The 144,179-nt window shown below is 44.0% G+C and overlaps 5 protein-coding genes, 2 long non-coding RNA genes and 2 pseudogenes across 8 annotated transcripts; 4 read left to right on the top strand and 5 right to left on the bottom strand.

Annotated features, from left to right (window-relative positions):
* Positions 1 to 6,304: 6,304 nt before the first annotated feature.
* LOC136522093 (uncharacterized) lies at positions 6,305 to 7,213 on the bottom strand. The gene is made up of 3 exons (XR_010775785.1): positions 6,916 to 7,213; positions 6,704 to 6,824; positions 6,305 to 6,541 (listed from the first exon to the last, which is right to left on the bottom strand). It is a non-coding gene; the product is annotated as an uncharacterized lncRNA (long non-coding RNA).
* A 16,272-nt stretch (positions 7,214 to 23,485) lies between these two features.
* On the bottom strand, positions 23,486 to 26,975 carry LOC136524282 (uncharacterized; the record flags this gene model as incomplete). Its single annotated transcript, XM_066517710.1, has 5 exons — positions 23,486 to 23,766; positions 24,711 to 24,794; positions 25,189 to 25,276; positions 26,046 to 26,096; positions 26,469 to 26,975. Coding segments are annotated over 4 exons (648 nt in total), but the record flags the coding sequence as incomplete, so codon positions are not given.
* A 4,386-nt stretch (positions 26,976 to 31,361) lies between these two features.
* On the top strand, positions 31,362 to 32,489 carry LOC136519646 (uncharacterized). The gene is made up of 3 exons (XR_010775002.1): positions 31,362 to 31,884; positions 31,986 to 32,320; positions 32,399 to 32,489. It is a non-coding gene; the product is annotated as an uncharacterized lncRNA (long non-coding RNA).
* A 17,339-nt stretch (positions 32,490 to 49,828) lies between these two features.
* Positions 49,829 to 59,507, bottom strand: LOC136522359 (two-component response regulator ORR25-like; annotated as a pseudogene).
* Positions 59,508 to 64,639: 5,132 nt separating this feature from the next.
* LOC136524281 (uncharacterized) lies at positions 64,640 to 77,257 on the bottom strand. The gene is made up of 3 exons (XM_066517709.1): positions 77,178 to 77,257; positions 75,158 to 75,706; positions 64,640 to 65,189 (listed from the first exon to the last, which is right to left on the bottom strand). Exons 1-3 carry the CDS (start codon positions 77,255 to 77,257, stop codon positions 64,640 to 64,642), a joined length of 1,179 nt encoding a protein of 392 aa, XP_066373806.1.
* A 32,309-nt stretch (positions 77,258 to 109,566) lies between these two features.
* Positions 109,567 to 113,078, top strand: LOC136521833 (FT-interacting protein 1-like). The gene is made up of 2 exons (XM_066515595.1): positions 109,567 to 110,126; positions 110,233 to 113,078. Exon 2 carries the CDS (start codon positions 110,280 to 110,282, stop codon positions 112,704 to 112,706), a length of 2,427 nt encoding a protein of 808 aa, XP_066371692.1. The 5' UTR covers positions 109,567 to 110,126; positions 110,233 to 110,279; the 3' UTR covers positions 112,707 to 113,078.
* A 4,551-nt stretch (positions 113,079 to 117,629) lies between these two features.
* Positions 117,630 to 119,445, top strand: LOC136522671 (receptor-like protein 52). 2 transcript variants are annotated; one of them, XM_066516483.1, is made up of 2 exons: positions 117,630 to 118,520; positions 118,605 to 119,445. In XM_066516483.1, exons 1-2 carry the CDS (start codon positions 117,671 to 117,673, stop codon positions 119,171 to 119,173), a joined length of 1,419 nt encoding a protein of 472 aa, XP_066372580.1. In that variant the 5' UTR covers positions 117,630 to 117,670; the 3' UTR covers positions 119,174 to 119,445. The 2 variants fall into 2 exon arrangements, with proteins under 2 accessions (XP_066372580.1, XP_066372579.1); XM_066516482.1 differs by having other exon boundaries at positions 117,630 to 119,445.
* A 7,222-nt stretch (positions 119,446 to 126,667) lies between these two features.
* On the top strand, positions 126,668 to 128,540 carry LOC136519686 (cytochrome P450 93A3-like). The gene is made up of 2 exons (XM_066513064.1): positions 126,668 to 127,615; positions 127,863 to 128,540. Exons 1-2 carry the CDS (start codon positions 126,668 to 126,670, stop codon positions 128,538 to 128,540), a joined length of 1,626 nt encoding a protein of 541 aa, XP_066369161.1.
* Positions 128,541 to 131,025: 2,485 nt separating this feature from the next.
* On the bottom strand, positions 131,026 to 135,986 carry LOC136522542 (uncharacterized; annotated as a pseudogene).
* Positions 135,987 to 144,179: the final 8,193 nt, after the last annotated feature.

Raw genomic sequence — 144,179 nt, 5'->3', positions numbered from 1 at the left:
TAGCCCTGGCCCGACGCGCGGGCCACACCCTCTAGCGCATTGACCGCAGCCCCAGCCCAGGCCGCTCCGCGCCGACGACACCCTCCACTGCACTGACACCGCCCCGGCCCGGCCCGCCTCATGTCGTCGTCGTCAGCACGCCGGCCCTCCTCACGTCGTCGTCGTCAGCACGCCGGCCACCGCGCCGACATGGCCCGGCCCGCTCTGCTGTGCCGACCACCGCCCCGGCCCACTCTGCGCCGACATCGAGACCACGCCGCTCGTCTTGCCGTACGTCCTTGTCCTTGATCGCGATCCATATGCTTTCGACATTTGTATTCATATGCATGTATATATACATCGCAGAGCACCGCCGCCCTCGTTCGCCCATGCATTTCTATGTATACGGCGGAGCACCGCCGCCCTCGTTTGCCCTAGGGTTTAGGGTTTATACGGTGGAGCACCGCCGCCCTCGTTCGCCCTTGGGTTTAGGGTTTATACGGCGGAGCACCGCCGCCCTCGTTCACCCATGTGTACAAACATATATACGGCGGAGCGGAGCACCGCCACTCTCGTTACACCGCCCTCTCTCGTGGCCTAGTCGATCAACATTCGTATTACCGTTATCGTTAATAATGCAGTTCGCCCTAGTGTGGCAAATTGCGTCCGTGACCGAGGGGCAAGATTTAATAATGCATATTGTTCATAGATTTTACGCATGTAAGCAAAGATTTGACGTACTATATATTGGTTTTGTTTTTTGAAGCTAGATCGCCGACCCAAGAAACATGGATGAGGAGGAGTTGATGATGAATTTGATCAACACTGGCACTCAAGTTCCCGGCGATGATGGTGCTAAAAATAACGTGCAAGAGGATGCAGATGATGGGAGTCAGTACTTAGCTCTTGAACAAAATGAGCAACAACATATTGGCCAAGTATATATTTTTTATTATTAGCTATATATATTATCATATGTCTTATGTGTGCTCATGACATTAAAAATAATGTTTATGTTTTGTAGCCCTCTGGATCGACATCAACAACTACAACGAAGAGTAAAAATGTTCGAGGTCCCAAAAAGCCATTGGAGGGCCGCTTCATCATCTCGGAGTTCAATGTGGATACAGGCGAACCGGGGGGGGCCAAATAAAACGAAATCCGTGCACCACTGTGGTTACCTTGTACGGGACCGGCTCCCGATCAGTACCCGCGAATGGAAGAAGAAGACCAATGCTCCTCATATCAGTTTTGTCTTCGATCGTGACAAGACATTAATTTGGAATGATGTCTTAGAACATTTCACGCTCCAAACAGATGGTTATGATGATATAATAGATGGTGATGAATTGAAGGAGCGAGTTAGGGATTGGGCAATGAAGAAGATGGCCACCCAGTTTTAGACTTGGAAGAAACACCTATATACGACGTATGTCAAGAAGAACATAGCACCAGATTTCACTGTCCCAGGCCTAATCTCAAACCAGAGGCCCTATTGGGATGAGTTTGTACAGTACAAGACGTCAGAAGAGGGTGTGAGTCGGGTGATAAAGAACCAACGTAATGCCCAACAGAAGACATACCACCACAACTTGGGATCAGGTGGCTACCCGACTGCCATTAAGAAGTGGAACAAAATGGAAGTAGACCTTCTTGCCAAGGGTATCACACCAGAATCACTCGAGTGGGGAGAGCGTGCAAAGAATTGGTTTTTTGCTCATGGGGGAACACTAGACCAGGAGACAGGAAAGTACGTTTATGGCGCAAGACTACAAGAAGCAACAGAAAGATTGTTTTATGCTCAGAGAGCTACTGCTAGTGGTGCGTTCAGGCCCAACAGAGAGAAGGATGAACTGACATATGCCATCAGGACTATTGAACATGGTGGTCAAACTAGAGGCAAAGGAAGTGTCTCGTGGGAGCATGGATTCCCTCAGGATAGACCTTCCTACAGAAGCCACCAGAGAAAGAAGGAAGAAGAGGCACAGCGGCTCTAGAGGTTGGAGGAAGCGGTGCGTGAAGCACAGGAGTGGGAAAAAACCCTTGAAGCGAGAATGCAGGAGGAAATCAGAAGGCAAGTGCAAATAGCAGTGAGTGCAAGCAAGCAGGCATCAGAGCCAGGAATCAACATTAGCCAATCTGTTCAGTTGAAAAGCAGCTTCGCTTCCACGGAGATACCAAATCAAGGGGACACAGGACTGCGCTTCCCTGTGGATGATGTCACTGAACCTTATACATCGTGTGAGCTACACATTCCAAAGGGGAATTCCACAATCAAGGTGGCTATCGATCTTGTTAATCCTATCGACCGAACCAAGACACCAAGGATTCATGGGAATATAATCCAAGAAGGATATGCTACCATCTCGGTAGATAAAGCTAAAAAAGGTTTTAGTGATTTGCCTCTTGACATTCCTGGAGGTGATGGCGAGAAGACTTTAGGAGAAGCAGAGAAGACATTCATTCTATGGCGCAAGCGCTACATCATCATTCCCAGGATGTTGCCTCCACCTCCTCCTGAACTACCTCACCATAGGTGCGGATGAAAACACTACATCATTAATTTATATTGACTTAAATAATTAACAATCTGCTCATAATAATATATCATTCCTTTTTTTGTAGCAGATCCTCCCCCAACCTAAGTCCAATTATTCAACCGCCAGATCATCATAGTGCTCTGTACGATGACAATGTGTTGGAAGGCGAGGCTGCATCCACACCATCTCCAAGGAGGTCTCCAACGCTGCAGCCGCCACCTCCAAGGAGGTCTCCAATGCCGCTGCCACCACCTCCAAGGAGGTCTCCAACGCCTCCCCCGCCCCCGCCTACCAAGAAGCCAAGTACTAGCTCCTAGCACCGCAAACGAAGAACCAGCCCCTGCCGGCAAAGAAAGCCACCGTAAAACCAAGGGCTATTCCCAAAATAATATCTGAAGAGAAGGAAGAAGTAACTGATGCATATAAAAAACATATGTCCAGATTCTATGACAAACTTAAAAAGGATCAAGAAGCAAGGAGTAACCCGGAGAAACCGTACTTCTTCGTAGCTCCAGATATTCTAAGAAAAAAGGTGGCTTCTTAGCAGCAACAACAGCGGGAATCTCGTAAGCCATCCAAAGCAACGTTAACGGACTATGACCGCACTCTCACTAAGTCAATTGAGGCGGCACAGAAAAAGAAGCGGGCAGGGAAAGGAGTTGCACAACTCGGACAACAATCGCACCAATCAGTCCCCCCGCTAGTTGTTGGTAATGAATATGGTTCGAATTTAGGATTAATGCATTAGACAAACATACCTCCGGATGTCGATTTGGATCACCTTGGTGAATTTATTGAAGAGACTGGTCTCGACCTTTACCATATGTTTGGTGATGGAAACATTAAGAGTGCGGCAGAGGTTGATATTTGGAAGAAAAAATTTGTACTAGGCCAGAGTCTATACAACCCTCAAGCCTTAGGTGATCTGGGGACGCAAATGTACCTGCTAAATAAGTGGTACATGTAGGCATCTACCGGTGGAGACTTCTGCATTGGCGTCAGAATTAGAGACGAACATTGGTTCCATGGCGATGATGTTATGTATGTTGACTTTACAGAATTTCATCAACTATGCCACCTGACCTCTCTGGATAAAGTTATCATTAGCTGCTATTGCATGTAAGTAATAATTCTTTCGATCTATTATTAAACTCATCATATGTGTGTATATGCATATAAATTATCCTAACAAGTACTATATATATGTAGATTTACAATGACAGAGTGTAGAAAGAAAGGCTCCAATGAAATTGGTTTTGTTGATCCCCATATAGTATTCAAAGACCCAGTTACTCTAAAGCCTAATTGAAAGTCTGAGTCAGAGAGTAACCTCATGAACTTCTTAGTGAACCAACGCCACAAGAAGGATATACTCTTTCCCTACAACTTCAAGTGAGTGTTAATAATGTCGATCATCCTTAATGGCTCATATGTTGATTCTAGTTAATTAATGAGTATTATGCGTTATATCCTATAAACACATGCAGCAATCACTGAATATTGATGGATATCGATCTGGTGAAAAGTCACTTGATAATCTATGACTCGATGAGAAAACCACAACAAGACTACCAAGATATGATAGATATTATCCAGAGGTAATTTCGGTATCTCTAGCAACTATATATACACACAAACATGATGATTAACTATATCTGATGACGTGGCAAATTTTTTATTGGGCAGTGTTTGGAAAACCTTTATTGAGAAGCAACACATGGGAAAATGCAAAGCGCCATTGAATGTAATCTCTTTGAAAGTAAGTCCCCTAAATCGCATCATCTTTATTAATTAAACATATAGCTTTCACCGGATCACCAGATTGGATGATAAATCTTCTTCTCGTAAAGTGGTGTCTGAGGCAGGAACAGGGAAACAACTACTGTGGTTACTATGTTTGCAAGTTTATCAAGGAGGTCTCCCAAAAAACTCCTACAGAGAGAGTCAAAGTACGTTAAAAATACACTATATATTCATTTAATTATTATTATTGATTGTGTTACTATGTCTTTATATATATATATATATATATATATATATATATATATATATATATATATATATATATATATATATTAATTTATTTTCCTTTAATTCAAACATGTAGGCTCGATGGTTGGAGGAAAAGGTCATACGACAAGACCAGATCAAAGCAATTCAAGAGTCTATAGCCGGATTTTTTAATGACCAGGTCATCGATTCCAAGGGCGAGTTCTACTTCGACTCAACACTGCCATAGAAGCCAAGCTAGAGGATGAGAGAAAAATTATTACATCACAACAACTGTAAAAAACACATATGCATGCATGCATGTAAATATATATATGATGCATGCATGCATATATATATATATATATATATATATATACATATATATATATATATATAGTTCTATGCTTGAATTGTGTGATTTAATACGTTCATTGTGCTTGAACCGAAACATACTAATACGACTTCGAAAACCTATTTTGGAAAGAAAACAAAAAAATGAAAAGAAAAGAAAAAAGAAAAAAAATAACCTTTAGTGCCGGCCTCGTGGCTTGTCAGGAGGCACCTTTAGTCCCGGTTTCTGACCCGGGACTAAAGGACCCTTTAGTCCCGGATGCTTGCTCCCAGGTGGGGAACCGGGACTAGAGAGGGTTCCCCACCGAGAGTAAAGGCCGTCTCTGTACCAGTGAGATACACAAGGACCTTTTAGGGAAAAAAAAAGATACGCATAAAAAACCGTGCAAAGTCAAATGTGACAATTATTTTGACCAAGGTAGTACTTCAGAAGGATTTTTTTGGCCAAATAATTTTCTTTTCGTCCAATGAACCAACGGTAATGCACAAAACCAAATAAGAAAATTCAATTACATATAACATATATATAAACTAAAACTGAAAATAATGAGAGGTCGACTTGGCTATGAACAAACGGTGACACACACAAGTACAAAAACAATTTTACTTTTCATAGGGCTAATTAATGCACCTTAACGTATGAAACCAAAAGCAATATCATTAAGAGGTCAATCAACACCATCTAGCGCTTAGAAACCGTCTAAGGGATACCAAAATTGGACAAAAATTTTAGTTTTCCTGCAATGCTTACAAACGAACTATAAGTATGAAGCTACAAATGATAAAAATAAGTAGCCATTTCCACTTCACTTAGAGCATCTCCAAGAGTTTGCTATCTCAACTTGGCATCCATATAATTTTGACAAAACAAGAAAAAATAGCCTCCAACAGTTTGGCAAAACAACTTGGCATCAATAGCAACTTGGCAAATCTTCCCTCCGCGCGCACAAATATGCGCGCGCGTATACGGCTTGGCATCCGGGGCTCTTCGTTTCTTAGCGGGGCTCTTCGTTCGCTTAGCAGGCCTCTTCGTTTTGTTAACGGGTTTTTTTATTTTACCAAGTCAAAAATGCCAAACTCTTGGAGATGAATTGTTTTTTTATTTGGCATATAATTTTAGGAGTTGGCAAATCACAAGATTTGCCAAGTAAAATTTGACAAACTCTTGGAGATGCTCTTAGCACTTAGGAACAAACAGTAACATACAAAACTAGAACAAAACGGTAGCACAGTTATTGGCTTGATTGTACCTTAACACCACAGTATTGGCTGGATTGTACCTGAACACATGCACCCCCGAAATCAAGACTTATGATTGGCATATGTGCCATTTATTGATATCCTACCCAAACATTCATAACCAGCAGCTCCACCGGATATCACGTGCCAACCGAGTCATAAGCAATCCATTCAATGCATCTATCCATAACAACATCCAAAAATGGTAGTACTACAAATTCTCATGATTGCTATTCTCTGCACGATCAGAAGAATGCCATGCATAAAAGTGGAAAAATGAGTTTGAGCAAGGGCTTTACTGATGACTGAGAGATCCATCTCTAGGCCGATGAGCTCGAGGAGCTTGAAGCCGTCCATTTTGGGCATGTAGGTCGAACTGGTTCCGTCCTTCCTCTCCCTGAGCATGTCCAACGCCGTCTGGGCATCCGCCACCATTGTCACTGCATCGCACCACAAGAATTCCAACAGTAAAAAAAATCATCTTCTAGCCTAAAATTGTATCACAAGTCACAACAGAATCGGTGGGAAATAGGGGGGCTAAAATTGTATCACAAAGGAATCGGTGGGAAATAGGGGGCGACTAAGAAGGCAAGAACACACACCGTTGCAGTTGCAATACTTCAGCTGCCTCTCTACTCTCTAGGACACTGAGGCAGACGCGGTCGTCATCGACGGCGAGCAGGCGCAGCCCTGCTGGGAAGGTGCCCGCGGCCATCTGTTCCCCTATGTCGAAAACGTACACGATCAGTTCCAAGAAAGCAACTGCCGACTACCAAATCCCCGCAAAGAAAGGAGAAGACTCGAACTTTCTTACCTGCTATAATGGCTTCCGTCCGAGAACCTCCGGGGAGCAACACAGAGAGAGGAAAAAATGAAGTAAGCGAGGCGATTTCTGGGTGAAGAGCAATGCAGCAGACTTGCGATGTGGAATTTCCATCAGGATTTATAGCAGGGGCAAGGGGAATTGGGGGAGGAGCCGGGATCGGAGTGCAGGGCGCTGTAAAGGTGGAAAGTGTTCATCCTTGAGATGTGGATTCGCCGGCCATGGCGTAGACGACGTAATTGGAGACCTCCGACCTGCTTTCACGAGAGTCTCCATCCCCACCTATCTATCAGCCACCCAATTTGTGTTCTGTTGCTGCATCTGCTGCATGGTCGCATACTCACATGGAGGTGCTGGCGAGGGAGGCGAGGGGATCGTGGAATGGCAAGCGCTGCTGACGAGGTGGTCCACACACGGTATAGATGGCCAACGGGCCCGCGTGGTCCGCACGGCACGGGCCTGTGAAAGCACGGCCCAATAGGGGTCGGGCCGGCACGGCACAACGGGCCTCCCGGGCCATGCCGAGCTGGGCCTCGTGCCTGGCCGACGGCCCAGGCACGGCCTGCTGGGCTGTTTTTCGTGCCGGGCCGGTCCGGTAAGCATGGCCTTTCAGGAAGGCCGGGCCCGCCCAAGGCCCGCTTCAGCAGGAGATGATGGCGTCGAGGTCGAGGGGGCCGCCGGCCGCGTTGGCGGCATCAGAGAGAGGAAAGGGAAGAACAGGAGCCAGGAGGGGCAGTAGAGGGCGAGGGGCAGCACAGGAGCGCGGTGGCAGCGGTCGACACTGGCGCGCTCGCCCTGGCCTCGAGGCAGATCCGCAGCGTCAACCGTCGGAGCAGGCAACGGGATGCCAGATTCAGTCGCCCGAAGTCGGCTGTCGCGCTCAAGGCCGACGGCGGTGCATGGAGGAGGCCGCAGAGGAGAGAGGGGCGGGGAAAGCGAGGCAGGCAGGCAGCTGCTTGAGCCGGATCCGGCGGCCTCGCAGGCCACGGCCGCGCACCCGAGGCACAGAGCCTAGGGCCGGCGCACTCGCTCCCGAGGCGCGGCCGCGAGGAGGGAAGGAGCCGGCGGCGCCACCTACCGGCGAGCGGAGGACAGGGGAGCAAAGTCGCGGGGGAGGGTTCGCGGAGGAGGGCGAAGTGCGGTGCTGCCGGCGCAGAGGAGTGAGTGCGGCGCGGCCGCGTGGGGAAGGGACTGCACGGGGCGGCGGGGAGGGGGAGGGGAAGCCGGGAAGGGAGTTAGGGTTTGTAACAGAACCGACCAATTATACGAAATTAAGTAAGAAAATCATCCGCCAGAGCAGACGATTTAGCAAACTTAAGCCCGTATAACCCGGTAGTCCGTGAAATCGCGAAGGACTTCAAACCAACTTCCATTCCAGCCAAGATCGTAATGAGTTTAGCGGTCACCATCACATATTACATAAAAGTTCACAATCTCAGATACATCAGAGTTTCAACATAGTTATTACAAACCAGTTCGAATAAAAGTAGCGAAAGTCATTTGTTCAAACCACACACACACTCACGCGGAGTTTAAATATAGTGCCAGCGAATGATCATCTCCAACAAAAGCATCAGACGAGACGTAAGGAATGACCATGCCCATGGTCCTAAGCATCACCCATCGCAGGATACAGGCAGTTGATACAGTAGCCGTAATACATCTGCCCATCTGTAACAAGTGGGAATAAAACCCTGAGTACGAGAAGGTACTCAGCTAGACTTACCCGACATAACCAAAAATAAGTGACACCAAGGATTATGAAGGGCTTTATAGTAGGGTAGCTGACTCATTTGCAGAAAGAAGCATTTTTAGCATTTCAAGAACCTTTCTAAAAGCATTATTGCCAAGTTAATTATTATTAACCTGTCGACTAGATTTGCACCTATACTAGAGTAAACAAGTGATTAAGCAGATAATGATAACCAATGATCATTAAACAACTTCCATACTATCATATTCATTATAACTGTCCAAGTGTTCCATAACATTTACTACGATGAAGTAACTCAAGTCAAGTGCTCACTATCCAGGAGCGATGGCGATTCGAATCGATTTCTAACTAGCTGGTGATTTATTCCTTACACAAACCTTACTCACCCGCTAAAGTGAGATATTGATCACCGAGTCAACTTTCCAGGAATCTCGAGTTTGCCAGGAATCACATGTACCCAGGGGCCGACCGACTGCACTTTGGTTTTATCATCCCGCCCCCGTGTCCTACCACACCTGCTCCGGCACAGTGCACTGCGGGCAATCTACTCGGTCCGAAAAATCTCCCAGCTTCGCGGTCGGAAGGTACTTTATCCGGCCAGCTAAATATAAGGCATGCGTTCAACATGACTCGAGGCCCAACAACGGCCGGTCCTTAATCAACACAGACGGAAAACACTACAGTCCAAAACTCTGCAAGTCTCCGTCCGGTCTCAACTTCATTTAACACTTAGTTATACCATGACTTCGTAGTCATCCAAGCAGATCCAGGTAACCACCTATAGCTCGCAGGTGATAGGAAATCACCTGACTTCTACCGGTCTAAGCCAGCTAAGCATTGACTCGACTGCGGAGACCAGGGTAACAAGGATATAGTATAACAAAGGTAAGCAAGGTATAATGCAGCAACGGTTGCAAACAACTCCTGAACGTAATGCGTCAATTTAAAGTAAAGCATTTAATTAAATAATTGCAAACCGGGAGAAAAATGCTCCGGGGCTTGCCTCTCTCGAAGGAGCTCGGACGGTGATCGGGGCACTCCGGAAGTTTCTCAACGTCCTCCTCGTCGGCTTCTGGCACTTCCTGCTGCTGCACCTCGAGCTGCTCCTTGGGCTCCTCGGGTATGACGACTGGGTTCTCGGTTTGCGATCCTGCATGATGCAATGCGCGTAAGTGATTATGCAAACGGTGCATCGAAAGAGATGAATGCAATGGATATGTTTAAATGCAAGGTAGTCAACATCATCCAAGAAACTATACTACAAGCACATGTCATCTACTGCATTCTCTTCTACTACTAATATGTTAAGTCAACATATCTTATGAAATGCCTCAAAGATACACCAAAGATATTATTATTAACTAATCTTGTATTAAAGATGATTATTCTATTTCCTTTTAAATTAGGGCTACAGCAGCAATCTATATTTCTGGTGCTTATAAAAATCTGAGAAAATTACAGTAGCATGGTACTACTCTAAGTAGCCTACCATCAGATTTTCATGATATTTGAATGAGTGGATTAACCTACACAAAAATCACAAACTATGGCATGATTTTGTACATAAAAATACTTTGAACTGTGAAAAGTGTCAAACAACAGAATTAATATTTTTCCTAGGTTCTTCATAGCATATAATGATTGTACAAAAATTATCACATGCATGTTTTATACAAAGTTTGCTCTCTAGCAAAATAACAAAAATCAGCCATTAAAGGCACTTGAACTACACCTCAAAATTTTCCCACAGCACATGCATGAAACATATTTTTCCTAGGAAGTACATGACATAAGAAGATTAACAAACTTGAAATCATATTTTTCTGCAGAATATAGATTTTTCTACATATTTTTCAAGTTATCAGCAATATCCATGATTAAATAAAAGCCTACAGAAAAGTATCCCAAAAATGACATGCAATAATTTTCCTAAGTAGATCTGGTGATAAGGAACCTAGCAAAATTTGTTTCAACAAATTTGGAGCAAGTTTGATCATCCAAACATTTTTCAAACCATTTCAGATTTCAAATAATAAAGAATAAATGGAAATCAAATCACTTAAACGTTACTGGGCCAGCCCGTGGAAACGAACTGGCCCACGGCCACAACCGGCCCGCGCGGCCTGAGCGAAAAGGGAGCGCGGCGGCCCAATAAGGAGGGAAAAACCTTTTTCATATATATTTTCAATGAATTTTTACATGCTATCATTCAATTATTATTTTGAGCAAGAAAATGACCTCTTTTAAAAATGTATCAAAATGAAAGTTGCTTAGAATTTAATTCTCTACAACTTTGCTTTTATGACCAAAGCCAAATTCTTTCTAGATTTTGAATTGTAACATCAAAGTCCACGTTTAGCTCAAAACCCTAATTTTTTGGAATTTATTTTTGAAGCCAAATTTTGAATTAATTTGAATACAACCATTGCTCCAAAAATTGAACTAAACATTGCTAGATGATTTACAATAGTAGCCAAACATGTTTTACTAATCTAGCAAGAAAAATTCAGGGCAAAACAATTCTTAAACAGGTGTATGCAATATTCAGGTTTCATGCATGTTTCAGATGTTTCAAATCAATGTTTCAATTGATATTCACATGATTAAGCATGTATGATTTGGATGCTTGATGATGCATGATATGCGTGATTTGCAGTGCCTAAATGTAGGCATAACACCGGGGTGTTACAGCCCTCCCCCCTTATAAAAATCTCGTCCCGAGATTTGGGTTACGAACCATTTGTTATAAAATTCTTCATAAGCTTTTTGTAGATACTCTCCTGTTTCCCAAGTTGCATCTCCCTCATCATGATGATCCCACTGTATCTTGTATGTTTTCACCACACTATTCCGAGTAGCACGTTCCTTAGTGTCTAACACTCGTACTGGTTGCTCACGATACACCAAATCTGATTTGAGTTGAATACCTCGAGGTTCTATTCTTTCCTCCGGAACACGCAAACATTTCTTGAGATGTGATACATGGAAAACTGGGAAAACTGTACTCATTGTCTCAGGTAACTCTAACTTGTAAGCTATCGGACCTCTTTGTTCCAATATCTTGTATGGTCCTACGAATCTCGCGGCAAGCTTTCTTCGGATTCCAAACCTTTTCTTCTTCATTGGCGTGACTTTCAGATAAACATAGTCACCAACTTCAAATGCAAGGGGTCTCCTTCTTTTATCTGCATAGCTTTTCTGACGTGATTGGGCAGCTTTCATATTCTGCTGAATAATATGAACTTTCTTCTCGGCTTTTTCTACAAAGTCAATGCCATAATATCTTCTATCACCAGGCTCTACCCAATTCAATGGTGTTCTACATTTTCTGCCATATAAAGCTTCGAATGGGGCCATCTTGATGCTTTCTTGATAACTATTATTATAAGAAAACTCAGCTAACGGTAACCATGACTCCCATGATCCCTTAGAAGACAATACACATGCTCTTAACATATCTTCCAAAACAGCATTCACTCGTTTAGTCTGACCATCTGTCTGAGGATGATACGTGGTACTGCGAATCAAACTAGTTCCTAAGCCTTTGTGTAAATGTTCCCAAAAATGAGCCGTGAACTGTGAGCCTCTATCAGATACTATGGTCTTTGGTATACCATGCAACCTCACAATTTCTGCGATATACCTCTCGGCATATTAAGGTGGTCGATAATCTGTTTTGACCGGTAAGAAATGAGCGGTCTTGGTAAGACGGTCCACAATTACCCAAATCGAATCATGTCCTTTTTGAGTAGTGGGCAAACCCGTGATAAAATCCATGCTTATATCGTCCCACTTCCAACTAGGGACTGATAAGGGTTGCAACATACCGGCAGGTTTCATGTGAATGGCTTTCACTCGACAACATGTGTCACATCTGGCAACATATGCTGTAATTTCTTTCTTCATTTTTGTCCACCAATAGCGAGATCTTAGTTCTTGATACATCTTACTACTTCCGGGGTGGATAGATAGCTTAGAAAGGTGAGCTTCATCCATGAGTTTACTTCTAAGCTCTCGATCCTTGGGAACCACAAGACAGTCGTCAAACCACAATACGCCCTGTTCATCCACTTTAAAGTGTTGAGACGGCTTTTCTTTTATTTTCTCTTTGATGTGGAATATCTCCTTGTCAGTTTTCTGGCCTTCTATTATCTTACTTTCCAAAGAGCAACTAATCTGAATAATATGTAACACAGCAGGATGCATTAGATCGAACCCATCTTCAAGTAATGGCTGCACATTCAAGTAATGTGACTTTCTGCTCAAAGCATCTGCCACTACATTGGCTTTACCAGGATGATATTGCACATTTAAGTTGTAATCCTTTATCAATTCCAACCATCTGCGCTGTCTCATGTTTAACTCTGGTTGGGTAAAGATATACTTAAGACTCTTGTGATCCGTGAAAATATTGCACACATTACCAAGTAGATAATGTCTCCAAATTTTTAGGGCGTGCACAACTGCAGCAAGTTCAAGATCATGTGTTGGATAGTTGACCTCGTGCTTTCTCAATTGACGTGATGCATAAGCAATGACTCTCCTTTCTTGCATAAGAACACAGCCTAATCCAGTTTTCGATGCGTCGCAAAACACATCAAATGGTTTCTCGATATTTGGTTGTGCTAGAATAGGAGCAGTGGTCAACAGTTTCCGCAAAGTGTGGAAAGCTGCTTCACACTCCTCTGTCCACACAAACTTGTGATCCTTCTGTAGGAGACTCATCATTGGTTTGGCAATCTTCGAAAAGTCTGGTATAAAGCGACAGTAATAATCGGCTAGTCCTAAGAAACTTCTAATCTTAGGAACTGTGGTCGGTGCTTTCTAATTCATAACTTCTTGCACCTTACTTGGATCGACTGAAACTCCATTCTCTGACAGAATGTGACCAAGGAAAGGAACTTCCTTCAACCAGAATTCGCATTTGCTAAACTTCGCATACAGTTGATGATCTCTAAGTCTGGTCAAGACAGTTCTCAGATGCTCTTCATGATCTTTCTCATTCTCGGAGTACACCAGAATGTCATCGATGAACACTACCACAAACTTATCCAATTCTGGCATGAAAACTGTATTCATCAAAAACATAAAGTATGCAGGAGCATTTGTCAAGCCAAAAGACATGACAAGATACTCATACAACCCGTATCTGGTGGAAAATGCAGTTTTTGGTATATCCTGTGGCCTAATCTTGATCTGATGATAACCGGATCTCAAATCTATTTTTGAGAACACCTTGGCCTTGGATAATTGGTCAAACAGAACATCAATATGTGGCAAGGGATATTTATTCTTGATGATCACAGCATTGAGTGGCCTATAATCTACGCACATTCTCAACGTGCCCTCTTTCTTCTTCTTCACAAACAAAGCGGGACATCCCCATTCAGACTTGCTTGGCCGAATAAACCCCTTTTTCGACAGATCTTCTAATTGCTTCTTTAGCTCAGCTAGTTCATCTGGAGGCATTCGATAGGGTCTCCTCGAAATCGGAGCTGTTCCAGGGACTAACTCAATTCCAAACTCAATCTCCCTATCCGGCGGAAGACCAGGTAGCTCATCCAGGAATACATCCGGAAATTCACACACTACCGGAATCTGATGAATAGGAATGACTATCGTAGCACATGTAACACTTATAAGGTCTGTTCTCCAAGGCAATGGTACTTGGAAAGTACCCTCACCCAGGGGATCCTTAAGGGTAAGTACTCGACTTCCAGTATCTATGACTGCTCCCCAATCCTTCATCCAATTCATCCCTATAATGACATCCAAGACTAACCCAGGCATAACTATCAAGTTCACTCGGAACTTCCTGCTACCTAATTCAAGGGTTGCCCCTCGAACCATCCGGTTGGTCAAAACATCAGCCCCTGCTGAACTTATACGGTACCCATAACCTAGTTCTGTGCATAGTTGTCCATGTTTCTGTGCAAATGCTTGACTCATAAAAGAATGCGATGATCCAGAATCAAATAGAACAACTGCAGGGTTTTCATTGACAGGAAACTTACCAGCAGTGACAGGCTCTCCCTCTGGAATTTCATCCACGGTTGTACTGTGCACTCTAGCATTATAAGTCTGCTGCTTCTTCTTGGGCGGGTACGGACAAAACCTCGAGAAATGACCGGGTTGATCACAGTTATAGCAGGGTCCTCTCACTGTCTCGGCAGATCCCACAGCTCCCTTAGAACTGCCTTGTACCGCAGTTGCGGCTGCTTTGTTGGGCTATACTGCCATCTTGTACGGCTTCTGAGGTCCACGGAAATTCTGACTTCTTGGCTGAGGTGGCTTGAATCTAGCGCCAGGTGCCGATGGGCGATATGGAGGACGACCTCCCATAGGTGCTCTAGCTTGAGACGGCCCACCTTCAAAGGCTCTCTTGCGTGTCTTGGCTACGGTGCTGGCGTTGTTATTCTTCTCCTGCTTCAGACAGTCGCTGATGAAGTCATTGAATCTAACGCGGTTGTTGGTACCGACATGCTTCATCATTTTTGGATTGAGACCCCTCTTAAAACTGGCTATCCTTTTAGCATCTGTGTCAACCATGTCGGGAGCATAGCGACACAAGTTGTTGAAGGTATGCAGGTATTGCGTCACGGTCTTGGTGCCCTGGTTCAATGCCAGAAACTCTCCCAACTTCATTTCGGTCAGCCCTGGTGGAATATAGACTCCACGGAAGGCCTCAGCAAACTCTCTCCAAGAAATTTAAGCATTTGGAGGGAAGGTGGTGAGATGGTGCTTCCACCACATTCCCGCCGGTCCCTGCAATTGAAGTGCAGCATACTCCGTTTTCAGAACCTCAGTCATCCTCAACACACGGAATTTATCTTCCATCGTGTTGATCCATTCCTCAGCATCGAGTGGCTCTGTCGCTTCCTTGAATACTGGCGGCCTGGTGTCCATGAAATCTTTGAAGCTGCTATATTGGTTCACTCCCATGCCACCACCTTGATTGTTACCACATTGAACGTTGTTGGCGATGGTGCGTAGAAAATCCTCCATGTTTTTCTGGGATTGTTCCGTGTTGCGCTGACTCCCGAGCAGCTGCGCGAGAAACATCTCGGGGGTAAACGGGGGAGGAGGTGGCAAATGCGGTTCATGGGGAGGTTCATTGTTGTTGCCGTGGTTTCCACCACCACCACCGGTCCCCACACCGTTAGCACCGAGCTCAGCGGCCTCGTACGTGGTTCGGCGAGTGTTTGTCATCTGCATATTTCAGCAACAAGTAACGATTGAGTGAAGCTGTAATAATTGCGAGTGAAGGAAAAATTATGCCATACTGAATTTACTGGAGAGAATAAATTCATGCAATAAAACAGAGGCACAACAATCGCATCCCAATTAAAACAACAGCACTTAATCAAATTTCTTCAACGGCAAACATCGCGTCCATATAATCAAATTGCCAGCATACATACACTGGACTTTTTATGCGTTCAGATATCGCATTCGAAAATCAAGTTCCAACCACATGCCAAGTCTCATACGTTCGAAGCAACACACGATAGGTTACATGCCAACAAAAGAAAGGTCCTCGCGACAAGACCTAGATACTAGCGCAAAGCAACTAGCCTACTCCTCGGGGCCATCGTCGGGATCGGAGACGTCACCATCGCCTCCAGGTGAAACTACAGGCTTGTCCTGGTTGTTGTCGTCGATGTCCATGCCAGCGGCGTTCGGTGGAGCATATGGGCCAACCCCATTGTAGAGCGCGTGAAACTCCTCGTGCAGGTTGCCGTTGTATTCCTCTAGCTCATCGACCCTCTGCAGCAGAAGGTTTCTTGCGTTCCAGGCTTCATTCCTTTCCTGAACCAGCTGTCCAATCATGCGGTCTGCATTGTTGTTGGCTTGAGTCAACGTATGCACTCGCTGCATAGCTCTATCATCTCTCTCAACCGCCTGATCTCGCTGTAAGTTCATATCAGCCAACTGCTCCTACAAGCTAGCTATAGCACGTGCCTGTCTCTTCTTCTGCTTCTTCCCTTTGAGCTTATCCTCACTACGCAAGCCAGTCAAAGTCCAGTAGGTACTCTCGAGACCCTCATATGCTCTGATGGCAGCGAACATAGCACTCATTGCCTGGTTGTCGCTAGCCTGTCCTTCAGCTGGACCTCTGACCAATGCACTTCCTTGAGGCTGAACCCAAATGGCATCACGAGGATCATCCCTAGGAAAAGTACCAGCTAGAGCTGCTGCAAACTCACTGGGAAATCTGCTCATAATGTTCCTGATGACACGGAAGGCTGCTCCCTCTGCACCCTCAGCTGGAGTGCGACCCTCAAACTCCAAATGCCAACCATCCCAATCTGGAGCATCACCGAGACCAGGAACCGTGATCTCCACCACCGCAAGCCCATCCTCTGCTAACTGGCTCTCGTTCCAAGAGTACACCGGCTCTTGACCCTCTGGGTACCCCACATCATGGAGCACTCTCCAAAGCAAAGTTGGCATGCCAAACTCGCTCAAGAAGGTGTCCGTGGTGCGGTGCTCCCTCAGGGCCAATGGACATCGAGGTGCTCTTCCTCTGGTGGACTTACGGGCGGTCTGCTTTGTGCGGGCCATCTGTAGCAAAAGTTCTTTTATTACTTCGGGGAAACATATTTTTGGTGATACATCTTTTATCAAAATGAGATAATCAATTTATAAGGGGAGGAATGCATGAGATGAATGAAATGCACAAGTCATGATGTATGTACGTGCCGTACGTTCTCACAAACTTAGGAATAATAATTTCTAACGACTAATTCGGTGGCATACAACGATCTCTCAATATGTAGCTAATACGTTCTACATGATAGCGTTGTTATGTACCTGCAGAAGATTCATTTCAGCCCAATTCCCAATGAATGCATAAAAGCAGTAAAGTTTTATCTACACACTCTACACGAATCCCCAGATACATGTACAATGGTAGTAACTACCCGAACCATCGTCCTATTGACGGCATCGCCTCAACAGACGGAAGACCCATACATGAGATACCTTTGTAAAACATGCGTAGAACATGTAATTACTCCAGCATCATATAAGCATTCACCCTAGATCGGTGGTGTATCCGATCATGCTCTCACAACTCACACTTACTGAGGCGTAGAGGCAAATGATCCATACATTACCACTCAAACAAGTGGCACTCATACAATAGCACGCCGTACGAGCGACGAAAGAGAAATATGATGCAAGAATCCCAGTCAGTACTTAATTAAGCCACCTAAAGTTCTTAACTGGGCGTAAAGGACATGATCACTGGCACACTTTATAGTTTTAAAATCACGTTTTTCAAATGCCTTTTTGTTTTAAATACACTTGTGAACAGTAACACGCTAAACCATGCTCTGATGCTAGCTGTAACAGAACCGACCAATTATACGAAATTAAGTAAGAAAATCATCCGCCAGAGCAGATGATTTAGCAAACTTAAGCCCGTATAACCCAGTAGTCCGTGAAATCGCGAAGGATTTCAAACCAACTTCCATTCCAGCCAAGATCGTAATGAGTTTAGCGGTCACCATCACATATTACATAAAAGTTCACAATCTCAGATACATCAGAGTTTCAACATAGTTATTACAAACCAGTTCGAATAAAAGTAGCGGAAGTCATTTGTTCAAACCACACACACACTCACGCGGAGTTTAAATATAGTGCCAGCGAATGATCATCTCCAACAAAAGCATCAGACGAGACGTAAGGAATGACCATGCCCATGGTCCTAAGCATCACCCATCACAGGATACAGGCAGTTGATACAGTAGCCGTAATACATCTGCCCATCTGCAACAAGTGGGAATAAAACTCTGAGTACGAGAAGGTACTTAGCTAGACTTACCCGACATAACCGAAAATAAGTGACACCAAGGATTATGAAGGGCTTTATAGTAGGGTAGCTGACTCATTTGCAGAAAGAAGCATTTTTAGCATTTCAAGAACCTTTCTAAAAGCATTATTGCCAAGTTAATTATTATTAACCTATCGACTAGATTTGCACCTATACTAGAGTAAACAAGTGATTAAGCAGATAATGATAACCAATGATCATTAAACAACTTCCATACTGTCATATTCATTATAACTGTCCAAGTGTTCCATAACATTTACTACGATGAAGTAACTCAAGTCAAGTGCTCACTATCCAGGAGCGATGGCGATTCGAATCGATTCCTAACCAGCTGGTGATTTATTCCTTACACAAACCTCACTCACCCGCTAAAGTGAGATATTGATCACCGAGTCAACTTTCCAGGAATCTCGAGTTTGCCAGGAACCACATGTACCCGGGGGCCGACCGACTGCACTTTGGTCTTATCATCCCGCCCCCGTGTCCTACCACACCTGCTCTGGCACAGTGCGTTGCGGGCAATCTACTCGGCCCGAAAAATCTCCCAGCTTCGCGGTCGAAAGGTACTTTATCCGGCCAGCTAAATGTAAGGCATACGTTCAACATGACTCGAGGCCCAACAACGGCCGGTCCTTAATCGACACAGACGGAAAACACTATAGTCCAAAACTCTGCAAGTCTCCGTCCGGTCTCAACTTCATTTAACACTTAGTTATACCATGACTTCATAGTCATCCAAGCAGATCTAGGTAACCACCTATAGCTCGCAGGTGACAGGAAATCACCTGACTTCTACCGGTTTAAGCCAGCTAAGCATTGACTCGACTGCGGATACTAGGGTAACAAGGATATAGTATAACAAAGGTAAGCAAGGTATAATGCAGCAACGGTTGCAAACAACTCCTGAACGTAATGCATCAATTTAAAGTAAAGCATTTAATTAAATAATTGCAAACCGGGAGAAAAATGCTCCGGGGCTTGCCTCTCTCGAAGGAGCTCGGACGGTGATCGGGGCACTCCGGAAGTTCCTCAACGTCCTCCTCGTCGGCTTCTGGCACTTCCTGCTGTTGCACCTCGAGCTGCCCCTCGGGCTCCTCGGGTATGACGACTGGGTTCTCGGTTTGCGATCCTGCATGATGCAATGCGCGTAAGTGATTATGCAAACGGTGCATCGAAAGAGATGAATGCAATGGATATGTTTAAATGCAAGGTAGTCAACATCATCCAAGAAACTATACTACAAGCACATGTCATCTACTGCATTCTCTTCTACTACTAATATGTTAAGTCAACATATCTTATGAAATGCCTCAAAGATACACCAAAGATATTATTATTAACTAATCTTGTATTAAAGATGATTATTCTATTTCCTTTTAAATTAGGGCTACAACAGCAATCTATATTTCTGGTGCTTATAAAAATCTGAGAAAATTACAGTAGCATGGTACTACTCTAAGTAGCCTACCATCAGATTTTCATGATATTTGAATGAGTGGATTAGCCTACACAAAAATCACAAACTATGGCATGATTTTGTACATAAAAATACTTTGAACTGTGAAAAGTGTCAAACAACAGAATTAATATTTTTCCTAGGTTCTTCATAGCATATAATGATTGTACAAAAATTATCACATGCATGTTTTATACAAAGTTTGCTCTCTAGCAAAATAACAAAAATCAGCCATTAAAGGCACTTGAACTACACCTCAAAATTTTCCCACAGCACATGCATGAAACATATTTTTCCTAGGAAGTACATGACATAAGAAGATTAACAAACTTGAAATCATATTTTTCTACAGACTATAGATTTTTCTACATATTTTTCAAGTTATCAGCAATATCCATGATTAAATAAAAGCCTACAGAAAAGTATCCCAAAAATGACATGCAATAATTTTCCTAAGTAGATCTGGTGATAAGGAACCTAGTAAAATTTGTTTCAACAAATTTGGAGCAAGTTTGATCATACAAACATTTTTCAAACCATTTCAGATTTCAAATAATAAAGAATAAATGGAAATCAAATCACTTAAACGTTACTGGGCCAGCCCGTGGAAACGAACTGGCCCATGGCCACAACCGGCCCGCGCGGCCTGAGCGAAAAGGGAGCGCGGCGGCCCGATAAGGAGGGAAAAACCTTTTTCATATATATTTTCAATGAATTTTTACATGCTATCATTCAATTATTATTTTGAGCAAGAAAATGACCTCTTTTAAAAATGTATCAAAAATGAAAGTTGCTTAAAATTTAATTCTCTACAACTTTGCTTTTATGACCAAAGCCAAATTCTTTCTAGATTTTGAATTGTAACATCAAAGTCCACGTTTAGCTCAAAACCCTATTTTTTTGGAATTTATTTTTGAAGCCAAATTTTGAATTAATTTGAATACAACCATTGCTCCAAAAATTGAACTAAACATTGCTAGATGATTTACAATAGTAGCCAAACATGTTTTACTAATCTAGCAAGAAAAATTCAGGGCAAAACAATTCTTAAACAGGTGTATGCAACATTCAGGTTTCATGCATGTTTCAGATGTTTCAAATCAATGTTTCAATTGATATTCACATGATTAAGCATGTATGATTTGGATGCTTGATGATGCCTGATATGCGTGATTTGCAGTGCCTAAATGTAGGCATAACACCGGGGTGTTACCGGGTTCGGGGAATTGGGGATGGGTGCAAGCGGGGAGGGGGCGCGGGGAAGCGGCAAGTCAATGCGGGGCGTGGGGAGGCGGTAGGCCGGGCCACCAGTTCTGTAGCAGGCCGTGCCGTGCCGGGCCACGTGCCTGGGGTAAGGCCCAGGCACGTCCTGCTCTTCCGGATCGTGCCAGCATGGGCCCGCTAGCCGCCGGGCCAGGCCATGCTTCGGTTGGGCCAAAAAAACAGGCCTTGGGCCAGGCCGGCGGGCTCGGGCTGCATGGCCAACTATGCGCACCGGTCAAATTGCCCATATCTTTAGCTCGTTTGTTTATTATTATTATTAATAGCAAATATACCCGTGCGTTGCACCGGGAGATAATTAAAGCAAATGTTTATGGAAACACGATGATAGAAATTCTAAATATTTATTTATGTTTTTCTTTTCTATATAAATTTTAAAGATATAATTTATTGTTTGATAACCATCATGACATCCGTAATATAGTTATTGTTTGCATAATATGATAGTGTCCTATTAAATCTGTATCGAATTAAAACATAATTGTGATAGTTTTTTTTTCTCATGTTGCAAAGTATAGAAAAAATTACTCTTAAATATACCATAATATTATTTTTCATACCATTGAAATGGTTGATTCAGTTTTTTATAAAAATATTGTTTTTGTATTTACTAGGTAGCATGCCCGTGTGTTGCTACGGGATAGTTAAACTTTTGTATAGTAAAAACACACGGATCGCACGATAAGATAACAATACTGTAAAATTAAATACCGATGTTAAAGTGACATTTAATCCAAAAGCAAAAGTTCATAAAATTAACACAGTCACAGAGAGCACGGTGGCAAGAACCATAGCCCAGTGACCCAATTCTGGCCCGCAACAGTAAGTCAGTAACTGGCCAGGAAACCACCCCCAGAAAAGGGATCACAAGCAACTCTTGACCGCATAAAACCACATATCAGAGTAAAGGCGATGCCTTTAGGAAGTAGAGGAATCCGGCATCAAGATCGCACCTTGTTTGTCCCGACGACGGAGGAAGAGGAGGGAGGGAGACGACTTTGGAGAGGAGGATATGCGAATGTTGCGTTTCCGGGCGGACGCGAGTGCCACGGAGTTTGCGCCCACTGGCCTAGCGAGGCCATTCGGGGCTGGATCACCGCCGCTAGGTCTGACGCAGCGACGCCCCTCCCTCAGATCACCTCGGGTGCCACCCGACACCTCACCCACCGCCCATTCGGCGCTGGATCGCCGCCGCCGCCCAATCCGTCGCAGCGACGCCCCTCCCCGACCTTAGCAGGCGCAATGGCGATGAGGATCACCTCAGGTGCCACCCAGCACCTCACGCGCCGCCCATTCGGTGCTGGATCGCCTCTGGCGCCTGATCCGTCGCGGCGACTCCCCTCCCCCTGCTTCAACGGCACCCCACCCGCCACCCACCCCGGTCTCTTCCTCCCCAAATCTCGTTAAATGCCCGTGTATTACAACAGGAAAAAATAGTGACACAAAGAAAAGTATGAACGTGTGTTGTATAGTTAAAACACACACAAGAATATATAATGCGATCATGATAATTCAAACTTCAGCCCAAGGACAAAAATTGCACGTACGCATCTTTGTGGTAAAAAAATAATGCCATCACAATTCAAATTTAAGCACGAGGACAGGGATCACAGGCCTCTTCGTCGTGCTTGGTAAACCTGGACATTTGATGTCATGAGCTTCTCAAAAACTAATAGTAAAAACTGAAGTTAAATTTAGAAAAAAGGAAAAAAGAAAAGGAAAAAGGAAGCGCACAATATTAGTTTTTTTTGGTTGAACACTATCTTATGTTGTTTGATGAATCTTGATTAAGTATTCGTGGCCCTTGCATTGCAACGGGTTTCCAGAATTTTTCAAATCAATAAGATGAGCGAAGAAATACATAAGCATTCTACTCTGCCAAGTACAACCAAACTAATATCTATCTCCCCTCATTTCCAAAGGCAAGCAAAGCTAATATGCAATAATTACAAATAAGTTTCACGTAGAACACCCTGTATATCCTTGTCTGCTATGTTTTTAGCAACTCTTCCAAAAAAACACAAAAATAAAAAGCTTCTGGAAATGTGCAATCACTGATAAGAAAAATCAAAAGAGTTATAAATATCACATGCTACTACTTCGACTTCAGAATTGAGTGATTTAATAGTAGTGCTAATCCCTATACTGATAGCTAGCCAAAAGTAGCAGAAACCTCTTCTAAGACCTTGTTTATCAACGAGTTTAGCCAATGTTTTTTTCATGCACTCTCTTAACAATAGTAGCAGTCTCAAAATATCAAACATAGCAATAGTTACCAATCTCAAGTGTTGATTTTATTCTTGAAAGCATAGTGAAGACATCATCTTTCTTGGAGAGCGTACCAATCTGAGTCAAGCTGTGTGGTAATCGACCAAATGTACAGTAATAGTGCTGAATCCCTCCTAAAATACAGTGAGCCTGTGGATCATCCTCCTGCTCTGATAAAGCAGAACAACAGAAGGCACCAGCAGATTTTTAAGGCAGTGACAAATCCGATACTTCAAGCTTGTACAGCCAGCCCACGATGCCAGACATGGGTGATGCAGTCTCCTGTAAAAGATCATCATATTACCACATTCAGTAATATAGAGTATACTCAAAGGCAATGAAGTTGGGTAGGCATTGCTCAGCTTTATAAGATGATATTAGTAGTTCTGAAGTCGGGTAGGCATTGCTCAGCTTGAAAAAGAATTATTTCTTTATATGTATGTCTGCTGTCTGGTCATTTCCAGTACACAAAACCATACATTTACATATCTCTGAACCTGAGCAAAATGTAATACAGAAGTTACAAAATTTTTAAATCAAGAAAGACAACACCATCACCCACTTGGACCATGCGAAATAAATCAAACGCACGCCACCTTACAAGAGAAAGTGATGGTGGGCACAATCTTTTGTCGGCTGCGAGAGAAGCTGCGACTGAAGATGAGCACTAAATTTATAGTTGATGGACAGCAGCGTTGCTTATAGCTGGTGTGAGGGGATCATCGAGAAACACAGTTGTTTAAAAAAACACACAGCCCAAAGTATTTGCATGCAAAATGTGCATTTTACATATATTTGTGATCCTCTGATTGATCATAACAGGTGCACCATAGTTTTAGATTTCGAAGGCTGCAAGAGTTTGTCAAATAAACATGGTACTGACAGGTCATACATCACAATTATCTTCTACTGTTAAGTTAACGTGACTGATGAATGAACCTATTTCAGTGTTGAAAATAAAATTCAGAGCTCAAGTAGCTATTATCAAATGTATCAACCTTTATTTTGGCATGCCCAACAAACTGCACGGCCTGACAACCCTTGGCAATGTCCCAAAATCAAAAGGCTGAAAATAATTCTGGCCATCAAATTAATCTAGTTTCCAACACCAACCTAGCAACTTGTTAGGTAGTGATTAACCTGTATGGGGTGCAGGACCATTATCAAAAACAATATCGTTGGAAATTCAAGCGCTAATAACTGCTATCTAAAATTAAAGGCTGTACCTTTCAGTTCAATGAGCTTGCCGAGTTCCTCTAGTCTTCTCCTGTCAAGATGTGGTTACCTCTATCGCAGAGTTGAAATCTCCTCTGAAACAAACATGAGATTGAGATAGTTCCATGAGGTGCCAATGCAAAGTCACCATCATTTAATAGGTAATTAACAATAGGTGATGGTGACTCAGATAATTAACAAATAGGCAATGCACCGCCATTTTTTTGTTTTCTCAGATAATAAAAAAGCACTATGTTTTGTTGTTTTGTACAAAAAAAACGTGTTGGAGAGACATTGTTGGTTTTTAACTTTTTTACATCATCACTAATCCAATTGCAGAGAGGACCATAATCGAAAAATCAGTATAGTAATCGAGCCATTCAGTATCTGCCCCCAATTCAAATTTGAATCATAAACCATATGCAACCTTTGTTGAAATAGAGGAAAGCATGAATCAGAAAGCACAGAGAAGAAAATAATGAAACTTACAGCTGGCTGGGCATAACCACATAGCTGCACAAGGATGCATTTGCAGCAGACCATGGTGACCGTCGCCGCTGAAGACTGCCAAAACGACCTGGACAAGAGCGTAAGCAGCAGAGCTACAAGGATGAGAATTACCAATACAAGCCTGACTCCATTAGTGATCATCTATTGAGTTCACATAGTGGACATGCCAAAATCCCATGGTGACGGTGTGGGTGAGAGGAGCCAACCAGCCTCGGTCGACCACACAGGCTAGGACAAAATCAAATGAGGGCCTTTGAGATGGTGAGGCTAAGAACAATGATCTTTCTGTTGTTCCTGCCAGCATACGAGCTACAATCAATTCCAATTTCAGATTACACAAGAAGTTCTAGAGAAGCTAAATAAATCAAACAAATATCCCAAGCCACTTATTCCATGAGATGTTCTAGAGAACCACACATTGACATTCTAATCTAGTGCAGCTTATATCCTTAATCATCAAGCATTTACATATATCCTTAATCATCAAGCATTTACAGCTAAAAAAAAATTGTATACTATCCCTATTCATGCAAAGACCAACCAGATTGCTCCACGGCCATCAAAAAAAAAATCTTTTTTTCCAATCAATAACATTAAATCATCACAGCTCACGAAGTTGGTTAGAATACAAATCTAGCCAACGAAATAAAAAGTAAAAGGAGCTCCAAAAATGACTGTCAAACCCCAATTTGATCAGAAAGCTGCAGTAGCAGTGTCATCATCTGGCAAAACAGAGGTAGTGGTATCACAAAGAAATGAAGAACTAATGAAAGAGCTGCATACAAATAGTCTCAATTTGTATGAAGTTGGCTTCTGCAGATCAGACCTCATCTTACTCTGCAGGATGATCCATCTGTGCCATGGAAGACTAATAGACCAAGCATCACCTGGGAAAGTAAACAATTTTGTCACTTCAGACAAAAAGAAAAACCAACTATCTTAGGGTCAACTCAGCAATAATTTATTCAGATCTGAACCATCCACTGACCCTTGCTCTAAATTAGTATATCCTTGAAAATGGAACATAAAAGGTAATCTTAACTTTGCCTGCATACATGTCAAGCTGGCACTATATCTACATAATAATGATGCAAACAATCTGTCGCATAATTGATATATGCATGTGAGAGCTAAACCAAACCTTTGATAAATCTATGACATGACAGAGACATGGCAAAGATCTGTTAATATAAAAGTAATTTCAGAACAAAAGCAGGCAAAGACCTTTTAGATAACAGAAGCAGTTTGAAATCACCAACCAAGGCAGATAGCGACTTGATGGCAGGTGGTGATTTGATTATGCGAGGGATGCACCTGTCGGGACGCAAACCAAGGTTTACAGGGGGCACCGCGGGGGAGCGAGCGAAGATTCCAGCGGCGGCGGCGTCTTGGCCGGGTCGGTGATGGACGACGGCGGCGTAGATCGCGGATGGGCCGAGCAGTCGCACCGGTTGTGGATTCCGGCGGCTGCCCGACCCTGTGGTGGCGGCGCGGTTGTCGTGGATCCCAGCGGCACGGCCTTCATGGGTGTGATGGGCGCGACCGCTGTGGATGCAGCGGCTGCGGCGCGAGCACGGCAGCGTAGTGCCGGGCGAGCGAGAGGGCGCGCCGGCAGGCGACCGGGCGAGCGTGGGGAGCGATGGGATATGGGTAGCAGGAAACGCTATCGCGGAGGAGCGACGGGAGCCGGGCACGGGGTGAAGTGAGGGTGGGATCGCACGCACAGGTAGACCGACGAAGCGCGCGCACCGCCGCGTCGGTGAGGGTCAGGGTGAGGACTACGGAGGAGAGGGATTGATCTTTCCTTCTTGGAGCGCAGGGAGCAGGGCTCAGCCGCGGGCCGCGGATCCATGGCACGGGGGGTGCGGTGATTGCGGCTTTCCTTTCGAGCGATGCGACGATTCCGGCGCGGGCGGAGGCGGAGATGGCAGGGGGAGAGGGGAGGCGAACTCAAAAAAAAAAAATATCACACCAAAAAATTATCTTACTTTTATTCTTTTTATTTGTAAGATTTATAGGAGATAGGAGATATGGACATCAATAACTTGATGCTAGAAATTTTTGTTTGTTAAGAAAGTATAAACGGCGCAATAACTCTAGGAAGAAACAAATCCCAGAACCGGACGGAAAAAGCAGAAAAAATAGAACTGCGATGGATGGAAAAAGTTAAAAAAAACAAAAAATAGATGTACAGGGTGCGGCCGATTAATTGCCATGCATGTTGCCTGCATGCCCGTATGCATATGTATGGCTGGATTCCTGATTTGATACGTACAGTGGATTTGCGAGTCGACCTGCTTCTTGGCGGACGTGCTGGTGCTTCATGCTCGGCCTGATATTGGTACGACACTGGACTTCTTTAGCGTCGACGTGTGTATTTAGGATGTGTGTGCGAGACCACACGGTAAACCGATCAGTGAGCTCTTTTTCCTGCTGCATCGCCGTCATCTACCATCGATCCGGATCGCCCCACGACTCCGTCTAGGAGACTATATATGACTCGCAACGTCTCGATCGAGGTGAGCCGTGGACACGACGCCGAGCGTCGAGGATCTCGACGTGCCGCACCAATCCGGCCTAGTACCAAACTTGAATCTCCCACGACGTCGCCACCTCTGCTGCCTCGACTTCACCGCAAGTCGTCTGCCGTCGTGCCAGGGCTAGGAGCCGCAAGCCGTTCGTCGTCAAGCCGTCCCAGGCTCCCAGCACCAGCTCGCCACAGCCCAGCACCCACGATCACCAAGGACGATCGACTACACAGCGACAAGTTTACCTGGCACCGAGCCCTAGGGCAAAAAGCTCTCCCAACGCCGAAAGGCTGAACCTTGGCGGCGAACTCACAAGCGTGTATGCCTGATGATTACAAAAAAGCACCCCCAGTACCCAGTGATTGTACAATTTTTGTAAAATTTAAATTAGTCCAACCTTGAATCAAATAAACATAATCCCACATGAAAAATTTACAAGAATACGTTGGAAAAAAATAGAAGAAAAAATTTGCCAAACAAATCAGAAATCATCATGTACGTGTACGTAAGTGCTTCTGACATTTATCTCATTGCTTCTAGTTTACATGTTTCATGAAAACAAAAACATTTACAAAACTAAACAAAAACACTATCTCCATACGAGAAACAAATAAAAATAACCAAAACAGAGAGAACTACCAAACAAATATAGGAAAACCAGCTTGAGAAAAAAACAGAAAAAAATCATGTCCCATACAGAATCTGAAACCATCGTGTATAGTGGAGGAAAAAGGAACAAAAAATCATATAAAAAATACGTGGAAAATTAAAAGGAGAAATATTACATAAGGAAAATATAGAAACATCACGTGAGGGAAACAATTATATCCAAAAAGAAGTAGCGTGGAAAAAATAATAGGTGTTGGGGTGTTTACATCAAAATTTAGAAAGATGAACGCGGGAACTCGAAGCTTCCAAGATTATGTCATCAAAGAATCGATTAGATATGAATCAGTATCAGCTGATTTGTATGTGATATTAGAATCGACTATTTTGTAGATGACGTCAGCAGACGGCGTCAATGGGCTATGCTTGAATGACGTCAGGAAGATGTGTCGGACTCTACAAATAAGAAAAAATAGGGTCCAAGTTATTGTTAAGTTAGGAAGTTTTCTTTTATTCCAAGAATTGTAATGAGTCATATTTGAGTAAGATTTATATTTAGGTTCCGGGTATAAATATTAGACCCTGGTTATTATACAACGACACGAAACTCAATCAATACAGTCTTTCTGGCTTTCTCCATCGCATTAGGAGTAGGAGTACTGTAGATCTCGACGAGTTCTTCAGTAATCAGGGCTGCATCGACTAATCGACCTCCAGATTGCTCGTGAGTACCGTCACAACTTGTATTGTGTTTGTAAAGCTACATCAACTCTATAATGTTCTATTTAGCCGATGATATTTTCTCATATGCTTCTTTGCTGATTATCAACTCTGTAATCGATTGATAACATCAATAGATCATTTGGTCATATATATTAGAATTTTAAGGAAAGATCTTTTGATTTTTGTATTTGGGTGTATTGTACTTGTTTTTGTCTAGATTAATCAGTCACCATAAATCTGCTATGATCCATGAGCATCGGTTATTTTGATTCATATCATTATCATTTAATATTAGCCGATAATCCTTGATTTAAAGAACTTCATTTCAGTCGTTAGCCTTATTGAATCGGCTATCTAGCCGTACATTTAGAACTATCTAGAGCAACACCGACATGTTTCACCTTAAATTACTGATAAGATTTTCTCTCCTTATCAATTGCAGGTCAAATTGACTGGCACGTCGTTGGGTTTTCAGAATCGGCTGGTTTTGTGTTGAAGCCAAGCAGATCTCTGGCCTCGTTCCACTCAGATCTTCTGGCTTGCTGTGTGTTGATCACATCACCATATTTTTATGTCAACATGGGGTCGTGATCCCAATAAAAGATTAAATTGTGTGTTAGTATGGGCAATCCGATTCCAACTCTCCAAATGCTACCTTTGTGTTGGCCGGGTACACATTGGAGTCTCCATTGTATATTCAAAGTAAGCTTGCAACAGACGTTTGGTATATGGATTCTAATAATAACACATATGAGCAGTTACACAATATGCTTTGGAATCGGACTCCATATCGCGCTAGACAAGAGCTATTCTAACTCGTATAAACACGGGTTGTATACATATAAGTCTAGATGGAAGAAACTCTCCATTGTCTGGTAGTTAGAGGGAGACGGACCAAAAAAATGGATGGACGAAAAAATAGCCGAAAATTTTGCCTATTTATTATTAGGTATAGATTATTATATTATATGTATAAAAAATAAACAGGGAGTTAATGAATATATTTATATATAATAAGACTCCAACAGAGTTGTTTTGATCACAAAAGCCTGACGATATATTTATATATAAACAGGGAGTTAATGAATATATTTATATAGCGTGCAGCGGCTATGGGCTGCTCTAGTCGGCCTGGCCGCTCTAGAGCTTCGCTGTCGTCAATCCACCGTCCATGCAGTACCGACGAAGAACAAGGAGAAGAGGTAGATAGGAAAGGAGGATAGAGAGAGGTAGTAGATGCGTTTTTGACGATTGAGTGTTGGATCCTTCAATCGGTCGTGATCCTCTCATATATATAGAGGGAGGCGGTCTTATCCCAATAGAAAACAGCTCCAGATCGTGATCTCCAAGTTTTCTATGTGAAAATACGTCCAAATCCCGACCAAAATAGAGTTTGGGTTGGACTTGTGCAGGCAAACCGGCCTAGCCAGTTCCAAAACTGGCTAGGCCGGTTTTCACGGGGCCTAGGTAGCCATAGGTGCAGGCAAACCGGCCTGGCTGGTTCACAAACTGGCCTGGCCGGTTCTGCTGCAGCCCGGTGTAGAAAATCTTTCAAAAATTGTAATTAATTCATCCGGACTCCAAACGAGACAAACCATATATGTTTTCGATCAGCTCGACAAGAGGAACGTAATGGTGCAATCAAATCATGCATTTGAGGAACTTGCCAGGAACCGGCCTGGCCTATTCCAGCAGGGTCAACAGCCCCGAAATGCCGTTTCTTTGTCCGGACTCCAAATGCGATGATCCAAATATGTTTTCTGACCATCTCGACGATAAAAATATGTCCATTATATGCTTTGGCTACTTTTGGTTGTCAACAGGTGTGTTTTCTTTTTTATTCAAACTTGTGTCCTACAAAACACATAAACACCAAAACTCATAGAATTTGTTAGTATAAACCCTATTTACTAGGTTTGGTGCTTGTTTGGATGGATTTTATATAAAAGTTGGTGGTTGAAAATATGAGTTAAGCACAGCCAACAATAACCTATATAGATGGAACCCATTAAGGGTTATTTACTCCTATTTCTTTGCGACCACGTTAAGCCATGTCATCGTTTTTGTTTCAACCGTCCGATCTTAGACCACCATTTTAATCTCATCGTTTTAATCTCATCGTTCGATGAGCCCCCAGCCAAAGAGCCAAACATCACGCCATCCTGATTTTTGTGGTGTTCCATGCAAGAACGTGTGGCGGAAGCCACACTCCACCAAATACCACAGTACCATTATTAATGGTTAGCATCTCTCCAAATTTACAACGTCACAAGGCGCGATGGTTCACTCCACACCCTCTTCCCTCCCATATTCTGTCCCCACCACTGATACACATGTAGCAGCATGTCGATCCTTTCACTTCCAAAAAATATTTCTTCAGACGTAAAGAGCAGAGAGATTCTCTCCATGCCACTGCCTATATAGCCAGCAATGGCCATATCGATGGTGCTAGATTTGAGCAGCGCACATCATCTCTGTCACCGTAGCTCCATCTCCAATAACTACAACTGAGGTGCATGGTTTCCTGCTGCTGGCACCAAGACATCATGGTTGATGCTTCCCTTTGTCCATCTCATCTTCAGGCAGCATCTATACTTCTAAGCAAGCTGTGAGCATCATCCACATCACACCTAAGGTAATTCTTTTATATGCACTCCTTCAGTGTTGCTTAGTGAAATAGTTGTGGAATATTCTGTTATTTTTATTTACGTTTTCAGGTGAGAGCTCCTCGGTTTTGACCAAAGTTGGCAACATAATCACGATCATCAGCTTGACTGTGTAGTTCTTTCTGCACAGTGGCCGTTATGATAGTTATTGGGTACCAGCAGGACATACAGCAGTTCATTATAGTACATCCTCTTCTTTTAACTGGCATGCAACAAGTGTTTTATTTATACTTTCTATCTGTACTATTTGTAGATCGAGCTCATCATCTTGAAGTGGCAAGAGGTGTTTATATTCTATCCATGAGGCACCATTTTAATTTTCTGAAATTTCAGATTCGGTGTGGAGATAAAGTAGTAGAGGTATGAAGGTTTCGCATTGCATTACACTTTTTTCTCATGTATATGTGCAAACCAAAAGTTGTTCTGCTGTATTTTCGTATGTTTTAGTTTAAGATACAGGTAAAAATCTAAGAATGAATCATTTGGGACTTTGGGAGCAAGCGTGTGTCTTAAAGATGAGATTTACTTTTCTCCCCGTGGTACAATGTTTGGCTGTTGGTTACTTTTCCAGCAATATCCAGTAGCAAGGTGACAACTCTGCACTTAGTATTTGATACAGCTCGGCATCTAAATATCTAATATGGATATAAACATATTTTGGAGCAGAGACCATGATCTAATTCAGACAAGATAGCTTTGGGTGAAGTTACCTAGGGCAAACTATTTCATGCAAGGTTTTTTTTTTCATTGATGTTATTATGTTATTTATATAACACAAGTTTTCCCTACTGCAACCTGCAATGTGCATATTATTTTCTACATATATGAGGGTTGAAAGTATTCTTTCTTTATGCAAGAAAAACATACAGCATCGCAATCTGTTGGTGACTACTAACAAGTTATGTGATGGAGCTCCCTGATGACCAAATTAAATTTAAGGCTCGGCCATAAAAGCAACTTAAATATATGCTCGATAAACCATGTAAGTGAATACATTCTGCATGTAAATGCAACTTAAATATATGCTCAATTCTTTTTAAACCACACCACAAATTCCCGCAGCAACGTGCGGGGAATCCATCTAGTATTTATATAATGAGAATCCAGCAGAATGGTTTTGATCCCAGTCTAGAGAGGATTCAAAGAAAGTCGTGGTGTAAGGAAAATGGACCATTTGCCCATTTACTTTAGATTTTGGTGTTTGATGACCAACACAATCAAATTGGACTAATAAATTTGTAAATGATTGTTTTGTAGTTCAATAGGATGCAAGACGTGACTTGGACGAAGGCGACATGATTAGAAGCACAAGACAAGACCCAAGATATCAAGCAAATTTCAAGCACGAAGATAGGAACCAAGCCAGACGCAAGATCGCGAAGAAACGAGCTCACCGAGGTGACCGGACGCTAGACCGGACGCTGGACCGGACGCTGGACCGGATGCTAGACCGAACGCTGGACAGCTCACAGAGATGACCGGACGCTGGACAGCTCACAGAGGTGACCGGACGCTGAGCAGCAAAGTGACCGGACGCTGGGTGCCAGAGTCCGATCAACATCAGTAAGGTTGTAGAGAGCCGTTTTCGTGACCGGACGCGTCCGGTCAGTGTTGACCGGACGCTGGTCAGAGTCCGATCAGTAGCAGAAAAGCGGGATTTCGTCCCCAACGGCTACTTTCTCAGTGGGGCTTATAAATAGACCCCCAACCGGCCATTTGAGGTATATGGAGCTGAGAAAACATATCAAGGGTGTTGATACACCATTTTAGTGATCTTCATTTGCATAGTACTTAGTGTTTTATTAGGTGATTAGTGTAGGAGCTTTGCGAAGTGCTTAGGTTGATTAGACCACCACTTATGCGCTTGCTCTAGGTTTAGGCCTAGTGTTTAGTGAGGTTTGCATACCTCTTATCACTCGGTGCTTGCGAGCACCATTGTTGTATATCGAAGGGGCTTGTAGTCTTGTGAGATCATACCAACCGAGTTTATGGTGTGGCCGCCACCGTGTACCGGAGAGAACAAGGCTCACGGCGTTTCGGCCGGAAGCTTAATAGTGAAGACGACGGGGAGCATCCAGGAGAGGCTTGCTGGAAGGCACGTCGGAGACCCACTTGCGTGTGGAGAAGGCCCGAGGCTATCCATGGAGTTACCCGACCAGGAGCTTAGCCCTTGCGAGGGGCTCCAATGAGGACTAGGGGGAAGCTTGCGTGCTCTCGATACCTCGGTAAAAATATCGAAGTCGTCGACGGAAGTTTGCATATCTCTACCTTGCTCTTTAGCTTCCGCATTTACATTGATTGTATTACTCTTTTAGCCGTAGAGATAGCAATACACTAGCAAAACCATAGTTGCATATTTAGATAGTTTATCTATTGCATAGGTTTTGCTAGGGTTAGAAAAAGAGGCCATAGTTTGGAGTTAGAATTTTTAAGTTGCCTAATTCACCCCCACTCTGATGAGGACATGACACCCATGCATATGACCATGTTTGGCATATGGTATGGAGGGGTAGTAGGCCAGCAAGGGTGTCCAAGTCAAGAAGGAGGCCCAAGGCTAATTCGGTTCGAGTCCTGAGGTGGAGGCCCAAAGCAACTTAAGTTTGAGTCTGCCTCAGCCTCCAGGACCAGTCTGCCTTAAACTGGTCATCCAGGACGCATCCGGACTCTGTTTTTGATGATCCACATATGGTTGGAAAGCTAATTTGATAAGGAAGCCAATCCAAGTGGTCTCACATCAAAAGGCCTCTAGAATCAACAGGAATCGTTGAAACAATTCAGCGTCTAGAATCTGCCAGGGTGCTGTGACACCGTCTTTTGGTCCGATGGACCATGTATCGTGTTTGGGCCCATTAGGGGGCGTGTCCAGGGTAGGCGACGACCCTAAGACCTTTATAATCATACGCCATCACCGTCATTAGGTTTTGAGTTTTTCTTAGATTAATCTGTCAAGAACAGTTTCACCGATCATCGGTTTGTGAGACCCCAACTTCGTGAGATTAATCATTCATCTGCAATTTGGTTGCTTTCTTTCTTGTTCTTGCTTGTGTTCTTCATTGCACAGGTAGGGATTAGCCTTCTTGGCGAGGTCAACCAAATCTATGTCTTGGTTGATAACCAGAAGAGTTGTGGTGCTAAGATTGTAGGATTCGATCTTTCGATCTGAAGCCAGATCGGTGTGTCATTATCCGCCACAACGATAGTTATCACTACTTAACAGAAGATCAGGATCCCCATTTACATTACCCTCTTAGGCGTCATGGTCCCCTACAATTGGTATCAGAGCCGGTTGGCTCAATTTGGGCCTTTGGCTTAACCGCCGTTGAGTCAACGCTATTTAGAGTGGTTGGGATGGATACCTCTAGGCCTTCGCACTTTGATGGCACTAACTTCCCCTATTATAGAGCTAGAATGGCTTGCTACCTTGAGATGGTTGACTTGGGAGTTTGGAGAGTCACTCGTGACGGGATGAAACCCATTAAGAATCCCGATAAATCCACGAAGAGTGATAAAAAAGAAATTCATTTTAATGCTAGAGCAAAAAATTGCTTGTTTGAATCTTTTAACATGGATGTGTGTTAACCAAGTGTTCACTTTAAATACGACACATGAAATTTGGTTAAAACTTCAAGAGCTCCATGATAGCACAAGTAATGTCTGTGAGCAAAAACATTGTCTAGCTAAACAAAATTATGATTCCTTCGAAATGAAAGATGATGAGCTTGTTCGTGATATGTATTCTCATTTGAATCTAATTATCAATGAGCTCCATTCTCTTGGATTAACAAAGCTAGATGATACGAACATCGTGAGAAAGATCATCTCCGTGCTACCATAAAAGAAATATGCAAACATCATCACCATCCTTCACAATATGGAGGACTTGAGCACCATGACCCCGGCCATAGTCATTGGCAAGATAGTGGCATTTGAAATATCACACAAGATGGGTCAAGAAAAAGCCTCCTCATCAAGCAAAGGCAAAGCTCTTGCATGTGGCAAGAAAAAGAAGATGAAGGGCAAGCGAGTTGAGACAAGCTCAAGCTCAAGCTCCTTAAGTGAAGATGAAGAAGATGAGGATGATGATGATGAAGATTCAAGTGATGATCAATCTTCCTCCTCCACCTCCAACCTTGATGAAGAATCAATCAAACTAATCAACAAGATGGAGAAGATGATCAAAAAGCTCAACGTCAAGGGTGTGCCCATCCAAACTCAAGATCTCATTTTCACCAATCAAAGAAATGAGCAAAGAAAGAGAGGATGCTATGGATGCAGCGAGATAGGGCACTTTGTGGAAGTTTGTCCAAATAAGCCCACACCTAAGACAAAGAAGAAGACATGCAAGAAATAAGCCCTCACATCAATAAGGACATGGGATGATTCTTCAAGTGAAGAAGAAGACCATCACAAGATGCGAGGGCGCAAGCACTCATCATCAAGCTCTTCTCATGTGTGCCTTATGGCATGAGGTAATGAAAGCTCATCCTCTAGTAAGAGTGATAGTGATGATGAAATGCCTTCTTATGAAGAAATTGTGCAAAAAAACCTTAATTATGCTAAAGTTTGCACTAGTCAACAAAAGAAGCTTGGGAAAATAAAATAAAAGCTAGATAGTTCACAAGAAGCATACAAAACTTTGCTTGAACAATATGAGAATTTTGCTAATCTTAATATTCAACTATCTACTAAAATTGAGCAACTTGAGGCTAGTGCAACAACAAATGCATGCACAATCAATGATGAGCAACTTATAAAGAAAAATAAAAAAAATTAAAAGAAAAATTAGCTAGCTCACAAGATGCTTATAAAAGTTTGCTTGCTAAAATGGAAACCATGTGCAAGCATTGTGATGAGCTAACTAATAAAGTTGTTAATCTTGAAGCCGTTAGTACAACCCCCACTAAGGCATCTAAAAGGAAAAGTTCTAACATGTCTAGAAAGGATGCCTCTACTTCTTATAATGATTTATGTTTAGACTCATCCTTGTGCAACCAAGTTTGTGTTGAGAAAGTTATTATAGATACATGCACACAAGAGGTTGCAAAGGAGAATGAGCAACTCAAGCAAGAAGTAGCTTGCCTCACTAAGGACTTGACTCAAGTGAAAGGCAAGGCGAAGCAAACCCAACTTCATCAAGATAACACCATCAAGGGAGTGAAGAAGCTTGATGAAGGACAAACCGTGGTTTGCTATGTGTGCCACAAGGAAGGTCACAAGTCCTATGAGTGTAAGGTGAAAAATGGGGGAGGAGCAAAGAAGAAAAGAGAAAAAGCAAATAAGCAAGCTCTCCAACACCTACACCAACAAGGTGGACAAGAAGGCCTCCACACCTTATCTCTTGAAGTAGAAGAAAAATGATAAGGTGGTGGCCATCAAGGTGAACAAGCAAGCCAACAATAGGGTTAAATGTTTTTGGGTGCCAAAGGAAATCATTTCCAACATGAAGAGCACCAAGAAGGTTTGGATCCCGAAAGGGAAGTGAGAAGTCCAATGGACATCGGGGAATTTAGAGACTTGGCAAAGTATGGATGCATTTCATGGGGTGCATCATGATGAACAAAGACATTGCCAAGTGGGTTAGTGAATACTATAGACCCAAATTCTCCTCCCCATGTTAGGTAACTAGATTCAATTTACTTCAATTGGTATTAGATTTAAATTTTCCTACAATTGGAATCTTTTAGCATCTAGTTACTCCTCATGCCTAGGTTTGCATTTGCATTCTTATATATTTTGTCACGCATACACTAGGTATTTCATATGGTAGGCTTGCTCAGTTTCATTCTTATTCCTTGGAGCAATTCTACATGGTTTAAAATTGTTTAGGAGCACGGCACATTGCTTGTCCTTCAATTGTTTATCTAATATGTGCCAAAGTCTAAATTGTAGATAATTTCTCCTGAATATCGCCTTCGAAAATGACCCTCACATTCATGTGATGTCATCTTTCAAGTGGTGTTTTTATTCTAAAATCAATGTGCATGTTTCCTACAAGTATTCCATACTTGTGTGCACAAATTTAGAGGGAGGTTACTCTATAAGTTGGATGCTTTGAGACTAACACCTTTTCAAGCTTATCATGTGTGTAGTAGTCTCATTGCAAGGAAAATGGAGTCCCCTGAGTTAAGCATCATACTTCAAATATCCACCACCGATTACAAGTGGTACATGTGGTATTTCTAAACCAATATCATCATGTTAATTTCATTTTGATATTTATATGCTTTCTCTGTGGATTATATAGATTAAATTCTCTTGTGCAATACTTTGCCAATTATGCATATGCTTTGCCTTCTATCATATGTATGCATATATTTAGGGGGAGCTTAGTCTATATAATGTGAAAGTCAAATTTTGTGATCTATTTCACTCTACACACAAAGGATCACAAAGTTTGACCCTCCCTTGTGCTACTAATTTTTTTCTTTTTGGTGTTTGATTCCAAAGAGGGAGAATTTACAGGACCAAAAGCAAGCATTAATTTATAGTAATGGTCCGAGAAAGGGAGGATAGTGGATTATGGATTAGCCTATGTAATGGGGAGAATTTGTAGGAAGCAAGGCTTAAATCCATAATACCACATAGGGACATTTGCAAGGGCAAGATAAGTTTTTATAATCTTACAAGTAGTATCTTTTAGCATCATATAATCTTGCCCCTTGCATTGCAACCTAGCCAGTAGGTAGTTTTTAAATTTCAAAATTCTATTATTTGTTTTGCTTTGGTCGTGTTGTCATCAATCACCAAAAAGGAGGAGATTGTAAGGAAAATAGACCCTTGGCCCATTTGCTTTGGATTTTGGTGTTTGATGACCAACACAACCAAATTGGACTAATGAATTTGTAAGTGATTGTTTTGTAGTTCAATAGGATGCAAGACGTGACTTGGACGAAGGCGACGTGATGATCCGATGATCAACACCATAAGCAAGACCTTAGAAGCACAAGACAAGACCCAAGATATCAAGCAAATTTCAAGCACAAAGATAGGAACCAAGCCGGATGCAAGATCGTGAAGAAACGAGCTCACCGAGGTGACCGGACGCTGGACAACTCACAGAGGTGATTGGACGCTGGACCGAATGCTGGACCGGATGCTGGACAACTCATAGAGGTGACCGGACGCTGGACAGCTCACAGAGGTGACGGACGCTGGACCGGACGCTGAGCAGCAAAGTGACCGAACGCTGGGGCCAGAGTCCGATCAACATCAGTAAGGTTCCAGATAGCCGTTTTCGTGTCCGAACGTGTCCGGTCAGTGCTGACCGGACGCTAGTCAGAGTTTGGTCAGTAGCAGAAAAGCGGGATTTCGTCCCCAATGGCTACTTTCTCAGTGGAGCTTATAAATAGACCCCCAACCGGCCATTTGAGGTGTGTGGAGCTGAGGAAACATACCAAGGGTGTTGATACACCATTTTAGTGATCTCCACTTGCATAGTGCTTAGTGTTTTATTAGGTGATTAGCGTAGGTGCTTTGCGAAGTGCTTAGGTTGATTAGACCACCACTTATGCGCTTGCTCTAGGTTTAGGCCTAGTGTTTAGTGAGGTTTGCATACCTCTTATCACTCGGTGCTTGCGAGCACCATTGTTGTACATTGGAGGAGCTTGTAGTCTTGTGAGATCACACCAACCGAGTTTGTGGTGTGGCCGCCACCGTGTACCGGAGGGAACAAGGCCCACGGCGTTTCGGCCGGAAGCTTGATAGTGAAGACGGTGGGGAGCATCCAGGAGAGGCTTGCCGGAAGGCACGTCAGAGACCCACTTGCGCGTGGGGAAAGCCCGAGGCTATCCACAGAGTTACTTGACTAGGAGCTTAGCCCTTGCGATGGATTCCTTGCGAGGAGCTCCAATGAGGACTAGGGAGAAGCTTGCGTGCTTCTCGATACCTCGGTAAAAATACCAAAGTCATCGACGGGAGTTTGCATATCTCTACCTTGCTCTTTAGCTTCCACATTTACATTGATTGTATTACTCTTTTAGCTGTAGAGATAGCAATACACTAGCAAAACCGTAGTTGCACATTTAGATAGTTTATCTATTGCATAGGTTTTGCTAGGGTTAGAAAAAGAGGCCATAGTTTAGAGTTAGATTTTTAAGTTGCCTAATTCACCCTCCTCTTAGGCATCACGGTCCCCTACACGTGGAATTATTTTTTCCTATTTGAATGCCTAGAGAGTCCTTTGATGTTGTTTTGTTATAACGATGAATCATGCCTTTTCATACCATGAAAAAATATACATAGAAGTTGTGATTGTTTAGTTCATCTTCGACACCTAACATTTCAAACTTCTATATACACATTGTGGAATGAGATAACATTTAGCCTTTTTTTGACAACAAATGGTTATTGCATGAACTGGATGGAGTCAATGTGATGATTACTATATTGGTTGGTTGGTTGGTGTATATATAGCGTATTTCTATTGGTAACTACAGGAACATGACATTATAGAAACACAGATGCAATTTTCAAAACAATGAAGATATTCTCAAATCATGGGCTACAAGCCAACCTATGTTGGATAGCTCAAAGATATGAATCGGTCGTTTGAATGTTCTCAAGGCAAATAAGGAATGAGATAGTCCTACCCTATTTAGAACTAGCTAGGTAATATATGGTGTGATTTGTTGCTTGCATTAGTCTTAGACTACATTATACCTTATTCAACACAACCTACGATGGTATAAAGTATAATCGTATGCAATGTTTTGGTTGATTGTCCTGCATAGGCAAATTGCTTGTAGTAATTTTGTGTTTGGTTGCTTACATTGTGTTTGCGTACATGTTCTATTAGAGGCCTAATGTTATTGTATAGGTAGGGGGAAGTGGGAAGATTTCATTACTATGTGCCAATCGGCTTATGCAAATTTGCATTGCCTAATACGATCAAATCTGGCATAATAGCCAATGTTGTATTAGGCCTGCTTTGAGCACTGTACAAGCTTGTATAATAGCCTCCGCTAGCAACAAAATATGGGTAAACTGCTTTGCACAAGCCTGGACATAGACTAATGCAGGAAACCAAATAGACACATAACTAAGGTACAAGATCTGCTCAATATTGTCAATGGAGATAAGTATGCTAATGCCTACCTATCATTATGATATTTATCATGTACTATTTGTCGGGCCCCTAATTCTAGGGCCCACTGTGCATATGTATCAGTCCCTAGATCAGTAGCTAATACGCACAACTCATCAAGATTGATATAAAAAACCATACCTTTATTGCTAATGGGGGAAACATGGTACATGGTTTGGGTTTACATGGCTTGGGCCACTGGCCTTCTATCGTATATCAGAGTTCTAAGATAGCGGTCCTATGTCAACGTGGCTCTATTCCTATAGGCAACTTGGAGTGCGGATGCGACCCTAGACTTATCCCATAAGCGTAATCCTATATCGCAACGTCATATTCCTAGCGTAGCTCTCTTGGATGGCTCCGTCTTTGAGTATACTCCTGGTGTCCTATCCGGGCATGTTCTCCTATAGCTTATCTCCTAAAAACATAGAATGAGGGGGGGTTGAGTACATAAAGTACTCAGCAAGCCCTAAACTTTGGGTGGAGGAGTGGTGGATAGGGAAGGCTATATGTGGAGGAGGGGTTATGGTGGTTGAGGTGAAAGTAGTAGGGTGAAGTAGTTATAATTATATGTTGGATCCTGGCAGAGTATTACCATTCTCACTAGTTTTTGAGGTTATTCACAATTTACCAAATTAGTAGAGTATGTCTTACCAAATTATGAAGTCTAATCATAGTATCCCATCTAGCATTTGCCCATTCCAAGGGCGTGGTTATTCGAATAGATTTAGTAAACTCTGCAGAGGTGTACAAATTTCTCCACATGATAGGCGCAGTCTCTAACCGGTAGAAATAGGCCTAACAAGATCCTGTACCCGCTTGGATGCCTCCTAGATTTCCATATAACTCTACCATGGCTTCTCAAGGGTTGGAACATAAAAACCAGGAAGATACCAAATCCTCCCAAACGTGATGATACCAAATCATCACAAAAGAAAACATGGCTCAAACACGGCCAAGAAAACAAGTGGGTCGAACGCAGCCAAAGACCAAAAGCTTAACGTGGAAGATCACATAGCATCCACGCCAACCAGACATGGAAGAAAACCTATCCTCCGTGTCGGCTCCTGATATTCCAGTGCGTACACCGGCCTCCTAGTATAAATTATACTTCTATCTAATAGGGTGTGAGATCAAGTCTACCATATAGACATGTGGTTGTACATAATATCTCACTAGGTGAGAGGGACTACCAACTGGTCCTTATGTGACCGAGGTGAGTATCTCCCACAGGAACCCTCTCCAGGCATTCCTGCCAAGGTAATCTATCCCACATAAATTACCCCCACTCGCCCCATTTCAGGGTTTAGTAAAATTTTACTAGTTCTAAGTTCCATAGTTATTATCTCAAGTTCATCAAGGTAACCATTACCTTATTTTATTATCAAGTTTATAATTATATTTTCATTAATTCATAAAGGGTTTCAAGTAATATAGGTTGGGTTTATTATTTGGTGGAGATAGATAGTGAAGGGTTTATGGTGGAGGATAGCAATATGTGGTGGTAGTGGAAGGGAGGTGGTTAAGGGATGGTGGATAAAGTGGAGGGAAGAGGTAGGTGGGTGTTAGGACTTGCCTCCATTAGCTGACGATCATATCCATATTCTGAGACTCTGGTTCCTATGTCTCCTGTTCCTATCTTCTAGACTCCATCGGATTCTCTCACGTCTTCTATCCTATGCGGTCTAGCGTCGACAAACAAAGAAACACAAACAAGGAAAATAACAAGCAAAACATGTAAAGCAAGCATAAGCAATCGAACGATCCTAGATGGGTTGGTCCTATTGGGTGATGAGTTGCTATCTAGGTTATCACTATTACGTCAATCTGAAGTAAGGTTTGGATAGAGGTATTCCATCCATAAGGTAGGGCTTCTATGGGTTAGGTTAAGGTGGGTGGTTGGTTTGATGGAAAACCATACCACATTATTATGGTTCACTATTATGTGAACCTGAAAGAGGGGGGTCTGACCGAGTCATCATAACTAGTCCGACCGGCTCCTACGGGTTCACCGGGGTTAGTGGCACATACGCACATGCATATGTATGTGCCTTGGGTTAATTAGTTGGGCTAGGTTATAGCTAGGGTCAGTGGCATGTACACATATGCATATGTATATACCCATGATCGAATAACTAGGTTGCTAGGATTAGCCATACATAGGCGTATACCCGGGTATCAGGCATCTCTATGTATGTATAGATATCCTATTATTTTAGGCAATTGAGTGTGGTTATATTTGAGTATGTGTCATGGTACATGCAAATACATGAATATATGGGTTGAACTACTGCTACGGCGAAGGGTATTATACTATCTATGTGAGGGGGCGCAGGTGTAACTATTGGCACATATATAGAATACTATATATGGGTGGTTCCTATTTTAGGTGATTGAGTACGGATATATTCGGGTAGATGGCATGGTACATGCACCTATGCGAATATACCGGTTAACTACTTCTACGGTGATGGCTACTATAGCGACAAATTACTACTACGGGTTATTAATTACTTAATGCAACTATGAATTATTATTTAAATAAGGAAAAGAAAAGCAATCATATCTAGAATTTAAATGGTCACCAAAAATTAGGAAAAATGGTATGATTATGTAGGGTTTTATTTTAGAAGATTTATGGTCAAAGAATTACGCAATTCAGAATTAAGATGAATGAGTTATAATTTATCTAATTTTATCGACTAAACGCATATGGAAAGGAGTATGCAAATTATTTCTACAATTTTATCTAATGAAAATGAGTGGCAAACTATCTAGGTATGATGTAGGGTGACTCTAGTTTATTTTAGAATTTTCTGGGAAATTTTCTGTAATTAATAGGCTTACCTTTTAATATTCTGTGTACGATTCCCTGTGTACCCATAGCAATTTTCCCTAGGCTAGCGGCTGACGTATGGGTCCACGAGGCGATGTGGCCCACTTGTCGGGGTTGGGCTTATCCCATTCCACCGGCTCCTCATAGAGATAGAACAGAGAGGGGAAAGAGAGGGGAGAAGGAGGAAATGAGAGCGGTGAAGGGGAAGGGAGAGAGCAAGAGGGAGGAGGAGATGGCGGGGAAGCAAGGTACGGCGAGTGACGTTGAGTGGTGGTGGCGGCGGCGGCATGTCTGGCGAGGGTTGTGGCGGCACTAGAGGCAAGCACGGCGGTGGTGGTTTCGGCGGCGGGCGGCATGAGGAGCAAGAGGGGAGGCATGCGCGTAGTGGAGAGCAGGGCGATAGGCAGCGTAGGGCAAAGCGAAGGGCAGAGGGGCGGTGACGTGGTGCTCCAGTAGCAGGTAACGCGGCGGTGGCGGCTCCGGTTACACCAGCACGGCCCGGAGAGAAAAGGAGAAACAGGGGAGCAAGGAGGTAGAAGAGAGAAGGGGGAAAGGAATGGGGAAGGAGGGGAGAGGGAAGCGAGAAGGGAGGAGGGAGCGAACCGAAAGGGGATGGGCATCGCGACGACGGGAGCGTGGCATGGCGACGACCTCGGCTTCGACACAGTGAGCTCGGCAGTGCTCCATAGCGGTGGAGGTGGCTGGCTATTTATAGGCTCCCCGGCAAGGTGGTGCGTGGAAAGACATCCCCGGCGGCCAACTCACATCCTTGCGACGGTGAGCTGTCGTCGAGGAGGTCGACGGCCACGGTGACCTTGCCACAGTGGGTCGTGGGCTGTCGCCGAGCTAGTCGGCGCGTGCGGCCACGTGGAGGTGACGTGGAGGGGACACGACATCAACTGTGGAAGGCGGTTGGTCGACGGCAGCGGTGACACGCACACAGCGCATCAGCGGCGGCGGCGACTTGCGCACAGGGCGCCGTTGACCCCGGGGAGAAGAAGATGATAGGCGGGGTCCGCCTGTCAGTGAAGGAAGAGAAGGGGAGGAAGGAGTGCGGGCTAGGCCACGGTAGGAAGGAAAGGGGAGGCAGAGCGGGCTGCTCCGCTGGGCCGGGCACAGGCCCATTCAGAAGGGGAGAAAAGGGAGGTGAGAGGGAGAGGGGAGGTGGGCGACTGGGCTGGGCTGCTTGCCAGCCCACGCGGGAAGAAAAGGGAAGAGAGGAGGGGAAGGCGGCGGGTTGGGCCAGGGTTGGTGCTGGGCTGGGCCCATCCAGGCGAGTACACAGATTTCCTATTTTCTTATTCCCAGATTTGTAACAATGTATATGTATATGCCTATATGTACTGTACATAAATGATGTATTGCTAGAGAATGTGATGCAATGTTCACGGTGTATGTCTAAATAGTGTGTATATATATAATATCTATTTTGTTTTAATATACTAGATGGAAATTAAAGTATTAATACTACAGTTCTAGATTCCTTACGAGTTTAAAGGATAATTGTGGAGGGAAAATATCTTTAATCTATCAATGCGATGGCCATTATAAGTTCTAGTGAATAAAATATCACTTATATCTACGATGCATTATCTATCTCCATACTATAATTAAAGTGCAATTAATTATTAAGGGAAGTTGTTTTGGGGCCCCAAATAAATTTCAGAAAAGCAATCATACACATAAGCAATCAAGCAAGCATTCAAGCATACACTCAGGCAACAAGGTGCAGGCAATGGGATTTAAAATACGAGGCGGTGTTCTATTCCTATAAGTCATTCCTAGCGCTTTGACTCAATCCTACACGACACACAAAATGCATATGGTGGGTTTTGATACAGGGTTTTGGAAATATATATTTTCAAAATGGTTTTGCGGGAAAATAACTAGTCATGGTTTTAATTTGTTGTAAAGCTTTAAAAGTTCAAATTTTTAGTGAATTTTAATATGATGCAAGATCTAAGATGATATGTGACGGATCAGGATCCCTACGGGTTCCCTAATGGGCTGACCACTTGTAGGCCTCTTGGGCCGGCTCAAGGTTCGCTTTGAAGACACGGAACAAGGTGGCGTAATCTCCAAGTATTCAAGAACCGACTAGTTGGACATTTAGGGAATTTAGTCTCTGTAATAGATTTAGGACTCTCCAATTATAATCGACTAGGACTAGAACAATCACCCTGCCCACTGACCTATATAAACAGAGGCAGGCGGCACCCCTTGTACATCAATTCAATCATACAATCCAACACAAAGACATCACGCCGAACTGGACGTAAAGGCTATTACTCGATCGCGAGGGCCCGAACCAGTATAAAAACGTTTGTCTTCGTGTTTTCCGCCGAGTTCTGCATACGCCGAAGCGCACCAAACTCTGTCTTGGGTAACCCCATGACAGGTTGTTGGTCGTCAAACACCGACAGATGGCGCGCCAAGTAGAGGCTTTCGACGACTTTGCGATCAAGAGCTCGACGGACCTCGACATCAACATGATTTTCTCGCCAGGTTCCGAGTTTGTCTTTGGCTCTTGGGTCTGCATGGCTGATGATGAAGGCAAGTTTCAAGCTCACCTCATGAAGATTCAAGCTGATCAAGCTCTGCCAGCTCAATCTGAGGATGCGCTGGATGAACTCGTCGAGAAGATTCAAGATTTTTCAATTTTCGATTCTACAACGATCTGTTCTGACGAGTTCAAGTCCTACTCGGACTCGGTCACTGGTGTCCTACCTCGACTCCCATATGTATTACACAATTCAGCTTCCATCTATCAAGAGTCAGGATCGGGCATGTTCGCATATGGTCAACAGATTCCCTTGGGCGGTGCACAGCAGGGCCTAGTATTCACAACTACTTCTAAAGGCAATATTGTACACTGACCGCTTCGGATCATGTCCCCCTCCCGGGTGGTCAGCACTCTGTCTCAGCTTCCGTTCCAGGTCGGCACGCCACTTCCAACCTCTGAGGAGCAGGGGTCTACTGAGATTATCTACAGCGCTGACACAGCTGAATCTGGAATGGATAGCACCCTCTGCTATTCTCATAACCGAGAGCTTTTCATGATGCGTCAACCTCTGCAACCACCCAAGAGGCCCATGTCCATCCAGATGATGAAACTCCGAGTGAAGTCTCAGACGAAGATCCGGAGGTACCCGGAGAATCTGAACAAGACAAGGCCGCAAGCCTAAAGAAGAACAAAGCCAGAGTAGCCCGTAAGCACCGCACCGAGCATCGCAAGGAGGCTATACGACACTATATTGCTGCTATGAACAATTATGAGGATGAACTCGCCCGTCAACGTCTGGAAGATGAGGCCGAGCGAGATCGTGCCTCAAATGCTCAGACTCAGCACAATGTCAATCAAGATCGCGAACGGGCTCGTCAGGGAGTCTCACGCAATTTGGAACCAGAGTTCATCCAAGTCGTAGGCCACAACGTGTATACCACTCCATATCAGAACATCCTGGCTTTGGAAAACGCTCTTGCCGCCAAGTCTAATCCACACCGAGATGATGAAAGGCTCAAAGTTTTCCTGCAATCCGCCCTCTCACAGATCAATGGGCGCACTGCAGCTTCCATGCACAACCCAGCCGGGCCGAATCCCGCCGTGCCAGATCAAGGGCGTCCCGCATCTCAGCAACGTGGGAGCCAAGTCAATCAAAGCCAAATCCAGCAGCAGGGGGTAGTCGCAACAACCCTCACCTCTGTCCGGGATTACCATGACAAGTATCTGCAACTTTCTCCAATTTCAATTCTAGAAGTTGTTGCATCAAGAACGTCTTCCCGATGAAAAAACATTTCTTCTAATCTTAAGAGTGAGGTCAGTAAACAAGTCTCCACCTTGACGAAGTTTAGTGTCCCCTAATGTTGATGTGTATAGTGTGGTTTTTTGTTTGTATTTTGTAAATATGAATCGTTTTAGCACAATACTAAGATGATATACCCAAATAGAAACTCTATCTCTATTGTATGTATGTTTAGAAGAAACTAGGCAAACGTGATTCAATGGACAGGGTTTCAAAGTTGAGATAGATATGCATTGGTTAACACAAGAAATCAGAAAAGAGGACAAATATGTGCAACGGAAGAGATACCAGGTTTTTTTAACACTGACATCCAAAAACTCTACAAGTTAGGATTGCTCACCATTTAGCACAAAATAATGAAGAAATAATATGTATGTGTTTAGCTCCGACATAGTCTTGATTTCATTGTGAAATTGGCATGCAAGGATGTGACCTAACCTTCAACTAATAAGCCACATGAATTTGAAGTAAAAACTCTAAAAATTACATTTAAATGAGAGGATATCTAGAGCACATAGAGAACTCTTTAATATAATCACAGTGTATGTGATTAACTCTTGTTTTGTTTTCATTTTGAGGAGAAATTCTTCCAACAAAAATAGTAGAATGAACTATCATCACCCAGTAAGTTTTTGCACAGAACTTAGGGCATATCCGTTTGGGTTGAAGGTTTTGTTCTTTTGTCTCAAATATTTTTCTAGCTGTTGGCTTTTACTATTAGCTTTTGTAATAAATTTTTAGCTTCTTAGTATACCAAGCCAAAAAAAAGCATCTCTCAACCAACTTTTCATCTTTTACAGTTCATTTCCTCATAAGACAGGTTTTCAAATGCTAGCTCAATAGTTCATGATGTTTTTTTTGAGAAACACCGACAACTTTAAACACTGTATTATACAAATATTATTATCAAAGGTGCTAATCTCAAAACAAAATAATAGAAACAATCATACAAAGGTCACAAAAATAGATAAGAAACATAAGTAATGGACAAAGTTGCATGTGGAAAACAATAAGAAGTAACAAACTAATAAATAAGTCAAGAAGGAAAAAAATAGAGATTGTATAGCAACAAACTCATAGGATTTTTTTGAAACAACGAAGTTTAGTTATTATTGATGAACTTTCCAGGTTGCACATGGATCAAGGAGAAGGTATAGTCATAAGAGAACACACCCTCAGTACATAATCGAAGGCATCGATGCAGTTTTCAATTTTTTCCTTGGGCGAGAATGAGAAAAGCTTCTCCACCTGGAATTGGGTGCCCGGAAGGAGTAGTTGGTACTTTTCACTCTTGGGCCAAAATAACTATTTTTATTGCTTGGTTTTTTATTTTGTATTTGCTCAGATTTGCAAATATAGTCTTACACAACCGGTTGGTTCAACATTATAGCCCAGTTAGCATGCTCAGCTATCCTGATCTACTTCTAACTATAGCTAGTTAGCATGCTCAGGACTTATTCAAACAAAAATCCCCTTAATCCTCTCAGATTTGGGATTGACCGAACATACACTGGACAATATGGAAGATGATGAAATCCCCTTAATCCTCTCATATTTGGGATTAACCGAACATACACTGGACAATATGAAAACTGCTCCCGCCCGGCAAACTACAAGCTGCTTGTCTTCGGCCCTACTACTGCTGTACTGAAAACCATACGCACAGAAAAGAAGAGGTGTAGATTAGAGGAGCAATTACATTTTGAGAGTATACGGAATGGAATGACGCAGTTGGAAACATTTAAGGCGAGCTGACACAGCTAGACAAATTTATGAACCGACCGTGCTCTTTGTAAAATAAATCCATATGCAAACAAAACAATTAACGTTCTACAATTTTACACTTATATGATAGTAAAGGAGACAAGAATTTGAGATCACAAGGATGAATAGATCACTACCACCAGGATATGATACAAACTCCATGAGGAAGCGCCATTGGTGTTGAAGTCAAGGAGATCAAACATTGTTTGAGTTTTGTATAATTAAAAGAAAAATGACATTTCCTTTCTTATACACAAGACTATCAACAGAGGTACATGAATCATGAATTGAAGGTTCCTTCATGTCCTGCACTACTTTTATTTGGCTCGGAATATAGTAATGAATGAACAATGTCACTAGTGTTGCACTTATTCTGTCAGTTCTAGTGTTCCATACAAAAAGATCTCGGCTATCAATATAATTTCAAGAAATAGCAGCATTTCGTTAATTCAAAAACAGATGGAATACAATAGTTCAAATAGTCCATGAAAATCATACCACTAGATAGCAAAAATATACATGGAAACTGGATCTATCTCACATAACTTTGTCTATGATCATAACTTTAAAAAAGATCCCCCCCCCCCCCCCCCCCCCCCCCAAGAGGGGCTAGGTTGTTTTATATAGATTAAACATGACCACCAAAATTCAAGCCGAAGAGGAACACATAGGTCAGGGGTTGGCAGGGGTGGCAAACCCACACCTCCCGCCAAACTTAACACCAAAGGTTAAAAGCTACAGCTGGTACAAAAGAGAACCAGCATGACTACACTAGAGAAACATGGGGATTCCATCCAAGATGGCCTGCTCCTAGCTAGCCTACTACAACTAGTGCAAATTTGCGCATACAACATGCAAGAACCATGAATTGGTTAGCAGCTGGGCAATGCAGAAACATCTCTTTTCCAGAGATGACGTCAAGGGGCAAACTCCCAGTCCCCATCGATGAAAGGACCACCATTGTTGATGAAATCCTGCTGAAAGAAAACTAGTTCAGTTAGATAAACATCATATAAGTAGTAGTCATCAATTCCACATGCAAAGCCAGATAGTATAGAAGAAATAAATTTAAAATAAGCTAGCAATTTAACACGTCTTATAGTCAAGTTATGCATGAACAAGCATGATGAGCAATGCACTGAGTACTAACAACTAGAAGTAATTAAACTAACATCAGTTAGGTAAATTCCTCATGTGTTAATTTACTTTTGCACAAAAATGCAAAATGGAATTCAATGAACATCAGGACAGAGACAGATTTTATGCATAAAAAGGTGGAGAAAGGACCTTACTTGATTAAAGTAAGCAAGGAAATCATCCAAGTCATAGCTCTCCCCATTCTGTGCCTCACATGTTCCCATGACGAAATCATTGATGTTATTCACTTGGTCACTAACAGCTTGCTGATTAACAGTGCTACCTACATGTAGGTTGTCACTTGCACCACCGCCATTCAGCACCTGGGTCGGCATGGCAGAATTGTTGTCTATCTGAAGGTCAGGTCTGGTGCTTGAAGAACTAGCCAAAGCAGAATTGCCAATCGGCGTCGCTGTAGAGTGCGTGTTGTTTCCAAAACTAAATGTTGCCACCTGCTCTCTGAAACCTACCATTGGTACGGTGTTCCCCATGATTCCTGCAATTTTCTTCTGATACTCATTTCCGAAAGTTGGAATCTGTCCAGAGGAGCCTGCAAATCTTGACAATTGGTTGATCTTGGAAATGTTACCCTGCGAAGGATCTCCAGATGTTCCAACATTATGACCAAGATCAGAAAACCTTGACGGCACAGCAATTTTCAAGGAGTTGCTAGGTCCTGCAATTTGGTGAACTTCGCTGGCAACCTTGTTAAATTGGCCAGCAGAACATGATTGAAGCTGAACCGAAGGCTGGTTCACCAAGTCAGGAGACTGCAATGGTAAATGACCAGAAGGAGCCAACATCTCACCATCTGATATGTCTTCGAAAGGAATACCTCTGCTTGACCCCAAAATCTTGGCACGCAACATGCTCGCATAGGAGCTGCAGGAACGAGACGAAGAAAAGGACATGCTCGAGGTCAATGGTGGACTGTCATTTGAGATATTTGCAAATGAACTCCCAGAAATATCAGCATAGAAAGCTTTGCTTGCGTTCAACACCACACCATTTGAACTATTTACAAAGGAGCTGCCAGAAGGACCAGAACGGAAGCACTGGCTTGCACCTGGCAGCCCACCACTCGATACAGGTGCGTAGGACTTGCCAAAAGTGTTGAATCTGCTGATATCCTGCACTGGCATAGGCACAACATCTTTGGGCAGGTTGACACTGTGACCAACTGGTTCCATGTTTGACGGAGGAATGCCCAGTTGGGAGCTCATGACCTGAACTGACTCTGTGAGCAGTGAAGCTTGCGTTCCAATTGCAGATGAGGAATTCATCTTTGCAAAATGGTTGCTTGAGCTTGGATAGCCAATGAAGGATGGGACATTCATGTTTCTCCGCAGTGCTTCAGTTTCATCAGCAAATGGATTAGAATTCCTCAGTGTGCCCTTATTGAGCTTTCTGAGGTAGATTCGGTACTTCTGAAATCACAAAATAGACAAGTACATTTTGTTAAGAAAAAAATGACAAAGCCATAAAATGAGTGAAGTGGGCTCTTAATCATGGGGTGAAACAAAAGAAATTCAGGAGAGAAAAAATTAACTCCAGACTCAAAACATGTGTGTAACACCACTAGAACTTTGTGTGTGGCAGACACAAGCTCCAGTTGAATTGTTGAAGTGTCAGACACACAAATTCCATTGACATAAACACAATATTGAGTTTGAGATGGAAATGGTGCAGAAACAAGTTCTATCCAAATATCTTTAACAATAATAGAGTGGATGGGAACACAAGCATAGTGATCGAGCATGAGTAGAAACCAAACCTGCAGATGACTGGCGACATTCTCTTTAGTAAGGCCTTCCACATTCATGACTTCTAATATCTTCTTAGGAACAGCCCCTGCATTTACAGTAACAAAATATTTGTTAAGAGAAACACTAATATCTTCTTAGGAACAGCCCCTGCATTTACAGCAACAAAATATTTGTTAAGAGAAACAGATTTAACAGACGAATGTGAGAACTTACTGTCCATGCCAATCTGATTGACAGCTTGTACAAACTTCCGGTGTAGTTCACCACACCACTGGACCCTATGCTTCTTCTGGGTTGATGTGTTCTCATTGTCCTCATCAGCAACATCCACAGCCTTTTTGTTTTTCCTTGAATACTTCTTGGTGTGGTTTGCTCCAACCTTCTCAACTTCATCACCATCCCCAGATGGCAACTTCCGTGCAGCATCACCAGTCTTACTATTCTTAACCACATGTGTCCATATGCCCCTAAGCTGTTCGAGGCGCACTGGCTTTACCATATAATCACAGGCTCCATGCTTTATCCCTTTCATTATAGTCTGTGTCTCACTGTTCACGGATAGCACTGCATGACATAAGGCAACATAAGTCAATTATGATATACAGAAGTCAACAAGCTCAATAGACTAGACATTGAATGATCTAGTGACCTTCATGTTCAGTTGACAAGGCACATTTTTCAAATTCAGTTTTATTTAGGTATTACATGTGTTATTTACATTCATTTTTAAACAAATGTGTCATACACATAGTAAATGCAATTCTCTATCATTTCCACTTTTGTCATTCATAATTTCAAAAAAGAAACTTTACAAATTTATTAGAATGGGGCAATGTTCACATCCTTATGGAAATGACAAATTAGCATGAATACCAACAATAACGAACCAAACTGCAGGCCACAAATTCAGAAGTTATCTTCATGGCGCCTAGAGCTTACTAATCCATGGCAATGTACGAACCATACACAAATGACAGGATTCAATTGTTAGATTGACTGCTCCTGTTACTTAAATATGAACAAATGTAGCACATGAAACCACAAGCAACAATATTTAGTAGTTACTGATTGCACCTACTACATATGAACAAACAGTAGCATATGAAATCAACTACAAACAACAGTTCAGTAGCTAATTAGCTAATTGATTCAGCGATTTGGATTTGGATTTGTTAAAAATGTCTTTCGCAGCTGAATTTAACTAAATTCGCAAAGTTTCGATCCAAATTGCAGTAAAAAAATTAGATGAAATCTGAAAATGTGAATTTCTACATTCCCACACTAAAAAATGGGGGACAAAACTGCTACATCACACCAAGACAAGGCAAACATCCTGCTACAATACTACACAAACCTCTTCAACAGCAACCCACCAAGAATGAACATTGAACTGGGAGAGTCTGAACATACAAAGACACGATCTGGAGCAGTTGGACACCCCAATAACAGAAGAAGTTAAGAAGGTGATTTTTGAGGCGCAGCCCGAAAAAGCCTTGGGCCCCGATGGCTTCACAGGTCTGTTTATGTTGGCAAATTGTCAAGCACGACTTGATGCAAGCCATCCACCAACTATACAACCTCAGAGCTTCAAACTGGAACCTTCTCAATTCAGCAAATGTCATCCTAATACTGAAGAAAGGAGTCATAACAGCTGCTGACTATGACTGATAAGTCTTATGCACAGCAAGGACAAAATAATGGGAAAACTGTTGGCAAACCGATTGTCTCCGCATCTTAACAATCTGGTCTCACATAGCCAGACCGTCTTTATCAAAGGAAGGAGCATCCTAGATAATTTTCAATATGTGCAAGGTGCTGTCAACCATTTCCACCGCTCGAAAACGCCAATGCTATTTCTGAAACTGGACGTTACCAAGGCCTTTGACAGTATCAGGTGGGATTATATTTGGAAATTCTACAGAGGTTAGGATTTGGAGAATGCTGGCGGGACCTCATTTGCTTAATCTGGTCATCCACCTCATCTCGGATTATTCTCAATGGTTTGCTGGGATCATCCATATGGCACCAACGAGGACTTAGGCAGGGGGATCCACTCTTAACGATGCTCTTCATCCTAGCAATTGATCCAATTCAGAAAATATTTGAGAAGGCAATTGAACAAGGAATCCTCTCCCCAATTGGATCCGACCCAATCAGGATAAGAACCAGCTTATATGCAGATGACGCATCACTTTTTATTAAACCCACACAGCAAGACTTCACAACCGTCCAGAGGATACTAGCTGCCTTTAGGACAGCAACCGGATTGGAAGCAAATATCAGACGGAGGTATAACAAATTAGCTGTGGTGAATCTGCATTGATGGGAAATTTTCAGGGGAAGGTATGCCAATTTCCATGCAAATACCTTGGATTACCTCTGCATATTGGGCGATTGCGTAGAGAAGCAGAACAGGTGCTGATCGACAAAATTGGAGCCAAATTACCAGGTTGGAAAGGGAAGCTACTCACAAAATCTGGGCGTCTGTCGCTGGTGCAATCAGTACTTTCAGCCATTCCATCATACCATATGACAGCATTCCCACTCTTCAAATGGGCTATTAAGTGTATAGATAGAATTAGAAGAAACTTCTTATGGAAAGGGGTGGATGATGCAAGGAGGGGCTACTGTCCAGTAAACTGGACTAGAGTATGCAGTTCAAAAAAAACTAGGAGGGCTGGGCATCAAGAGCTTAGCTGCATTCAATAGAGCCTTGGGTCTCCAATGGGCATGGCTCAAATGGAAAGCTCCTGATAAACCATTTGCTGGATTACCAATCAGCCTCAACAACACAGAAAAAGAGCTATTCAAGTGTTGCACAGAGATACATGTTGGCAATGGTTCAAAAACAAAATTTTGGACAGACAATTGGCTCAAGGGCACTGCACCAAAAGACAAAGCACCAAACTGCTTCAAGCTTGCACTCCGCAAAAACCAAAGTGTCACCAAGGCTCTCACGAACCGGACATGGATGCGCGGTCTAAGGCGGATGACCACAGCCACAGAACTACGCCAATTCGTGCATCTCTAGGCACAATTGCAGGATGTCACCCTGACTACAGAGGAGGAGGATATTGCTTGGAGGTTTACAACATCGAGATCATACAAAGCTAAATCAGCATATGAAGTGCAAGAAATTGGGAAACATCCAGACTTGGGATGGAACAGGGTCTGGAAGGGCAAGGTCGAACCAAAATGTAAATTCTTTCTGTGGCTGCTCCTACAACAGAAACTACCAACTTCAGATAGGATAATCAAGGAAGGCGGACAAGCGGATCCCATCTGCAAATTGTGTTTCACTAGACCAGAATCTCACTCCCACCTAATGGCCAACTGCTCCTACAGTAAACAAGTTTGGCAACTCGTCCAGAATGGTTCTGGGCAAACAGACCTGCTGTACAGGTAATCACAATAAATATTAAGCACTGGTGGAACAAATTACTACAAACAGCTGATAATGTAGACACCATCCAGCAAAACCAAATCATCACTTATACAGCATGGAATATTTGGAAAAAACGTTATCGCAGCATTTTGACAAGGCAAAGTCACCACAACAGATTGTGGATGAGGCTATGCAGGATGTAGCTCTATTGTCCCAAACGGTGGCAAATGAAGTCACTGAGTAGTTCTCTGTCTCCATTTAGCTAGGGGGACTGTGTCGAGTTTTGATTTTTCCTTTGTTTTCTTTCTGGTTGTAACTAAGTTCTGAACACTATCTGTTGTTCTGCTTTCTCCTATAATGAATTGGCATAGCACCTGCCCAATTTGCTCAAGAAAAAATGGTTCACTAATATGCTTCCTACTTTGCATTTACAACTTGGTCATAGGCCACAGCCTAGTGGACAAGCTTCAATTATGACTAGAAGGGGTAGCTGGTTTGAGTCATAATGCATTAAATTTTCCCCCTCTTAGATGAAAGAAAACTGAAGGAAAAATATGGTTTAGACGACAAATCTACCCCAAGACCAATTAGACACAGGAAAGGGTGCTCATGTCAGTTTGGGCAAGGTTTGGTCGAAGCTTAAAAACTACAAACATTATTAATTTTTAAATTAATGAGTTTTAAGATATATAAGTTATATGTAAGATTTGTATTCAAAACACTTGCAAAGCCTCGTGAATTTGAAGAATTTTAAGAAATATTCTAGAACAAATTAGAGGTTAAAGTGTTAGAGGCAGTAAATCAGGAAAGTGACTAGATTGGCGTCCAATTGAGGGGAATCCTGGGCACACCATTAGCAGGTGCTGATATAGAAGCTTAGCAAGAGTGATTGGGAGAGAATTAAGGGGTGATTGGGCTATGTCACGGGCCTATCGATAAGGATCGCCTGCTTAGGGGTCTCTCTATATAAGGAGAGGAGATGTATCAATCTAATCAAGCAAGAATTAGAAGGAAAACCCTTCTCTCTTGTGGTGCGGCTGCAGACTGCTGTGCGCGACCTCCTAGCGTGTCAGCAGGTGCGGGAGATGCGCGATCTGCAGCTGATTCAGCACCGCACCCCTTCACAGCTGCTTCAAGTTGTGCATCGCCGTGCGGAGGACCTCGATCTCGTCCGCCGCATCGGGGATCTTGGGCACGTGGTTTCCCCTGCGGGCGGTGGACATGCAATTTCCCCCGTGGGCGGCAACCTCAAAGTCTGCGACGATGGGGGTAGGGGAGGCACACCCCTCCTCGCCGTTCTTCATCGGAAGCCCTCCTCTCTTCCCTATGTGGCATGGAACAGCAGCCATCCTGCGGGGAGAAGGCATGGGGTCACAAGCGGGCGTGCACCGCGTAGCGCCGCCGCATTCCACCACCGGCCGCCACGAGGGCACCTTCGCTGGTTGCTGTTGCGAGCACTCCCAGGTCTCGACGCCCGCCAGACTGCACCATGGGATCTAGGTGGCTCTACACGTGCAGCTCCAGCGTGCGGATGGTGTCCACCTTATGTTCCGGAGGCAGCAAAAATAAAGAGTCCAAATCTATGTCGGGGTGAGGATAATAAAATGAGCCGAGATGTGAACGGCTTATTTTTAGGTGTTAGGTTTATGTTGAGTCGAGTTACTGTTATGAGCTGGTTAGGTTGCAGCTCGAGGACGAGCTGCTTGTCCAGGAGGGGTGTATTGTTAGAGGTAGCAAATCAGGAAAGTGGCTAGATTGGCGCCCAGTTGAGGGGAATCCTGGGCACATCATTAGCAAGTGCTGCTATAGAAGCTTAGCAAGAGTGATTGAGAGAGAATTAAGCGGGATTGGGCTATGTCACGAGCCTATCAATAAGGATCGCTTGCTTAGGGGTCAAGTAAGCCTCTCTCTATAAGGAGAGGAGATGTATCAATCTAATCAAGCAAGAATTAGAAGGAAAACCCTTCTCTCTTGCTCGGCCGTGGGCAAGGCCCCCGGCCCCCCCCCCCCCCCCCCCCCCCCCCTCTTCCTCGTGACCATAGCAGCCACATAACATAAAGATACACATGGACCTTTTAGTGAAAAAACGCATCAAGAACCGTGCAAAGTCAAATGTGACAATTATTTTTGACCAAAGGTGGTACTTCAGAAGGATTTTCTTGGTGAAACAATTTTCTTTTCATCCAATGAACCAACAGTAATGCACAAAACTACAAATAACAAGATTCAATTACATATAGGGGAAACCGTAAAATATATGTAAACTAAAACTGAAAACAACGAGAGATCGACTTGCCTATGAACAAATGGAGACACATACAAGTACAAAAACAATTTTACTTTTCATAGGGCTAATGAATGTGCCGTAACGTATGAAACCAAAAGCAATATCATTAAGAGGTCAATCAACACCATCTAGCACTTATGAACAAACAGTAACGGTCTAATGGACACCGAAAACGGACAAAAATTTTAGTTCCCATGCAGTGCTTACAAATGAACTGTAAGTATGAAGCTACAAATGACAAAAATAAGTAACCAGCTTCACTGTACTTAGCACTTAGGAACAAACAGTAACATACAAAACTAGAACACAAACGGTAACACAGTCATTGGCTTGATTGTATCTGAACATATGCACCCTCGAAATCAAGACTTATGATTGGCATATGTGCCATTTATTGATATCCTACCCAAACATTCATAACCAGCAGCTCTACCGGATATCGCGTGCCAACCGAGTTATAAGCAATCCATTCAATGCATCTATCCAGAACAACATCCAAAAATGGTAGTACTACAAATTCTCATGATTGCTATTCTCTGCAGTCTGCACGATCAGAAGAATGCCATGCATAAAAATGGGGAAAATGAGTTTGAGCAAGGGCTTTACTGATGACTGGGAGATCCATCTCCAGGCCGATGAGCTCAAGGATTGAAGCCGTCCATTTTGGGCATGTAGACGTCGGTGATCACCAGGTCGAACTGGTTCTCGTCCTTCCTCTCCCTGAGCATGTCTAGCGCCGTCTGGGCGTCCGTCACCATTGTCACTGCGTCCCACCACCAAAATTGTATCACAACGGAATCGGGGGAAATAGGGGCGGCTAAGAAGGCAAGAACACACACCATTGTAGTTGCAATACTTCAGCTGCCTCTCTAGGACCTTGAGGCAGACGCGGTCGTCGTCGACGGCGAGCACGCGTAGCCCCGCTGGGAAAGTGTCCGCGGCCATCTCTTCCCCTGTACCGAAAACGTACACGATCAATTCCAAGAAAGCAACCGCCGACCACCAAATCCCCGCAAGGAACCCGAGAAGACTCGAACTTTCTTACCTTCTGCAGTGTCTTCCGTCCGAGAACCTCCGGCGAGCAACAGAGACAGAGGAAAAAGCGAAGTAAGCGAGGCAAGCGAAGTAAGCGAGGCGATTTCCGGGTGAAGAGCAGTGCAGCAGACTTGCGATGTGGAATTTCCATCTCGGAAGGGGGGATTTATAGCAGGGGCAAGGGGGATTGGGGGAGGAGCGGGGATCGGAATGCAGGCGGCTGCAAAGATGGAAGGTGTTCATCCTTGCGATGTGGAATTTCCCTCGCATTAATTCCTGCTTCAGTTACCCTGTGCTTCCACCACCGGACTTGCTGGCTTGTTCGTCGCTTGTGTGCTGTGGCTAGCTTCAGTTTCTTGATGGATGGAAAACCAGCCGAACCTCCCTAGAATCGCCCACGGTTTAAGCCCATGGAGCATCTAGGTCTGCAGCGGCCGGACTCACCCGTCTTCGCCGCCGGTCCCGACGGAGGAGCCTCCGCGATGTGGATTCGCCGGCCATGGCGTACACGCCGCAATTGGAGACCCCCGACCTGCTTTCACGAGAGTCTCCATCCTCACTAATCTATCGGCAACCCAGTTTGTTTTCTGTGGTGTGCATCAGCTGCGTGGAGGTGCCGGCGAGGGAGGCGAGGCTGCATCAGCTATTGAGCTGCGTGGAGGTGCTGGCAGGGAGGCGAGGCGCTGCTGACCTGGTGATAACAATGTGGTCCACGCCGGTCAAAATCCATATCTTCTAGCTCATTTATTTATTATTATATTATTATTATATGTAAGAGCGAATTAATGAGTATATTTATAATTATAATAAGACTCCAACAGAGTGGTTTTGATTACAAAAGCCTGAAAGGATTGTTTCATAACAAAATGAAAGAAAGTTATGAGATTTCTTTTTCTTATGTGAATGCTCCTATAAAATCGGTTTCAAATTAGTTGTATGTATCGATTTGTTACATAGCTTGAAACTTTGTTTTCCAATAAAGCTTCCTTTCATCTTAAAAAATACCTTGAGGGAAAATTCTAAACAAAAACTAAGGATTGTTCAATTAAAAAGAAGAAAGGCCAAAGTGAGCACATCGATACAACAGCGACTAACAATCACACTGGGAAACAAACTTGACAAAAGGGGAAAACAAAAACTCTGATCGGTCGAATTGGGATATCGACACGAACCGCACAAACCCTAAGCACAACTAAAAAAGAACTAGCACCAACTCCATCCCCTAGCCGGCCACACACTGCACTGCCAAAATCCCAGATGACAAGGACGTCAGGGTGAAAATGCTGTTGTCACCGCTTGCGCCGTCGTCACCGACGATGACCCACACCGAGCTAGCCTGCTGCCAAGCAGGGCTAGCCGTCGTAGATTGTTGCAAGCCACATAGCCCTTCCGCAATCGGATCCGCTTGCGCCGCCTGTCAAGACGATGTACCACACCGGACTAGCCACCGCCAAGTAGGGCTAGCCGCCGTAGTCCGCTGCAAGCTGCCAAACCAACGCGTGAGCAACTGCCTCTGGCACTCACCAAGTCAATCCCATCCACCGCGATCCAGGCGCGTACACTATAGCTTCCAGTAACCTAGCTGCCTCATTGAAGATAAAAGTGCCACATGGGTCCTCTAGCTGCCAGTCAGAAGACCTCCTTGCGCCAAAACGACCGCCGCTGAGCGGGACCACCCGCCGCCAACCCACGCTGGTCACGTTAGCAACGCACTGCTGGCCACCAACTCCCACGCCGGCCTCCTTGCCAACTTTGTAGGTGCTGCCCAGGCCGGCCTCCTTGCCATCTTCGTAGGCGCAACTAGCGCACGAACTCTCCAAGACTGTCGCCCTTCACCAAGCAGATGCCAAGCCCTCCAATCGCTGCACGAATGCCCTCTTTCTGGCCACCTTCCGACGCCTTGACACTAGACCCCGAATCCTCAACTAGGTCTCCACCTTGTTGGCAACCGCAATGGTTGGCATAGCACGAGCTTCCGAGCGATGCCTCTGTAAGGAAAATAGACCCTAGGCCCATTTACTTTGGATTTTGGTGTTTGATGATCAACACAACCAAAATTGGACTAATAAATTTATAAGTAATTGTTTTGTAGTTCAATAGGGTGCAAGACGTGACTTGGACAAAGGCGGCATGATGATCCCACGATCAACACCATAAGCAAGACCCTAGAAGGACAAGATAAGACCCAAGATATCAAGCAAAGTCCAATCACGAAGATGGGAACCAAGCCGAATGCAAGATCGTGAAGAAACGAGCTCGGCAGAGGTGATTGGACGTGGCCCTATGAGGACCGGACATGTCCGATCAGTTGCCCGTGCAACCATAGTGACAAACGCGATGACCGAACGCTGAGCGAAGCAGTGACTGGACGCACATGTGACACTGTTCATTGTCACGACAACGTTCTTAGAGTAACCAGACGCGACGGCAGGACGACCGGACGCACCAAGAAGTAGCGTCCGATCATGTCCAGAAAGGTTCCAGAGCGGCGCCAGCGCGACCGGACGCGTCCGATCGAGTGAGACCGGACTCGGCCCAGAGTCCGATCAACACACGCGCTCCAACGGTTGGCAGGACCGGACGCGTCTGATCGGGATGTGATCAGCGTTCGGTTACTAGCAGAAAGTTAAGTCTCGGGTCCAACGGCTAGTTCTCACTTGTGGGGCTATAAATATGCCTCCAACTGGCCATTTGAGTTGTGGAAAGCTGATGAAACATACCAAGGGTGTTGATATACCATTTTAGTGATCTCCACTTGTATAGTGCTTAATGATTCATTAGGTGATTAACGTAGGTGCTTTTGCGAAGTGCTTAGGTTGATTAGACCACCGCTTATGCGCTTGCTCTAGATTTAAGCCTAGTGTTTAGTGAGGTTTGCACACCTCTTATCACTCGGTGCTTGATCGCACCATTGTTGTACTCGGCGGGGCTTGTAGTCTTGCGAGACCACACCAACCACGTTTGTGGTGTGGCCGCCACCGTGTACCAAAGGGAACAAGGTCCGCGGCAGTTCGACCGAAAGCTTGATAGTGAAGACTGTAACAGAACCGACCAATTATACGAAATTAAGTAAGAAAATCATTCGCCAGAGCGAACGATTTAGCAAACTTAAGCCCGTATAACCCGGTAGTCCGTGAAATCACGAAGGATTTCAAACCAACTTCCATTCCAGCCAAGATCGTAATAAGTTTAGCGGTCACCATCACATATTACATAAAAATTTGCATCTTAGATACATCAGAGTTTAAACATAGTTATTACAAAACAAGTTCGAATAAAAGTAGCGGAAGCCATTTGTTCAGACCACACACACACTCACACGGAGTTCAAATACAGTGCCAACGAATGATCATCTCCAATAAAAGCATCAGACAAGACGTAATGAATGACCATGCCCATGGTCCTAAGCATCACCCATCGTAGGATAAAGGCAGTTGATACAGTAGCCGTAGTACATCTACCCATCTGCAACAAGTGAGAATAAAACCCTGAGTACGAGAAGGTACTCAGCTAGACTTACCCGACATAACCGAAAATAAGTGACACCAAGAATTATGAAGGGCTTTATAGTAGGGTAGTTGACTCATTTGCAAAAAGAAGCATTTTTAGCATTTCAAGACCCTTTTCAAAAGCATTATTGTCAAGTTAATTGTTATTAACCTGTCGACTAGATTTGCACCTATACTAGAGCAAACATGTGATTAAGCAGATAATGATAACCAATGATCATTAAACAACTTCCATAATGTCATATTCATTATAACTGTCCAAGTGTTCCATCAACATTACTACGATGAAGTCACTCAAGTCAAGTGCTCACTATCCAGGAGCGATGGCGATTCGAATCGATTCCTAACCAGCTGGTGATTTATTCCTTACACAAACCTCACTCACCCGCTAAAGTGAGATATTAATCACCGAGTCAACTATCCAGGAATCTCGAGTTTGCCAGGAACCACATGTACCCGGGGGCCGACCGACTACACTTTGGTCTTATCATCTCGCCCCCGTATCCTACCACACCTGCTCCGACACAGTGCGTTGTGGGCAATCTACTCGGCCTGAATAATCTCTCATCTTCGCGGTCGGAAGGTACTTTATCTGGCCAGCTAAATGTAAGGCATGCTCTCAACATGACTCGAGGCCCAACAATGGTCGGTCCTTAATCGACATAGACGGAAAGCACTACAGTCCAAAACTCTACAAGTCTCCGTCCGGTCTCAACTTCATTTAACACTTAGTTATACCATGACTTCATAGTCATCCAAGCAGATCTAGGTAACCACCTATAGCTCGCAGGTGACAGGAAATCACCCGACTTCTACCGGTCTAAGCCAGCTAAGCATTGACTCAACTGCGGATACCAGGATAACAAGGATATAGTATAACAAAGGTAAACAAGGTATAATGCAGCAATGGTTGCAAACAACTCCTGAACGTAATGCATCAATTAAAGTAAAGCATTTAATTAATATTTGCAAACCGGGAGAAAATGCTCCGGGGCTTGCCTCTCTCGAAGGAGCTTGGGCGGTGATCGGGGCACTCCGGAAGTTCCTCAATGTCCTACTCGTCGACTTCGGGCACTTCCTGCGGCGGCACCTCGAGCTGCTCCTCGGGCTCCTCGGGTATGACGACTGGGTTCTCGGTTTGTGATCCTGTATGATGCAATGTGTATAAGCGCTTATGCAATCGATGCATCGAATGAGATGAATACAATGGATATGTTTGAATGCAAGGTAGTCAACATCATCCAAGAACATATACTACAAGCATATGTCATCTATTGCATTCTCTTCTACTACTAATATGCTAAATCAACACATCTTATTAAATGCTTCAAAGATACACCAAAGCTTCACTAATTTGTTAATCACACATAAAGCAACACTTGATTAAACCCTAATTAATAATAGGTTTGAATAGCAACCTCTATTTTTATTGCTTAGAAAAATCTTAGAAAATTACCATAGCACATTACTACCCTAAGTAGTCTACTATCAGATTTTCATGGTATTTGAATGAGTGGATTAGCCTACACAAAAATAACAAGCTATGGTATGATTATGAATATGAAAATACTTTGTACTGTGAAAAGTGTCAAACAACAGAGTTAGCATTTTTCCTATGATCTTCATAGCATACAATCACTGTACAAAAATTATCACATGCATGTTTTATACAAAGTTTGCTCTCTAGCTAAAATAACAAAAATCAGCCATTAAAGGCACTTGAACTACACCTCATAATTTTTCTACAGTACATGCATGACACATATTTCCCTAGGAAGTACATTACATAAGAAGATTAACAAACTTAGAATCATATTTTTCTGAAGCCTATAGGTTTTTCTACACATTTTTCAAGTTATCAGCAATATCAAGGATTAAATAAAGCTCTACAGAAAAGTATATCAAAAATGACATGCAAAAATTTTATCATGTAGATCTAGTGACAAGGAACACATCAAAATTTGTTTCAACAAATTTGGAGCCAAAAGGAGTACACAAACATTTTCCAAAGCATTTAAATAGAAATCTGAACAATCATTTTTGAAATCCTTTTAAACTTCATGCTCAAATCTGCTAGATCCACCCGGTTCTTCACCCAAAACCCGCGCTAGAGAGACAGACAGGCGGGACCCAGCGGGTCAACCGGCCCACTGGCCAGCCACCCGGGGCCTTCGCCAGCCACTGCGGCTGGGCCCTGCGGGTCAGCGACCCAGGGGCAGGGGAGGTGCTCCACTGGCCGGTGCTCACCGGCGGCGAGCCCTTCCATGGCGCGGGGGGTGCCAGCGTGCTCAACACACGGAGCCTCACCGATTGGCAGAACGGAGCTGGCCCGACGGTGTGGGGGTCCGCGCGGCCACGGCGGCATGCTCGCCGGAGAGGAAGGAGGCGCCAAGTTCGGCCCTCACCTCGACGACGATAGCCTCTGGCGAGCGCAAACGACGGAGGTCGACGAGGCGGAACTGCTGGCGACGTGAATCGGGGGATGGTGCGATGGTGCGAGAGCTCGACGTCGGCAGAGCGCGTCGACGAGCTTGGCAGCTCGGGCGCTGCTGCTGCTGCGGAGCGAGAGGCAGGGAGGTGGCGAAGTGAAGTGGCGGAGTGGGTGGCGTGTGCGCGCTCAGACCGCTTTGAAGACGGGGCGCGGCTGGTCGGAGCAGGCACCGCCCCTCGCCGCCGGTGTGCGGGCGCTGCGTGGCGACCGGGCAGGCGGGGAAGGCGGGCGCGGCTGCGCGCGGGAGTGGCCGCGTCGTGGGCCTAGGCCGGCGAAGCGCTGCTGGCCAGGGAGAAATATGCGGCAGGCGGGGACGCGGGCCAGGCCGGCTTCGGCCGTGGGCCGAGAAGCTGAGCGGCGGCCTGTTAAGCGAAATGAATTTTCTTTTTCTTTTTATTTCTCAAATAAACAGAATTAAATTCCCATTTTTGAGCTATTTAAAAGCATTTTCACAAATTGGTGTAAAAATGAAATTTGTTCCATTTTTCAATATCTACAACTTTGATTTTAGGACCAAAGTCAAATTCCAAATAGATTTTGATTACCAAATTAAACTCAATATTACTTCAAAACCCTAATTTTGAAGAATTATTTTTAAAGCAAAATTTGGCAATAATTTAAATACAAACCTTGCTCCAAAAATTGTGCTAAACAATTCTAGATGATTTACAATCATAACCAAACAAGTTCTACTAACCTAGCAAGCATAATCATGGCAAAACAACTCTAAACAAGTGTATGCAACATTCATGTTTCACGAGCATGTTTCGTATGTTTTGAAGCAGTGTTTCAGTTATTATTTACATGATTAGGCATATATGATTAGGATGCTTGATGATGCATGATATGCATGATTTGCAGTGCCTAAATGCTGGCATAACACCAGGGTGTTACAGCCCTCCCCCCTTATAAAAATCTCGTCCCGAGATTTGGGTTACAAATCATTTGTTATAAAAATCTTCATAAGCTTTTTGTAGATACTCTCCCGTTTCCCAAGTTGCATCTCCCTCATCATGATGATCCCACTGTATCTTGTATGTTTTCACCACACTATTCTGAGTAGCATGTTCTTTAGTGTCTAACACACGGACTGGTTGTTCACGGTACACCAAATCTGATTTGAGTTGGATACCTCGAGGTTCTATTCTTTCCTCCGGAACATGTAAACATTTCTTGAGATGTGATACATGGAAAACTAGGAAAACGGTACCCATTGTCTCAGGTAACTCTAACTTGTAGGCTATCGAACCTCTTTGCTCCAAGATCTTGTATGGTCCTATGAATCTAGCGGCAAGCTTTCTTCGGACTCTGAACCTTTTCTTCTTCATTGGCGTGACCTTCAGATAAACATAGTCACCAACTTCAAACACAAGGGGTCTCCTTCTGTCTGCATAACTTTTCTGACGTGATTGGGCCGCCTTCATATTCTACTAAATAATATGAACTTTCTTCTCGGCTTCTTCTACAAAGTCAATGCCATAATACCTTCTATCTCCAGGCTCGACCCAATTCAATGGTGTTCTATATTTTCTGCCATATAAAGCTTCGAATGGAGCCATCTTGATGCTTTCTTGATAACTATTATTATAAGAAAACTCAGCTAATGGTAACCATGATTCCCATGATCCCTTAGAAGACAATACACAGGCTCTTAACATATCCTCCAAAATAGCATTCACTCGTTCAGTCTGACCATCTGTCTGAGGATGATAAGCGGTACTGCGAATCAAACTAGTTCCTAAGCCTTTATGTAAATGTTCCCAAAAGTGAGCCGTGAACTTTGGCCCTCTATTAGATACTATGGTCTTTGGTATACCATGCAACCTCACGATTTATGTGATATACTTCTCAGCATATTGAGGTGGTCGATAAGTTGTCTTGACAGGTAGGAAATGAGCAGTCTTAGTAAGACGATCCATAATCACCCAAATCGAATCATGTCCTTTTTGAGTAGTGGGCAAACCCGAGATAAAATCCATACTGATATCGTCCCACTTCCAACTAGGGACTGACAATGGTTGCAACATACCGGTAGGTTTCATATGAATAGCTTTCACTCTACAACATGTGTCACATCTGGCAACATATGCTGTAATTTCTTTCTTCATTTTGGTCCACCAATAACGAGACCTTAGTGCTTGATACATCTTACTACTTCTGGGATGGATAGATAGCTTAGAAAGGTGAGCTTCATCCATGAGTTTATTCCTAAGCTCTCTATCCTTGGGAACCACAAGATGGTCGTCAAACCACAACACGCCCTGTTCATCCACTTTAAAGTGCTGAAATGGCTTTTCTTTGATTTTCTCTTTGATGTGGAATATTCCCTTGTCGGTTTTCTAGCATTCTATTATCTTACTCTCCAAAGAGCAACTAATCTGAATACTATGTAACATAATAGGATGCATCAGATCGAACCCATCTTCAAGTAATGGCTGCACATTCAAGTAATGTGACTTTCTGCTCAAAGCATCTGCCACTACATTGGCTTTTCCAGGATGATATTGCACATTCAAGTTGTAATCCTTGATCAATTCCAACCATCTACGCTGTCTCATGTTCAGCTCTGGTTGGGTAAAGATGTACTTAAGACTCTTGTGATCTATGAAAATGTTGCACACATTACCAAGTAGATAATGTCTCCAAATTTTTAGGGCATGCACAACTGCAGTAAGTTCAAGATCATGTGTTGGATAGTTGACCTCGTGCTTCCTCAATTGATGTGAGGCATAGGCAATGACTCTCCTTTCTTGCATAAGAACACATCCCAATCCAGTCTTTGATGCGTCGCAAAACACATCAAATGGTTTCTCGATATCTGGTTGTGCTAGAACCGGAGCAGTGGTCAACAGTTTCCGCAAAGTGTGGAAAGCTGCTTCACACTCCTCTGTCCACACAAACTTGTGATCCTTCTGTAGCAGACTTGTCATCGGTTTGGCAATCTTCAAAAAGTCTAGTATAAAGCGACGGTAATAACCGGCTAGTCCTAAGAAACTTCTAATCTCAGGAACTATGGTCGGTGCTTTCTAATTCATAACTTCTTGCACCTTACTTGGATCGACTGAAACTCCATTTTCTGACAGAATGTGACCAAGGAAAGGAACTTTCTTCAACCAGAATTTGCATTTGCTAAACTTAGCATACAGTTGATGATCCCTAAGTCTAGTCAAGACAATTCTCAGATGCTCTTCATGATCCTTCTCGTTCTCGGAGTACACCAGAATGTCATCGATGAACACCACCACAAACTTATCCAATTTTGGCATGAAAACTGTATTCATCAAAAACATAAAGTATGCAGGAGCATTTGTCATGCCAAAGGATATGACAAGATACTCATACAACCCGTATCTAGTGGAAAATGTAGTTTTCGGTATATCTTGTGGCCTAATCTTGATCTGATGATAACCGGATCTCAAATCTATTTTTGAGAACACCTTGGCCTTAGCTAACTGGTCAAACAGAACATCAATGTGGGGCAAGGGATACTTATTCTTGATGGTTACAGCGTTGAGTGACCTATAATCTACGCATATTCTCAATGTGTCCTCTTTCTTCTTCTTCACAAACAAGGCGGGACATCCCCATTCAGACTTGCTTGGCCGAATAAACCCCTTTTTTGATAAATCTTCTAATTGCTTCTTCAGCTCAGCTAACTCATCTAGAGGCATCCGATAGGGTCTCCTTGAAATCAGAGCTGTTCCGGGGATTAACTCAATTCTAAACTTAATCTCCCTATCCGACGGAAGACCAGGTAGCTTATCCGGGAATACATCCGGAAACTCACACACTACCGAAATCTGATGAATAGGAATGACTGCCGTAGCACATGTAACACTTATAAGGTCTGTTCTCCGAGGCAATGGTACTTGGAAAGTACCCTCACCCAGGGGATCCTTAAGGGTAAGTACTCGACTTCCAGTATCTATGACTGCTCCCCAATCCTTCATCCAATTCATCCCTATAATGACATCTAAAACTAGTCCCGGCATAACTATCAAGTTCACTCGGAACTTCCTGCTACCTAATTCAAGGGTTGCCCCTCAAACCATCCGATTGGTTAAAACATCAGCCCCTGCTGAACTTATACGGTAACCATAACCCAATTATGTGCATAGTTGTTCATGTTTCTGTGCAAATGCTTGACTCATAAAAGAATGCGATGATCCAGAATCAAATAGAACAACTGCAGGGTTTTCGTTGACAGGAAACTTACCAGCAGTGATGGGCTCTCCCTCAGGAATTTCATCCACAGTCATACTATGCACCCTAGCATTATAAGTCTGCTGCTTCTTCTTGGGCGGATACGGACAAAACCTCGAGAAGTGGCCGGGTTGATCATAGTTATAGCAGGGTCCCCTCACTGTCCCGGCAGATCCCACAGCTCCCTTGGAACTGCCTTGTACCATAGTTGCGACTGCCTTGTTGGGTTGTACTGCCATCTTGTAAGGCTTCTGGGGTCCACGGAAATTCTGACTTCTTTGCTGAGGTGGCCTGAACCTAGCGCCAGGTGCCGATGGGAGATATGGAGGACGACCTCCCGTAGGTGCTCTAGCTTGGGACGGACCACCTTCAAGGGCTCTCTTGCGTGTCTTGGCTGCGGTGCTAGCGTTGTTATTCTTCTCCTGCTTTAGACAGTCGCTGATGAAGTCATTGAATCTGACGCGGTTGTTGGTACCCACATGCTTCATCATTTTTGGATTGAGTCCCCTCTTGAAACTGGCAATTCTCTTAGCATCTGTGTCAACCATGTCGGGAGCATAACGACACAAGTTGTTGAAGGCATGCAGATATTGCGTCACGGTCTTGGTGCCCTGATTTAACGCCAAAAACTCTCCCAACTTCATCTCGGTCAGCCCGGGTGGAATATAAACTCCACGGAAGGCCTCAGCAAACTCTCTCCATGAAATCTGAGCATTTGGAGGGAAGGTGGTGCGATGGTGCTTCCACCACATTCCCGCTGGTCCTTGCAACTGAAGTGCAGCATACTCCGTTTTCAACACCTCAGTCATCCTCAACACACATAATTTATCTTCCATAGTGTTGATCCATTCCTCAGCATTGAGTGGCTCTGTTGCTTCCTTGAAACTGGTGGCCTAGTGTCCATAAAATCTTTGAAGCTGCTATATTGGTTCACTCCCATGCCACCACCCTGATTATTACTACGTTGAACGTTGTTGGCGATGGTACGCAAAAAATCCTCCATGTTCTTCTGGGATTGTTCCGCGTTGCGCTGACTCCCGAGCAACTGTGCGAGGAACATCTCAGGGGTAAACGGGGGAGGAGGTGGCAAATGTGGTTCATGGGGAGGTTCATTGTTGTTGCCGTGGTTTCCACCACCACCACCGGTCCCCGCACTGTTAGCACCGGTCTCAGCGGCCTCATACGTGGTTCGGCAAGTGTTTGTCATCTGCATATTTCAGCAACAAGTAATGATTGAAGCTGTAATAATTGCGAGTGAAGGAAAAATTATGCCGTACTGAATTTACTGGAGAGAATAAATTCATACAATAAAACAGAGGCACAACAATCGCATCCCAATTAAAACAACATCACTTAATCAAATTACTTCAACAGCAAACATCGCGTCCATACAACCAAATTGCCAGCATACATACACTAGACTTTTATGCGTTCAGATATCGCATTCTTAATCAAGTTCCAACCACATGCCAAGTCTCATACGTTCGAATCAACATACATTAGGTTACATGCCAACAAAAGAAAGGTCATCACGACAGGACCTAGATACTAGCGCAAAGCAACTAGTCTACTCCTTGGGGCCATCATCGGGATTGGAGATGTCACCATCGCCCCCAGGTGAAACTACAGGCTCGTCCTCGTTGTCGTCGTCGATGTCCATGCCAACGGCGTCTAGTGGAGCATATGGGCCAACCCCATTGTAGAGCGCGTGAAACTCCTCGTGCAGGTTGCTGTTGTATTCCTCTAGCTCATCGACCCTATGCAGTAGAAGGTCCCTCTCGTCCCAGGCTTCATTCCTTTCCTGAACCAACTGTCCAATCATGCGGTCTGCATTGTTGTTGGCTTGAGTCAACATATGCACCCGCTGCATAGCTTTATCACCTCTCTCAACTGCCTGGTCTCACTGTAAGTTCATACCAGCCAACTGCTCCTGCAAGCTAGCTATAGCACGTGCCTGTCTCTTCTTCTGCTTTCTCCCCTTGAGCTTATCCTGACCACGCAAGCCAGTCAAAGTCTAGTAGGTACTCTCGAGACCCTCATACACTCTGATGGCGGCGAACATAGCACTCATAGAATGGTTGTCGCTAGCCTGTCCCTCAGCTGGACCTCTAACCAAGGCACTTCTCGGAGGCTGAACCCAAATGGCATCACGAGGATCATCCCTAGGAAAGGTGCCAGCTATAGCTGCTGCAAGCTCACTGGGAAATCTGCTCATAATATCCCTGATGACATGGAAGGCTGCTCCCTCTGCACCCTCAGCTAGAGTGCGACCCTCAAACTCTAAGTGCCAACCATCCCAATCTAGAGCATCACCAAGAGCAGGAACCGTGATCTCTACCACTACAAGTCCATCCTCTGCTAACTGGCTCTCATTCCAAGAGTACACCGGCTCTTGACCCTCTGGGTACCCCATATCATGGAGCACTCTCCAAAGCAAAGTCGGCATGCCAAACTCGCTCAAGAAGGTGTCCGTGGTGCGGTGCTCCCTCAGGGCCAACGGACGTCGAGGTGCTCTTCCTCCGGTGGACTTACGGGCGGTCTGCTTCGTGCGGGCCATCTGTAGCAAAAGTTCTTTTATTACCCTGGGGAAACATATTTTAGGTGATATAACTTTTATCAAAATGAGATAATCAATTTATAAGGGGAGGAATGCATGACATGAATGAAATGCACAAGTAATATGATGTATGTACGTGCCGTACGTTCTCACAAACTTATGAAATGAATAATTTCTAACGACGAATTCAGTGGCATACAAACAATCTCTCAAATACGTAGCTAATACGTTCTATACGATAGTATTGTTATATACCTGCAGAAGATTCATTTTAGCCCAATTCCCAATGAATGCATAAAAGCAGTAAATTTTATCTACACGCTCTACATGAATCCCCAGATACGTGTACAACGGTAGTAACTACCCGAACCATCGTCCTATTGACGGCATCGCCTCAACAGACGGAATACCCACACATGAGATACCTTTGTAAAACATGCGTAGAACATGTAATTACTCCAGCATCATATAAGCATTCACCCTAGATCGGCGGTGTATCCGATCATACTCTCACAACTCACACTTACCGAGGCGTAGAGACAAATGATCCATACATTACCACTTAAACAAGTGGCATTCATACAATAGCACACCGTATGAGCGACGAAAGAGAAATATGATGCAAGAACCCCAAGTCAGTACTTAATTAAGCCACCTAAAGTCCTTAACTGGACATAAAGGATATGACCACTGGCACACTTTATAGTTTTAAAATCACATTTTCCAAATGCCTTTTTGTTTTAAATACACTTGTGAACAGTAACACGCTAAACCATGCTCTGATGCCAGCTATAACAGAACTGACCAATTATACGAAATTAAGTAAGAAAATCATTCGCCAGAGCGGACGATTTAGCAAACTTAAGCCCGTATAACCCGGTAGTCCGTGAAATCACGAAGGATTTCAAACCAACTTCCATTCCAGCCAAGATTGTAATAAGTTTAGCGGTCACCATCACATATTACATAAAAGTTTGCATCTCAGATACATCAGAGTTTAAACATAGTTATTACAAAACAAGTTCGAATAAAAGTAGCGGAAGCTATTTGTTTAGACCACACACACACTCACACGGAGTTCAAATACAGTGCCAGCGAATGATCATCTCCAACAAAAGCATCAGACGAGACGTAAGGAATGACCATGCCCATGGTCCTAAGCATCACCCATCGCAGGATAAAGGCAGTTGATACAGTAGCCGTAATACATCTGCCCATCTGCAATAAGTGGGAATAAAACCCTGAGTACGAGAAGGTACTCAGCTAGACTTATCCGACATAGCCGAAAATAAGTGACACCAAGGATTATGAAGGGCTTTATAGTAGGGTAGCTGACTCATTTGCAAAAAGAAGCATTTTTAGCATTTCAAAACCCTTTTCAAAAGCATTATTGTCAAGTTAATTGTTATTAACCTGTCGACTAGATTTGCACCTATACTAGAGCAAACATGTGATTAAGCAGATAATGATAACCAATGATCATTAAACAACTTCCATAATGTCATATTCATTATAACTGTCCAAGTGTTCCATCAACATTACTATGATGAAGTCACTCAAGTCAAGTGCTCACTATCCAGGAGCGATGGCGATTCGAATCGATTCCTAACCAGCTGGTGATTTATTCCTTACACAAACCTCACTCACCCGCTAAAGTGAGATATTGATCACCGAGTCAACTATCTAGGAATCTCGAGTTTGCCAGGAACCACATGTACTCGGGGGCCGACCGACTACACTTTGGTCTTATCATCTCGCCCCCGTGTCCTACCACACCTACTCCGGCAAAGTGCGCTGCGGGCAATCTATTCGGCCCGAATAATCTTCTAGCTTCGCGGTCGGAAGGTACTTTATCCGGCCAGCTAAATGTAAGGCATGCGTTCAACATGACTCGAGGCCCAACAACGGTCGGTCCTTAATCGACACAGACGGAAAGCACTACAGTCCAAAACTCTGCAAGTCTCCGTCCGGTCTCAACTTCATTTAACACTTAGTTATACCATGACTTCATAGTCATCCAAGCAGATCCAGGTAACCACCTATAGCTCGCAGGTGATAGGAAATCACCCGACTTCTACCGGTCTAAGCCAGCTAAGCATTGACTCGACTGCGGATACCAGGATAACAAGGATATAGTATAACAAAGGTAAACAAGGTATAATGCAGCAACGGTTGCAAATAACTCCTGAACGTAATGCATCAATTAAAGTAAAGCATTTAATTAATATTTGCAAACCGGGAGAAAATGCTCCGAGGCTTGCCTCTCTCGAAGGAGCTTGGGCGATGATCGGGGCACTCCAGAAGTTCCTCAACGTCCTCCTCGTTGGCTTCGGGCACTTCCTGCGGCTGCACCTCGAGCTGCTCCTCGGGCTCCTCGGGTATGACGACTGGATTCTTGGTTTGCGATCCTGTATGATGCAATGTGCATAAGCGCTTATGCAATCGGTGCATCGAATGAGATGAATAAAATGGATATGTTTGAATGCAAGGTAGTCAACATCATCCAAGAACATATACTACAAGCATATATCATCTACTGCATTCTCTTCTACTACTAATATGCTAAATCAACACATCTTATTAAATGCTTCAAAGATACACCAAAGCTTCACTAATTTCTTAATCACACATAAAGCAACACTTGATTAAACCCTAATTAATAATAGGTTTGAATAGCAACCTCTATTTTTATTGCTTAGAAAAATCTTAGAAAATTACCATAGCACATTACTACCCTAAGTAGTCTACTATCATATTTTCATGGTATTTGAATGAGTGGATTAGCCTACACAAAAATAACAAGCTATGGCATGATTATGAATATGAAAATACTTTGTACTATGAAAAGTGTCAAACAACAGAGTTAGCATTTTTCCTATGATCTTCATAGCATACAATCACTGTACAAAAATTATCACATGCATGTTTTATACAAAGTTTGCTCTCTAGCTAAAATAACAAAAATCAGCTATTAAAGGCACTTGAACTACACCTCATAATTTTTCTACAGTACATGTATGACACATATTTTTCCTAGGAAGTACATTACATAAGAAGATTAATAAACTTGGAATCATATTTTTCTGAAGCCTATAGGTTTTTCAACACATTTTTCAAGTTATCAGCAATATAAAGGATTAATAAAGCTCTACAGAAAAGTATATAAAAAATGACATGCAAAAATTTTATCATGTAGATCTGGTGACAAGGAACACAATAAAATTTGTTTCAACAAATTTGGAGCCAAAAGGAGTACACAAACATTTTCCAAAGCATTTAAATAGAAATCTGAAAAATCATTTTTGAAATCCTTTTAAACTTCATGCTCAAATCTGCTAGATCCACCCGGTTCTTCACCCAAAACCCGCGCCAGAGAGACAGACAGGCGGGACCCAGCGGGTCAACCGACCCACTGGCCAGCCACCTGGGGCCTTCGCCAGCCACTGCGGCTGGGCCCTGCGGGTCAGCGACCTAGGGGCAGGGGAGGTGCTCCGCCGGCCGGTGCTCACCGGCGGCGAGCCCTTCCGTGGCGTGGGGGGGTGCCAGCGTGCTCAACACGCGGAGCCGCACCGACTGGCAGAACGGAGTTGGCCCGACGGCGTGGGGGTCCGCGCGGCCACGGCGGCATGCTCGCCGGAGAGGAAGGAGGCGCCAAGTTCGGCCCTCACCTCGACGACGGCAGCCTCTGGCGAGCGCAAACGACGGAGGTCGACGAGGCGGAACTGCTGGCGGCGCGAATCGGGGGATGGTGCGGTGGTGCGAGAGTTCGACGCCGGCGGAGCGTGTCGGCGAGCTTGGTAGCTCGGGCGCTGCTGCTGCTGCTGCGGGGCGAGAGGCAGGGAGGTGGCGAAGTGAAGTGGCGGAGTGGGTGGCGTGTGCGCGCTCGGACCGCTTTGAAGGCGGGGCACGGCTGGTCGGAGCAGGCACCGCTCCTCGCCGCCGTTGTACGGGCGCTGCGTGGCGGCCGGGCAGGCGGGGAAGGCGGGCGCGGCTGCGCGCGGGAGCGGCCGCGGCGTGGGCCTGGGCCGGCGAAGCGCTGCTGGCCAGGGAGAAACACGCGGCAGGCGGGGACGCGGGCCAGGCCGGCTTCGGCCGTGGGCCGAGAAGCTGAGCGGCGACCTGTTAAGCGAAATGAATTTTTTTTTCTTTTTATTTCTCAAATAAAAAGAATTAAATTCCCATTTTTGAGCTATTTAAAAGCATTTTCACAAATTGGTGTAAAAATGAAATTTGTTCCATTTTTCAATATCTACAACTTTGATTTTATGACTAAAGTCAAATTCCAAATAGATTTTGATTACCAAATTAAACTCAATATTACTTCAAAACCCTAATTTTGAAGAATTATTTTTAAAGCAAAATTTGGCAATAATTTAAATACAAACATTGCTCCAAAAATTGTGCTAAACAATTCTAGATGATTTACAATCATAACCAAACAAGTTCTACTAACCTAGCAAGCATAATCAGGGCAAAACAACTCTAAACAAGTGTATGCAATATTCATGTTTCACGAGCATGTTTCGTATGTTTCGAAGCAGTGTTTCAGTTATTATTTACATGATTAGGCATGTATGATTAGGATGCTTGATGATGCATGATATGCATGATTTGCAGTGCCTAAATGCTGGCATAACACCGGGTGTTACAAAGATGGCGGGGAGCGGTTCGGGAGAGGCTCGCCAGAAGGCACACCGGAGACCCACTTGCGCATGGGAAAGGCCTAGGGCTATCCACGGAGTTACCTGACCAGGAGTTTGGCCCTTGTGTGGGATTCCTTGCGAGAGGCTCCAACGAGAACTAAGGGGAAGCTTGCACGCTTCTCGATACCTCGATAAAAATACCGGAGTCATCGATGGAAGTTTGCATCTCTACCTCATCTTTACCTTCCGCATTCACATTGCTACCTTGGTTGATTGCTTTACTTTTCTAGCTTAGTTGATAGGCTAGTTGATAGGATTGGAACCTAGGATGCATAACTATTTTACGATAAAGATAGCAACACACCTAGCAAAATCCATATATAGATAGATTACCTTCTTGCATAGGCTTTGACTAGGTGAAATTAGAGATCATAGTTTAGAATAGATTTTTAAGTTGCCTAATTCACTTTCCTCTTAGACGTCATGGTCCCTTAGGCTTTGACTCTCTAAAATTAGAGACCATAGTTTAGAGTAAATTTTTAAATTACCTAATTCACTTTCCTGTTAGACGTCGTGGTCCCTTACGGCCTCCAACGAAGGAAATGACGCCAAAAGCACCGCCGTCGCCTCACCAAAAGATCAAGATTTTACGCCCAAGAAGAAAATGCCACGCAAGGAGAGGGAGCAGATCGATCGACACTTCCAAGCAAGTAAACAGCTCCCGGAGGCGTCGTCGTCATCAGCCCGAAGAAAGGCAATGCTTTCGCCAAAGCCCCCACCCCCTGCATGGACCTCGTTGCCGCCGTTGCCAAGCGTGACTTGCCGCCCGACCTTGCCATCAGAGCTAAACAAGGCCGAATCCGCGCGTCAGGCCCCAGGCCACCGAAGTCCAAGGCAGCAAGGCAGCGTCGCTGCTGCCCAACTCCGTCGGCGGCCACCGACACCACCAATCGTCGAGCCCCATTGCCGCCAAGTTGCACAGCGCGGCCTCGACGCGCCGCCGTGAGTCCGTACCACCGATGTCCATCATTGGGCCGCCGCCAGCCTAGAGGAGACCGGATCTAGCCGCCAGAGTGCCGAATCCGCCGCCCATGAGCCCGAATCACCGAAGACCGAAGACCTCGACGGCGAGCAGCCACCTCCACCTCCACCGAGCCTCTGCGCGTGGCTCCCTCCATGCCTCATTGGATCCACATGAGGAGGCATCGGATCCAGCCCCACGGAGCCCCGCCGCCCCCGGACCTTGCCGTCGCCACCGCACGAGCTGCGTCACTGCGCGGCTCCCCTCCAAATGCGCCTCGCCGCGGCGTCGCCCCGGTCGCAGCCTCGCAGAGCAGCGTGCCTCCTCTGTGCACGCTTCTGCATGCCAAGCTCGCCGTGCCCAGTCGCGGCGCCATCCCGGCCGCCGAGTGCCATCTCCGCACAGACGAGCTCGCGGTCCTCCTTGGTGAGCACCTCGCCGCCGCCATCCCGGGGAGCCGCGCAGGCCTCCCGGCAGCCCCCTCCGGCAGTGGCGAGGGGAGGGCGAGGTGCTTGCGGCGGCGGCGGCTAGGGTTGCGTGAGCCGCCCGAGCTGCTGTGCGGGAGGGCGACGCGGGCGTGAAAGGGGTGCGTAGGATTGTTCATCTAATTCGTCTTTTAAAAAAAAAACTGGGTGAACTTTATTACTCAGAGGCTAATAAATCATTAGCAACAATTACACCAACACTTTTAAGGACGAAGCTTGAGAATTGCTCCTCCCCTTCAGCACAAAAAGACCCCAGCACTGCTATCAGATGCGCAGCTTTGTTACAATCTCTACCTTTGAACACGCACTTGAAACTAATAAAATTTAAATCCACTAAGGAATTAATCTCCTCAGCTAGGCTACCAATTGACGATTCAGAGAATAGGCACCATAAGTGATTGCTTGCACAGCTAGCGTTGAATTCCCAGGTTGACCGTCGCATGCACCCCTTGAAGACACGCCACCAGCTCTGCCTAGAAAGCACTTAGCAGGTGGTTGATGTTCCCTCGTCGTGACAAAACTACATCGCCATCACTATCACGTAGAAGAAAGCCCCAGCTGCCACTCCTTTGTACTGGACTGAAGGAAGCATAACAGTTAAGTTTGAGGCTTCTCCCAACGCTGCTTCATCTTCACCTTGGGCGTACTCGCCGTAGCGTTCAGTTCCGCTATCTCCTTGGCGTGTATGCGGACTCCTCGGACTATACATTCTGCACTGCGTCGACGTCCCTCTTCTCTGATTGCATTTCTTTCATTCCACAAAAACCACAATGCCAAGACCATTATTAGTCTCTGATCGGCTTTCATTTCAAAATGTACTCCACGACCTCCTGAGCCTGCCTCATTGCTGCCATTGTTTCCTGCGCACTGTCAAAGTATAGCTAGTTTCATACCTGTTTCGCCAGCTTACACTTAAAGAACAAGTGTGCTCCGTCTTCACTGACTCTGAAGTAGACTAGGCATCTGTCGTCAACATGTTCATACCTCGTCTCACAAGATTGCTTCTAAGAGGATGGCTATTATGTTCAAACCACCAAAAAAAGTGCTTTATCTTGTTCGGACACTCAAGCTGCCAGATTTTCTTCCAACTTGAATTTGTAGCCGATCCACTGCTTCCTTGTTCTCCTTCTCTTTGCCTTGCTCTTAGTGTGTCATTTCAGCAAACTTTGTACGCACTCTTGATGCTAAACCTTCCATTTTTATCGTAATGCCATGCCAAGGTGTTTGGTCTTCCTTCATGCACCGGTAAAGCAAGGATGAGTTCAGCATTCAATTCATCCATGACTCTAATATGTTTGGACTTCTATATGCACATGTGGAATGCGCAAGTCTTAATGAGTTGGTGGAGTCAATTTAATGATTTCCAAAAATAGGTCCTCTAGCTCAAACGCAATGTAAGGATCATTGCAACAACGTATCTACAATTTGCTCCAATATCCATCCTAGAAGTTGTTGCATGGAGAACATCTCCCTGATGAAAGATCTTACCACTAATTGGAAGAGCATACACATCATTGGAGTCAAGTATCAATCTCTAGGGTTGATATGTACAGTGTGGTGTTTGCTCTTGTTTTCTAAAGTTGAATCATTTTACCACAATATTAAGATGCTTACAACTAAAATGCAACTCCGATTCTATCATACACATGTTCACAACAAAAGTGGATAAATGTGATTCCAAAAGATAGGATTTTTTTTTAAGTTGAGACTAGATATGCATTGCTAGAAATAAGAAACTACAATAGGGTTGCCATCCATGCACGGTAAATATTTGGAAATAAAGAGATTCAATGGTCTTCTAGCATGAATGTGTAGAGGAAACAGAAAACTCTCTAATACTTCATCATGGTTATTTGTGATTTGTTCTTATTTTCATCATGAGCAAAATCTTTGCCTATATAATTAGTAGAATGAATTGTCCTCGTCTATATAATAGCTTTTGTCATGAAACTTAATTCATCTACAATGATATAGGAACATTTTATTGGTCTTTTTCATTATCAATGTAAAAAATCATTTAGGTCGATTAATTAGCATGTAAGTGATGCATGGTGAACAACTGGCCGGTCTTGCGCTAAATGGTTGTTTAGTCCACTTTTTGGCTAACAGTGGGTCCCAGTTGCTTCTCAGGGAGGATAATCTCCAAGCACGAAGTAGGAATAAGCATACAAAATGTCAAAAATATAACAACAAAAGTAATGGTCAAAATTAAATCTTGAAAAAGAATAGAAATTAATAAGTTAATATAGATGTTTAGAGGACTATGAGAGATGGTAGCAACAACTCATACTCTATCTTTTTCCAACATTGATACCACAAAGGTTTGTTTGGTTAGTCTCTTTGTCCTATTATATTTCATAGTAAAATTGTTTACAGTTTATTGTATTTGTATTTCAAAATTAAGACAATTATATATACTATTAGCACACAGGAAATTAAGTTTATGGAATGAATAAGATATTATATTCAAAGGTTATTAATCACAACAAGCCAGAAAATAAAGAAACAAGAGTTGTGGTCAAATTTGCATTCAAGAAAACAACGAAGAGAAAAAACAGTTAACATAAAAGTACAAACAAAGTTTGTAGTAACAATTAACAAACTTTGTAGAACAATGTTATCACTATAATTTATTGGTGGCTCTCTTGTCCTTTTCTTATTTCTCTTTCAATTAAGATTGTATTGTATTGCCACCAAACAAAAAGGTTTTACTCTTTTTATGTTTCTTTGGTTGTGTAGTACAACTTTGACCACCATTTCCTATTAGAATATATTTATAAAATCATATAAATTATATGATTATGAAACTACTTCTTAAGATGAATCTAGACAATTACAACATTAGAAATATCATATCTTCTTTCATGAGAGTCTCCATCCCCAGCCCTTCCAGATTTGTTTTTGATTTGTGCTTTTGATAAGTCAAGGTGCCACTGAGGGAGGCAAGGGGATCATGGTATGGGCATATGGGAAGCAAAGACATGATGAGAACAATGTGGTCTAGGCTAGTCAAATTATCTATCTTCTTGTTTCTTTTGCTCCTTTTCTACTAGTTTCTAGCTTATTTATTATGTGAACTAGAAAACCAAGTATATTTATAAATAATGAGAATCCAACAGAATGGTTTTGATCCCAATCTAGAGCGGATTCAAAAAAGTGTGAAATTATTTTTTCCTATTTGAATACCTAGAGAGTCCCTTGATATTGTTTTGGTGTAACGACAAATCATGCCTTTTCATACCATGAGAAAAAAATACATATGGATAGAAGTTGTGATTGCTGAGTCCATCTTCACACCTAACATTTCAAAGTTCTATAAACACACTATGGAATGAGATAACATTTAATTAGTTTTTTTTGACAATAAATGGTTATCGCATGAGCTAGATGGAGTCAATGCGATGATTACCATATTGGTTGGTTGTTGTATAGCGTATTTCTATTGGTAACTATAAGAACGTGTCATTTATAGAAACAAAAAGATATTCTCAAATTATGGGCTACAAGCCAACCCATGTTGGACAGCTCAAAAATACGAATCAGTCTATTGAATGTTCTCAAGGCAACAAGGAATGAGATAGTCCTATCCTGTTTAGAACTAGCTAGGTAATATATGGTGTGATTTGTTTCTTGCATGAGTCTTAGACTATATTATACCTTATCCAACACAACCTACGATGGTATACACATATGCAATGCCTTAGTTGGTTGTCCTACATAGTCAAGCTGCTTTTAGTAATATTGTGTTGGGTTGCTTACATTGTGTTCACCTACATGTTCCATTAGAGGCCTAATGTTACAGTATAGGTAGGGGGAGGTGAGAAGATTTTATTTTTGTGTGCCCATCGGCTTATGCAAATTTGCATTGCCTAATACGACCAAATCTGGCATACTAGCCAATGTTGTATTAGGCCCGCTTTGAGCACTGTACAAGCCTGCATAAGAGCCTTTGGGGCAAAAAAAACATGGGTAAATTGCATTGCACAAGCCTAGATACAAACTAATGCAGGCAACCAAACAGACCCATAACTAAGGTACATGATCTGCTCAATTTTGTCAATGGAGATAAGTATGGTAATGCCTACCTATCGTTATGGTAAAATATTTATCACGTACTATTGATCAAAGACGATGTGGGGATTACCGTGGCAAGTATCTACAACTTTCTCCAATTTCAATTCTAGAAGTTGTTGCATACACAACAGCTTCCTGATGAAAAATTATTTTCTACTAATCTTAAGAGTGACGGACAGCAAACAAGTCTACACCTTGATGGAGTTTAGTGTCCCCTAGTGTAGATGTGTATAGTGTGGTTTTTTGTTCATATTTTGTAAACATGAATCATTTTAGCACAATACTAAGATGATACAACCAAATAGGAAAACAATGATACAAGGTCACAAAAATAGGAAAACAGAAGTAATGGATAAAGTTGTATGTGGAAAATTATAAGTAACAAACTAATAAATGAGTCAAGAAGGAAAAAAGAGAGATTGTATGGCAGCAAACTCATAGGATTTTTCGAAACCATGAAATTTAGTTATGATTGATGAACTTTCCAGGTTACACATGGATCAAAGTGAAGGTATAGTGATAAGAGAACACACCATCGATACATAATCGAAGGCATAGATGCGGTTTTCAATTTTTCCTTGGGCGGGAATGAGAAAAGCTTCACCGTGAATTGGGTGCGGAAGGAGTAGCTGGTACTTTCCACTCTTGGGCCAAAAGAACTATTTTGTTTTTATAATTTTGCATTCATCAGATTTGCAATAGTCTTACACAACCAGTTGGTTCAACGGTATATGGTAACCGCCGTCCTAGTTGGAAGCATATAAGATAACACCGGATGAAACTGTCGTAAGGTGGCAGGATCCGCCATTAAGGCGGCTAGTCTTCCAACTGTTAGCTTACATGGCGGTAAGTTCTTGCTGTTGATCCAAACAATGATAAGGTATGCCCCATAAAATGTTGCCGCCAAATGACTTGGCAGTAACCTCCTCCACCCGTCCAGCACACGACACACCCCCTTCCCTAAATATAAGGGTCAAAATCGACCCGAAATCTTATTTTGATTTTGGAAAAAGAGGACGAGGGGGAGAGAAGTAGAGAAGAGAGGAGAGATGAGGAGGGAACTAGAGTAGCGATGTCGAATTGAACAACCCCTTACTATTATTTTAGTTTTAAATTACATTAGGTTTTATATTTAGTTTAGTTAGTTTAATTAGCAGCTATATAGACTTTTGTATTTGCCTAGCTATTTAGGTTTCACATTACTTTTTTAGTACTATTAGTTATTTTATTAGGTTCCATTAGTTTAAGATTTAGTTTAACCATTAGACCTAGGATTAAGTTCGACCATGCATTAGGCCTAGAGTTTAGCTACCTTAGTGTTCGTCATATTATTTAGGATAAATAAGTATTTGAATAGTTTGTTTTCATTGCTAAAGTTCAATTGAAGAAAACTAGTACAAGAGTAGTATACTGTATAGTGCATACAATACATTTTGTCTACTAAAGTTGTCTGCAAATTAGTAAGAGCCGCCTTAGGGGTAGTTAGATTTTGTATGTGGGCAACTAATAGCTAGAGTATTTGCTGACCTCTGAGTAGGCATGTCAGATCAATTAGATTTCTAGGTATTTTATTGCCCTAGAGAGGTTCATTATGATCCTATAGGGATATATTTATCATGATTTAAGTCACAAATGAGGGGTCCCTCGTGCTAGAGATAGGAACTTTACGTCAATTCACAACTAGTTGTTTAAGGCATTTAAGCTAGATCTTGAGCGGCATGAAATGTGAATCATGGCTATAACTTCTCGACATGTAGATGTTTTTTGGGAGCTCGTGCCACTACAAAACACCTATGACTTGCCTGGAGACAGTATGCGCGCATTACAACTAAGTGTGGTTTCCTATTAGTGTTGTTTGTGTTGGTATTCATGAAGGTGGGTAACAATAGTGGAATCCATGGTGCTTTGGAGGGTGAAATACAAACCAGCGTGGAAGATGAGGATAAGGAGCATGATGAGGAGGAGGAGCATGGTCAAATTGGAGGACCTAATAAAAGAGGTACATTCTCTGCAGCCCGTGAATCTATTGGTGAGGTTGATGAGGCCAAAAAGGTCCTTGAGTCAATCCAGCAAATGAAGAACCTTTCTAGCAATGGCAGAAGATGACTGTGAACCATGAAATTAGGATGGGTATGACTACTTTTCCATAATTGGCAATGAGGAGGAGGTTGTGCCTTGGGAATATATGGAAAATAAGGTATGTGTCGATGCACTTTACCCTAGAAGTGTCACAGTAAAGGAAGATGTGCAATTTGGTCGATTATGCCCGTGTTTAGTTGGCTGAATTTTGGAATTTGGGCTACTGTAGCACTTTCATTTTTATTTGGCAATTAGTGTTCAATCATGGACCAATTAGGCTCAAAACGTTCGTCTCGCGATTTCCAACCAAACTGTGCAATTAGTTTTTTTTCGTCTACATTTAATGCTTTATGCACGTATCGCAAGATTCAATACGATGGCTACTGTAGCATTTTCTGAGAATTTGGGTTTGGAACTAAACGCGGCCTATATCCTTCAATAGGCAATTCTAGGTAGAAAATAGTTCCCTCACTGTTTATGGTGTCAAGTGCGTGCAACGTGGCTGCCCTCAGGGTGCACGCATGCATTTCAATGGTAAATGGACTTGTTTATTACTAGAAGGTGTCTAAAATCGAGGAGCACGCATGTTAGCTTCGTCAATTTTCCCACAAGCACCACATCCTCACATGTGCCTTCGGTTGTAGATTTCATGTATACATGGGAGCTCATATTATTCAGATGGGTATTCACAATATTCCTTGTGAGGGTGTGACTAGGGCTTCCGTTGCAGTAGCTGAAGGCCGAGAGTTGTGACATACGTGATGCTATGCTCTACTGTACAAGGGCTTCATCTTCCTTATTATCCTTATATTTTACTTTGTGTTTTTGTAGTTCATACAATACTATGTACTTATCTTTCATAAATAGCAAGTTCTCTTTAATCTTTTGTGTGCCAATCACTAAAAACAGTGAATGAGCAACTGTTATTAGACCCGTCCAATCACTGAAAAGGCTAAAATTTAATATTTATTTGTACAGTCCAATTTTTAAAAATCATGACCTGCAACATTCGTTTGTCCAATCCAATCTCTAAAAATTCTATCCTACAATATTTATTGGTCCAGTCTAATCTCCGAAAAAGCCTAACTCCAATAACACTTATTTGTCCATGCTACAAAGCAAAATGGTTACCATGCTGGCCTCTCCATGCACTGGTCGATTGAACCACAATAATCCACTAAAGGGCATGTGTCTTGTTGGCATCTATCCATCTAGTGCATTTGAGCACACATCTCCTCTACACCAAATCTCACTTCTCAACACCAATGTCAACATGGAAGTCTGACCCCTTCAGAGTGCCGCCTTGGCATGGGGGGCCTAAATGTCGTTGTGGCTAGCGCATGTTGTTGAGCGCGCACATGGGCAAAGCATAGGACACAACACAAATACGACTGGAGATTCTTCAAGGGTAGAGATCTCAATGACAACTTCAAGGTTTCATTAACTTTTGCTTCCCTAATTTGTTATTCTCACAATAATTACCCCATTGTGACCTCTCCTTCTAAGCATAGGCTTGCACTTTCTTCAAATTGGTGGATCTGACAATGCCAGCATGGTCACAAGGATTTGCACAAGAGGTGGAAAACAAAGGGAATATTGTGTTAGGATGGATCAACAACGTGAAGTACAACGACAAATGCAGGCTGAGCAAGAGCATCGCGTTCGAATTGAATAGATCCGTTTGAAGGGGAAGAAAGATGAGCTGCAAAGGAGGAGGGAGCAGCTAGGTGCATGGGAGGCAACCATCAAGCATCGAGAGGAGGAACTTCAAACTCGTGAGGCGTCACTTCAAATTCCAAAGAGCCAGGAAGAAACATGCTATAGAGTCATCTTCATGCCCCAGACAAAAAGAAAAGAATGTAATAGATACGACAACTTAAATTCCATAAGGCATGTTAGGTTTAGATGAACTCGTTACCATAATGTGATTGCAAAATGTGTTGTGTTTAATTTCATGTAAAATGTTGGGCAAACATGATGTTATTGTTTGTAGAGGTATTTTATTAATAATTTCATAATGGCACTTTAGTCTGTTCACTACTCATTATGTGTTGTGAATACAATGCTACCAAAAACTTATAATATATTAAAATGGATTACCACTCTCAATCAAAAAATGAAGAGGATTTGTCTCTATATTTCATGCAATTTGCTTGCTGAATACAAACTATGCCTTAATAATTACATACTATGGAACACCATTTTTTTGAGAGGTCATCGGAGGGACGATAGTCCCCACCTAAATAATTTTCCACTGATTCTGGCGAAGTTGGTAGTTGTAACGACCCGAATTCGCTACAACCTAAGCTCTCAATTTCAATCACCGATGAAGCTCCTAGATGGGCCCCGCAAGCTTTTGGATACAACAGAAACCACGAATATATTGCTTCCTATCCAGTGAGGCGACTCACAATCAAAAAGGTGTAACACAATGGTTCAGATTATTAGAGATTAGGTTGTTGACCTTTGGAATAAAGTTAATTGGCCCAATACCAAGTCCTAAGTGATTGGACCCATCTCTCAACCAACAGAGAATACCGATAGTCCGACATCATACCGGACCATCCGCCAGTATCTGAACTGCATGCAGTAAGTGGGGAATGAGCTATCCTCAACTCAACCATTGACCCCACATGTCATATGCATGAAATTGGATGAACCATACCTTAGCTGAAGCAGCACCAACTCAACCCATTCTCCCATTTCTCACCTCCCTCTCTCTCTCTAAAAGAGCAAGAACAAGGAAGAACTAGAGAGAGAAAATGGAGATTGGAGATGAAGGTGGAAGATGGAGTGAAAGCATGCAACCAAAGATCATCACTTCATCAAGCTCAACTCATCCTCACCTCATGATCATGGTTAGCTCATGAGCTCTCATCTTCATTAGTTGGAAATCTCTCCCAAACCCTAATCTCAATCTTTCATGCATGTATGGATCATGGAGTGTGGTGACATCTCATTCATCACAAAGGTAAGATCAAGGATCCTAGACTCTCATGATTATCAACCTTGGAGTTAAGTTCCTTTTGCTCAATCTCAAGCCTTAGTCTCAAGTGGTTCATGGAAAAGAATAGGACCCAAATCACTAGATGCACTAGTTAGCCACACTACGCTAGATTTGCACATCACTGCCGGCATCATCACTGCTGGATTTATGAGAACCGACAGTGATGTACCTTCACTGCCGGTTATGAGCTTGAAAATGAAAAAATGATTGGGGCTGGGCTAAATCCGGCAGTGAAGGACCACATCACTGTCGGTTTGTGGCTTGAACCGGCAGTGTTTTGGCAACCACTCATCACTGCCGGTTTAAGCCAAGAGCCGACAATAATTGGGCTCTATCACTGTCGGTTCTAGCCAAGAACCGACGGTGATAAGCCTACAACACAAAAAGGCTACAGTCGTCCTCTCCTTCCTCCTCTCTTCCATCCCAAGAACAGAGGCGCGCGTTTGGACCATTCCCTCCATTGTTGCGGCTGCTCTTCACCATGAAGCTAGTGCTTGGATTTTGAAGAATGGCTTGATCTTTTTGCTTTAAGGTTAGTAACAAACATCCACTCCTTTGTTTTTGTTGCTTAATTAGCTTTGTTTTGATGGCTACATTGCTTGATTCTCATTCTAGTTCTTTCTCCATTCTAGAGAGCACTTTTCTAATTGGACATTTGTGCAAGGCTGAAATTGTGGTGAATCCATCATCCAAACGGTTGGTGTCTGAACACATTTAAATTCCTAGCTAATTATTCCATGGTGGTCAAGATCATCATTGTTAGTATGTGATGCTATAATTAGTTCTTAGAAGTAGAGTAGAATAGATGTTCTTCATTATTGCGCAATAATTGTTTTTTACTACGATTTTCAATTTACAAGGCCAGGGCTACCAATTTCAATTTTCTAATAATTAGTGTACAATAATGTTTTTAAAAAATGGTACTTTCGAGCTACAATTGTTATTCATGAAGCTTGATTTCTTATTAATTCTTTGTAATTACTGTCTCAGTATTTTTTTGTGCAGAGATGGATCGAGAGTGGATGCATCTGTCCTGAACAGACAAGCGGTACATGCATGGCGTCAGCTAGTTTATCACTGATGCCAAAACCTATGCTGGGAATGGGAACCCTGTCTTCTGCCCATGCAAAGATTGCAAGAATCATAGGAACTTTCATCAAATTGAGTCTATACGATCGCACTTGATTACCAGGGGGTTCATGCCAAACTATACGATATGAACTATGCATGGTGAGGATGGTGTGAATGTTCTGCAGGAAAACGATGATGATGTGGACATGCCTGATATAGCCATCCATGATGCTGACAAGGAACCTAGTGTCAATATGGAACCTATGGCCACAGTTAATAATGTGTTTAGGAACATGCTAGCTAATGACACCGAGAATAACGATGGCATTTCTCAGCTGCTATGTAATGTAGAGACCGGATGTCTTAGTGAAAGACAGCTGAGAAAGCTAGAGAAAATGAGACAAGATGACAAAACACCATTGTATAGGAATTATCCAATGAGCAAATTGGAAGCCGACATCATGCTATTAGAGTTCAAATCAACAAACAGATTGAGCGATAAAGGCTTCGATTAGTTGTTAGGTATAATAAGGAAAATTCTCGTAGAAAAAAATGAGTTGCCAGAAAAGGCATACTTGGCCAAGCAAATGATCTGCCCCATCGGCCTTGAGGTTGAAAAAATTCACACGTGTTCCAATGATTGTATACTGTACCGTGGAGAAAAATACAAAGACTTGGACAAGTGCCCCAAGTGTGAAGCTCCACGGTACAAGGAAGGGCCGATAGATGAGGGCACCAAGACCAGAGGAGGTCCTGTAAAGGTCGTTTGGTATTTCCCTATAGCTCCCCGAGTACATAGGCTGTTTGCATGTGCAAAGTCAGCCAAGCTGTTGCGCTGGCATGGCGAAGAGCGTAAGAAAGATACAATGATGAAGCACCCCGCTGATGGACATGACTGGAGGACTATCAATACTATGTTCTATAAGGACATCGGTGGAGAGGTAAGGCACCTTTGGTTTGCTTTGAGCACAGATGGGATGAATCCTTTCGACCAGGTTAGAAGCAATCATAGCACCTGACCAGTAACGCTCTATATACCTTCCACCTTGGGTCTGTATGAAGCGATCGTACATCCAGATGCCACGACTGATCCAAGGGCCAAGACAACCTGGGAATGACATCGATGTGTTTCTGGAACCAGTGATCGATGAACTAGTGGAGATGTTTGAAAAGGGTATGCTAGATGTTTGGGACGAGTACAAAAAGGAACATGCCACGATCAAGGGAGTACTTATCGCTACAATCGCCGACCTGCTAGGTCGAGGTTTGTTGTCCAGAGAGAAGACAAAAGGCTATACTGGATGTGTCAAGTGCTTGGACGACATCGATGCGGTAAATCTGCCAAATAACTCAAAGATAGTTTATATGGGACACCATAGGTTCCTACCTAAGGATCACTATTACCGTAGGAATAGAAAAGATTTCAACGGTACTATTGAGAAACGCTTAGCTCCAAAATATCAAGACAGGCCTACGATACTTCAAGAACTCAACAAACTAGACGTTGTCCTTGAGAAGGGGGACAATGCAGTAGCAGCGCCTGATGGGAGCATTTGGATGAAAAAATTAGTTTTCTAGAAACTACCTTACTGACTATTTCTAAGTGTATGCCACTGTCTTGATCCCATGCACATCACTAACAACGTGTGCGCTAACACTCTTAACACCTTGATGGACACCGGGGGGACATCGAAGGATTCACTAGCCACACGCCTAGACATGCAACTCTTGGGAATTAGGAAGGAGCTACATCCCGTAGAGCTAGAGAATGGCTAGTTTGAACTTCCGGTTGCATCATAGACATTGAAGAAGGAAAAAAGCGTGTGCTTATTTCTTTGTTCAATGAACTCAAAGTCCCGACAGGCTACTATGCAAACCCGAAGAGGCTAGTGAACATGAGAGAACTCAAGTTCAACTATGCCCTATGAAGGCCCATGACTGTCATGTCATTATGACTCGGCTACTCCCTGTTGCCCTACGTGGTATCCTCCCCCCAAAGGTCCGCACCCCAATCATAAAGCTTTGCTCGTTCTTCAACGCAATCTCAAAAAAGGTCATTGATGTGTCCATGCTAGAGCAGCTGCAGCGGGACATAGCTGAAACTCTCGTTAGGCTTGAGATGCATTTCCCGCCAACTTACTTTGATATCTCATTGCATCTGCTTATTCATCTTGTTGACCAAATTAGAGCCCTTGGCCCAATGTACCTGCATTAGTTGTTCCCTTTTGAAAGATTGATGAAAGTTTTCAGTAGGTATGTTAGGAACAGATTTAGGCCAGAAGGGGGATGGTCAACGGAGGAGGCCATTGAGTTCTGCACATATTATCTAGACATCAAAAGGGTCAGAGTTGTAGAATCTCATCACGAGGGAAGACTGCGTGGCAGAGGAATGATTGGGGAGAAATCTGTTACAGTAGATGACCCTATTTTTTTTAGATAGGCACAGTTTGTTGTTCTCCAGCAAGCCAAGGGTGTGATGCCATATATTCACGAGCACAAGCAATCGCTACAAACTTTGTATCCGAGCAGGTCACAGGCTTGGCTGGATAAAAAACACAAGGAGGAATTTGTCAACTGGTTGCGACGTCGCTTGCTTGGAATAAAGTTGGGTAATCAACTGGATGCCTTAGCCAAGGGACCTTCGAGTACATATCTTAAGTACCAAGGGTATGAGATCAATGGATTCACATTTAATACAAAAAAGCAAGATGGAGAGAGCACATACCAAAATTATGGTGTTCATTTTGATGCTCACGACGAAAACGACAACGTGCAGGTGACATACTATGGTTTCATAGAGGAGATATGGGAGCTAGCCTATGGTCCATTGAAGGCAGCTCTTTTTTGCTGCCAGTGGATCCGGCTCGAGGAAATCAACACTAACAATGAAGGGTTCATTACCGTTGATCTCACTAAGACCACATACAGAGACGACCCCTTTGTCCTTGCAAGAGATGTTATGCAAGTATTCTATGCAAGGGACAACAAGACAAAAGGAAGGCTAAAAGTAGTCCTAGAAGGGAAAAGGAAGATTGTCGGTGTCGATGGAGTGACGGACGAAGAAGACTACAGGGGCTATCAGGAAATGCCTCTATTCAGGGCGAACGTACCCCTACCTATCATTCAAGAGGGTGACGAACCTGCTTACGTACAGCTTAATCACAATGAGGCCCTCATTGTTGATGCACCTAAAGATAGTTAGATTATTGTTAACTATATAATCATTATGCACATAACCATGAAGGATGTTTGATCCTGATAAAACTCTCATCTCCTCTCTCTTCCTCGTTAATACTTTGCCAACTCAGTAAATATGCCGACGTATCATAGCAATTAATGAGAATGAAAGTTATTTAAAACTACCATTGAGACTGACCTTATTACTATTCAAACACTCGATTAGACACTGGACGTAACATTTCTAAACTTTACTCTCTAAATTTAAACACCAGCTAAATATAAATATAAATATATGTCTAGACTTCTGATAGAAGGACATTAGGGTGGCCATTCTCTTTTGAGCTACTACTAGTAGTGAGGGATCCACAGCTCCTCGGCGCCACTGGTCCCCAACCAGATTGTAGTCCCTGCTCAAAATACTCGAAGGAGCCCAGCCCATAGTCGGCATTGAGCAAAGGTGTAGTAGCTCCATTCCTCCTCCAACCTTCATTGATGTATGTGCTCCTAGAGATGTGAATGGGAATGCCTGTGGCTTGTGTGTTGACTGTTGAGTGATCCATTTACTTGATGCGTGTACTGTTCTAGTCTCCAGATCAGGCAGATGAAGAGGAACGCTATGAAGGACACGGAGAAAGAAGGTGCACAGATAAAATTCATTTAATAAATTATAAAATAGAACAACAAAATTTGGGCCTCCTGGGACTCGAACATGGGTCTCAGGGGCTAAGTTGAGGGGTCTTAACCGTTGCGCCAGTAGGAGGAGTTCGAAAGAAAACTAAAAGTTATCCTACTTAACACCTAACTGCTACACCACTTTACTGCCGGTTTAGAGAATGACCTGGCAGTGATATACCCCCATCACTATTGGTTTATCATCAAAACCAGCAGTGATGAGCTATTTCCTAAAGTAAATTAATAATTTATTAAATAGAACAAAAAAAATTTGCCGCCTGGGACTCGAACATCGGTCTCGGTGGCTAAGTTGAGTGGTCTTAACCGTTGCGCCAGTAGGAGGAGTTCGAAACAAAACAAAAAGTTATCCTACTTAACACCTAACTGCTACACCACATCATTGCCGGTTTGGGGAATGACCCGGCAGTGATGTACCCCATCATTGTCGGTTGTCGGTTTACAATCAAAACCGGCAGTGATGAGCTATTTCCCGAAGTAAATTATTAATTTAGAAAATAGAACAAAAAATTTTGGGCCACCTAGGACTCGAACATGGGTCTCGGGGGCTAAGTTGAGGGGTCTTAACCATTGCGCCAGTAGGAGGAGTTCGAAACAAAATGAAAAGTTATCCTACTTAACACCTAACTTGCTACGATGGCAGCAGGGCCCTTCACTGCCGGTTTTGGTTCTTCACAGTCGGTTGCTCGGACCGACACAAAAGGCTCCATTCACTGTCGGTTTTTAAACTAAAACCGACAGTGATGTGTAGATGCTCCTCACATGCCAATAGTGCTCCCACTTACCACAATAGTTGGAACACTTCTCCCACCTACCCCGACAACTTTAGTTCAGAAATAAAAATGTACCACGACTGCTAGCCCCTATAAAATGGCCCTTGGCCAAGAGCTAGCCTCTCCATGCATGTTGGTTTCAGCCAGGCCTTATTAGCCATGATACAAAGGTTTCCTCTCACAACAAACCACAGATATCATTATGTGTCGTAGTCCACCAAAATGGTGCATAGAAGAGGTACTAGAAGAATGCTACTGAAGATAGAGCAACACCAAAGATTGGAGATGCCACGAGGTTCATAGAGCCATCCATTATGGTGCACATCTGGAAAAAGGTCATGTACAGACAAGGCGGATTCATCGATGCCACCTTATCATCTCCAACCGGTATAGCTCGTAGACCACCTCGGTGCTGCTGTTTACCCCTAGTTAGTGCTAGAAGAATGCTACTGAGGTGGTTACATTATAATGTGTTGATACACATTGATTATAACATTGACCTGTACATAAATAGGTCTTTGTTATCATATTTGTAATTTATTTCTAATATTTTTGCTATTTTTTGATGTATTTCATTACTATCTAAATAAATATATCATTGTTGTTAAAACTTTCCTACTGTACTATCTAAATAAATATATCCTTTACATATATGCACCTTCACTCTCGGTTCTACTTACAAACCGGTAGTGATATTAACTTTCACTGTCGGTTCTACTTAAAAACCGGCAGTGATGTCCAGCCCCCTATATAAAACAAACCGCCGGCCACAAACATCGATCCCACCCACCCACGAACTCTCACAGTCTCATTTCTCATGTTTCACTCTCACTTCTCAAGAAATCCACTCTCTCTACGTGATTTGGTCATGGCTCCTGCATTTTTCAATGGTATTGATATGTTGTCTTCTCCAATATTCTATCTATATTCATTTGATCTATATTTATATTCATGTTTCTTTGCATTCTACACTTATATATATTCTTATTCCTTGCATTTGATCTATATTTAATTATGTTGCCACATTTTACTTGGAAGAATTTTTTGTGCATATATTTTATGTTCATATTTTTTTGGTATTTTATCGATCAGGTGGTATGAACAACAGACCTCCCCCACCACAAGAACCAGGTTTTCACCCTAGCGATGAGCCATTCGCTCCTAATGTGACCATTCCACGATTCTCTGTTCTAGCTATTGTATAAAATATTTTCCAACATCTTTTGTTTTTTTATGCTAACAAATAAGTGTAATTAGTTTAATATCATTGTTGCATACATATATGTCACAGACTATATCCCCAATAGATTGACTATGAACAACACTTAGCTAGTTCTTTATCTCGGACATCGTCGAGAACATGACATCTAATGCAAGTGGTCGGCTATGGACGTGTGAACTCAGTTTTTCCATCCCTTTGAGGGGTGCAAATCATCGGAACCATATCCACGAGATGGGAAGACAGAGCCCGGACATGATAAGTGCCCAATTCAGTGCCATGCGCATCTATTTAGAGGCACTTCGACGTATTTGTTATGATGTGCCTGATTTCTCGCACTTCAAGGCACTTGCTTTGAATGCTGGTAATATCCCCGTCCCGCAAGCAAGCGAATGGTTTGTGAGCTACAACCGTATGGATGTGGTAAAATGGTCACTTATACCTGAGTCGTGGTTATTTGTTGTTTATTATTGTAATAACATTCTGTAATTTTTTTTCTTTTTCTCTGCATGCAGATTGCGCTCTAGGACCTCACCTATGCAGCATGTGGCTTGTGGGCTGTTCTAGACCAAGCTACAAAGCAACTCGGGTACGATTAGGACTTCTGTAATGGTAACCTCGGCCAGCTCACTATAGAAGGACACCAATACTGCATAATGATTACTAACAGGGACAGTGGTCGTTCAGTAGGTTACATCTTTGACCGACCATTCTTTCGGTATTGTGAGGCATGAGAGAGTGCACTCATACGGGCATTGGACTTCATCGATACAAGTGGATACATAATCCGTGACATCAATTACCATATATGGCTACAAAGGCATGTTAGTGTGCGTGGTCTGGTCGAACCCGGTAGTAATTCCGATAGTAATTAATGTTTATTAGGTTGTTTTCAAGGTCGTAGTTTAATTGGGTTCTAATTTTAATTTGTACGACTTTGTGTGTTTAATTATTGTCATGCATATAATTTGTGTAACATTTGTTGGGCAACTAGAAATATACATTCCGGTGTCATATTCATCCCAAACTTTTTCTTAGGCTTCCACGTGCCACGTGTGAAGGAAACACCTAGTCTGGGATTTTTCAGAGATGGTTTGCTACTTTTTGAGGTTTAATTGAATTTTCGTGCGACGACACCGTTTAATTATAGGTTAAACTGAGTTTACCCACGAAAAGATCTGGAATGGTGCTAAACTTTTACACATGCTCTAATGTGCCCTAGGGATAAGAATTTTGTGGAGCTGGATGACAAAATCTATTGGGTCCAAGATGAAATTCACCCTCTTTTGTCTCATTCAGCACAGAGAAAAATATAATAAATAAAAAAACGATAAAAAAATCTCAGATCCTGTGTGGGGTCTTAATTTGGGTGTACATGCTTACCAAAAAAATTTCAAGCCATTTCAATATAGGCGGAGTATACATGCTTCATAGAGGTACAATGCCTTTTCATCGAACTATGACTATACACATAGGTTATCAAGGTTTCTATGGTTCATAGGCATTCTGGTGTCGTATTTGTCTCAAACTTTTTCTTAGGCTTGCACGTGCCATGTGTGAAGGAAACACCAAGTTTAGGATTTTCCGGAGATGGTTTGCTACTTTCTGAGGTTTAATTGAATTTTCACACGACGACACCATTTAATTATAGGTTGAACAGAGCCTACCCACGAAAAGATCTGGAATGGTGCCAAACTTTTACACAGGCTCTAATGTGGGGTCCAAGATGAAATTCACCCTCTTTTGTCTCATTTGGTACAGAGAAAAATATAATAAATAAAAAACTAATCAGAAAAACCTAAGATCCTGTGTGGGGTCTTAATTTGGGTGTACATGCTTGTCAAAAAAAATCAAGCCATTTCGACATAGGTAGAGTATACATGCTTCACAGAGGTACATGTGCCCTTTCATCGAACCATGACTATACACATAGGCTATCAAGGTTTCTGTGGATCATAGGCATTCCGGTGTCGTATTCGTCTCAAACTTTTTCTTAGGCTTGCACGTGCCACGTGTGAAGGAAACACCACGTTTGGGATTTTCCGGAGATGGTTTGCTACTATCTGAGATTTAATTAAATTTCCGCGCAACAACACCATTTAATTATAGGTTGAACTGAGTCTACCTATGAAAAGATCCGGAATGGTGCTAAACTTTTACAAAGGCTCTAATGTGCCCTAGGGATAAGAATTTTATGGAGGTGGATGAAAAAATCTATTGGATCCAAGATGAAATTCACCCTCTTTTGTCTCATTAGGCACAGAGAAAATATAATAAATATAAAAACTGATCAGAAAAATATAATAAATATAAAAAACTGATCAGAAAAACTGATGGTTAACTAGAAGTCAAATACAGAGTATGAAACCTCTGGGGCAGCAATCTAACTAGGGTTCCACCAAAAGTTTAAATCGCACAACTAGAAATTAGGGTTCTATCTAGGATCTAACACAGAAAGCAAAACTAAAGCTAGGTTACCATGGAAATGGAACAACCCACACAAACACCGCCGATTCTCGCGGGGAGACTCAAAAAAAGGAAAAACGGAAATGCGCACCTTGCACCGCATTCGGATCAAGATGGTGCGGGCATGAATCTAGTGCAGGATTCGGACGTGAATGTAGATGCGTGGAGCCTAGTTGCGGCCACTTACCTGGACTCACGACGCTTCCCCTGGATTGGATTCAGATGCGAGAGCACGATTAGAGGATTGCTTCGGTGCTTCCGCTTCAACTGCAGTAGTTGCTGGCCTCCTCTTCGAAGCGTCGAGCAGCCGGAATGGCGACGAGCCGAGGACCCTGCGTCGTCGGCGTGTGGGGTGGGATGCCGGGGGCCTGGCGTGGGGCACCAGGAGCCTGCATCGTTAGCCGCGAGGGCGGGCGCCGGGGGCCGGGTGCGGGACGCCGAGCGCCGGGGGCTGGTGTGGGCGGGCACGGGCGCGGGACCGGTGGCGGAGCCGGCGGTGGAAACCCTAGGGTAGGGAGGAGCAGGCGCGCGGGGTAGCCTGACGGCGTCGGAGGAAGAAGACAGCGCCCAACTCGTTTTCTCCCATGCGCCCTCCTATTTATACTCGGGACTATTTCTAGGAGCGGTTCCTGATCTAGCCGCCCCTACAAATGCATTTATAGGGGCGGTTCCTGATCCAGCCGCCCCTACAAATGCATTTGTAGGGGCGGTTCCTGATCCAACCGCCCCTACAAATATTTTCTATTTTTTAAATTATAAATTCTATATTTTTTATATCATAAAAACACAAAGTAATATAAAAAATTGTGTATATGCACAAATATAATATTTTGTATTATTCTATATATGAATAAATATATATATATATAAACAATTATAGTCAAAACAATATAGAAAACAAAAAAACAAAAATTAAAATTTGAATTTTAAAACTTTGACTATATTTTTATGACATTAAATGAAATAAAATGAAAATATTGCAAACATAAAAGTTGTATAACTCATCAACATGTACAACTTTTATTTTGGTCATCTTGTCATGTGACTTTGTTTGAACGATTCAAATTTTGAAATTCAAGTAATTTCAACTTGAAACAATATTTTGAAAGAGTAAATGATTTCAGATGAAAAACTCATGAATACCAAAGTTGTAGAACTCATCAATATGTACAAGTTTTATTTTGATCATATTTTCATTTGACCAAATTTGAACAGTTGAAATTTTGAATTTCACTAAATGACAACTTCAAACAAGATTTTAAAACCTTAAATGATTTCAACAATAAAAGTCATGAACATAAAAGTTGTTGAACTCCTCACTATCTACAACTTTTATTTAGGTCACTTCTTCATGTGACAAAGTATTAGTAAACATTGTTCATAAATTCACATATGACTCAGTTTCATGAACTATACGAGAAACATGTTGATTTGTGAATAATGTTTACTATTACTTTGTCAGATGAAGAAATGATCAAAATAAAAGTTGTAGATCTTGATGAGTTATACAACTTTGGTATTCATCACTTTTTCAGCTGAAATCATTTAATGGTTGAAAATCTCGTTCGAACTTATCATTTTTTTTTAAATTTGAAAATTTGAAGTGCTCAAACTTTGTCAAATGAAAAGAATGACCAAATCAACACACTAACTTGATAGGGCAAGATTTTAGAAAATTTTAGGGAAAAATCATCACATTTGGAGTTAGTATGAGGGAGAAAGACTAGTTACAAATTTTACCTAGAGATTAAAAAGAAAATTCACTAAATGATTTCAGAAAATAACAGCTTCAAACCTAATTTTCAAACATTAAATGATTTCAGCTGTAAATGTGATGAATATAAAAGTTGTATAACTCATCAAGATCTCCTACTTTTATTTTGGTCATTTCTTCATTTCATAAAGTGTTAAGTGATTTCATAAAGTTTTAGTAGTAATAGAGTGGATGTTCAAATAGAGTCATCTGGATGTTGCAAAGGGTAGTCTCACACACATGCATAAAATGTAGTCTCACACACATACAAAAATATGTAGTCTTACACACGTACATAAATATATAGTCTCACACGCATGCATAAATGAAGTCTTACAAACACACACTTACACAAACACTCCACATTCAACAACTAGCTAGCCCGCTGTAATGACTTTCCCTTTGACACATTTTCGTTCACATGGCATTATGTCTTTGGGGAGGTTCTTTTCCACAACACTGATCTTCTTAGGAAAGTCTGTGAATAGCGGCATCTCATTGTAGTTATTGTAAGCTTCAACATCGTCCACGCCATCACCTCCAATAATGTGCTATTTCTCAGAGGCAACCACGTGCTTTGTCTTCTTCTTCGGGGGGAGGTTACTTTGTGGGTCAGACATATAGAAAACTTGTGCGACACGTGAAGCGAGCACCCAAGGGTCATTTTGGTAGCCTAGATTCTCGAGGTCCAGGACTCTCAATCTGATCTTGTTCAGTTGGTGTTGTTTGATCTAGCGGCATCAAAACAGGGTCACCGTTATATCCCTTCCATAGTCAAGTTCCCATATCTCTTCAATGATGCCAAAGTATTGGATCTTTCGCCCCAATCCATCGAGAGCCTCTATTCGAACGCCGCTATTTTAATTCACATATTTACTATCCTTTGCGTGGGTATAGTACATATACCCATTGATGTCATAAGCATTTCAAGATGTCACTTGTCTCGATGGCCCCTCCACCAACCTACTGATGGTAATAGAGCCTATGGTTTCTCTAGGCAGTATATTTTGGTCCTTCAACCATGTAGTTAGTCGTTGCTTGTGTTGTTTCATGACCCAATCATCCGAACGGCTATTTCTCTCCGCCATAATGATAGCCAAGTGTTCATCAATGTACGGTTGCATCAGTTGTGTACTCTGCAAGACACTATAATGCACTTGACTCACCTCTTTGTAATCATGGTCAATGAACACTTTTCTACCACTGGTGCCCTACTTAGCCAGCCTACCCTTGTGATGAGAATCGGGTTTACCAATCCCTTTCTATACTTTTAGGTACTCTTGATAGCACTCGACGACTTCTTCAGTACTATAACCCTCTATCATGGAGCCCTCTAGGTATGCTCGATTATGCACGTATCGACTTAGAACCGACATGAACCACTCGTAGGACCACATTTCATGCAAGTAGCAAGGGCCTAGCGCATGTATTTGATGAATCATGTGAATCATGAGATGTGGCATTATATCAAAAAAACTAGGAGGTAAACACATCTCTAGTTGGTTTTGTGTCTCCGCCACAAATTCATGTAGGTCACTCAGCTCTTGCTTGCCAATTGTCTTCTGTGAGATGTTTGAAAAGAAGTAGCACATGCGGGTGATGGCCATTTTCAAGAACTCTGGCTTTATAGCCCTGATTGCAATAGGTAGAAACACTGTCAGCATCACATGGCAATCATGAGCCTTGTAGTGTGTTATTGACAAGTCCTTCATCGACACTAGCTTCTTCACATTTGCTGAAAACACAGTCGGGACTTTGATCCCCCTCAGGAAAGTACATATAACACTACTACAGAATATTTATCTGTGTCGGGCGTTTTGCGTTTTCCGCGGCGGGCAAACTGGTCCGCCGGCGTCGAAAGGCCACGGTAAATCGTGGCTTCACGCGGCGGACAGCTTTGCCCGCCGCAGTTATTCGATTTACCGCGGCGGCCACATAAGAACGCCCGCCGCGGTTATTCGATTTACCGCGGCGGCCACATAAGAACGCCCGCCGCGGCAAATCGTTCAGGAAAAACAAAAAAAAAACAAAAAAAGCCCACACGGGCTTGGATCCGGGCCGCACTGAACCTAGATCCCGCCGCCGCCGTCGATTGGATCCGCCGCAGCTCCAACCCGCCGCACCGCCGGAGGGAGAGGAAGGGCCGGGGTGGGCGCCACGCCCACCGAATCTGCGCCGCCGTCGATTGGGTGGGAGGGAGACGACGCCCCGCCATGGATCCGCCACGCCGCTGCTCGCCACCGTGCGCGGAGGAGCACCCGTCACCCGCTGCTCGCCACCGTCGTCGAGGATCTGCAAGGGTGCGAGTGTGAGAGGGACAAGATCCACCATTGATCTGAGAGAGAAGAAAGAGGGCTCCACACCTTGCGCCGGATCCGCCGCTGCCGCCGGGGCCTCCATGCCGGCGTCGGGGCCTCCACGCCGGCCGGAGGAGGGAGAGGAAGGGGCGCCGTCGGGGCCTCCACCGCCGGCCGAAGGAGGGAGAGGAAGGGGCGCCGTCGGGGCCTCCACCGCCGCCGTCGGGGCGGCCTGACCTGGAGCGCATGGGGAGGAAGAGAGTGGGGAGGAAGAGAGGCCGACTGCGCCTAAGTATACCTATATATACGTGTAGGGCTTTTCCGTGGCGGGCTTTCAACGTTGTCCGCCACGGTAAATTGATTTACCGTGGCGGACACCTTACGATGTCCGCCACGGTAAAAAGGGTATTTACCGCGGCGGGCATCTTAATATGTCCGCCACGGTAAATCGATTTACCGTGGCGGACACCTTACGATGTCCGCCACGGTAAATAGGGTATTTACCGTGTCCACCACGGTAAATAGGGTATTTACCGTGGCGGGCATATTAAGATGCCCGCCACGGTAAATCGATTTACCGTGGCGGGCAAAAGTGACCGCTGTGGTAAATAAAAAATGCCCGCCGCGGTAAATCGTGGGATTTACCGCAGCGGGCAAAAATAGGTGCCCGCCACGGAGTGTAAAAGTGCAACGCTGCGCATATTCGTTTGTGTAGTAGTGTAACTCTCTTCTTGTCTGGTGTTAGGTTGAAGCACGTCGTGGGCAGAGTGTATTTTCCATTAGCCTCAGGTACCGAGTGAAGCTGTGGCATCACGTTTAGCTACACCATGTCTTTCTGTGCTTTTAGACCATCCTTTGACTTGCATGTGTCCATCAATGTAGCAATGAGACTCTCAAAGACATTCTTCTGCACGTGCATAGCATCAATGGCACGGGGGACCTCCAAGTTTGCCCAATAAGGCAGATACTGAAAGAAGATCGATTGTTTCTTGAAAGGTACGCCTTCAACAGGAGGTGTGCTTCTATCTCTGTTCGTCCCATCCAGATTCTTCTTTCCATAGATGACGCGTATGTTTTTCACCATTCTGTACACGTGTTCTCCATTATGACGTCTCTCCGGAGGGGGTTCAATCTTTAGGGCGTTGTCATAAAATCTAAAGAATAATTTGCTACGGTACTTGTGACTTGTCTTTAAGAAGCGTCGGTTCCTTAGGTAAACTATCTTCTTGGATGCATCCAGGTACACCCATGTAGTACCATGTAAGCAAACCAAGCATCCTGTCTTCCCTTTGATCTATCTAGACAAAGCAAACAGCGCAGGGTAATCATTGGTATTAACAAATATTATTGCTCTACATATGAAGTCCTCCTTTCGGAACGCATCGTACATCTGCTCCCCATGCCTCCATAGCCTCTCCATTTCTTGCATCAAAGGCTCGAGGAACACGTCTATATCAATGCCTGGTTGTTTAGGGCCAGAAATAAGAATAGTGAGGAGAAGGTACTTTCTCTTCTGACACAACCATGTTGGGATGTTTTACATGGTCAAGATCACTGGCCATGTGATGTGGTCGCTCATCTTCTCCTTAAAGGGATTCATTCCATCGGTGCTCAAGCCAAACCGTATATTCCTTGGGTCATCGCTGAATTCTTTGTGCTTCTCATCAAACCTTTGCCACTAACTACAATCAGCCGGGTGTGCAATCTTATCATCATCCACCTTGCGCTCATCATCCCACCATGTCATGAGTGCGGCTTCTTTAGGGTTTAGAAAGATACGTCTCAAGCGGTCGGTCACTGGCAGGTACCACATTATCAAGGCAGGAATTCTTCTCTGTTTTGCATCGTTGCCTAATGGAGTGTCCTCTGGGGGCTGAGATTCTTGTACCACCTTTTTTGTACCCTTCTTATTCCTCTTTTTCCCCGTGGAGGATTCGTCCCCACCATAAAGGTCATTGTTCTTGTACCGGCTGGCCCCACACCGGGGATATTTATCCAGTGACTTGAACGTTTCGCCATGAAAAAGTATACAGTGGTTGGGGCATGCATGGATTTTTTTCAACCCCCATTGTCAATGGATTTATGACCTTCTTCGCTTGGTATGTGTTGGCGGGAACTGAGTTTGGTTGTGGCAGCACCCATGACAGGAGATGCAATAGATCATTAAAACTACAGTCTGACCAGCCATACTTAGCCTTCAGGATGAGCAGCTCAAGCACAAAACGTACCAATGTCCAATGTGTCGGACAACTCTTTTCAACACCATACATAGTCTCATTCGATGCTTTTGTCACCATTTCCAAATTTTCTAAACCTTTTGAGCTATTTAGTAAAATCTCTGGTCCAATGGCTCGAATCATGTCCTCCAAATCATCTTCATCCCCGACACATGCTCTACCATTATTATTGGCACCACCTTCGTCGTTACCATCCCAACCACCAGCATCACCATCTTGTTCATTGCTAAACTCGAAATCCATTCGTGCATCAAGCTCTACTGAATATTGAGACAGAGATTCTATGGTTTCATCATCGTATTCGTCCTCATCCTCGTCATTAACAATAACCGTTTCACCATGATGAATACACACTGTGTAGTCCTCAATAAATTCTCGCATAATCAAATATGATCTGATGATAGTCACATCTGTCCATGTCATACGGTTCTTGCAATCTTTATATGGGCAAATAATTATATCCTTATTCTCTTTCAATATCGTTGCATGCTTCTTTGCGGCTTCAATAAATTTATCCACCTCTTCACGGAAACCTGTCTTGAACCTTAACGAACCATACATCTAAGAGTTCCTGTACTCCATCTTTTACAACAACAACAAAACAAACATTAAAGGACTACTTATTCAGATATATATAAAAATGAAATAAATTAATAATTACTTGAGAATAATTGTATATACTTCAGATATATATATGAATATAAATCTAATATAATTACATGAAGCATACAAACACACCATAGTAGAGGAAAATTAATTAATGGCCCATTTATCCATAAATAATTAAAATACATATTTATTGATTACAATAAACAATTTTAAAGACAACAATTAGCAACAATTATACTTTACCCAATATCTTTCATACAAACCCTGGTCCAATTTCATCAAACATAAATTTGCAAAAATGAAATTAATAAAAAAACCAAACCCTAGATCCAGATCCACACGCACATGAAATATCCATAAAACTAATTAATTGTTCACTAAAATTAAGAAACATGGATCAAATAAGGGTATGATCTTATTCTCCTCCCTAATTTACCCTAGTACATTTAAAACTTGGATCTAATTTGCTTCATAAGTAGCTCAAGCACCATAGAAGAGAGAAAAAAACAAAACTCTAATTACTCACTAACCAACCAATAAAACTTCAAAAAAAGTGTGGAATAGTATTTTCTTACGTTCTACAGCGTCTCCACCAAAGGATTTGAGACCAAAACCTTCTCCCCTTAGTAGAGCAATTTTTGGGAGGTGCCTAAGGCCTCCCCACTTTTCTTTCACGGGTTGGAGTGAGTGACCCGAGAAGGAAGAAGGTGCTGCAGCTGTTTTATATATGGGTCATTTGTAGGGGCAGATGGTGATTGAGCCACGCCTACAAATCGGAGCTATATATACGTCGCCCCTACAAATAGCAACTCTAGGAGCGACTGGTGATTAAGTCGCCCCTACAAATCAGACCCTATTTGTAGGGGCGGCTGGTATCACTAGCCGCCTCTGTTGTTCCATTTGTAGAGGCGGCTGGTGTCTGGGCATCCGAGCACGTCACTGTAGGGACGGCTCCATCACCAACCGCCCCTACAAAAAAATCGAACCGTTGCTAAAAATCGTTTTTTTACGTAGTGGATCGATCATCTTAAGTCATGCAAGCATCATTAATTGACGATGGATGATTAAGTCCAACATACATGCTAGAACTACTACCTTATAGCTGGCTACAAAATAACTTATTCTGTAGGCACTTTTAGTTACGAAAATTACTATGTTAATTTACGAGATTATATTAACTCCTTACTAAGTGATTTACTATAACGTTATAGTAAATATCCCCGTGTGTTATAGTAACCCAACTATCGTAAATATGTATTGACATTATCATAAATGGAGGTGGCTACAGAATAACTTATTTTGTATTTTGTAGCTGGCTACTGAATATATATATATATATATATATATATATATATATATATATATATATATATATAGTATGCTAATTAATATCAGCCTTGAATATGATGTCACAAGCATAGTCGCACGACCGGCTGAAATATTGGTCTCGCCAGCCTGCAAAAGATCCTGAGAAATATTAATCAGCATACTCACTAATCGCACGCATATTCAATAATCGTACTCATACTCACTAATCGCACGCATCCTGCATCCATAAAGGCCCCGTTCGCTGGTCTGAATTTTGGCTGAAACTGGCTGAAAAACACTGTTCCGGCTGAATTGTTGTGAGAGAAAAACACTGTTATGGCTGAAAAAACAAGCCGAACAAGCCAAATTTAAGACAAGCGAACGGGGCCAGAGAATTACGAAGTGCTCCAAATAGTTACGTGCATAGTGCTCAAATAGTAAAGAAGTCTAGTGCTTGAGCCACTCTCTGGTGAGTGCTCGCGCACTGTTCATATTCCGAATTTGAATAGTAGCGAGTATTTTAAATAGTGCCGCGAATTTGAATAGTGAACGCTGAATTTGAATAGTACTGTGAATAGTAACTCGAAATTTTAAAATTTGAATTTTGAGTTCGAGTTTGTTCTAACAGTAATATATATTACACTACTATATTTATCAGGAAGATTATTTAGTATCTGCTATGTACCAAAGTAAACCATGCATGCATGCAAGGCAACGTGTGAAAATGAAAGACTTAAGGTAGAAAACTATGGCTAGCTAGGTACGCAGTAGTAGTACAGCAAGAAGGTAGGAGTTGTCGTGCACCAGGTAGGTTAATAAGAAATTACTGACTGACTAACTGCATGGCGCCGGCGGCGTATCTGAATTCTGAGAGCGACACTACCTGTGTTCGTGAAAAGGGCCTGTTTAGATTCCAAAAAATTTTGCGTAGTACCCGTCACATCGAATTTTGCGGCACATGCATAGAGTACTAAATGTAGACGAAAAAAAAACTAATTGCACAGTTGGGTGAGAAATCGCGAGACGAAACTTTTGAACCTAATTAGTCCATAATTAGACACTAATTACCAAATACAAACGAAATGCTACAGTGAGCCAAAATCCAAAAAAAATTAGATCTAAACAGGGCCTAATTTCGTTCTCCTATGTGACCCGTGTTCCTGGTGAAAAGACTAACGGTGTCTCTCTCTCTTGTCGCTGGTGTCGCAGTCGCCGAAACCGACTGGGAGGAGCAGCCGGTCAAGGACGCCGTGGCGAAGATTTCACACGTACCTCGACGTCAGCGTCTACGGCGCCCAGCTCGGCGCCAGAGACGCTAGCGCCGAGACGTGTTAGCTCGGCGTCAGCATCGATGGCGCCGAGTTAAGGGTCCAGATTCTAAAATCTTTCCGCCAAGAGCGTATTTGTGAAAAACTTTTAAAAATAGGACTAAAAATTAAAAAAAATGGCAAAATCAACTCCACAACAATTAGCAATCGATTGCTCCTGTGGACTCCACATTAGATCTCTCAAGCCACCGCCCGTTGTCACCCACAACCTCCCCAAGCCTCCATTGACATTACTGGCAGCTGGAGTTTTGCAACCTATACCCGCTCAACGAACACACTAAATCACATCCGCATCTCATTGTCGGCGAGAAACTTGGGTCGCTCATTAACCACGAACTTCAAGTGCTCCTTGTAAAGACCTCTGCGCGTTACGCCCTAAACTAGATCACTTCAAAACTTGAATTATATTTGAATTGTTTATGAACATGGATCTAGCTATAAATGGAATGCCCCAAACATCGCGCTCAAAGTATTCTTTTTTATAATAGTACAACAAACATTTAAACCCGAGTTATTGTTGTATTAATTTTTTTTCTGTTGCAGCACACGGGCACGATTCTAGTAATTGCTAATCCAAGTGAAAATAACATATAACTAATAAAAAAATAAAAGATAAAATCAAAATAACTGGCCGGCCTGAATGAGAAGCCCAGTCTCAGGTCAGCATCTTTATTGGGCTTATCCGTTGTATTTCCCAATGGCTACGACGCTAGCGGGCCCATTTGGGCCTCAACAAAAGCTGGGCCTTACTCATGCTTTGGTGGTGAATACTTGTGAGTTCATCGCATAACAATGATGCAACCATGAGATCATCTGCTTAATCAAGGCATTATATTACTTGGCCCCTTGATTATTAGATGCCATCGAGAACCTGGAACATAGCAGGTCAGAAGTCTGGAGTGAACACATTCGAGCTAAGTGGTGGCGAGATGATGTGGGAATATATTCTCGGCTTGCTTTTTGACACACTTGAGCTGCCTCCTCAGCAGAGAATAAAGGTAACTTCCGTCTGCTTCCTTGCTAAGCTTATAGTTATAGCCTTATACAATGCTACAAGCACGCCATGTGTGCTGTACTGTAGCCCTGCGGTTCTTTGTTATTTCGGTGTAAGTAGCTCAGAAATTCTCCATCCATTTAACCATGCCTTAGTACTTCCTCTAGTCAAGAAATAGGTGACCCTGCGCGGGTGAAGATTGAAAGGGGAAAACACTGATATGGTTAACCCACAACTTTAGTTACGGTGTACTTCGCCGTAACTAGAAGATGGTTTCAAATTGTAGCTAAAACTCTGTTGTGAGATCAATCCTACATCGGTAATGCTAGGAATCAGGCGTCCGTCCAATGTCGGTAGACCTGGCGTCCACAAGGCTATCTATCCTATCCGGTCCTATCCGCCCTCCGGTCGCTGCACATTAAAAAAAACGCATCACCGTGACTGCGCTCTGCGACCGCGCTCCGCCGCGCCTCCCGCCAGCCTTCCTCGATCTCCACCGCCGCGACGTGCCCCCTCCGGACCACGCAGCCTCTGCTGCCTCGCCGCGCGAGGTCACACCCTGCTGTTGTCGGCTCCACCGCGAGCACCACTCTTCGCGGGCACCCCATGCGCCCCTATCACCGGGGGCAGCACCGCCGCTCAGAGGGGGCCGCACAGCCGCCCACCCGGTATCATTCTCCTTCTCCACCGTGACCGCACAACCGACAGCCGGATCCCGCTGTGCAGTGCTTCGCTCGCCTAGCTGCCAGGTTTTGCTAAAAGCGCATGTTGCAAGTGTATATTTTAAGTGTTTGAGATGTTTCAGAGGTATGTTGCAAGTGTTTCAGATGGATGTTGCAAAAGTGGATCGAGATGTTGCATGTGTTGCAACGGTTGTACACGTATGTTGTAAAGGTCTGTTAACAATATTTCATCTGTGTTTTCGGAGGTATGTTGTAAGTGTGTTTATCTAGATGTTGCATATGTTTCACACATATGTTGCATGTGTTTTATCTAGGTGTTGCGTATGTTTGCAAAGGTTTTCAAGTGTTTTCAGGCGTGTTTTTTTCAAGTGTTTCAGAATAATGGTGTAACTGTGTGTTTCAAATGTTTCAGTTGTTTTAGACAAATGTTGCAAATATGTGTTTCAAATGTTGCAGTCGTTTTAGACATATTTTACAAGTGTTTTATCTGAATGTTGCATATGTTGCAGTGGTTACACATATGTTGCAAGCATATATTCCAAATGTTTCATCTGTTTTAGACGTATATTGCATCAAGCCCTCCATGTTACAAGGGTGGGCGAGCGCCGGGGGCCGCAGTAGGGTGAGCAGACGTAGGCGCGCGGCATGGCGCGGGCAAGCAACAGCAGGGCAAGCAGGGTGCGGCAAACAGTAGGGCGAGCATGCATGATCCGATGCGCATCCGTGAAGTGGGGGCAACCAGAAGGAGCGCGTGGGAGACAGCCACCCGACGTGGGACCCATCACAGAGGCAGGGGTGCTAGAGCGTTGCCGTTTTCTGCCAATCCGTTTTGGCCGCTGGCAAGCCCAAATGACAGTCGAGGGACATGCGCTCCGCTGGCTATTCGGGCCGCACGTCCGCGAGTGTACAGGGGCGAGTGGGCCGCACGGGTGAGCACGCGCTGAGCTGAGCGGCGAGTGCGGCACGAGCGTCTGGACGCACGCTTCTGTCCGGACGTCCGGACGCTAGTATACCCGATCCTATATACATGCAGATATCACTTATTCAGTCTCAACAACAAAGATATTGTTTTTTTTAAATGCACGCATTCTAAATTTGTTATTTCTTCCTTTCTTAAATAGGGATGAGAATAGTCAAGCTCTAGAGAGTATACATTAAAGTATTAAGATATATATGTCCTAGTCACGCGACAAACATATATAATAAAATTTGTCGTGAAAAATGATTTCAACTCACTACATTTTCAAGCTTTCAGTAACAAATGATTAGATAAAATAATGGCCAAAGGCAATGTATTTGTGAAGCCACCGGCATCCGAAACAACATGTAAAAGATAGCAGAGCTACTTTGCTTGCTTTATCCCATTCCAAATTGGATGTCGTTCTCATTCTTTTTAGGCTCCTCTATTTTAAACTATAATTTTAAGTTATACCCGTTTTTTTAATATGCAGTTTTTATTACATACTTAGATATCCATTAGACCAATATATCTAGATACAGAGTAAAAGTTATGTAAGTACCAGAGCACCTTAGAATTTGGAATAGAGGGAATATATATCTTAGAAGACTAAAACGATTTATGATTTGAAACGCAGGGAGTACTAGTTATTAATTACTAATATAGGCATCGTATGTGATGAGTTTCTTTGGGCTAAAATAGGTGTTATAGAAAAGCTCAATGGCTGTGTGTGTTCTTTTCTATCTTGTGTGTGTGTGTTTGTGTGCACGGGCAAAGAAACATGACATTTTGAACACCTTTGTTTTTTCCTCGCTGATGTTGCTGTTTACAGAGTAGCAGCAGGCAAGCCGGAAATTACCCTGGCATGCATGGGAACCACTACCACAGATGGGTCCTGGTCCGTGAACTGTGCAAGGTTCCTTGCCCCTAATCAGAGGATGAGAGCACGCCAATTCAAGGGCGCATAAACAAAGCCCACTCGGCGATCCAAAGAATCGATTCCCCCAACCGATCGATCGCCAGCTTTTTGATTTACCACTGACACCGTCGTTCAATCAATCGCCTTTCCACACATGACCCATCGTGCTTTAGATCACCCCTCTCCTTTCACTGGGATGGCTATTCTGCTCTGCTCAGCCTGAAAGAAAGCACCCAAGAAAGGTTGTCATCGGACAGCTTCCTCTGAAAGAACTCCGTTCAGCACTTCAGCTGCAGCTTCATACCATACCCCACGCTCTCTCAAGAAGCCGCAGGCGCTGCAGGGTTTAGGTTAGCTAGCTAAGCTTGGTAGACCATTGGATTTCTCTCGACGCCGCTTGTATACCTTCCTTGTCGCCGGGTTCACCACCGACGCGGCCGCGGCGGATGCTTTGCTTCCCGGCGAGGCTTGCCACGATCCCCCTGCAAGCGCACCAGGGCCGCCACGGCCATTGGCCAGACGCTTGCCTGCCCAAAAAGTTGCTCGGCTGGCTGCTGCTGCTAGCCCCCTGCATGACATCAAAGCCTCTGCTCTTCCGCTTCTGCATGACAACTTAGCACATGCCGTTTGCAGATGAAGCAGCTTGTTGCATCTGTTCCAGGATTCTAGATATAAGTGCCTCGCGCGCCATTGTTACCGAGCCATAGTGCTACAAACCAGCTTCTTAAGTTTTCACACTTGGACAGTAAGTGCGGAAAAAACTGATCAGTAATGAAATTTATAGAGTTTGTTTATGGAGTTTTTCTGATCGATTTCATTTGTGCTTTTTGCCCGGGCGGCAATGGAGATAGGTTCGGAGCAGGCACGCACGTACGTCAGTGCAAGTCCGGGGCTCGTAATGGCCCAAGGGCACGGCGGTGACCCGCACCACGAGGACTTCCAGCTCAAGGACACCAACCCGCTGCTGGGCGAGCAATGGCCCAAGGGCGCGGCGGGCCCGGCGCGCCCAGCGGGCGGCGGCGGCGGCGGGCTCGCCGGCTGGCTGGGCGTGGACAAGCCGTCGAGCACGTACGACCTCGTGGAGCAGATGTTCTTCCTGTACGTGCGCGTCGTCAAGACCAAGGACCTGCCCCCGAACCCCATCACCGGCGCGCCCATGGACCCCTACGTCGAGGTCCGCCTCGGCAACTACAAGGGCAAGACGCGGCACTTCGACCGCCGCGCCAACACGGAGTGGGACCAGGTGTTCGCCTTCTCCAAGTCCCGCGTCCAGTCCAACGTCCTCGAGGCCTTCCTCAAGGACCGCGAGATGCTGGGCCGCGACGACTACGTCGGCAAGGTCACCTTCGACCTCGCCGAGGTGCCCACGCGGGTGCCGCCCGACAGCCCGCTGGCCCCGCAGTGGTACCGCCTCGAGGACCGGCGCGGCGAGGGGGGCAAGGTGCGCGGGGAGCTCATGCTGGCCGTCTGGATCGGGACGCAGGCCGACGAGGCGTTCCCGGAGGCGTGGCACTCGGACGCCGCGGCGGTGCGCGGCGAGGGCGTCGCCAGCGTGCGCTCCAAGGCCTACGTGTCGCCCAAGCTCTGGTACCTCCGCGTCAACGTGATCGAGGCGCAGGACGTGCAGCCGCAGGAGCGCGGCCGCGCGCCGGAGGTGTTCGTCAAGGCGCAGGTGGGGAACCAGATCCTCAAGACGTCGGTGTCGCCGGCGCCCACGCTGAACCCGCGGTGGAACGAGGACCTGCTCTTCGTCGTCGCCGAGCCGTTCGAGGAGCAGCTGGTGCTGACGGTGGAGGACCGGGTGTCCCCGCGCAAGGACGACCTGCTGGGACGCGTCGTGCTGCCGCTAACGCTCTTCGAGAAGCGGCTGGACCACCGACCCTTCGTGCAGTCCCGCTGGTTCGACCTCGAGAAGTTCGGCGTCGGGGCGGCCATCGAGGGCGAGACGCGGCGGGAGCTCCGGTTCGCCAGCCGCGTCCACGTGCGAGCCTGCCTCGAGGGCGCCTACCACGTCATGGACGAGTCCACCATGTACATCAGCGACACCCGCCCCACGGCGCGGCAGCTGTGGAAGCCGCCCGTCGGCGTGCTCGAGGTCGGCATCCTCGGCGCCGCCGGGCTGCAGCCCATGAAGACCAGCGACGGCCGCGGCACCACCGACGCGTACTGCGTCGCCAAGTACGGCCAGAAGTGGGTGCGCACGCGCACCATGATCGGCACCTTCGGCCCCACGTGGAACGAGCAGTACACGTGGGAGGTGTTCGACCCCTGCACCGTCATCACCATCGGCGTCTTCGACAACTGCCACCTCGGCGTGAACAACGGCGGCGGCCAGCCGGCGAGGGACGCCCGCATCGGCAAGATCCGCATCCGGCTGTCGACGCTGGAGACCGACCGCGTGTACACGCACGCGTACCCGCTTATCGCGCTGCAGCGGTCCGGGGTGAAGAAGATGGGCGAGCTCCGGCTCGCCGTGCGCTTCACCTGCCTCTCGCTCATCAACATGGTGCACCTCTACACGCAGCCGCTGCTCCCCAGGATGCACTACCTGCACCCGTTCACGGTGATGCAGCTGGACGCGCTCCGGTACCAGGCCATGGGCATCGTGGCGGCGCGGCTGGGGCGCGCGGAGCCGCCGCTGCACCGGGAGGTGGTAGAGTACATGCTGGACGTGGAGTCCCACATGTGGAGCATGCGGCGGAGCAAGGCCAACTTCTTCCGCGCCGTGTCGCTCTTCTCGGGCTTCGCCGCCGCCGCGCGCTGGTTCAGCGACGTGTGCCACTGGAAGAACGTGGCCACGACGGCGCTGGTGCACGTGCTGCTGCTCATCCTGGTGTGGTACCCGGAGCTGATCCTCCCCACCGTCTTCCTCTACATGTTCCTCATCGGGCTGTGGAACTACCGCCGCCGGCCGCGCCACCCGCCGCACATGGACACCAAGATGTCGTGGGCCGAGGCGGTGCGCCCGGACGAGCTGGACGAGGAGTTCGACACGTTCCCGACGTCGCGGCCGCAGGACGTGGTGTACATGCGCTACGACCGCCTGCGGAGCGTGGCCGGGAGGATACAGACGGTGGTCGGCGACATGGCCACGCAGGGGGAGCGCCTGCAGTCGCTGCTCAGCTGGCGCGACCCGAGGGCGACGTGCCTCTTCGTCATATTCTGCCTCCTCGCAGCGGTGGTGCTCTACGTCACGCCCTTCCGCATCGTCGCGCTCGTCGCGGGGCTCTACGTGCTGCGCCACCCGAGGTTCCGGAGCAGGCTGCCTTCCGTGCCCAGCAACTTCTTCCGCCGCCTGCCGTCGCGCGCCGACACCATGCTTTGAAGCACCATGACCCGAGAATGCTTTGGTCTCTTCTTCAGTCGACAATGTTTGGTTCGTTTTCCACTTTATTTAGGGCCTCTTTGGCACGGCTTATACCGGCTTCGGCTTCATCTATTTTGCGTAAATCGAGACACTGTAGCGTGAAGCCGTTTTGTAAGCCAGGGTTAAAATGAACTAGAAGCCGGGAAAAACCAGTTTTTCTGGCTTCACCGGCTTTGGCTTCACCGGTGAAGCCGTTTTGGATGAGCCGTGCCAAATGGGGCTTTAATCTTTTTGAGCGTGTATGTTGCTAATTTTGGGTGTCTTAAGATTTGATAAAGCTCCAGTGTAACTATTTATATCTCAAGAATAAGGATGAATGGATGACCGCGTCTTTTGAACCTTACAAGAATCCCCCCGCCACCCTTAGCGCCCGTACATCCGATACGGAGCGCTAACGTAAGACAGTGCCGTGCGCACAAGAGAAATGGAGCCTGCACCTCCTGTTTTTTTCACGCCCCACCACGTGGGCCTCCAAGCCTGCGCTCGATTTCTCACGCGCCCGTCTGCGCTCGCTTGGTAGCACCCCAGCAGCGGGCTTGCGCCGCCCAAACGTCACCCAACAGCTGCAGCAGATTGCTGTGACAAATGGGTCCCATTACAATATGTGCAACACCAGATCTATTTTTATAACACTCAGATGAAACACTTGCAACATACGTCCGAAACAGCTGAAACACCTGCAACATACATCTAAAAACACCTGCAAAACGCCAGAAAAATTTGAAAATACGTGTATAGACATTGCAAACATATGCAACATCGAGATGAAAACACTTGCAGCATACTATGAAACACCTAAAACACTTGAAACATACGCTTTCAACATGGATGTACATACAACATCCAGATCTACTTTTATAACATCCAAATAAAACACTTGCAACATACGTTTGATACAGATGAAACATTTGAAACATACACTTGAAACATATATGTATTGCCATTGCAACATGTGCAATATTCTATTGGGGTCCAACCCCAAGTACCCACGGCGCAAGACATGAACTGCACCGCAAGGGACGATCCAGCCCACCAGATGAAGGCTTACGGTGCATGGCACTGCTCAGCGCGTACCGCAAGGCATCACGACGATATCCTAAAGATGACGCAAGACCCATTAGGATATGCCGAATATTAGATTCCTTGTTAAGATTGTATCTTACCCAATTAAACTTAGACCTGATCGGCATGTAACCCTACCCCTGTGCTATATAAGGCAGATAGGGGACCCCCTCAAAACATATTCAATCTCATACGATAGCTAATACAAACCGACAGAACACAGGACTAGGGTATTACATCGAGCTGATGGTCTGAACCTGTCTAATCTTGTGTCTCTGTCACCATCTTGCTCTTTTTCACGCGCACCTCTCCGATCAATCTACCATCGTGGGTATACCCCTCGGTGGACTGCCGACGATATTTATTCAACATATTCCGATCTAATTTTGCAACATCCCGATCTACTTTCATAATATCAATATAAAACACTTGAAACATACATCTGAAACACCTAAAACACTTGAAACATATGTTTGCCTCATACGCTTTCAGCGCAACATCTTCTTGCTGCTTCAGCGAATGGAGGCTCGTCGGCGTGTGGAGGTCATCGGTGTGCTTGCTGGCGACGCGAAGCTCACCAGCAACAGGGAGCTGGGCGCGCGGTGCACAGAGGGAAGGCGTGGGGGCAGCACGGGCGGTGGTGGATCAAAGAGCGGGTGGCCAGCGCGTGAATGTCACCTGTGTGCTCACCAACGTCGTGGAGCTCACCGGTGGCGCAGAGAGCGGGTGGGTGCATCAGCGGTGGCGCAGAGGGTGAGCGGCGTGGAGCTCACCGGACGGCCTCACAATGCAGTGAAGCCGCGACGGCGCGAGGCGGAGTCGGGAGACGACTATTTTGTTGGGAAGACGGCGTCCGGACAGAACGTCCACACCACGACATTTCCGAAAAAGGGGACATACTGTTACAGAAGTCGCCAGTGATGCTGACACAGAAGAAGGAGAAGATGTCCCAGCCGGACGATTTACCGTGGCCTGTCCGACAAAGAAGCATAGGCAGAGCGAGCCTTTGATTCAGAATGTCTGATTTGTTTTTCGCTTTTTATCTTTGAGTGTGTAAGCTGCTAATTTCGAGTGTCTTGAGATTCGATAAAGTTCCAGTGTAACTATATCTCGAGAATAAGGATGAAATATGAATGGAGGAACGCATTTTTTGAACCTTAAGAATTTCCTACAAAATTTTCGGGGAGATTAAGTCTATTTTTTATTATGTACTCTTGTCTTTGTCTAATTTTAACCCTCAACTACAAAACAGAGTAACTTTAGCACCTCACCTATAAAAAACGTTTAATTTTGACCCTAGAGCCATCTCAAAACTACCTTGAGGTCAAATTTAAATGATTTTGATGGTTAAGGTGCTAAAGTTCGACAAAGACAAAAGTTGAGGACAAAAATAGACTTAATCAAGTACTTGTTTTTTTAGATATTTATGAAAAAAATATATATTAACTTTACTTATTGTTATATGTATTGAAATATTTATCTATACTTATTTCGATTTTTATATATTGAATTCTTTGTTCGAATCCATTTAAAAAAAATAATCTATATGTTTGAGGTTCACGCATTTTGAAATTCAAATGTTTCGAATTGTTCGAACGAACTTGGATGGAGAAATAACCATAACCAAAGTTGTAGATCTTGATGAGTATACAACTTTGTAGTTAATAACTTTTTTATTTGAAATTATTTATGGTCCCTAAATTATGTTTGAAGTTCTCATACTTGAAATTCAGTTTTTTTGAATTGTTCAAACGAACTCGAATGGAGAAATAACCAAAACCAAACTTTTAGATCTTGGTGAGATATACAAATTTGTAATTGACGATTATTTCAGTTGAAATCATTTATGGTACTAAAATTCTGATTGAATTTCTTATATTTTAAAATTCAAATTTTTTGAATTCGTACTCGGATGAAGAAATTACCAAAGTCAAACTTGTATATCCGATGAGATATACAACTTTGTAGGAGATAACTTTTTCTCTGGAATCATTTACTGTCTCAATTTTTTTTAAGTTCTCATATTTTAAAATTTTAAATTTTTAAATTATTCAAACGAACTCAAATAGAGAAATGGCCAAAACTAAACTTGTAGATCTCCGTGAGATTTACAACTTTGTGGTTGACCACTATTTCATTTGAAATCGTTTAGGTCCTAAAAATTCTATTTGGTGTCTCATATTTTAAAATTCAAAATTTTTAACTTATCCGAACGAACTCGGGTGGAGAAATAACCCTAATCGAAGTTGTAGATCTCGATAAGATTGATCATATTTTTAGAAAAGTATGGTACCAAAGTTAAATTATGATAATTTAAAACATCTTTTTTGATAAAAATCCAATAAAGTGTAGAAAAATATTTTCATACATATAAATATTTATCAATTAGTAAATTTAATATGTAAATTTTTCATAAATATCTAAAAAAGTAAGTTCATTTTTGTCTCTCAACTCTTGCCTTTGTCTAATTTTACAACCTCAATTATCAAAACGTTCAATTTTAACCTTCGAGGTGGTTTTGAGTGATGTTGAGATGGCACTGGTGTAAAATTTTTGATACAGTAGTTATGAACAGACAGATTTGCTACCGAGAAAATAATTAACTAAAAAAATGCAAGCACTATTAATTCCTTTTACTTGACATATTATGCTCCATTTGTAATAGGGAGCAATGTAATAACCGCCGAAAGAGACTTTCATCATGGTCCCTAACGTCAATTCAATATTTCAAGAGTGACCGATTATGGTCCCTACAATTCAAATATTTCCAGTGCCTAAACATCAGAATTGAACTAGATCAGTCTTAGTGGAGAGTTTCATGACACAGTTACCAAGACTGCCACATCAACTGTGGCAGTGAGCTTCATCCAGATAAAACTCTCTTTATCTCTCTCTTCGTAAATAAGCCGACAAGTAAGTAGATTTGCTGATGTGTCACTGTATTAAATGAGAATAAAACTCTTTTGAAACCTCCATTGAGACTGGTCTTACGATTTTTTCATATCCAAATAAATTTAATTATGATACATCTTAAGGACGGTATAAAGTGTAGGTATTGAGTGAACAGGATTTACAGGAAATCAGTACGCCTAGATCCTTTGATTCGTGGACCCGACCTGGTCACACATACTATTTGCGTTTACATTTTTTTTTCTACAAACCTAGTTAATCTTAGAAACGTTTGACCAGCACGGGTTCATAGCTACTATTTTTATGGGACGGAGTAGTATCAGTAATCACACATTCATGCAACCTATTCGCGCTACACGCTTGCGCTCACGGCCGGGTCAGGGTCACGAGCTCACGGCTCAGGAAGCTAGCTAAAAAAGTTAGTACTACTACTAAATTAGAGATTTAAAATTTATTAAGTGAGCTAATTCCAGCTAGACATACTATATTTTATTAGGGTTTTAGGCACGGCACTTGACGAGTTGTACTGTAACTACCGAAATAGAGAATTCTTTATACCCCCTTCGATATTTCAAGCCACCGATTATGATTTATGATGATGGATTATTATTTTTCAGTGCCTAAACACCAGAGACGAAGATACGATTTTTTAGGTTAAACTTTTACAACCTAATGAGTTATATATGATGGATTGATGGTGTACATCTTGAAGGTTGGCAAAAAGTGTCACCGAAAGGACGAAGTGGCTTCCAATGGCGAGCGCTTTTAGTGCAGATGTGTGAACAAGATACACGGCTAATCAGCGTATGCGCTTTGACTTGTTGACTCGTAGACCCGATCACAGGATATAGATGACGCGAACGCGATGATATATCAGTCACGCACCCTCTTTCGCGCTCCACTCATCCACTCACCGGTCCCCAGCAGCCGAAGCTAGCAGCCCAAAAATAATGGCGCGATCGAACACCTGCTACCTCACCCTCCTCGTCATCGTCTTGTTCCTCGCCCTCAGTTGCAAGTGCGGCTCCGAACCTGCCGCCGCCGGCGACCGCGAAATGCTGCTCGCTGTCAAGGACGAATGGGGCAATCCTCCGCAGCTCGCTTCGTGGAACCCAGCCATTGTCGCCAACCACTGCGACTGGAAAGGCATCAAGTGCGCAGCCTCCGGCGGAGCTGTCACAGAGCTTACTTTACAGAACCTCAGCCTCTCCGGCTTGGTCCCGGCGTCCGTGTGCGAGCTCAAGAACCTCAACCGCCTTGACCTCTCCTACAACAACCTCACCGGCGCCTTCCCCACCGCCTCACTCTACGCCTGCAAGAAGCTGCGCTTCCTCGACATCTCCAACAACGACTTCACCGGAAGGCTACCGGCCGATATCGACGCCTTGTCTCCGGTGATGGAGCACCTCAACCTCTCCAGCAACAGCTTCACCGGCGAGGTGCCGGCAGCTGTGGCACGGCTCCCGACGCTCAAGTCCCTTCTTCTCGACACCAACAATTTCACCGGCTCGTACCCGGCGGCTGAGATAAGCAGGCTGGTCGGGCTTGAGTGTCTCACGCTGGCCTACAATGCATTTTCGCCAGCGCCTGTGCCGCTGGAGTTTGCCAAGTTGACTAAGCTCACCTATCTCTGGATTGGGGGAATGAACCTCACCGGGGAGATTCCGGAGGCGTTCGCCGGCCTCACGGAGCTCACGGTGCTCGCCATGGAGTCAAACAACCTCACCGGTCCAATCCCGGCGTGGGTGTGGCAGCACCGGAAACTCCAGTGCATCTACCTGTACTACAACGCCCTCTCCGGTGAGCTCACACGTAACGTCACAGTGGTGAATTTGATTGATCTTGATGTGTCAATGAATCAGCTGACCGGGGAGATACCTGTAGCCTTCGGCAGTCTCAACAACCTGGAGTTGCTGTTTCTCTACATGAACCAGTTCACCGGGACGATTCCGGCGAGCATCGGACTGCTCCCGCAGCTCACAGACATCCGAATATTCAACAACCAGCTCTCCGGCGAGCTCCCACCAGAGCTTGGTAAGCACTCGCCGCTGGGCAACCTCTGGGTGGCCAATAACAACCTCTCCGGCCCACTGCCAAAGACACTCTGTGCTAATGGGAAGCTCTATGACATCGTCGCTTTTAACAACAGCTTCTCAGGCGAGCTCCCTGCGAACCTAGCTGACTGCATACTGCTGAACAACCTGACGCTCTATGACAACCGTTTCTCAGGCGAGCTCCCTGCGAACCTAGCTGACTGCATGATGCTGGAAGACCTGATGCTCCATGGCAACCTTTTCTCAGGTGACTTCCCAGCGAAAATATGGTCGCTCCCGAAGCTGCGGCGTGTGATGATCCAGGACAACAGATTCACTGGCACTCTGCCAGCCGAGATATCCATCACCATCATACGGATTGAGATAAGGAACAACATGTTCTCTGGATTCATCCCGTGAAAACATCGATGATTAGGCAAGCCTTCTCACACCTCCTGAAGGACGCTTCGGTTTGTTTACTAAATCGAACATTAGAGCGGACCAGTTTGTGACGTGTTACGTGGACATCAAGGGAGAGTTACAAAGCGGAAACAAGCAAAAAAGATACACGGTTAATATGTTGAATCCGCCTCGATTTGCATGATAATAAGTTCAGTGGTATCTGCTTCTCATGTTGTGACATCTTCAGAGAGAAGTTTTCTCTTTGTCTAAGGTATATACTCCATCGGTCCTAAAAAGAGTACGATTAACATTGTTTAAAAAAAATCAAATAACTTCAAATTTAATTAAATCTATATAAAAAAATGAGCATTTGTGATATAGAATTAGTATCGTTAGATTAATCATGACATATATGTTCATATACAAATCTCTTCTTCTATCTTTCTACACATAAAAAGACAGTAATGTCATCATCTACCGATGATACCAAATCTCGATCTCTTCTCACGCGTCCGAGTTCGGTATGAATCATCCTTAACTTGGAGATCACGTGTCCACGTCCTACCCTATTCCGATACGAAGACGGGATCCATGTGCCCGTGTCCGATATGAAGTATTCAGAGCTGATGCATCTACGTCCGATTACTAAGGTTCCGTCCAAAAAATCATGGTTCCGGTGCAACGTACGGGTATATATCTAGTATATCTGAAAACATAAATGTTGGTACTATTTTCTATATAAACTTAGTTAACTTTAAAAAATCTAAATTGATTTAAATCTAGAATTGTTTTTTTTAATGAGGGAGTACGTTAAAGGAGCTCATACATGTTATCAGAAAAAAAAAAGGAGCGCATGCATAGTTCAAAAGACTGTTTTTGGTTTATTTAAACATTTTGAGCGTGACGAGCTGCTGCCTGTTACTATTCTTTAGGACCTAGCTAGCTTGAGACACAGACAGCGTTCCAGTATTACTATGCTTGTCTCAAGAATAATGAAGGATGAGAGCATATGCCCTGAAGGTCAAGAATGTGCCAGGAAATTTTCATGGGGTAATATAAGTTTTTATTTGAGGGAAACAGGACGGGCAAGCCCCTACTGGAAAAAGCAGTAAAGTGCAAGAAAGAGTACAAATACAGCTGGGGGTAATATAATTTGACTGCATAAATTTATCTGAAGCTCCTACAGATGTTCCCACTCCAAATGCGCTGGTAGGACAATGGTAGCGACAATTGGTGAATGCGAACTGTAGCACCATGCTAGTTGTATGTTACCATGCGAATCATTGCCAAGGTAGTCTATAGGATGCAAATTTGTAAATAAAAATGATCACTTTCTTATCTTTCCATCATTTTTTTTGAAGAATCAAATGTTTAATTGTTTGGCGCTGCTGTCTGGTCTCGGGTCCTCAGCCTGGTTGATTCCGAGCTTGAAGCCCCACACTCAGTGGTGTTGTTGATTCCGAGCCTGAAGCAGTGGGAAATTGTGCCAAATGACGGGTAAACAGGGCCAGCTCTGAACATTTATCGGCCGGTGAGATCCATTCTCTCGTGGTCATAGTTGGCCCGTTCTAGCCCAACATAGGCCCGTGACTGTTCCAACTACTCGAAAGAGAAACTTAGCACTTCCAAGATTTCAGCAATGCAACAGGGATAACAATTTATGATCAATAATACATGCCGGCAGTTACCACCAAAGAGTTGGTAAATCTGATCGATCATTCAATCACCTTTGCCACCTATCTTCCTAACATCACTGCATGCCGTCTCACAGGAAATTGATAATCCTGCGTTTTGAACCTACTACAACCTGCTATGTTTGGGTTGGGCAGTTTGGGGACAGACAAAAAGCATGCTGAAGTTGCCATGTACAGGATCTGGAACCTGTAGAAGGAGCATTGTACAAGAGTATTCAACAACAAAGAGCAACCGCCCGCACAGATAACAAGTTTAATCCAGCAAGACATATGACCTCTCTTTGAAAGGGCGCATGGGAAATAGGAGTATCATGTGTGAATAACTAGCATGTACACACAGGATTTGCCATGCCTGCAATCACCTGCAGCTAACACAGCCACTAGTTTTCGCTATTTTCCCCCATTTTTCATATGAATTCTTAGCCAAAGTGTAAAGCTGTACTTTTTTCCATCTCTACTTTAATTCAAAGGCAGAGCACCTGCCATTTAATGCTAAAAAACTACTGACCACTAGAGTCAATCCTTACATCACAAGTCTGTCTTGGATTTAATTTTAATCTAGATGCAGCATGCATTATGTATTATATTTATATGGTGTGCACTGACTATTCCTAATGGAAAGGTAGGAAACACATGCTATATATCCATGTAACTAGATGAGATTTTCTTCCGAAAGTACACACACGTTCCTGAAACTTATTACAATCAGTTCCACCAACAACATTTGAAAAAAAAGTAAATTTCAGTTTTGAAACTTTTAGAAGCACTTTGAGCATGATTCCACACAAATGCTATGGATTAGATCACCTCCTAGTCATCAGGCGTGGAAGCTGAGGGAGAAAAAAATGTAAAAAAAAAGTCTGACCATCGACCACCATAGTACAGTAATTTAGAAGAAATAAAGGTAATAAAGTCGACCATGGACAACCATAATTCAGAAGAACAAAGGCATAGGGACCCAGGATGGGAACCGAAGTCGATCAAGACCGCGCATCAAGAGCCTAGCTATAGCCCAGAAATGGTTGGAGATATCTATGAATTTATCCCGTGGCTCGTAGCTCAGATCGAAGAGACCCACGACACGTCCTCCAGCTTGTGCCGTCAAATTTTCTGGGCCAGGCTCAACCATTTCTCGTGGCTCAGGTCTCAAATCAAATACATCACACGATTAAACAATTGGTACATCTATTACACAAAACTTTGATAAACAAAATCTATCATACCTCATCAATAAAATATGATATTCTCATTTTTCCAGACAAATAATTATTTCTTGCCATGTACAGTAGCAAAAAGGATTATTGCAGAAGCCGAGAAGCCGAGAAGCCGGAATCAGTTCACAGACTCATGTAGTGAACATTACAAGTGTTGCAAGAAGTAATGCATGGTTAACCTTCTCAACTTGTTTTTGCTGGGCATTTAGGGTCGCAGTTGAGACAGTTCGCCCTACACTCCTCCATCGAAATATAACATTTTTTAGGCATCGCGCAACAATAGCAGGGGGTGAGGCTCCACGCAAATCCATGGTGCGGTGCAAAATGTGAGGTTTAATTTGCTCTCACCAAATGAGGGGCCGGCCACAATAGGATTAGTGCCTGTCGTCTTTGCTGGACTATTTGGATTTGGATCGCTGCTGATCCTTCCTGTAGTTACGGGCTCATCGAGTCGTTGAGGGCGACCTATATAAATTTGCATTCATCAGTCCGACGCTACATGTATGTGTAAACTTAATGACATGATAGGTGATTGAGCATACGCAAACTTACATTGTACTACTGCCGAAGTGACGCATCCAAAGAGCATAATGAATAGTAACATGGAGAGCTTGCACGCCGGAGCGCAACTACTGCCACTGTCACCCATGTTGAGTATTAATCTACGTCTACCTAATCAGAGCTGTATGTTAAAAACACAGGAACAAAAACACTAGGCTCGCGGTCCAGTATATAAAGAGAGATGTAAATCTTTTGTCTGACGTATATGTTCATTTATTTACATGGAAACATATTAGCCAATGCAAATCAATTAATACATATATATGGGAACTTGATAATCACACATTTGTGGAAATATATAATATCATATTATTAGATGACATACGCAACAACATCTTGTGTGCATCAGTCATTCCCTTCCCCTCTTTGTGCTCCGGCTCTGGAGTCTGATAGCCTGGTCGCAAATTGGTATGGTATTTGGCTTGGGTGAAAACGATCGGATCGGAGCGAATAATGTCTTTCACATATCCTAATCTATTTTTTTATATCGGATTCGGAGCGGATCGAATATTATATGGATTCGAATGCGAATACGGATTTTTTATATGTCGGAAATGGTATAGATTTGTACCGGTGTCAGAGCGGAAGCGGACTTTTTTAAGTCGGATAATACGTGCTTACGATGAGAAACAATTCATTAACCAAAGTCATAAGGAGCAATACAACACAAAATAATCACCATCATTCCACCACTTCGATTTAAGAGCTCACAAATTTAAAGTTCTCAGTTTGGATTTAAGAGTATAATACAAGTGTGTAAAGAAATAAATATTCTTAATTTAAATATTTGAGCAAAACTTCGCCATTTGCTGATTAGCCGCCAATCTGGCAAATGGACAATCACTAGGATTACCATTCCATGTCATGTAAAAAGATACTTAAATTAGTATATTTAGTTGACGAGCTTTGCTCGTCAGCTACAATATAATAATGTTTGTGTCATGGGCTGTGGTAACCTGTATTCTTGTTGTTTGGGCTCTCCATATCCTTAAAATTTGGATTTGGAGCGAAACGGGGCGGAGGATTATCCATACCACTTTCATCCCTATATTTGGCGGCCTAATCTATGTGGGCACGCACTATGGTTGCAATTCATCCAGATCAAGTGGAGGACAGTGCTGTCCTTTACGGTTAGTTGGTGGTGGTGCTTCTCTCCACCTCCATGCAGTGGCACCACTGACCTCCCTTAGAGCAACTCCAGCAGTGCTAGCCAAATCAGACCCCCTACTTCTTGATTTGGGTAGCCACATATTTCAATACTACCAATGTTTTGTTGTTTACTCTAGCACCACTACCTAAAACATACCCCCCCAAAAAAACCATTTTCATAGAGAATGACATGTGGGACCCACGTGTCATCCTCTCTCTTAGGTTCTTATTTGAGGAGCAGTTTGCCGGCAGCGTGCAGGCCACGCCGAGGGCAGGCCGCCGGGGCTGGCTCGTCGGGCAGGGCTGAGCCCCCAGGGGCAGGCCGCCGGGGCTGGCCACGCTATTTGGGAAGACGACCGAGTCAGGAGGAGTCGCGGGGAAGAAGCTTGTATGAAGGAGTCGCGAGAAAAAAGTTTAGGTAGTGGAGTACACTACAGTAGACGCGTGCTTTGCCGAGTGCAATTGCACTCGGCAAAGAAGGCTTTGCACTCAGTAAAGAGCTGTCGGCATATCCCTTCATGGCAAAGGCTTCTTTGCCGAGTGCTTTTTGTCGGGCACTCGGCAAAGATTTACACTCGGCAAAATGAAAATGCGAAAATAACCCAAAAATAATAGTAAAATTTTTCAAAAAAAAAATTCAGGGGAGGCCGCCACCCGCCCGTCTTCATCGAAGTCGGTGCATTTTTTGCGCTAAATTCACAGCTAACGCGGCCGACGGAATTCGAACTCACGACCTCTCTCTCGCGTGTATGCTGCTCTACCACTGCACTACACTGTCACTTGTGTCTAGATTCCGTTATCTATCCTCATATATTATACTAAATCGAGAGTAAATTGCTTGTTTGAGGCCCTAAACGAATTCAAATCAAAAAGTGGTCAACTACAAAGTTTCATAACTTTTTGAGATCTATGATTTTCATTTAGGAAGTTTTCCCATACGAGGTCGTTTGAAAAATCCAAATTTCAAATTTGAGAGATTCAAACGTAGTTTTGCATGATAAGATGATTTCAAATCAAAAAGTTGTCAACTACATAGTTTCATAACTTTTGGAGATCTACAATTTTCATTTAGGAAGTTTTTTCATCCGAGGTCTTTTGAAAAATTCAAATTTTAAAATTTTCAAATTCAAACGTTGTTTTTGCATGACAAGATGATTTCAAATCAAAATGTTGCCAACTACAAAATTTCATAACTTCTCAAGATCTACAAAGTTTATTTTGGTCATTTGTTCATCTGACATAGTGGTAGTAACATTGTTCACAAATCTTATATATCTCTCTTCTACTTTCATGAAACTAATATAAGAGATATGTAGATTTTATGAACAACGTTATTGTCGCTTTATCAAATGAAGAAATGACCAAAATAAACTTTGTAGATCTTGAGAAGTTATACAACTTTGTAGTTGAAAAGTTTTTCATTTAAATTCATTTAGGGCCTCAAAAATTGCTTTGAAAAACTAATTTGCCGAGGGCAAAAAAAAATGCACACGGCAAAATGCCTCTTTGCCGAGTGCCAGAAAAAAGGCACTCGGCAAAGACGCATTTTGCCGTGTGCCGAAAAATAGCACTTGGCAAAATACATATTTGCCGAGTGCCAGAAAAAAGACACTCGGCAAAGACACATTTTGCCATGTGCCGAAAAATAGCACTCGGCAAAATACATATTTGCCGAGTGCCAGAAAAAAGGCACTCGACAAAGACGCATTTTGTCGAGTGTTTTTTTCCGAGTGTATTTTATTTGGCACTCGACAAAGACCGTATTTGCCGAGTGCCCGATAAAATACACTCGGCAAAGCCTCCGGCACTTGGCAAAGTGCCGGTTTCCGGTAGTGGTAGGGGTCCAATAGGAATGGGTAGTGAGAGAGGGAAAATAGGAGGCCAACAAATCTTGGGAGTCTGCTGAAGTTGGTTTTTTTGACCTCCGCTACCCAAATTGTACGTAGGGGTCAAGTAAGGGGTGATGCTGGAGTTGCTCTTAGAGCATCTCAGAGAGAGTGGCTATTCTTCTCATGGAGACTAAGTTTAGAGTTTTTGAGGAAGAAAACAGCAGATCTAATTTTAACTAGTCGCTTGGAGACGCTCTCAGTTAGACTCAACTTGGATAGCTTTGATTGGATTTGAATCTTGATCCTTGACCAGGTCTACATGGAACGCTCCAACATTGCATGTTTGTGGAGGCTAGCTGCTAAGGTCCATTCATACAAACCGACCTGCGGGCCTGCACTTGCAATTTTACATTTTACACCTGCCGGCCTTCGCAGCCGGCCGCCGCTATAAAACAAGACGATGATGATGCGTGCCGGTGCCGGAGCAGAAGTGTTTGCATTATATTACCCGGTCAAAATGTTAACGCAAAGCTTTAATCCATGTATGTAAGGACAGATGCCTCGCAAGTTGCTGCCTATTAGTAAAAGTGATTGCATTATTGTATGCTAGTAGTAGTATTAGTATCGTCTATCACTCTCCGTTGAATCTTTCCACTATATATGATTATTAGGTCATGTCTGATGTAAAATCATATGATAGGATCATGAATTTGACAACTATCAGGATATCTTAGAATTTAGTTTAGACTTCAGTTATTTGGATCCATTGAGATCTCCCATATATTCAAATCTTCATCGAAATTGGTCCCACATGCAAGGCATCTGCCCTGTGTGCTTGTTGGTTCTGGGGGTGCAGGTCAAGGCATCTACTGCCAACATGCAACCAATTGTCTATAACACATTGAATTAGTAGTAAAACTTCACATTATTATATATCCACAGGTATCTAAGTAACATTAGCATATAGGAGTATATATAAACCAGGGAGTAGAGAGTGATCTGATAAGCAAGAGAAGCAGCAGCTAGAGCTCACTATTCAGCTCTTGGCAGGCAGAGGAAGTCACCATGGAAGTGGCCACGGCACGAGAGCTCATCACCAACCCCACAGCCCTCCCCATTCTCCTCCTCGTTGCCGGCCTCACCGTTCTGTACGTGCTGCGCCGCCGCGGCAGCGGCAGCAGCGGGCTTCGCCTCCCTCCGAGCCCGTTCGCGCTGCCCGTCCTGGGCCACCTCCACCTCCTGGCCCCGCTCCCGCACCAGGCGCTGCACCGGCTGGCGGCCCGCCACGGCCCGCTCCTGTACCTCCGCCTCGGCTCCGTGCCGGCCATCGCCGCCTGCTCCCCGGACGCCGCCCGCGAGGTGCTCAAGACCCACGAGGCGGCGTTCCTGGACCGCCCCAAGCCCACGGCGGTGCACCGCCTGACTTACGGCGGGCAGGACTTCTCCTTCTCGCCCTACGGGCCCTACTGGCGCTTCATGAAGCGCGCGTGCGTGCACGAGCTCCTGGCCGGCCGCACGCTGGACCGGCTCCGCCACGTCCGCCGCGAGGAGGTGTCCCGCCTCGTGGGCTCCCTGTCCCGCAGCGCGGCCGACGGCGCGCCCGTCGACGTGGACGCCGTGCTCATGGGCGTCACGGGCGACGTCATCTCGCGGATGGTCATGAGCCGGCGGTGGACCGGCGACGACAGCGCCACCGAGGAGATGAGGACCGTTGTCGCCGAGACCGCCGAGATCACGGGCGTGTTCAACCTGCAGGACTACATCGGCGTGTTCAAGCATTGGGACGTGCAGGGCCTGGGCAAGCGCATCGACGCGGTGCACCGCAAGTTCGACGCCATGATGGAGCGGATACTGACGGCGAGGGATGCCGAGAGGCAGCGGCGGCGGAAGGAGGCGGCGGACGGCGCCGGCGAGGGGGACAAAAAGGACCTGCTTGACATGCTCTTTGACATGCACGAGGACGAAGCCGCCGAGATTCAGCTCACCAGAGATAACATCAAGGCCTTCATGCTGGTACGTCCATCGTTTTTTTCCTAGATTGTTGCGCAGATCTAATCAAGCATCGGGTTAAGCGACGAACAAACAAAAATATTTCCTACCATGTACTTGATGGATGGAAACAAGGAGTACAAAAAAAATTCCTTTTAGTTTTCTAATAATGGCGGCTACGATTTCATAAAATCTCTGCACCGTTTGAGTGTTTGACTCGGTGATGAAATTGTTTGCCGGGGGATCATATCATATATATAAAATCTTGCAGGACATCTTCGCGGCCGGCACGGACACGACGACGATCACATTGGAATGGGCGCTGTCGGAGCTGATCAACAACCCGGCCGTCCTCCGGCGGGTGCAGGCGGAGCTGGACGCCGTGGTGGGCGCGTCCCGGCTGGCCGACGAGTCGGACATCCCTCGGCTCCCCTACCTGCAGGCGATCGCCAAGGAGACGCTGCGGCTGCACCCGACGGGCCCGATGGTGGTGCGCCGGTCCATGGAGCCCTGCAAGGTGTCCGGCTACGACGTGCCGGCCGGCGCGACGGTGTTCGTGAACGTGTGGGCTATCGGGCGCGACCCGGCGTGCTGGGCGCCGGACCCGCTGGTGTTCCGGCCGGAGCGGTTCTTGGAGGGGGAGCAAGGGGGAGGAGAGAGCGCGGGGCTGGACGTGCGCGGGCAGCACTTCCACCTGCTGCCGTTCGGGTCCGGGCGCCGGATATGCCCCGGCGCGTCGCTGGCCATGCTCGTGGTGCAGGCGGCGCTGGCGGCCATGCTGCAGTGCTTCGAGTGGGCGCCCGTGGGTGGCGCGCCCGTGGACATGGAGGAGGGGCCAGGGCTCACGCTCCCGCGGAAGCGCCCGCTCGTCTGCACCGTCAAGGCCAGGCTCGACCCGCTGCCGGTTCCCGCCGCCGCTGACGGCGTGGAAGAAACTGCGGCTGAGTGATGTAAGGTGGCTGACTGGCTGTGGCGTTCGTCCGTCAGCTGCTGAGCCCGATTAACTACTACGCGACTACGCGTCGCTTGTTAACCTGTAAGCAAAGTTTCTGGTGCATCAGCTGCTCCGTTCATCGGCTGCAGAGCAAAAAAAACTGCCACCATGTATTAAGTATTATTGATCATAAAATGCTATTCCTGTTGCAAATGGATTAGTGACCCCTCTTGTATCTTTTGTGTGGAGCATGAATCTATATCTCATCTTTTCTTTGATTGTTGTATTGCTAGCAACACTTGGAAAGTAGTCTCTGAGCTGCTGGGTTTTGTTTTAGGGAGTGATTTTGAATCTGTGGCACATTTTTGGCTTGCTCATAAGAGACATATGTTAACTAATACGGTTTCTTCGTCGGTCTTGTGGTCGATTTGGAAATTATGGAATGAAATTTTCTTTCAGGGTGCAAGGTGGACAGGTATGTTGAAACTGTTGTTGAAGATTGTTAGAATGTTGCGGCGATGGATCCCGCTGTTCAAGCAGGAGATGAGAACTCAAGTGGAGGACTTCGCAAGACGTTTGGAGATCCACGCAAACTCTCTGCCTCAACTACAATGGAAGACGGATACAGTGATATCATCATCAGGGTTGGCGCCATCGGCTGCTCAGCTTTTGGATACAAGTGTTCCTTTGGTTCAGCATGTGTCCTTGAGTTGTAATGTTGAAAGTCAGTTTGTCATGTCTCAGTCTGGCCATAAGGCCTGAATTTGCTGGCTCTAAGCCAAACCTATGCTGTGCACTGGATTTGCTTTTTGAAATATAATCGGCCTGTTCGTTTGGCTGGGTTGTTTGTTGTTGGATCGTGAAGAAGTACTGCTGGCTGGTTTGGTGTAAGAGAAAAATACTGTTCTAGCTGAAAATTTACGATCGTTTACGATCGTATAATCCCAGCCGAACAGGCTGATAAAAGCAGGGGGCATCTTTTCTTAAAAAATATATATATTATCCCTGTTGCATCGCTGAAATCTCACGGAAGCGCTAAGTTTCTCTTTCAAGTAGTTGGAACAGTCATGGGTCTATGTTGGGCTAGAACGGGCCAACTATGGCCACGAGAGTAGAATGGATCTCACCGGCCGAGAAATGTTCAGAGCTTGCCCTGTTTTCCCGTCATTTGGCCCAATTTACCACTGCTTCAAGCTCACTGCTGAGTGTGGGGCCTCAAGCTCAGAAAGTCGGAATCAACCACACTGAGGACCCGAGACCAGACAGCAGCGTCAAACAAACATTCGATTCTTCAAAAAATAAATGATGGAAATATAAGCAAGTGATCGTTTTTATTTACAGATTGGCATCCTATAGACAGACTACATTGGCAATGATTCGCACGGTAGCATACTAACATGGTGCTAAAGTTCGCATTCACCAATTGTCGTTACCATTGTCCTACCAGCACATAAATTTATGCAGTCATCTTATATTATCCCCTGAAAATTTCCTGGCACGTTCTGACCTTCAGAGCATTTGCTCTCATCTATCGACGGGAATGGGTCGACCCGGCCCTATGGCCCCAAGGCGGTCATGGGTTGACCCATTTCGTCTACAGCTTATGGAATGGGTAATATGGGTCGACTCAAATATTTTGATATTATTATGAGATATGATATTTTCACTTTCTAAGCTATGTTAATTTTATCTACTGCACTTCTAAAAATACTTGCATCATCATTAGTAATAATAACATGGCATCGACGCAGCGTCACTAATTGACGAGCGCTCACCATATTTGAAACGAGCAAACGGTCCTCTGACAGCTCCTAGGACTATCCTCTTTAGGAAAAAATAATTTCCGCGGGTTTTGTTTTTCAGCTGACCTCGCATGTATGTTTCTCTTTCATTTTCGCGCGCTCGGCTGCACACTCAGTTTCCATTTGACACACGCATCATTTATACATATAACTTAGTTATGCACATAACTTATACGTATAACTTAATACATAAAGTTATACGCATAACTTATAATTAATTAACTTGTGTATAAAAATTATTAAACGTAAAAGAACGAATTAACTTATAACTTATACCAAAACTTGAAAACACAAAAGTTATTAAACATAAAGGAACGAATTAACTTATGACTTATACCAAAACTTGGAAACACAAAATTTATGAAACACAACTTTATATACAAAAAAAATTATTCTATACAACTTGTGTAGATAAGTTATTCTATACAACTTGTGTATATAAGTTATCTATACAACTTGTCAACGCTGTCAAAAAGAAATTTAAAAGAAAAAATATAAAAAAGAATTAAAAAATATAAAATGAAAAAGAATACTAAAAACACATAAGTTATTAAACACAAAGGAACAAAACAAAGGAACAAATTAACTTATAACTTATACCAAAACTTATAAACACATAAGACATGGAACACAACTTATTTACAAAACTTATCAAACACAACTTGTGTACTTAAGTTATTCTATACAACTTGTCAACGCTGAAAAAAAATAAAAAATATATAAAAGAAGGATTAAAATATAAAAAATGAAAAGAATATGAAAAATTCGGACAGGGACGGAGACAAAAATTCGGTTGCACCAACCTGGTAGAGAAAAAAAAACGGAAAACGAAAAAAAAAACATCCCCAATCACATGTCACTGACCACATCCACCGGCCGCGGAACGAGCTGGACCCACCGTTCGCCCGATTTGAAACAAGTGAGCGAATGCTGAAGTGGAATTGGGCATCAGACGTGGTGGCTTCTGCATTATGAGTAATAAACCTTGTAACATCTTTTTGAGGTTTATTACAGGCAGCAACATCTCAGCTCATGACCTCATCAAGGTGAACAATGGCTCCAGCAGGAAGCTCCTCCTCGCCCCCCCCTGGCGGCAAAGCTCATCGGGTGGTACCGCCGCAGCGGCTCGGCCCGCGCGACGCTCGCTGCCCGCCGGAACCAGGCGCCGTCGTCGCGGTGCTTCTGGACACCACCGATACAGCCCACCTGGACCTTCCCGCGGCCGCGGCCGCCGGCGACCAAGAAGCATCCCGTCCTGGACCCCGAGCTCCAGGGACACCGAGCCGGGCGCGCCGGCGAGTCCCGGCACGACGTTGAAGGGAGCGCCCGAGCTCTTCTCCGCGGACACCGTGAGCTTGTCCGTGACGAACATCCCTGGCATGTCCAACGGCTCGAGCATCGAGGCGGCCGTCGAGTTCGCGGCGGCGCCGCCGCCGGCGCCTCCCTGCGGGACGAGTCTGAACGTCGCGTGGACGGCGGCGTCGGTGTCGCGGCTGTCTTTGGGCCGCTTCTGCATCGTCAGGGAGCCGTGCACGGCGGAGAGGACGAAAGCCTTGCCGCCGGACTCTTGCGCGAGCGTCACCAGCTGGGAGTTGGACTCCGGAGGGACGGGGGTGATCCAGTCGGAGGCCGCGGCGGTGGCGGCGCCGGTCTTGGCGTCCCAATCTCCGGTCGTGAGGCCGGCGAGGAGGAACGGCCCGAGCAGGACTGCTTGTATAGATGCGTACTCCGGCCGATCATCTGAAGGTTTCAGTTACACTACTCAGTCTTATTCTTCGTAGTTATAATAAACTTCAATTCAGTGTTGTCAATTGTCAGGATTCCAATGGTTAAGAGTGAAAAAAAATTAAGTAATTATCGTAGAATGGGTGCTTCATAATTACAAAATTTAATTTACACAAATATTTATGGGGAAAAATACTTGTAATTTGATCATCAACAGAACTCGAGATTTTAGACCTTTTATTGCTTCAGTCCTTAGGTGGATAGGTAATTGGAGTGACAACTGATCACCACTACTCCACTGCTTGCTGATAGTGAGGAAAGTCCCTGGTAGAAATTAAGATTTTTGTCAGAACAATCGTCCATGTTTGGTATTCTCAAGTTCATCAAACTGTTTGTGGACAGTATACATGTGATGTTATGTAAAAATTGACTGACAAGAAAACAAAATATCAGGCAACTGCATTTGAGTAAATCTGTTCAATTTTATTCTGTTTCTTCCATGCTGATGGGCATACCTGGAGGTGCTAATTCCAGATTCTTGCCATTGAAAGTCGCCTTTGCACCGTTCAGAGATGTCCAAGACGGTATTCTCACGTTCAACGTTGCAAAGTGACAGTTTGTCTGCATGACAGTAAACAAACCGACTTAAATAAATGCTTATTTGCTAGCCCTATGAAGGACCAGGACCATCAAAATTTCCAGTCATATACAGTACCATGCACTAATCACCTCATGCAGACTTACCTTTGCAGATATGGAGAATGAGACCTGAAGATACTGATCCGATGAGCTGAGGGGCATCAGTTTCTGAGTGACAGTAAGGCCTGCAGTCCTCCAAGGTGCTCGGTATGAACTGAACAATATATAGCGCCGGTGTTTCACCTTTCTCCTCGAAGTAAATGGAACCCCCCAACTTGGAGAAGGATTCTATCCACGTAATAAACACAAAACTCAGGATTCAGAAACTAGAACAATACGTGTCCCCATTGCCAGGTCCAAAAGCTTGGGATTTTCACTTTGTTACCAGTGCCATAGCTGTTGGAGTTGTTCCAAATTCACTCCAGGATATAGGGCGGGCTTTTGACGGAGCGAAGCGGAGGTCCGTTGCCGGAGGCTTGGGCCAGAGCGTAGCGGAGTCAAAAGCCAGCTCATCAGGTCTCGCCCCTGTGCTCGGGGGGTGCGGGGGGCGGAGCCCCCCGCGGTACGGTACGGTATATACACCCTTGCTAGGGTTTCGTGGAGACTTGATTCTCTTGTAAGCCGTCATAGGCGTGTAACCCAAAACTCTTGAGATAGTGAGATTGTTGCTGGCTGGTGCCCGTGGTTTTTCCCCTTCACATCGGAGGGGTTTTTCACGTTAAATCGTGTGTCTCTTCTGTGGCTTGATTCTTTACTTCATATTCCTATACGTCGTTCATAACAATAGCAACACCAGAATGAACCGTACGGAGTTCCCCAGCCATGGATGCTGACTGCCTTTGACATCCCCGGGCCCTGGGGCAGCATGTAGATCATCACTCCAGGATCTCTGCCTCGCTGGATGCTCAGCACGCCGTTGATCAGCGCTCGCTCATACTCCTTTGTCCATACGGAGATCCTGGAGTGAACCGTACGGAGTAGTAGTCTGCGTACGCGATCTCCTTTGTCCATCTGAATAGATGGCCTGAAACCTGCGAGGTTTTGTTTCGCAAATTGTAACTTGTTGCCTCTAGACATGAAAAATGTGCGTACTAGAGTTTTCAGAAAAAAAAAGATGAAAAACTGGAAGTTTTGGTGGAGATGAACAGGTGGACCACCTTGAGCATGTTTTACGTCGTGCAGGACTCCTCGGTCTCTGTAGTGTTCAGAGCTTCAGCTAAACGCTTTGGATCGGACCTGACAAAAACCATTTACAAACAGAATTTCAGACATGTCATGTCTGAAATAAATAAAACCATGAACTTTTTTTTTTTGAGAAATAAAACCATGAACTTGAGCCACTATGATGTATTACCAGAATTCATTGACAGATGTGCCGCCAGTCGCATATGCGTGAGAAGAATTCACCGTGTCCATGAAGAATGTCGCAATTTCCTTGTTCAAGAATGAAGAGTTAGGTTATGGGCAGCTATTGGGTAGCAGGAGGAAAATAGCGCTCTTTTTAGATTTGGATATTATCATATCTGAATAAATTAATTATACCCCCACGCAAATTTATGCAGTATTTAGATTATTAACTTGTAAAGAGGATCACCTGTAACTTCATATCTCATCTGCCCGCCTATGACAACCGGAATATGTGTGTTGGTGTGGAAATCCGAAAGACTGTCAGCCTGAAAGGCAAACGATGGGGAAGAATCATCGAACATTCAGAAATGTGTCCTCATGCCATAATTATCATAGAGAGAACAATTTATTGTACTGTGCTGTTAATTTAGCTGATGTAGATGCGTTTATTAACTAAGTACTAGTGTACTCCGTACATGAGATCTAGGCAAAATTGGAGTAAAAAATGCATCAGCAAAACGCGGAGGGCCGACAGGTGGGGAGGGACTGAGTCCGTCGGGGTTCAGAGTTTCAGAGTTTCAGACCTGAACTGCAAGCAACCCCAGGAAGCATGGCTTGTCGAAAAGATGGGCCAGCACCAGATGCCTCTGATCGTGTTGTGCAAATATTCAAGAGAACCGCACTATTAGCATTTAGCAGCTACCATACACACTCAGGATTCAGGAAACGAATGAATGAAATGAACACCAAAGAAAGAAAGGCTGTATACCGCGATGGTGTAGAGCTGGTAGAGCACGTCGTTCATCCCTCCGGTCTCGTCGTTGAGCGACGTCCAGTGGCGCTCGATGCTGTACCTCTGGATGACGTTCCTGACCCGGCCGGCGAAGTAGTCGGCCATGGCGACCACCATCCCCAGCGCCTTGCCGTTGCCGGCCACCACGTGCTGGTCGAGGAGGCCCTGCATGATCTGCAGGAAGCGCAGCATGCAGATGAGGTATTGCTCAGCACGACCGGCGATGCATGTGTCTGTGCAAAGGTAAAAAGTTGCAGAGTGGTCCGGGACTCCGGGGGTTGATCGACGGCGACGTGCCTTGTGGATGGTGTAGTAGGGAGCCCAGACGAACTCGATGGCCTCGAACCGGTCGAAGAACTCGGCGGGGAAGTCGGAGAGGTAGCCCGTTCCGGCGGCGCGCTGGCACTCGTGAAGCGCGTCCACCACCGCCGCCATCTTGCCAGCGAGCGTGGCGTTGTGCGTGCTCGCCCACATCTTGGCCGTCGCGCTCAGGTAGTGCCCTGCGTGCACGCTCGGGTTCAGTGTGTCGGGTTCACAGTCTGCAACTCTGCATGTGCATGCGTGGCCGATGTACAGCGGGAGGCGGGAGAGAGAGAGGGAGCGCGTACGCACGTACCGACGAAGTGGCCCCTGAGCTCGCGGCCGGGGCTCTCCCAGCCGCCGTAGGGCTCTCCCGGCGCCGACAGCCCCGCCTGGGAGCGGAAGCTCCAGACGAGGCGGTCAGGGTCCAGCAGCAGCAGGTACTCGAGGTTATTTCGCTGCGCGAGCCCGTACACCGCGTCGTCGCCGTCGGGGTCGAGGCGCACGTCGTGCAGGGTGCAGGGACACCTCCTCCAGGAACGGCGCGGCGACGACGCCACGGGCGCCTCCCAGCTGCCGGTAGAGCATCACCCACCAGTCGAACTCCTCTCGATCGGGATCCCCTGCCGCCGTGGCGGCGCCGGCGCTCTGACCTCCACGTGGCGGCGCCGGCAATAGCATGTCGTCCATCCACTCGGCCTGCTGGTCGTGGAACATCTCGCGCCACCTCTCGTTGGCGCCCGGCGACGACGCCTGGAGCTGCGCCCGCACCGTGTGCGACGACGACAGCTCCGTCGGGCTGTTGGTGCACTCCTTGGCCGTCGTCACTACCGCCACTGCGGCCACCGCCACCGCCACGAGCACCACCACCGCCCACGCCACAGGCCGCGGCACCGCCATTCCAACACAACCCGCGACCTCGCTGGCCCGGCCCCCCTCAGTGACCACCACCGCCACTAACTAGGCGCGCCGGCACTGCGTATATATGACGCCCGTCCGAGACTGTGGTCTCTAGAGCCCACGGGCATCAAGCGGCGTACGTACGTGACGATGACGACGGCCGGGCATCGGAGACAGTGAGACACGCCGTACCGCGCGGAATGCCTCAACACGACACGAGGCACGAGCTAGAAGGCCGGGCCCGCTCACTCGGCGAGCGTGCACGGTGCACCTGCAGTCCTGCAGGCTTCTGCCGCTGGCCTGCTGCTACAGGCGCACGAGTGAGCGTTGCAGGTTGCTACTCCCTTCTTCCAGAAAAAAAATGCAACTAGGGGCTGCGTACCGGTAAAAGTAATTTATGTTTAACCAAATTTGCAATGAATACTATTCACATATTTACGGCTCTAAAATAATTTATTATGAAAATACAATTCGTAATTAATTTAATAATATTTATTTGATATTATAAATATTGATACTTTTTTATCTATAATTAATCAAACTTAAGATACTAGACAATAACACTATGCTAGAATTGTATTCTTTTGTGGATTGATTGAGTACTTGCTAGCGCCTCACAGCACGAGTGAGCCTACATGTGATCTGGCCTGCCTTTCCATTCCATGTGAGACCTTATTTAGTTTCACCTCTAAAATTTACTTCATATCATATTGGATGGATATATGCATGGAGTATTAAATATAGACTAAAAATAACTAATTGCGCAGATTACGACTAATTTGCGAGATAATTTTTTAAGCCTAATTAGTCCACGATTTAACAATATGGTGCTACATTAACATGTGCTAATGACAGATTAATTAGGCTTAATAAATTCGTCTCGCGGATTACTGAGCTCTTCTGTAATTTGTTTTATTATTACTATCCGAACACTTCCATGTGACATTCGATGTGACATCCCTAAACTTTAAATCCTGGATTTAAACACCACTTGAGTCGGCAGCATGCACAAGCTTGCAACTCAACCACCGAGAAAAGAAACTCCACCGGGTTAATAAAAATATATAATCACATTTCTCTATTTTTATTGAAATTATTAAAGGGGAAACAGAGCTCCAACAAATTTTTTCTAATCATTTTATTTATTTATTTTCTTAATCGCTCAAAAACTTTTGTCTCATCTTAAACAAAGGAGGGTGCTTGACACCGGAGTGAAAATAACATGTCTAGAGGATGGACAACCCATGAAACTAATTATGGTACCCCTCCCAGTTGGTTGTTTTCGGTTTTTTAGACAAAGTTTTTAAATTTGTTTGTTTAGTAGAACTATGTATTTATAAAAGTCAAACAACATATAATTTATTAGAATGGTGAATTTATTTTTGGTTTGTCTCGATTAATATCATTTTTTTTTAAATAAAAAGCAAGAGCACGACCATATCGGCCCCGTTCGGCTGGCAGAATTTTGGCTGAAATTAGCTGAAAACACTGTTCTGCTAAATTATTGTGAGAGAAAAATATTGTTCCGGCTGAAAAAAGAAGCCGAACAAGCCGAATATGGGATAAGACGAACGGGACCGACATGTTGGAAAAATACTTACCACAGTCCTCAATTGAAGTCGTATTGTTCTTCAGGTAACCTGATTGGTGTGGTGCCGTTTGCCGTTCTTCTCGAGCCACCTATCGCTTTCGCCCGTCGCAGAGGGGAGAATCTCTTTGTCTAGCCTTGTCTCCGTTACAGACATTGTCATGTTCGCTTGGCTAATAAGCAATGGCTAAAAGTATTGTTAGCTGATTCGTTGCGAGAGAAAAATACTATCCATTAGCTTAAAAAAAATACAGCTTATAAGCCGATCAAACAGCCCTCTCATCAACCAGCTCAGCCCGTCGCCCCCTCGGCCCCTCGTCACTTTTCTGAGAAGAGAAGGTCCATTACCTCATCACCCCCACCTCTCGCACTCACATGTCGGAGGCTCGGAGCTGGCCGGCCTTGCGGTTTCCTTTTCCACGCTGCGTGTTGCTGCCCTTTGTCACGTCACGCTGCGAGTGCGCCCCGTGAGCCTGGTGGCCTGATAGAGAAGGGAGCGGCGGGCTAGCTAGCTACCGCTCCCTTTCTAAAAAAAAACAAAACTTTGGACTAGTTAATATTTTTTTAAATTTGACTAACTTTACCGAAATTACAATCAATATTTATTTATGTCTTCAAATATTTTATTATAAAAATATATTTCATAATAAATCTAACGATACATATTTAATGTCATGAGTCTTTGTAATTTTTTATAGATTTAGTTAAACTTTAAATCGTTTGACAATTTGATTCTTTGGAAAGTGGGAATTGTATTTTTTTTAAATGAATGGAGTAGTTGTGGACTGTAGACAACTAGACGATGCTCCACTAGTCATCGATGCATCGTCTCTCATATAAACAAGAAAAATGTAACGTTTCATCTCATATGGTACCCACTACCCACTCTTTTGCCAAGCGCACAAGCGCCACGGGATGCCGGTGTGGCGGCACAGGCAATGTCGGTGCGACTCGCGTCAGGCGAGGGCACGATACTCGAGGGGATCATGCAATAGACATGTCAGTGAGTCTGTGACCAAGCCATTAGCATAGACCTAAGACCCCTCTTAGGACCCGATAGAATTAATCGAAACTTAAACGATCCAAAAGAACAAAAATTAAATCCAAAATAACTACAATAAAAAATCAGTTCCATGTTTGGTTCCAGACAAGAAGGAACCGAACTTTCTTTGGTTATTTAGGCTCATATTCTTGGTTAACCGAATTAACTGAAAGAACTGAAATACACGAATTGTACTTCACTTATTTGCATTTTGTAATATTATGTTTCGTTTATGTCTGATGTCTTACATTTAAATTGTTGTGTATTTGTGTTATTATATTGTTATAGTTCCCTTATCAATTATTATTATCTAAAATAAAGGAAGTGTTGCTCAAATTTTCTTTAGAATCTACACATTTTTTGTGGCCTTAACTGCTCCTAAAAAGGTTTGGCTACTTTGGTTAGAACCGAAGCCAAACAAAAAAAAACACGAAATACTCAGAACTGATCGGTCCTTGTTGCCAAAATAATTCCATTGCTCTTGTGGATTGATTTCCTTGATCCAATTAAATTTGACAATTATTAAGGCATTGCTAATGCTAGAAAAATTTGATATTTAAGCATGAGTCGATTACTGCCGGCATATGTTAGCTAGTCTTTACTGGGTTAATCAATTTCCTTCTCTCTTGGCACAATCATCTTAACATGTCGACAAAATTGGCTAATTTTATTTAGGCACCTTAAAAATTCAGAGGCATCAAACTTATGATGGCCGACGGATAGCGTGAGAAATTGGCAATCGATACGTAATTAACCAAGAAAACCATAGAAATTTGCATAACTTGACAGAAATATTTGCTTAAAAATAAACAAATCCCAACATCATGTTACACCAATGTTTGTAACCTAGTTTAATAATGAATTCACTCCGTTCCAAAATAAGTCTTTGTCTCACACTTCAAGACATAAATATATTTTGATAGAAATTGTCTATTGTTGGCGGTCCTTAACTCACACTTTTAACCACCAACGCTCGCATAAAATCCTAGCATACAGACACCAAACCTAGAAATAGGGCTTTAGAACTAACACTTTCCACAAGTTTTGGTGTTTGATCTTTTGCAGAAGGACATGTCGAAATTACACAAGAAATATACCTAAAGTATACAAGAAATACAACAATACAAGTACCTGATATGAGCCAAAGGAGAAGGGGGGCCACAACCAAGCAAATCAGGGCCTAGAACAAGTAGAGAATAAGCCCAAAATCCAACCAAACCAACTCAACTCTACGCAACACCGCCATGGGCCAAGTCCAGAAGATCACACGAAGCAGCCCAACGAAATTGAACTCAAGGTGGCCCACCTATGGTGCGGCCGCACCCATGGTGGCCTGCCTCGAGCCCAACCTTGCCAGGTTGGTTCATACCGCCTCTCCAATGACGGTTCATAGGGTGACACCCAGGTTTAACGTACCTAGAGATCGGTTTGGTACCTTCCATGACGGGATGAGCATTTTCCAAAGACTCCCTCCTCTCCACCTATAAAAAGGAGGCTCCCTCCTCATTTGGAACAACAACACACAAGTGAGAAAGAGCAAAGCAAGAGCAAGAGCAAGAGCAAGAGCATCACCACTCCATGGACTTAGGCCCTAGCTAGCTCTAGCAAAATAAGTAGGGAGAGATGTGAGGGAGAGTTCAGGGAAGAAGTTTCGGGCTTGTTGGTAACCTTCCCCCGCTTGTACCTCGATGGATACACACTTTGTACCTCAACGGGTATCTTAGTAAGTATTCATGGTTCCTTTGGTTATAAAAGTCTTTTGCATAGTTTGGCTTTACTATTACTTGTTTGTCGGTTCGTCATCCGTCCCCATGGCGGATACTCTGGTAGAGGGCTCCTGATAAAGATGGAACAACCCTAATCAACATTAGAGTAGTAGTCGCTAGCGTAGACGTGGTGTCTAGGCTAGAGGTTATCTTCGTTTGCCTCGTACCCTCCGATTGAGGGGTAGGTGGTAGGTGGTGAAAGCCCTATCCATCCCTTGTAATCCCCCATGTCTAGGTACGGCATAGAGCTACAGGCCGGAGGTACCTGGCAGACTAGGTATAAGTCAATGCCCGAAGTAAGCAAGTGATAGTAGAGTCTATCTATCCTTAGACCCTAAGCCATAGGAATCCTTCTCTACCCTTATTATCTATCCTTGTGTTGTCCTTGGACGAATTAGCTAGAAGAGATACCTCCGTTCCCTGTGGAAATACGATACCCTAAATACTTCCGGGTGAAATATACAACGGTAATTCCGTACGCTTGTGGATTCTTTCTGTAAACATTAAGAAATACCAACAAGCTTTTTGGCACCGTTGCCGGGGAACGGTTGCTATTTTCTTTCGAACCTAGTTCGTCCTTGTATCTGTATCTTTATCTTTTCTTTTATAAAAACAAAAAATATATTTGTTTTATCCTTTTCATCATGAAGCCAACTTCAAATTCCAATCTGTCTGCTTCAAAGGGGGAGTTCCCTGAGCCAGCTTCAAAATCAAACCTTTCATCTAGCGGTAAACTCCATCCTAGTTTAAAAGCTATGGTTCGGGTACAACCTTTCTTAGGGCATGATAACGAAAACCCTTGCCATCACCTACTAGAATTTGAGGAAGTGTGTTCATGCCTGAGCATCTCGGGCATGACACAAAAAACTCTAAGGTGGAAATTGTTTCCTTTCTCTCTCACAGGGAAGGCGAAACAATGGTACACATTTGTCGTAGAAAGTACGAATGGGGACTGGGATGAACTTAAAGACAAGTTTTGTCTTGCAGTTTTCCCTAGGTCCCATATCGGCTCTCTACCAAGGGCAATCCTCCACTTTGAGCAGTATGAGAAGGAGTCTATATGTGTAGCCTAGGCTAGGTTTTCAAAGTTAATTTGTTCTAGCCTAGACTTATCTTTACCCGATGGCGTATTGCTGCATCTCTTTTGTTCCAGTCTTGACATAGATGCTGACCTATGCCTAGACATGACCGCCAGAGGTTAGTTTACACATAAACCTATGATGGAGCAAGTGAAGTTCCTTGAATACTTTCTAAAAAGACACATCATGGAAACTAGAACCCTCCAGGCAAAAGTCATGTCGAGCATTGAGGAGTCCTCATTAGTCGAATCCAAACCCATACCATCATTAGATTCAACTTATGAGCCCTCACTCGAACCACGAACATCGAAGAAAAGAGTACTTCATCCTTCAGAGTTCCCTACCAAATTCAAGGATTATGGCAATACCTCGAATATATCATGGCACGAAAAGCACACAAAGGAAGTTTCACCTAGAGTGGAACCATCAAAGGAATGGTTAATGGAAGTGAAATGTTCTTCTAAAGCAATTCAGATTCTTTCACCTTCCATAGTCGTGCCTTGTTCATTAAGGGGAACAAACATAGAAGCCCTACACAACCCCATAGTCAGGACTAGTATCATGTCAGAATTTCAAGTGAAAAACCTTTTGGGTAACATGTCGCTAATCCCAACCAATAAACTCTTCAAAAGTCATTTGGGACTATTTTTTGAGTGTTGTGGGATCGCCAGGGCCGTGCCAGTCATAATTGATAAAATCGAGGTTTTCATAGACTTGCATATCTTTGCCATCCTCGAGTTTGAGCTTCTCATAGGCCACCCCTTGGACAATCTTTTCCAAGAAAACCCTTCCCATGGGGGCCTTGATAAAAAGTTAGGAACAACTTCTTTCGCTACTCCTATCCCTTGTCCCGAAAGTCCAAAGGCGAAGTAGCAACTCAACCATAACCCGTTTGAGGAGGGGAAACTCATTTCCCTATTTGTTTCACATTCTTGTGAAATAGAACATCCACCATCACCCTCACTCAAACCCAAGTCCTGTCCCTCTGGCCACCCAAATGTTGTACTCGATAGTGGTCGAGATTCAACATTGATCCTACATGAAAACTTCTGTGCCATGGACATTCCTACAACATCGACTCTAGAAACCAAGGAAATGAACTCCATAGACAAGCATGAAAGCTTCTCATTTGAGACCCCTCATGTTTCATGCTCACTGTTGGAATCTCCAGAGTTCATTTTGCTAAAAACCATGTGCCCCTACAAGGATCCCATCCTCCTTCTAATCCTCGTTCACAAACTTTTTAGAAAGATGGTTATGGACGCATTTGTTTATCATAAATATTGCAAATCCCGTAGTGGCATTGTGGTACTAACCTTGCAGCTTGAACATTAAATGATAAGATGTTTGGTGGTAAAGCTGGGAACTATACCACCATTGATAGCTGCAAGATGAAGTTCCTGCGGTCAAGCTTAAGACCATAAATTAAGCACTACCGGGAGATACCCCGGATTATCATAAAAAATATAAAAAATATAAATATATAATAATAATAATAATAATAATAATAATAATAATAATAATAATAATAATAATAATAATAATTTTCTAAACAATAAAAGCAAGAACATGTTTTCAAGTTAGTATGCACCTTCGAGTATTCTTGGTTGCTAACCCTTTCAGGTTGAGACTAAGAAGAACAAGGGGCATACGATGCTAGAGAACATGACTGCATCAAACTAATGCCATGATACCCTTTGGTGATGGAACACACTCAAGAGGAGACCCCGACATTGTACACTTAACTTTTACCCAAAAGTCCAAGTGTGGGGGAGGATGGAGAAGAGTCTCAAGATCCATTCACACCAAAGGCCATCAAAAAGAGACAGATGTCAGCTCTGGCTTGTTTAAAAAAAGAGAAAAAAAAGAGAGATAGATATAAAAAAAAGAGAAAAAAAATGATGATATAAAAAGAGAGAAAAGAAGAGAGAGAAGGAGCCAAAAGACCAGTACTCCTCCTATAGACCTTTGCTGCTATCACTATGGCTCATGGTCCATACACACTAGTTGCGTCTATGGCCTAGCCTTGGTGATAACCTGAGATGGACCATATACATGCTATCGCTGCAGCAACTTCAAAGCTTCCATCTACAAATGCTGCTGGTATGAACACTCAGGTATGCAAAGGTAAATAAATGTTCACTAAACTCCCTTACTCATATTTTTCTCCATAAAAATCAACCTGCTCATACAAAATCATGCTTCTTTTGTTTATGTTATATACTCTGGGTTAGGTGTACTCCCGCGGAGTACATCTATATGCTTTTTAAATTAAGCATGGTGCTTAGGTTAAATAGCCTTCTTTAACCAAAACTTGACATAGTGTTAAATATTGGATAATGAACTTAGAGTATTACTTTCATAAACAATAGAGGTAATCTTTTATGGAGATAAATCAAGGCTAGAATTACATTGCAATTTTACTTTAAGCCTTGTATGAGTTATGCTAAAACAGAAAAAGTTGGATGAACAATAAATAAATAAATAAATAAATAAATAAATAAATATATATATATATTAAAACAATGATAATAAAATAATAAATAAAAATACAATAATGATAATAATTAATAAAATTTAGGCTCCTCGATGTTCAAGCCAGTAGAGCCCATGCTTGTTTCTATTTCTTTTGTGTTTTGTTTCTTTGTTAAAAAATAAAGCAGGTACAAAATA

The sequence above is a fragment of the Miscanthus floridulus genome, chromosome 18 (genome assembly GCF_019320115.1).
Source record: "Miscanthus floridulus cultivar M001 chromosome 18, ASM1932011v1, whole genome shotgun sequence".
NCBI lineage: Eukaryota > Viridiplantae > Streptophyta > Magnoliopsida > Poales > Poaceae > Miscanthus > Miscanthus floridulus.
The sequence above is the reverse complement of the archived record's forward strand: the minus strand, read 5'-3'. Positions and strand labels throughout refer to the sequence as shown.

Excerpts from the sequence above, each read along its gene's own strand:
- LOC136524281 (XM_066517709.1), bottom strand. The coding sequence starts at position 77,257 with ATGGACATCGGTGGTACGGACTCACGGCGGCGCGTCGAGGCCGCGCTG. Across the intron at positions 75,707-77,177 it reads GCAATGGGGCTCGACGATTG|GTCGCCGCTCAGCTTCTCGG; the intron begins GTGGTGTCGGTG and ends TTCGCTTAACAG. Across the intron at positions 65,190-75,157 it reads CAACTCCGTTCTGCCAGTCG|GCCGCCGCTCAGCTTCTCGG; the intron begins GTGCGGCTCCGC and ends TTCGCTTAACAG.
- LOC136519686 (XM_066513064.1), top strand. The coding sequence starts at position 126,668 with ATGGAAGTGGCCACGGCACGAGAGCTCATCACCAACCCCACAGCCCTC. Across the intron at positions 127,616-127,862 it reads ACATCAAGGCCTTCATGCTG|GACATCTTCGCGGCCGGCAC; the intron begins GTACGTCCATCG and ends AAAATCTTGCAG.
- LOC136522671 (XM_066516482.1), top strand. The coding sequence starts at position 117,671 with ATGGCGCGATCGAACACCTGCTACCTCACCCTCCTCGTCATCGTCTTG.
- LOC136521833 (XM_066515595.1), top strand. The coding sequence starts at position 110,280 with ATGGCCCAAGGGCACGGCGGTGACCCGCACCACGAGGACTTCCAGCTC.